This window comes from Dendrobates tinctorius, unplaced genomic scaffold (assembly GCF_039654945.1).
Source record: "Dendrobates tinctorius isolate UK_male_01 unplaced genomic scaffold, ASM3965494v1 ptg000020l, whole genome shotgun sequence".
NCBI classification, from domain to species: Eukaryota; Metazoa; Chordata; class Amphibia; order Anura; family Dendrobatidae; genus Dendrobates; species Dendrobates tinctorius.
Window position 1 is genome coordinate 19,738,643 of NW_027361688.1, and position 144,179 is coordinate 19,882,821.

General features: G+C 46.2%; 2 protein-coding genes across 7 annotated transcripts in view; one reads left to right on the plus strand and one right to left on the minus strand.

Moving 5' to 3' along the window:
• Positions 1-47,536: 47,536 nt before the first annotated feature.
• Positions 47,537-104,076, plus strand: LOC141083516 (NAD-dependent protein deacetylase sirtuin-3-like). Of its 6 annotated transcripts, none has more exons than XM_073567829.1 (8): positions 47,537-47,675; positions 68,919-69,160; positions 85,058-85,228; positions 85,393-85,625; positions 85,858-85,958; positions 88,274-88,435; positions 101,816-102,025; positions 103,013-104,076. In XM_073567829.1, exons 2-7 carry the CDS (start codon positions 68,928-68,930, stop codon positions 102,023-102,025), a joined length of 1,110 nt encoding a protein of 369 aa, XP_073423930.1. In that variant the 5' UTR covers positions 47,537-47,675; positions 68,919-68,927; the 3' UTR covers positions 103,013-104,076. The 6 variants fall into 6 exon arrangements, with proteins under 6 accessions (XP_073423930.1, XP_073423932.1, XP_073423929.1 ...); XM_073567831.1 differs by having other exon boundaries at positions 68,923-69,160; XM_073567828.1 differs by having other exon boundaries at positions 47,543-47,679.
• Positions 104,077-126,570: 22,494 nt separating this feature from the next.
• The window catches only part of RIC8B (RIC8 guanine nucleotide exchange factor B), a 28,702-nt gene continuing 11,093 nt past the window's right edge, over positions 126,571-144,179 (minus strand). The window contains exons 2-10 of the mRNA XM_073567834.1: positions 140,075-140,122; positions 138,988-139,596; positions 137,661-137,755; positions 134,745-134,895; positions 133,475-133,570; positions 132,939-133,083; positions 132,711-132,855; positions 131,622-131,741; positions 126,571-128,295 (exon numbers count right to left, since the gene is read on the minus strand). Coding sequence (XP_073423935.1) covers positions 128,184-128,295; positions 131,622-131,741; positions 132,711-132,855; positions 132,939-133,083; positions 133,475-133,570; positions 134,745-134,895; positions 137,661-137,755; positions 138,988-139,596; positions 140,075-140,122 — 1,521 coding nt within the window. The 3' untranslated portion in view covers positions 126,571-128,183. The remainder of the gene's footprint in view (positions 128,296-131,621; positions 131,742-132,710; positions 132,856-132,938; positions 133,084-133,474; positions 133,571-134,744; positions 134,896-137,660; positions 137,756-138,987; positions 139,597-140,074; positions 140,123-144,179) is intronic.

Consider the following 144,179-nt stretch of genomic DNA (forward strand, 5'->3'; position numbering starts at 1 on the left):
AGCATGGTATATAGCCCCCCCAGCATGGTATGATACAGCCCAGCATGGTATATAGGCCCCCCCAGCATGGTATGATGCAGCCCAGCATGGAATATAGCCCCCCCCAGCATTGTATATAGCCCCCCCAGCATGGTATATAGCTCCCCCAGCATGGTATATAGCCACCCCCCAGCATGGCCCCACAGTCCAGCATGGTATATAGCCCCCCCAGCATGGTATGATACAGCCCAGCATGGTATATAGCCCCCCCCAGCATGGTATATAGCCCCCCCAGCATGGTATTATACAGCCCAGCATGGTATATAGCCCCTCCAGCATGGTATAATACAGCCCAGCATGGTATATAGCATCCTCCAGTATGGTATAATACAGCCCAGCATGGTATACAGCCCCCCAGCATGTCCCCACAGCCAAGCATGGTATATAGCCCCCCAGCATGGTATAATACAGCCCAGCATGGTATATAGCCCCCCAGCATGGTATATAGCCCCCGCAACATGGTATGATACAGCTCAGCATGGTATATAGCCCCCGCAGCATGGTATATAGCCCCCCAGCATGGCCCCACAGTCCAGCATGGTATATAGCCCCCCCAGCATGGTATGATAGCCTCCCAGCATGGTATGATACAGCCCAGCATGGTATAGAGCCCCCCCAGCATGGTATAATACAGCCCAGCATGGTATATAGCCCCCCCAGCATGGTATAATACAGCCCAGCATGGTATATAGCCCCCCAGCATTGTATATGTGACGGGGTATACGACAGAGCAAGAAGGGACAACAGGCCGAGGGACAATTCAACGAGATTTATTAAGGCAGGGAGCATACAACATCAAATATCCATAATGTCCTTGGAGTCCATGAGAAGTCCACAATAAGTCCACACAATGGAAACAAATCCGGGCACCTCACGATAGTCCTTGTGCCAGATACGATAACAATAATCCTTGCAATAGTCCACAGGATTCCATACAATCCCACGGACGTCACGAGCTGGCCTCAACTCAGTTCGTGACTCCTTCCACATCCGCACTCAAATCACAACTAATCTTAAAAGAAGAATGTATTGTCAGGGCTCCTGGGATCAGCCCATCTGAAGGGGGGTAGGGGTCACATCTACTATTCAATGGTTTGGTCCATCAGAAGATTCTAGAAATGTAAGGGCTCCACTGAGTCTACAGGATGTGTATTGTAGGTTATCTTCTGCTTAGGAAAACAATAGCCACAGTTCCACTAGCTGTTGACACAAGCCTAAATTAGATTATGGTCCAGGTACATCACAAGACATTGCAAAGTATTGGGGGAAGGAGACATGGTTAATTTACAGCAAATACAACCAGAGAAAAGTTAAATGACATATTATACAAAATACAGGACAGGGCAAGACTACAAATCATGACAATCCCTTCCCCTCCCAATTTGTGTACGTACTAGGGACCTCTACAGGTCGCTTGTTAAGTACACACAGGCATGGCTGACCAGACTCAGGGCTCCTCCTGCCTGGACAGTCCATCTGCATTTTGGTGTTGGCTGCCTCTTCTATACTGTATGGTAAAGTTATAGGGCTGCAGAGCCAGGCTCCATCGTAGTAAGCGTCCATTGTCCCCAGAGACTCGGTTCAGCCAGGTGACGGGATTGTGATCAGTAATGACAGTGAATTCTCGTCCATACAGATACGGCCTTAGTTTCTTAAGGGCCCACACTACAGCCAGACATTCTTTTTCAACAGTTGCATAGGCCTCTTCTCGGTCCAGCAGTTTCCTGCTAAGGTAGGCGATGGGGTGTTTGTCCCCAGCTGCATTCACCTGGCTGAGGACAGCTCCCAGTCCATAAGCAGAGGCGTCTGTCTGCACAATGAATCTCCTCTTGTAATCTGGAGCAGCCAGAACAGGGTCGCAGACCAGGGCGTCCTTCAGCCGGTTAAAAGCCTCATCAGAGGCTGGAGTCCAGATCACCAGCCGGGGCATCGTTTTCTTGGTCAGGTCGGTAAGAGGCTTGGCCACAGTGCTGAAATGAGAAACAAATTTTTGGTAATAACTGGCAGTGCCCAAAAAAGCCATAACTTGTTTCTCAGTTTAGGGTACAGGCCAGTCTCTAATAGCCTGGATTTTGGCAGGTTCAGGACGGAGCTTCCCTCCTCCTACTCTATGCCCTAGGTACTGGACTTCACCCATCCCCAATTGGCATTTATCGGGTCGAATGGTTAGGCCGGCTGCAAGAATCAGGTCAAGAATAATGGCTACTTGATTCAGATGTTCCTCCCACGTCTGGCTGAAGATGGCGATATCATCCAAGTAGGTACAAGCAAAGTCACCACATCCCCGGAGGATCTGGTCCACCATTCTCTGGAAGGTTGCCGGGGCACTCTTCATTCCAAAAGGCATGCTTAGAAATTCATACAGACCAAAGGGTGTTATAAAAGCGGACCATTCTCTCCCTTCCTCCGTGAGAGGGATTTGCCAGTATCCCTTACTGAGATCCAAGGTAGTGACATATCGGGACCCAGCTAGTCGGTCTAGAAGTTCGTCAATACGGGGCATTGGGTAAGGATCGCTGACGGTATGGTCATTTAGTCGTCGATAGCCCACACAAAATCGAGTACTCCCATTCTTCTTGGGTACTAACACCACAGGAGAGGCCCAAGGGCTATGGGAGGCCTGGATTACCCCAAGCTGTAACATCTCCTCCAGTTCGTGCTGCATGTGTGTTTCGAACAGATTCAGGTACCTGGTAAGGAGCCTGTTGTATGGGACGGATACCCTGAGTGTCCACATGATGTTGGGTGACGGTGGTTCGAGCTGGTTGGGATGAGAAAGCAGCCCGTCTCTGTTGAAGCACTCCCAGCATCTGTTTTTTCTGCAAGGAATCCAGGTGATCTCCCAGAGGAACCTGTTCCACAGTGGATGGGGCTCTCGCTGCTTCCACGAGATCAGGTAGGGAGTCCTCATCCTCTTGACCGTCTTCTGAAGCTAGCCGACAGCTTGCTATCATTGGAAGGTTCCGGTCATGGTACTCCTTAATCATATTCACATGGACAGTCTTTTGTCTTAGCCCCTGATCATCTAAAGCAAGAAGATAATTGGTATCATTTAGTTTTCTGAGAACCCGGAAGGGACCCTCCCATGTTGTCTGCAGTTTATTCTGCCGATGGGGAACAATCATTAAGACCTGTTGTCCTTCTACAAACTCCTGATAGCGTGCTTTACGGTCATACATGTCTTCTGTCTGGTTTGAGCCATGCGCACATGACTCTGGGCTAAACTAGCGAGTTGAGCCAGGGTTTCTCGCAGCTTTAGGACATAAGGGACAACAGGAGCTCCTGTATCTTCAACATGTCCCTCCCAATATTCTTTTAGCAGGGTTAAGGGTCCTCGGACCTTTCTTCCATAGAGTAGTTCAAAGGGGGAAAACCCGGTGGACTCCTGGGGAACTTCCCGATAGGCAAACGAGATGGGGTAGGTACTTCTCCCAGTCTGAATCTCTGTCAGTGAAGGCCCTCAGCATATTCTTCAGAGTGCCATTGAATCGTTCACAAAGACCATTTGTTTGGGGATGATACAGCGTCGTTCGGATCGCTCGTACTCCACAGGTGCGCCACAGACACTGAACCAGCTCAGACATGAACTGGGAGCCTTGGTCTGACAAGATCTCACTGGGGAATCCTACTCTGGTGAAAATGGTAACCAGGGCCTCGGCCACCTTGGCTGCAGAAATACTTGACAAGGCCACAGCTTCTGGATATCGGGTGGCATAGTCCACAACAGTGAGAATGTACTGCTTTCCAGATTTACTTGGTTTAGCCAGAGGTCCAATGATATCGACAGCAACTCTTTGAAAGGGTTCTTCTATTATAGGGAGCGGTTGCAGGGGTGCCTTTGGGTGATCTCCGGGTCGCCCTCTACGCTGACATATGTCGCAAGTTCGGCAGAAATGCGCTACGGCTTGGGAAATCCCAGGCCAATAGAAAGATTGAGTCAATCGTCTCTCAGTGCGGGTTTTGCCTTGATGGCCAGCAGTAGGATGTCATGAGCAAGGTGTAATAGGGGAATTCTGTATTTCTGAGGAACAATCAGCTGTTTGCTATAAGTCCAGGGCTTATCTAGCGAGTCAGCATTGGTAACCCGATACAGAAGTCCATTTTCTCTGATAATTCTTTCCCCGTTCTCCCCCAACTGCCCTATCTCAGCTCGAGCTCTAAAACTAGCTAGGGTGGGGTCAGTATCTACCTCTTGTCTAAACTGAACTTTATCCCAAGTAACACTCACATTGTCCCCACAAGAAGAATCTCTCACCGGCTGGTGGCCTCATCTCCATGGATGGGTTGTACACGTCCACATTTGCTGCTCTCTTGGCTTGACTTCTGGTTTCCGCACCGACAAAGTGGCAATGAAGATTTCCCACATCATTTCCTAGAAGAAGGTCTGCAGGGAGGCCGCTCATCACCCCGACCACGCATTGTTTTGCCCCAAAGCCATAATCCAGGGTCACACTCGCTCTTGGAATATATCTCTGGGTACCTCCAGCCAATTCAATGGCAATTCCTGGTCCCTTTTGAATTGCTTCTGGTTGAATTACTCGGGGATCGGCTATGGTGAGAAAAGCCCCAATGTCACGGAAGCCAACAACTTTTTGGCCATCCAGCACGACCTCCTGTAGATGTTTGTGCTGAACATCAGAAGAACAGGTGGCTGGGGCTCACACCCCATAGACTCCAGGTAGGGGAGCCAGGATATCAGAGTCACTTGGCAAGTCATCAGGGACTGAATCCAGCTCTTCTCCTGGTGAGGGTGTCTGTAGATAATGAACAGGCAAAGGCGGTCTGTAGCTGTCCTGCCTCCGAACACCTGGACATTGGAATTGCAGATGCCCAGGCTGCCCACATCTATAACATCTGCGCTCTGGGATTCTTCCTCCACGTCGTAGTCCCGAAAGTGGAGCAGGAGTAATGCGAGGCACAGTCACACGAAGGTCACCATGAGTTGATGGTCTAGTGGGATGGTGAATATTGGAGGCCGAAGGACCAGTGGCCGCCAGCGTTGGGGGGCTGGTAGTTTTTTTTTATCACTGAGTAGTAGTTTTTTCCACTGAGGCTTGATGGTGAGAGCCTCATCAGCTAGAGCTGCAGCTTCCTCCACAGTGGCTGGTCTCCTTTCACGCACCCATTCCCGGATCTCAGCGGGGCACTTGAAGTAAAACTGCTCTTTTAGGATGACTTGGACGAAGGTCTCCCAAGTTAAGGCCTCCTCTCCCTCCAGCCAGCGATGACATATTTGTTTGTGTCTGTGGGCATACATCTTGAAAGTCACTTCCTCATCACAGGCTAAAGTACGGAACTGGGTCCTGTAAGTGTCTGGGGTCACAGCATAATGTTCTAGAATAGTCTGTTTAATCTCCGCATACTCACAGTTCCACCGAGGGTCCATAGCTCTATAGGCTGCAGCAGCTCCACCCTCTAAGAGCCCCACCAGATGTCGGACTCGCTTCCTTTCCGGGACTTCCATTAATCGACACTGATGCTCAAAGTCCTGGAAGAAGCCCTCAATGTCACCTGAAGCCTCATTAAACGGCTTGAAGTCTTTGCGGGACACTCTGGGGAGTTCCCTCATGGTGGGTGCTGGGGTTACAGTCTGTCTGGAGCTTCTAGCTGCTTCCACAGCGAGCTGCCTCTCCAGCAATGCCCTCTTTTGAGCTCTATGAATGGCCTCCCTCTTATCTTCTATGGTAGCCTCTTCTCCCAGCAATGCCAACTCCTCCTCGTACCACACAACCCACTGACTTTTTTGGGTATCTACCTCCGGCTGCAGTCTTTCCTCCGTTTGCTGTGGGGATCCTTCCTCAGCGTCATCGTGCAGGCAAACTCCTTCCAAAGCCTCAATCAGCTGCTCCTTGGAGAGTCCCTTGTAGCTGACTCCCAGTTCACTGGCCTGTTTGTAGGTTCACCGCAGTCCAGTTCTTGTGCTCTGCGGTGCTGGTTCCAGGTGTTGATGGGCCGTTGTACTCCATTCCTTCTGCTCTGATCCCAGCGCTGCCAACCAGTTTGTGACGGGGTATACGACAGAGCAAGAAGGGACAACAGGCCGAGGTACAATCCAACGAGATTTATTAAGGCAGGGAGCATACAACATCAAATATCCATAATGTCCTTGGAGTCCATGAGAAGTCCACGCAATGGAAACAAATCCGGGCACCTCACGATAGTCCTTGTGCCAGACACGATAACAATAATCCTTGCAATAGTCCACAGGATTCCACACAATCCCACGGACGTCACGAGCTGGCCTCAACGCAGTTCGTGACTCCTTCCACATCCGCACTCAAATCACAACTGATCTTAAAAGAAGAATGTATTGTCAGGGCTCCTGGGATCAGCCCATCTGAAGGGGGGTAGGGGTCACACCTACTATTCAATGGTTTGGTCCATCAGAAGATTCTAGAAATGTAAGGGCTCCACTGAGTCTACAGGATGTGTATTGTAGGTTATCTTCTGCTTAGGAAAACAATAGCCACAGTTCCACTAGCTGTTGACACAAGCCTAAATTAGATTATGGTCCAGGTACATCACAAGACATTGCAAAGTATTGGGGGAAGGAGACATGGTTAATTTACAGCAAATACAACCAGAGAAAAGTTAAATTACATATTATACAAAATACACGACAGGGCAAAACTACAAATCATGACAGTATATAGCCCCCCCAGCATGGTATGATACAGCTCAGCATGGTACATAGCCCCCCCAACATGGTATGATACAGCCCAGCATGGTATATAGCCCCCCCAGCATGGTATATAGCCCCCCCAACATGGTATGATACAGCCCAGCATGGTATATAGCCCCCCCAGCATGGTATGATACAGCTCAGCATGGTATATAGCCCCCCCAGCATGGTATGATACAGCCCAGCATGGTATATAGCCCCCCCAGCATGGTATATAGCCCCCCCCCCAGCATGGTATATAGCCCACCCCCCAGCATGGCCCCACAGTTCAGTACTCACACTGATTTAAAAAAAAAAAACAAAAACAACACCCTCCTCACCTTCTCCTCGTGCCTGCGTTGCTCCCGGCTCCTGTCTCCTCTCCTGCTCTGCCTGGTGCGCAGTGAGAGTGTGATGACGTCATCGCGCACCCGCTGTGTCAGAGGCAGAGCAGGGAATGATGGGAGAGGGAGCGTCAGCTTACTCTCTCTCCTCCAGACTCCATCATTGTCTCTTTCAATGGGGGGGGGTGGAGTCGGCTGGGGGCAGGCATAATTAGCCATGCGGTGTTGGAGGGGCCCCCTCTCCCCCGCTCCGCCCCTGCATATGAATACTGCTCTGTCCAGATGTCCTGATATAATGACCTCACAACCGAACCAAACCGTGAAAGATTTGCTCGTCTCTACTTGGCAGCTACTCAGAAGAATCCATGGCAGCTGTGTATTTGGCCCAAGGTTAGAGGAGGCCGGGTTTATAAAGCTGGGCCATTTCCATCACCAGGCCTTTCCTAACAATGACAGTGAAGATGTCATAAATCTAAAAGGCTAATTACGGTCTGAAGCTTTGGTCAAAGTTCTCTGAGCACACAAATCTCCCCAAGGGTGCCCAAACTTTTGCATTGGACAATTTTCCTTTTTTTGTAATTTTTAAAATGTAACAGATGAAAATATATATAATTTTGTTTGCATAGAATGCAAAGGAAATGTGCCGTGTGATCATTTAGTCTCCAACTTGCTTAACCCCTTCCTGACATCAGACGTACTATCCCGTCCATGGGACCCGGGCCCCTATGCCCATGGACGGGATAGTACGTCTAGCGCGATCAGCGGCACCCACGTGGTGAGCGCCGCTGATCGCGGCCGGGTGTCAGCTGATTATCACAGCTGACACCCGGCACTATGTGTCAGGGGCGGTCACGGACCGCCCCCGACACGTTAACCCCTTGCACACCGCGATCAAACATGATCGCGGTGTACCGGGAGTTAAAGGGAAGCATCGGCAGGGAGGGTGCTCCCTCCGTGCTTCCCTGAGCCCCCCCACGGCAATGTGCAGCGCTGCTGCGGGGGACTCCTTTCCTCCAGGCCCCCGGATCCAAGATGGCGACGGGGGCCTGGAGGAAGCTGGCTTCCTCAGTGCCTGCAAAGCGCAGGCATGAGGAAGCCTTGTGCACTGCCTGTGACAGATTGCTGATCTGTCACAGGACAGTGATGTCCCCCCTGGGACTATGTAATAAAGTAAAAAAAAAATTAAAAAAAAGTGTAAAAATAATTTAAAAAAAATCGCCAAATAAATTGGTAAAAAAAAAAAAAAATATTCCCCAATAAATTCATTTTTTGAAAATAAAAAAAACCCAAAACAATAAAAATACACATATTAGGTATCGCCGCGTCCGTAACGACCCGCCCTATAAAACTATCCCATTAGTTAACCCCTTTAGCAAACCCGTTAAAAAATAAAAATAAAAAACGAAGCAAAAAATAATGATTTATTATCATACCGCCAAACAAAAAGTGTAATAACGCGCGATCAAAAAGACGCATATAAATAACCATGGTACCACTGAAAACGTCATCTTGTCCCGCAAAAAACGAGCCACCACACAGCATCATCAGCGAAAAAATAAAAAAGTTATAGCTCGCAGAATAAAGCGATGCAAAAATAATTATTTTTTATATAAAATAGTTTTCATTGCATAAAACCGACAAAACATAAAAAAACGACCTAAATGAGGTATCGCTGTAACCGTACTGACCCGAAGAATAAAACCGCTTTATCAATTTTACCGCACGCGGAACGGTGTAAACGCACTCCCCCAAAAGAAATTCATGAAACGCTGGTTTTTGTTCATTCTGCGTCACAAAAATCGGAATAAAAAGCAATCAAAAAATGTCACATGCCCGAAAATGGTACCAATAAAAACGTCAACTCGTCCCGCAAAAAATAAGACCTCCCATGACTCAGTGGGTCAAAATACGGAAAAATTATAGCTCTCAATATGTGGTGATGCAAAAACTATTTTTACAATAAAAAGCGTCTTTTAGCGTGCGACAGCTGCCAAAAATAAAAACCGCCATAAATAGTAAATCAAACCCCCGTTATCACCCCCTTAGTTAGGGAAAAATAATAAAATTAAAAAAATGTATTTATTTCCATTTTTCCGCTAGGGTTAGGGTTAGGGCTTGGGTTAGGGCTGAGATTAGGGTTAGGGGTGTGTTGGGGTTCGGGTTGGAGTTAGAATTGGGGGTTTCCACTGTTTGGGCACAAAAGGGGCTCTCCAAATGCAACATTGCGTCTGATCTCAATTCCAGCCAATTCTGAGTTGAAAAAGTCATATGGTGCTCCTTCCCTTCCAAGCTCTGCCATGCGCCCAAACAGTGTTTTACCCCCACATGTAGGGTATCAGCCTACTCAGGACAAATTGCAAAACAATTTTTGGGGTCCAATTTCTCCTGTTACCCTTAGGAAAATAAAAAATTTGGGACAAAAATATCATTTTTGTGGAAAAAATGATTTTTTTATTTTCACGTCCGAGCGTTATAAACTTCTGTGAAGCACTTGGGGGTTCAAAGTGCTCACCACACATCTAGATAAGTTCCGTGGGGGGGTCTAGTGTCCAAAATGGGGTCACTTGTGGGGAGTTTCAATAGTTTAGGTACATCAGGGGCTCTCCAAACGCACATGACACCCGCAGACCATTCCATCAAAGTCTGCATTCCAAAATGGCACGGCTTCCCTTCCGAGCCCCGACGTGTGTCCATACAGTAGTTTTCTCCCACATATGGGGTGTCAGCATACTCAGGACAAATTGGACAACAACTTTTGTGGTCTAATTTCTCCTGTTACCCTTGGGAAAATGAAAAAATTGGGGACTAATTGATCATGTTTGTGGAAAAAATACGATTTTTTTATTTTCATGCCCGGGCATTATAAACTTCTGTGAAGCCCTTGGGGGTTCAAAGTGCTCACCTCACATCTAGATAAGTTCCTTAGGGGGTCTAGTTTTCAAAATGGGGTCATTTGTGGGGGGTTTCCACTGTTTAGGTACATTAGGGGCTCTCCAAAGGCAACATGACACCCGCAGACCATTCCATCAATGTCTGCATTCCAAAACGTCACTACTTCCCTTCCGAGCCCTGATGTGTGTCCATACAGTAGTTTTCTCCCACATATGGGGTGTCAGCTTACTCAGGACAAATTGGACAACAACTTTTGGGGTCCAATTTCTCCTATTACCCTTGGGAAAATAAAAAAAGTGGTGACTAAAAGATCATGTTTGTGGAAAAAATATGAATTTTTTATTTTCACGCCCGGGCGTTATAAACTTCTGTGAAGCACTGGGGGGTTCAAAGTGCTCACCACACATCTAGATAAGTTCCTTGGGGGGTCTAGTTTCCAAAATGGTGTCATTTGTGGGGGGTTTCCACTGTTTAGGTACATCAGGGGTTTTCCAATCGCGACATGGTGTCCGATCTCAATTCCAGCCAAAAACGTCAAATGGCGCTGCTTCCCTTCCGAGCTCTGCCATGCGCCCAAATAGTGGTTTACCCCCACATGTGGGGTATCAGCGTACTCAGGACAAATTGCACAATAACTTTTAGGGTGCTGTTACCCTTGGAAAAATAAGAATTGAGGGTGAAAAGATCATTTTTGTGGAAAAAATATGATTTTTTTACTTGTACGGCTTTATGTTATAAACTTCTGTGAAGCCCTTGGGGGTTCAAAGTTCTCACCACACATCTAGATAAGTTCCTTAGGGGGTCTAGTTTCCAAAATGGTGTCATTTGTGGGGGGTTTCCACTGTTTAGGTACATCAGGGGCTTTCCAATCGCGACATGGTGTCCGATCTCAATTCCAGCCAAAAACGTCAAATGGCGTTGCTTCCCTTCCGAGCTCTGCCATGCGCCCAAATAGTGGTTTACCCCCACATGTGGGGTATCAGCGTACTCAGGACAAATTGCACAATAACTTTTAGGGTGCTGTTACCCCTGGAAAAATAAGAATTGAGGGTGAAAAGATCATTTTTGTGGAAAAAATATGATTTTTTAATTGTACCGCTGTACGTTATAAACTTCTGTAAAGCCCTTGTGGGTTCAAAGTTCTCACCACATATCTAGATAAGTTCCTTGGGGGGTCTAGTTTCCAAAATGGGGTCACTTGTAGGGGGTTTCCACTGTTTAGGTACATCAGGGACTCTCCAAACGTGACATGGTGTCCGATCTGAATTCCAGCCAATTTTGCATTGAAAAAGTCAAACGGCGCTCCTTCCATTCTGAGCTCTGCCATGCGCCAAAACAGTCGTTCCCCCCACAAATCAGGTATCAGCGTACTCAGGACAAATTGCACAATAACTTTTGCAGTCCAATTTCTCCTGTTACCCTTGGCAAAATAAAAAAAATTGAACCTGAAGTATTTTTTTTGCGAAAAAAAGTTAGATGTTCATTTTTTTTTAAATATTCAAAAAAATTCCTGTGACGCACCTAAAGGGTTAATAAACTTCTTGAATGTGGTTTTGAGCACCTTAAGGGGTGCAGTTTTTAGAATGGTGTCACTTTTGGGTATTTTCTATCATATAGACCCCTCAAAGTGGCTTCAAATGTGATGTGGTCCTAAAAATAAAATGGTGTAAAAATGACAAATCGCTGGTCAACTTTTAACCCTTATAACTTCCTAACAAAAAAAATTTTTGGTTCCAAAATTGTGCTGATGTAAAGTAAACATGTGGGAAATGTTAGTTATCAAGTTTTTTGTGTGCCGTATCTCTGTGATTTAAGGGCATAAATATTCAAAGTTGGAAAATTGCGAAATTTTCAAAATTTTTTCCAAATTTCTGTTTTTTTCACAAATAAACGCAAGTTATTTGAATGAAATTTTACCACTAACATGAAGTACAATATGTCACGAGAAAACATTGTCAGAATCACCGGAATCCATAGAAGCGTTCCAGAGTTATGACCTCATAAAGGTACAGTGGTCAGAATTGTAAAAATTGGCCCGGTCATGAACGTGCAAACCACCCTTGGGGGTGAAGGGGTTAATTGTTCACACAATGACAGTAATTTTGACCAGGGGTGCCCAAACTTTTACACGCCACTGTGTATCATTTGGAGTATACTCTATACTTTCCCTCATTAGATATGGGGAATTATAAGGTTCTCTTGACATAAAGCTCCCAACTAAAATAATATATCTCTGCCCTGTGACTATTATCATGCCGAATTAGCGGTATCCAAGAAGTATCATTTCTCCTTGCGGAGAACGACATGCTAAGCATGTCGAGGTGAGGAGACTTAAAGCCGCAATGCTCCTCTGGTAAATATGCTAATTATGCAAATTGTCTCTTCAGAGAGGAAGAGGACTAGAACTCTAGTGCCACCTATTGGAGGTAGCAACCCTAAAAGTCAATGTTGAACCATTAACGAGCCTTGTTACATAACTTAGGATAAAAGCCAAGCCAGAATCTCCATTTGCAGACACTGTGTTTCGGGGCACTGCCCCTCATCAGTGCTAAGTGGGAGATCTGGTTTGGCTGTGACAGAGGCGTCTGACCGATATCCAAGAAGTATCATTTCTCCTTGCGGAGAATGACATGCTAAGCATGTCGAGGTGAGGAGACTTAAAGCCGCAATGCTCCTCTGGTAAATATGCTGATTATGCAAATTGTCTCTTCAGAGAGGAAGAGGACTAGAACACTAGAGTTCTAGTCCTCTTCCTCTCTGAAGAGACAATTTGCAGAATTAGCGGTAGATACGCTGTGGAAGAATTAGCACCAAATATGCAACATGTGAACTTTACCTTTAAATGCTTTAGCTGTACGGCTCTGTATCAGCATCTTTATTTTTGTGATAATTTTCAAATCATAATAACATCTATTGCATTAACATTTTTTAATTACTTTTTTGCTCATCCACTGGGGTCTGCCATTTTTTCCAATGTGTGTCAGAGAATGACACTTACACACCACAAATACTAAAGCCCCGGGCTATAAGGCGTCCATCTCTACTCGGACGAGTCTTGCATGTCAATACCCGGCACTCAGACTCGGACCCAAGTGCCGGCGGCAGTGCCGGGTATTGACATGTGAGACTTGCGTGAGTTTCTTGCATGTCTGACCCCGGCCTTACTCTGAAGATGGGGAAAGTGAGGCCACTACTGATTTGCCGCATGGCTCGTATAATGTACCAAAATCACATGAGCCCCGGGACCGCGAGTAAAAACACCCCTGGAATAGCACTGGCACCAGAGAGGAGTGTAAGTGTTTTATTTTTAACAGGAGCAAACGTTCGGATTGAGAAGGGGTTGTCCTACTAGTGGACAATCCCATTAATGAGCAGTATGGTGGTATTATCAATACTATATATGCTAATGTAAGGTGGAGAAGCACAAGAAGAATCAGAAGGGGGTTACCTCCTCTGCTCTGTGGCCGGAACCATATAGCTGGGCAGCAGGGTTGCCAGGGGGAAGACTTTTGGACCTGGACTGACTGTATCATGGGCCTGTCAGTAGCAGTGGGGAAGGGGAAGTTGTGCTGGACAGGAAGCGGTGCAGGCTGAGGGCGCGAAGGGAGAACGCGCAGCTCAGAGCAGCGTGTGCAGGGGACAGAGCAGGTCGCAGCCACACGTAGGAGAGGATAGAGAACTCTCGACAGAGGGATAAGACAGGAGGACGTGACATACATACTGCTGTCTCTGAGTACGTGGATGCAGAATCCGCATTGACTAGAGGAAGACGTCCTCCTGACCGTGCAGAGACGGAAACACGTGCGTGCAGCCCCCCCGGTGCCCGCAGTGACAGGTCAGAGCCCCTGATTCCAGCAGAGAGACTTAACAAGAGACTGAGCATTGTTCCGGTGGAGAGACTGTCAGTTTAAAGCATAGACTCAGAGCAGGGGAGACCCAGTTTGGCCCAGTGTCCCCCCTGCCTTCCTCTTTAACCCTGGAGACCCTGGTTACCCTCTGAAAGAGACTACAAGTGCCGCTGCTGTCGGCGCCTACGTTGGAGAAGACAACCCTTCAAGCAAGATTTCTTCAGACTGATAAGTTGCACGAGTGCCCGTTAATTACCATTGTCCTGCTTGACTGTTTGATAACTTTGTCTAGTTTTCACAAACCGTTATATCACCATTACCTTCCCAGTTTAACCCCCACTGTTTTCTCCCTGCGAGGAGATTTTGACCCTTGTAAATAAACCCTTTAACTTTTGGTCTGCCTCTGTCCCGTGGTGACATACTCAGCACCTGCACTTTATTACACTGGTAATATTTGGTTATATTATTATTGTGATATTTCTATTATTATTGCACCTTATATAGCAGTATTATTGGAAATATTGGTTGTGCAGTAAATCTTGATTTCCTCTAGGCAGGGTAATATTATTAATAGATATCCCTATCAGGGCTTTGTTAGTGGGGACTGTGGGATTGTGCGCTTTTAGATGCCAGGGCTGAATTTCAGTCCCAGTCTGTCCCTACCGGGATAATTAAATTCTTCATAAAATGTTTCTGCTTTGGAAAAACGGTACAGAGACCATGATGAGTAATTCTAACCTATCATTCATGTCTTCTTACTGTAAGCATAACCTGAAGTATACATGCCATGCCTAGAACGAGCGCTCAAGGAGCAAACTTACAGGATCTGCAAAATTAGCCAAACATTGCGCACAAACTTTTATAACATTAGAAACTATGAATTTAGGGAGCTGAGGCGAGACAAATTAGACATTGTACAAAACATGCTCCACACATGTAATATGTGCACTTAGAAGGGATCTAAATTTAATCCACAGGTATAATTTACCTGAAATGTATTCTAGCACCTCAGAATATAAGGGGTGTTGTTAAGGTAGGTGTAAATCACAAATGTCACACCATTTTTTTTAGGGACCACATCACATTTGAAGTCACTTTGAGGGGTCTATATGATAGAAAATGCTTAAAAGTGACACCATTCTAAAAACTGTACCCCTCAAGGTGCTCAAAACCACATTCAAGAAGTTTATTTACCCTTCTGGTACTTCACAGGAATTTATTGAATGTTTAAAAAAATGAATATTTCACTTTTTTTTCACAAAAAAATAACTTCAGATCCACATTTTTTTTATTTTCCCAAGGGTAAAATTAGAAATTTGACCCCAAAAGTTATTGTGCAATTTGTCCTGAGTCCACTGATACCCCATGTATGGGGGGAACCACTGTTTGGGTGCAAGGCAGAGCTCAGAAGGGAAAGTGCGCCGTTTGACTTTTTCAACTCAAAAGTGGGTGGAATTGAGATCGGACACCATGTCGCATTTGGAGAGCCACTGATGTGCTTAAACAGTGGAAACCCCCCACAATTGACCCCATTTTGGAAACTAGAACCCCCAATGAACTTATCTAGATGTGTGGTGAGCACTAAACCCCCAAGTGCTTCACAGAAGTTTATAACGTAGAGCCGTAAAAATAAAAAATCATATCTTTTCCGCAAAAATGATCTTTTTGCCCCTTATTTTTTTATTTTCCCAAGGGTAAAGATGACATTTGACCCCAAAAGTTATTTTACAATTTGTCCTGAGTATGCTGATACCTCACATGTGGGGGTAAATCACTGTTTGGCTCCATGGCAGAGTTCGGAAGAGAAGGAGCGCCACATTTTACTGTTATGGTTTGCAGGTGTCATGACCCACAGGGAGAGCCCATGATGTGCCAAAACAGCAGAATCCCCAAAATGCGACCCCATTTTATGAACTACATGTCATGATCCAGGACGGGGTTTCGCTTTGGCCCGTCCTGGTCAGACAGGGGGTTAATTGTTTCTGCCTCTCTCTGGCAGAGGGCGGCTATTTAATGCTCACTGGACCTAGGTCCGGTGTCAGTTATACTTCTGCCCTTGGCTGAGTTAGTTGACCTCTGGTGTATGTGTGCCTTGTGCCTGATTACTTGTTGCTTGTTTGGTTTTGATCCGGTTCTGTCCCTGTTACGAATTCTGCCTGTCCCTTTTGTACCGCACCGCTCTCTCGTGTATGACTCTCTGCTTGTGACTTGACTATTCTCTGCTCGTCCCTTTCGTACCGCTCTGCCCTCTTGTGTATGACCTTTGGCTTTGTCTGACTTCCCATCTGTATATCCCTCCTGTACCTCGTTTGCCCGTACTGTGATTGACTTCCGTTTTGCCTGACTCTGAGTTGTTGTATGGTGTCCTGCCATCTCTGAAAGCAGGACACTAAGCCCCGCCCCCTTGCAGTCACATGACCGTAGGTCCTGCTCCAGCTTGCTAACTTCAGCGTCCATAGGTCCTGTGCATCTTTACGTTCCGGCACTGACAGGATCCTGACACTGATAGTCTGAAGCATGCATTGTCACCTCTGCTGCCCTGCTCCACAGGTATCTTTGAGCACTGTTTTTGTACTCAGGACATGCGCACTGACTCTGTGAGCGAGTGTAGTGCAGTGTTCCTGACACTACACCTTTCAATGAATTCATCTGGGGTGCAGTGATCATATTGACACCATGGGTGTGTCACAGAATTTTATACCATTGGGGAGTGAAGACAAAATAACTACATTTTCACCACCAAAATTTTGTTTTAGTCAAAAATTTTACATTTTCACACAAGAAATGGGTAAAAATGGCAACAAAATTTGTCCCACTATTTCTACTGAACGTGGCAATACCCCACACGTAAATGTACAGTGCTACTTAGCCATGCGGAGAGACACGAGAGGAATGGAGCGCTATTTGCCTATTCAAGTGAATGGGTCTGTGCATATGTCAGTGTGTTTCCATGGGCCATGTATCTGTGGGCAAAACACACTGACATGTCCTTTTTTTAATATCAGCACGGGCCACAAAACATCCAGCACACGTGCATACGCATAACACACATGGATGTCATCCATGTGAAACGCATTGGCGCCCGGGAAGAAGCGTTACAATAAGCGCTGTTACCTGGCACTGGGTGCTGAACACGGCTCTCATCATTCTCCCATGCTTGTGCCGATCGCCGGCAGAGCAGGGGAGAATAATGAGAGCCGTGTTTAGCACCTGGCACCAGGGAACAGCGCTTACTGTAACGCTTCTTCCCTAGAGCCCTTAATTGTGGTACTGATGCGGATTACGATTGACACACGTGTGCCGCAAATATTACACACACGGACACTGACATCTCCGGTACCAGAAATATCAGGACGTGTGAAAGGCCTTATAGCGGGTTTTTATATTTGGCAGCTGTCACACACTAAAAGACGCTTTTAATTGCAAAAAATAGTTTTTGCATCACCATATTTTCAGAGCTATAATTTTTCCATATTTTGGCCTACAGACTCATGTGAGGTCTTGTTGATGTTTTTATTGGTACCATTATCGGGCACATGACATTTTTTGATAGCTTTTTATTCCGAGTTTTGGGAGGCAGAATGAACAAAAACCAGCATTTCATGAATTTCTTTTGGGGGGAGCGTTTATACCATTCCCTGTGTGGTAAAATTGATGAGGCAGTATTATTCTTCGGGTCAGTACGATTACAGCAATACCTCATTTATATTTTTTTATGTTTTGGCGCTTTTATACAATAAAAACTATTTTGTATAAAAAATAATTAGTTTTGCATCGTTTTATTCTGAGAGCTATAATTTTTTTATTTTTCTGGGGATGGAGCTATATGGTGGCTTGTTTTTTGCAGGACAAGATGATGTTTTCAGCTGTACCATGTTTATTTATATCTGTCTTTTTGATCGCGTGTTATTCCACTTTTTGTTCGGTGGTATGATGATAAAGCATTGTTTTTTGCCTTGTTTTTATGTTATGGTGTTCACTAAAGGGGTTAACTAGTGGGGCAGTTTTATAGGTGCACATGACAGTAAGTTTCTCAGCTCTGGAGATCCGGGTGTCGTCATGACGACATCGGGTCTCCTTGGCAGCGATCGGGACTCTGCATCACACCGCGGAGTCTCCGATCCAAAGGCAGAGGGGCTGTTAGCCCTCTGCCTGCTCCGGGAATGCTGTGATCATGTTCAATTGCAGCATTTCCGGGGCAGCAATGTGAGCACCGAGCATTTCTGGGATTACTGTGCGGGAACTCGGGTCTCCACCCAGCTTTTTTGGCAGACTTTAGAGACCCAATCACGATGCAGGGATTGTCTGCCAGGCAATGAAACACCGCAGCCATCTTTGTTGTGGTTGTGCAGTGATTGGCTGACCGCACAGCATAATCGGGTATAAGAGACCGGACGTCGCCCTGCTCGGCGCATTCAGCTCTGGATTTAGATAGTGTAGGGAGAGCTGCGGCCGAGATAGGGTCAGATTTGGGGATTTATTAGTCAGTGCGGGTTCTACCTTCGTAAACTAGGTAGTGTATGTCGCTCTATACATATCAGTACAAGGCATGCCGGCACTGTATGTGTGTATATACATATCATTGCATACATCAAGAGGGTCCATTCCCTTCCTGTCTGCTGGTGCTGCTGCTGCTACATATAGCATATATTGACCGTATATACCTAGCCCCAGGTGTAATTGGCTTGGAAAAATTTTTTGGACAGGGTTAATAGAGCTTTTTTTATTGCAAAGTAATCCAGAGCCCTTTTTTTCTCCATTGGCTTTTTTACAGTGCACAATACAGCCAGATCCTTTTCCTAGCACAGAGTGAAAATCCTGCAATTTTAAGGGGGTCCCAAAAATCACTTTTGAGTGTGCAGAGAAATATTTAATTTTTATGTGGTACGTTGAGTAGATTTTTTTTTGAGTGTCTTACATAATTTCTTGACACTATTTTGCTGAAACCCCCCCCCCAAAAAAGGCCACATATTTTACAGTGCGGTATATCTATGACATGCCTCATCCATCCGTCTGCTAAAAAGTTTGTTCTTTTTAGCCCTAAATTCAATTTTTTTTGCTGTCTGTCACTGTAATTATATACAGCACTATTAAAAATAAACAAAATACAGGCCACAGATTTGTCAGTGTGGTATCTCCGTGCCAGCTCATATCTGTGCGTGCTCAAAGTTTGGTCAGTTTAGGCCGGTTTTCCTTTTTTGTCCTCTGTGTCACTGTATTTATATACAGCACTATTTAGACAAAAAATAAAAAAAATACAGGCCACACATTTGTCATCGTGGTACCTCCCTCACAGGCCTCATTTATCTGTGCCAATAATTTGGCCATTTTAGGCCTATATATTGTATTATTTTTGCTGTTAACGTACTTATTGACTCAAATCTGATAAGGCAAAAACCATTTTTACCTACAGTCCAGATAGGTAAGTGTGGTTTTCCAGCACACGAATCACATACAGGTTGCCTCCCAAATCAGCCATTTGTAGTGAACGTGTATAATATTCTAGTCCATTTACAAGGGGCAAGGCGCGTGGCAAGGGACGAGGAAGTGGACGTGATGGTGATGGTGCAGACCGAGACCGTGGGCAAGCTGAAATTGGTCCACCAAAAACACCCACATCTTCTTGCTGGACCTTAGTGTCCGAAGTCCTAGGGGATCGTGGCAAGACAGCACTATTGAAGCCCGAGCAGTGTGAAAAGGTTGTTGGTTGGATAGCGGATAATACTTCCAGTTACTTATCCACCACCTCCAGCACACTGTCTTCCACATGGTCAAGTCACAGTAGCCATGAATCTGGACTGCATATTCCTTGGCCTGATCCTCCTTCCTCCAACCATGCTGAGTGCCCAGAGACAACTGAACCCACACTCGGACGCTCTGAAGAGCTGTTCGTTGTTCCATTTGGAGATTCGTGCCTCTCGCCCGGTCCACTTGAAGTGGGCAAAATGATATTCCATGTAGCGATGCACAAATATTCGAGCAGCCACGGTCACAAGAGGTGCCGGAAAGTTGGGAGGAGGACCGGGGGAGCGGAAGTGGAAGATGAGGTGGTGGATGATATAGTAACAGACCCAACCTAGCATGAGGACATGCAGAGCGAGGACAGCAGCACACAAGGGGAGGTAGGCATCGCACCACCTCAGGCAGGAAAAAGCAGTGTGGTTGTATACAAAAGGCGTGCAAACGTTCCCCGTAACAACAAAATGACGGAAGTTGCCAGTCCAACTGTTAGGTCTTCCCGAGTCTGGTTATTTTTTAAAGACCAAAATTCCAATCATATCTCTCACACTCCCCTTCCCCAACACTATCTTATAATAATGGGACAAACACAAGTAATTGCTGGGTGAGGGTCACAGCTTTTAATTTCTTTTATATAAATATATATAACAATAACAATAAAAGGAAGCACTTTTAAAACTCACAACGGCCAGTAGCCAAATGCCTTGCATCATCTGCAGGCAAGTCAGCCTACTTAGCCTCACCATTCCATTGCTTCCTTTGTTGAAACAGCCGCTGTGACTTTCCATTTGTAACTAAACAAGTGTTAATTACCCTTACAAAAAACGGGGGGAGGGTGGGACGAGCACCTCCGGGACCCAAAAGGGGAAGAGGAGGATCCTCACTGCCGCTGCCCTTAAATACCCAGGTATTGCCAGGGGGAGGGGCTCAGACGTCTAAAACGCCATTGGCCGTTGTAATACGGGCAAAACCACCACCAAAGAATAAAAGAGGGGGGAGAAGGTTACTACCCGGCTGCATGATTCTGTGGTGGAGGAGGGGCACCGCAGTCAGTGGCACATTCCTTACACAGTGTTGTGCCACCCATTTTGCCATCTCTTGTTGCAACCATCTTCTGTCTATTTCACCCTGGATTGGAACATCCAGCTCAATCAGGCCTCTGTGAGCCATACCATTACAGTGCCTATTGCCAGTGGCATGCCTCCTCAGAGACAATAACTAGACCTTGGGTGACACAAGTCATAACATTCTTATGTCATCATGTACGTCAAGACGGTAACATATACAGTGAAGTTAAAGTCTTGGTCAAACTGGAAGCCCCATCTCCATTATAAAACAGGACAAAGATAATGGGCACGATTAAAGAGGAACATTACATTTGTATTAGATAAATTTGTCAGAAAACACAATTATAAGCTGCCATGTGTTTAACTACTACATAAAATATTCCCGTCTCACATTATTGTATATATTCTGATGTATTGTAAAGATCCATAGAAGTTCAAATACACTGCTACACATTTTTTACTGACTTCTTTATTAACGTCATTCAAGGTGGGCGCGCGCTGTGATTATGAACCACGCAATGGGGTGTAACCACGCACCAGACTGACCTCACAATGGGGTATAACCATGCACCAGATTGGCGCATGTGCAGACTAACAGCAAACATAAATACCTGGTGTACCTCTCCTGCCACTCCTACCTTGTGTATGAAAAAAGCTCTGTTGCTAACACTGTTCGGGTAGAGCTATCCAATAGCACTCTCCATGAAGAAAGTGAACAGGTAGAGCAATCCCATAGCTCTATTCCTAAAAGAACTGAACGGGTAGAGCTATTCGATAGCGCTATCCCTCAATGTTCCTAAGCGTAAGCTATTTCACATGGTTGAGCGCACTTGGGATCTGCCCCCAAGGCCCTGCCCATGCCCAATGTTTGGTCCGTAGACCGCGGCTAGGAGTTAGTCCCGCTTTTGTGTAATAACGATGATGATGAGGGGCACTTGACTCACGAAGAGTGGACCTTCAGCACTCAGGAGAGGAAAAACCTCCAGTGGAGGAAACCTCTAGGGAACCATGGCTGAAAGGCTGCACTTCCCTTAAGCTGTAGATGTTCATTGATGAGAACAGAGACCGAGCCCGGAATCTGCCTCGTGGTGCAGTAGGACACCCACTTGTTCAGTGAGTGTGTCTAGCTGCGGAAAGTCCAGTAATGTCATATCCAGTAGTGGAGAACAGAGACCAAGCCCGGAATCTGCCTCGTTGTGCAGTAGGACACCCACTTGTTCAGTGAGTGTGTTTAGCTGTGGAAAATCCAGTAATGTCATATCCAATGGTGGAGACCAGAGACCGAGCCCGGAATCTGCCTCGTTGTGCAGTAGGAAACCCACTTGTTCAGTGAGTGTGTCTAGCTGCGTAAAGTCCAGTAATGTCATATCCAGTGGTGGAGAGCAGAGACCGAGCCCGGAATCTGCCTCGTTGTGCAGTAGGACACCCACTTGTTCAGTGAGTGTGTCTAGCTGCAGAAAGTCCAGTAATGTCGTATCCAGTGGTGGAGAACAGAGACCGAGCCCGGAATCTGCCTCTTTTTGCTGATGTAAAGTTGTCGTCTCCAGCTGGATCCCATGTTCATTGTGGGTTCACAGCGAGACCCTGCTCTGCCTCACCTGCAATATAAATGTCACAAAATTAGCAAAACAGTAAAGATTAAAAGATTAATACATGTACAAGCAGACAGATTATAATGACAGGGGCAACAGAAGACGTTTACCTGTCATCCGTTATCTATAGATTATAATACTGTACTATGTAATACATAATGTGTATTATTTACTGTCTATGTTCAGGTATGTTCTACATCCTATCAGTGCTGTGATATGAATAGCACCCTGCCTATTATTTTTGGATCTTCTATGTTTAGATTACAGCTTACTAGCAATCCCTCCCTCATGATATATATACAGAACTGCACCTTGTTCCCATATCCCTATGAAAAAGTTGTGATTGACAGTGAAACAAGTGTGAGGGTTAAGTGGTGGAGTGGCAGTTTTGGTACTATAGCATGCTTAAATGTACTTAGTACTGACTTGAGTTTTTATTGGCTTTCTGTATTACTAAGGCTTAGCATTTGTGCAAGTATTTGCTTATGGCATCTGGTAGTACATTGGATATAGGGCACTTTTTATTCTGCCATCAGCTCTTTTGATTTTTTACATTTGCACATTAAGTCAGTATTGCTATGTATAAAATGTGATCATGATTACATATTCATCTGTTTGTTTTTGCCATGACCACCCACTGTAGTTTGTGTTTTTTATTTGTAGTTATATACTCATCCAATATTGTTAAGTATTGTGATTTATTAAAGATGATTTATATTATTCTTTATCGTATTTGTGATTTGAGAATGATAACACCCATTCTCCTGTAGTCCAGCAAATCTTGGCTCACAGACTGATGATTTAGCTTGCATAAAGGAAAGTAACGCATCGATATTTAGGCCATTAGTGCCCAAATACTAACTATTTAGCCTATTGCCTGTTAATACTAATACATAAAATAGATCATAAAACATATTTATAAAGCTCTAAAACCTTACATTTGTTTTTTGTTGGCATAGGCCAGAAGTTCCTGAAAAACAAACTTCATGATGACTTTATATTTCTCTATGTCTTTGTCCTGGCCAAGATGTTTCTCAAAATTTTGAGGAGGCGGAGGAGTAGACAAAGGAGGAGTCAGAGGAGGAGGCGGAATAAGTTCTCTGCCCTCTTGTTTTGTAAATGATAGTGTATAAAAAATTAGTTGTTCATTAATGGATATTTATTCTATTCTGTCGGTCTGAGATTGAGGGCCAGGAAATTTTAAGAAATTGCTTGAATTGCAGTTCAATTATATATTGCTTAAAATGACAGATTTTTAATTTATGCAAGTTATGGAGATTAGAACAGATTATATTTATGGTAGTAAGCATTCTTCTAATCAACATGAAGAAAAAAGGAACTTACTGTCCGAGGCGGCAACCACAGTCTAATCTGGCATGTTGATGATTACATGATCGGGTCCAGACGTAGAGATGTCGGTGTTTTCGGCAGTGGGTCCATGAGCAGCTTCGTCATTTACAATATTGTCCAAATGTTCTCCTGTAAGGTGTAACATTCAAATTAACATTACTAAAATAAAAGCTTCTACATTTGTTAAAGAATATCAACATTTTACAGGTTTTATAACGGCTAAATTGTAAAGTATGAAAACAGAAGGCTCAAACAACCAGTTATCTCCTTTTAGGCTATGTGCAAACGCTGCGGATTCACCTGCGGGTTTTTCCACACGGATCCGCAGTTAAAACCGCAGGTAAAGTGACGTGCGGCTTTCCTGCGGATTAGCCTGCAGTTTTGCCCTGCGGTTTCACACCTCTACAATGTTAAAGGTGTGAAAACGCTGCGGAATTCGCCCAAACAATTGACATGTTGCGGTTTGTAAACCGCAGCAAAACCGCACGGAAAAAAACGCAGTGTGAGCCCAGCGGTTTTGAAATTGCATAGGCTAACATGGTACCGTACCATGTCTGTGGAACTGCTGCGTTTCCACAGGGCCAAAACTGCTGCGGAAACGCAGCAGAATCCGCAACGTGTGCACATAGCCTTAGAGATTTTTTATTAGGCTGCTGTTTTTCTATTAAGCATATCTTAGAAAAGCCTGAGAACTTACTGTCAGAGACGACGATCACGTCCTCATCTGGGTCCATCTTGATGATTACCGATCTGGGACCAGAAATAGAAATTTTGTTGTTTTCGAGGACATCTTTATTTTCGACATTGGGTCCAAAAATTGTTTCATCCCATTTTTCTCCTGTAAGGTGTAACATTGAAATTAACATTTTTACAATCAAAGCTTCTGAGTTTGTTAATCAATATTAAAGGGAATCTGTCAGCAGGCTTTTGCTATGTACAGCTAGTTTCACATTAGCGTTTACGGCCGCAGCGTCGGGCTGCGCATGGCCACTACTAAGCCCTGCCCCCTGCCGTGCCTCCTCCGGTAGCTCTGCCTCCAGGCGCATGACGCTGCATGCGTCATGCGTCCCCTATCTTTATCACTGAGGAAGCAGGCCGAGCTCAGGTATGCGTTTGGCGGCGCATGCGTCCTTTTGATGGTGCGGCGACCAGCGCCAACGCAACCTGTAGCAATTTGGTGCGCTCACCGCACTGTCAAAAGGACGCATGTGCCGCCAAACGCATACCTGCGCTCGGCCTGCGTCCTCAGTGATAAAGATAGGGGACGCATGACGCATGCAGCGTCATGCGCCCATAGGCGGAGCTACCGGCGGAGGCGCGGCAGGGGGCGGGGCTTAGCGGCGGCCGTGCGCAGCCCGACGCTGCGGCCGTAAACGCTAATGTGAAACTAGCCTAAGTAGGAGACAGCCTGCTTTAGCACCAGGAGCTTAGTATTGATGTGACTCAGGAGCACATGCCTTCTGGTCCGGCAACGCCCCCTCCTGTGATAAGCAGCTCACTGCCTATGGACGGAGCCTGGTGTGGGCGGGGAAAGATTTCTCAACTCTGCTTCATTGGTAAATCTAAAAGCTCTGATTGTGTGAGAATGGCTGCCCCCAGTAATCCAAGTTATAAATTGTTGGATTCAGCTTCTCTTTGCCTACATCAGGCTGCTCTCAGATGAGGTAGCAGAAACCTGTTGACAGATTTTAACCGCTAAATTGTAAAGTATGAAAATAGAAGGATCAAACAACCAGCTATCTACTTTTAGAGATTTTTTTTATTAGACTGTTTTTTTCTATCAAACATATGTTCGAAAAGCCTAGAACTTACTGTCAGAGGAGATGACCACATCCTCATCTAGGTCGATATTGATAATTTTATAACTGGGGTCAGACTTAGAGATGTTATTTTTTCTTTTAAAAAATAACTCTCTTTTCAGCCATGGGTCCAGAGTTGGAAAATATCCCCAGTTATAATAAATTTGTTATTGTTCCCCCCATAGTACTGATGAAATCACAGATATGGAAATCAGAGATGCACGTGACTTTTTTCTCTTACACAATATCAATCCCCAATGACATCACAATTGTGACCTCATGGCAGGGAGCATCGTATGTCCACACAAGTGATGTCACGATGGACCAGAGATACCTGTAACCACTAAAGATAATGCAGCTTCGTCCATTTTTTTGTGTTTCTTAATACTACTAGTTTTGTCTCTAGATCACTGATTACACAGGATTCAGGGTGGTACTGGCCCACCGGAGAACCGGAGGATTCTCCGGGGGGCCCAGGCACTGACACCTGCTGGCATACTGGCCAGCAGTTGCGTAGGGCTCCCACAGCTTTAGGGGCCCCCAACCAGTGGCTATGGGGCCCCTGAGTGAAGGGGGGCACCCTGTGCCTGCAAAGAAGCAGCTGGAGACAGGAACTTGTCCCTGCTGCTAAAGAAAAATGAATATTCACGTCTCCCCATGCCCCCATGGGCGTGAAGAGGAGTGAATACTATTTTACTTTAATAGCAGGCAGCGTTAGCCGCAAGTTGCAGCTAACAATGCCCGCATGTAAAGCCCCACCACCACCGCTCCACTCTCTCACACTCACATACAAAGCATCGTACCACACTGCACCATATACACACACACGCACGCAGACAGACACACTCACCTCTCTGCAAGTTCCCCGCACACATCCCGGCACCCTGCTTCCTGCCTGGCGCTTCCTGTCTGAGACAACGCAGCTGGATGATGTCATCATTCAGCATGTGGCTGTTTCAGACAGAAAGCTGCCAGCGAGGAAGTGGCTGCCGGCATGTGCTGCGGCGAACTTGCGGAGAGGTGAGTGTGCTTTGTGTGTCTGCATGCATGCGAGTGTGTTTGTGTGTGTGCGGTGCTTTGTGTGTGAGTGTGAGAGAGTGGTGTGATGCTGTGTGTGTGTGAGTGAGATGGAGTGGTGCTGTGTGTGTGTATTGGAGATTTTCAATGATATGGTAGTGAGGAAGGAGGCAATGTTGGAGGTGGTGAAATGGGCAATGATGGGGTCGTGGGGAGAAGGCAATGATGGTGGTGGGGGAGGCAATGAAGGAGGTGTTAAAATTAGCAATGTTGGGGGTTGTGGGGGAGGAATTAATGATGGTAGTGCTAGAAAGGACAATAGTGGTGGTGGGGGAGGAGGAAATGATTGAGGTGGTGGAATGGGCAATAATGGGGGTTGTGGGGAAGAAGGCAATGGTGGAGGTGGCGATGAGGACAATTAAGGGGGTGGAGGGGTAGAACAATGATAGAGGTGGAGAGGGGCTGCATTGTACTCTATGAGGGGGGCTACATTATATTTTGGGGGCTGCATTATTCTCTCAGGGGACTATATCATACTATATGAGGGGGCAGCATTATGCCCTATGACCTATGAGGGGGCTACAGTATACTCTGTGGAGGGGCTGCATTATACTATATGAGGAGGGCTGCAGTATACCCTATAAGGGCGCTACATTATATTCTATGGTAGGAACTGCATTATACCTTATGAGGGTGTTGCATTATATTTTGTGGGGTGCTGCATTATATTCTATGAGCTGGGCTGTATTATATTCTATAAGAGGGGTCTGTATTATATTCTATGAGGGGAGATACATTATTTTATGAGGTGGACTACATAATACTCTATGAGGGAGGGTACATTATATTCTATGAGGGGGCTGCATTATATTCTATGATGGATGATACATTATATTCTATGAGGGGGCTACATTATATTCTATGAGGGGGCTACCCCAACCCCTGCTACATAATTAAGACATGTATTACTTTACATTATACCCTGATATTAGCGTGTTTTACCACACAGTTGGTGGTCTTGTATTTATTTCTATGTAGCTACTGTGAGAATCATGTGGGAATAGTGGATGAGGGCAGGTATATCTCGCCCAGATTCCTTTCCTATGTGGCCTAGTCTGGTCAGTATCGCACCTGCTTGCTAAAGAATAATGGGAGGTGGATATAAAAGGATGCCAGGTGGTTGTGTGAGTGTCTCAGCCTGGGAACACAGAGAGCCTGTCTGTGTCAGAGACACACGTGAGTGGAAGCAGTGCCCACTGCAACTGTGGTTTGGCTGGACGGGAGAAGCCCGCCAGTTGGTAGTTAGGTTGTCCATTGTTTAGTTAGTGCCGGACAGGCAAGGATTTGTTTTATGTTTTATTTCCTTTTGCATTGCTTTCACCGTTAATAAACCTGACCCAGGGTCAGTTACACCCGAATCCCAGCTCTGTGCCTGAGTTTCATGCTGAATGCACATGACCTTTGACCCCAGCAAAGGCGATCCCGGAGTGTTTTATCACATTGTGGTGGAGAACGCGGGCATCACGTTGCAAGCTTGAGCATGGAGGACGTGGTGAAAGCGCTGGTACAGTCCACCGCCGTCCAGCAAGAAGCTAATCGGGTGATGATGGCCCAGCTGCAGGAGTTGGTGGACATGACAGTTACCGATCGTTCGCTTCTCCAGCAGGTGGCGCAGCGCTTGGCAAGCTTACCTGAGCTTAACCTGGAAGCCGAGTCGAGAGTGATTCACGTGAGTCGGTACTGGCAGAAAATGACGACCGAAGATGACGTCGAGGCATACCTGACCACGTTTGAACGGACGGCGGTGCGAGAAAAATGGCCGAAGGCACGATGGGCCGGCCTGATTGCCCCGTTTCTTTCCGGTGAGGCCCAAAAGGCATATTATGACTTAGAGCCTGAAGCCGCGCAGGACTTCGACAAACTGAAAGCCGAGATCTTGGCCCGGCTGGGAGTGACGACCGCTGTCCGTGCACAGAGAGTGCATCAATGGACTTATCAGCCGGATAAACCACCGCGGTCACAGATGTTCGACCTGATCCACGTGACGAAGAAGTGGCTACAACCCGAGGTGTTGACAGCGCCAGAGATAATCCAGAGAGTCGTTATGGACAAGTACCTGAGAGCTCTACCGCCAGCCCTGAGGAAGTGGGTAAGCCATGGAAATCCTACGACGGCAGATCAACTGGTGGATCTGGTTGAACGTTACTCCGTGGCGGAAGGACTCCGAGACGACGCTACCCCACCTCATTCTTCATCGTCTCCACGTGGAACCGGTAAGACTGTTCCAGGGAGTAGGGGAGATGGAAAAATCCCTAAGACAGTGGGGGAGGAAAACGGGACTGCCCGCACTGCGAGGCCGAGAGTAACGAACTATGGTCTAAGCAAGGGGCCCGTTAGGTGTTTCCACTGCCAAGAGATGGGACACATTGTTGCGAACTGTCCGCTCACTACTGAACCCATGCAGTGCGATGTCACAGACTCTAAAAACCGCATGTCTATGGTTGCACGGGTAGTGAGTGTGAATGCCGGTCAAAAGGATGTGGAAAAACACTTGTGTGATTTAACTGTTGATGGCAAAAATGTGGTGGCATTGTTAGACTCGGGAAGTGTGGTGACTCTGGTGAAGGCCAGTCTGGTGTCAGCCCCGACTGGACCATCAGACAAATTTTCTGTAACGTGTGTGCATGGAGACACCTGTTCGTACCTCACCACGGTCATATGCATTACTACTTCCTATGGGTCTGTGCAACATAAAGTGGGACTCGTCCCGGCGTTATTGCATGATTTTATCCTGGGCCGGGATTTTCCCCACTTCTGGCAATTGTGGGAGAATCAGTTGATGCCCTCGGGTAATAGTGTACACGATTCTTCTCCCAGGGCGCGTGTGGGTCCCGAACCCCTGGAAGAGGTCTCCCCGGAAGACTCTGGGGAAGAGTCTGCGGGAAATGACCTGCAGTTCCCGTTTTCAGTCATGGCGGGTGATACGGAGGAGACCGGGGAAGAGGAGGAGGCCGACAGCCGTCCACCTCCCCGTTTGCCGGGTTTAGAAGTTCAGAAAGATGACTTCCAAAGCGAGCAAATAAAGGATCCTACCCTTTCTCAGGCTAGGACAAATGTAAAAGTGATAAATGGGGTACCCGTAGAACCTGGCTCTAGGCTGGCATATCCCTTACATGGTTCTGGAGAATGATTTACTCTATCAGATAGAGAAAAAGGGGGAAGATACGGTGCAACTATTAGTCGTGCCAAAACCCTACCGGCGGCAGGTGCTGGACCTGGCCCACGGACATGTGATGGGAGGTCACCTGGGAGTCCAGAAAACCACCGAAAGGATATTACACTGTTTTGTTTGGCCAGGCATGCATCACGATATTCGAGTATATTGTGAGTCTTGTCCTGACTGCCAAGCCTCTGCACCTAAGCCCCGGTTCTGTAGCCCTTTGGTACCCCTACCTATTATTGAAGTCCCGTTTGAGAGGATTGGGATGGATTTAGTTGGGCCCCTTCTACGGTCTGCACGTGGACACCAACATATCCTGGTCATCTTGGATTATGCCACTCGTTACCCGGAGGCCATCCCTTTGCGTAACACGGCCACCAAGACGATTGCCAAGGAACTGGTGCATGTGTTTAGTCGGGTCGGTATACCAAAACAGATACTCACCGACCAGGGGACCCCCTTTATGTCCAGGGTAATGAAGGAGCTCTGCCGATTGTTACAAATCGAACCGTTACGCACATCCGTGTATCACCCTCAAACAGACGGGTTGGTCGAACGGTTCAATAAAACTCTGAAGCAGATGCTGAGAAAGGTGATAGACAAGGATGGGAAGAACTGGGACTATTTACTTCCGTATTTGCTTTTTGCCATCAGGGAAGTACCCCAGTCTTCCACGGGATTCTCGCCTTTTGAGTTATTGAACGCCCGACGTTCTCGCGGACTATTAGACGTTGCAAAAGAAACCTGGGAGGGTCAGGTCACTCCGTTTAAAACAGTGATAGATCACGTCACACAAATGCAGGACCGTATTGCGGCTGTTATGCCTATCGTCAAAGAACACATGATACAGGCTCAAGGAGCCCAAAAAAGAATCTATGATAGGGGCGCCAAGATCCGTACGTTTGCACCCGGAGATAGGGTGTTGATCCTGGTCCCCACGGTGGACAGTAAGTTCCTGGCAAAGTGGCAGGGCCCCTTTGAGATTAAGGAAAGAGTTGGTGAAGTAAACTACAAAGTATACCAGGCAGGTAAACGGAAACCTGAACAGATTTATCATGTAAATCTGATAAAACCCTGGAAAGATCGGTCTGCCTTGTCAGCGGAGCTGGCCCGTCCCGTCTGCTCGCATACCGTACCGGAGGTACTGGTTGCAGAGACTCTCTCGGAGCGGCAAAAGACTGAGGTCAGGCAGTTTCTACTTCACAACTAAAAGTTTTTCTCAGAAAAACCCGGGCAGACTATGCTAATGAAACATGACATCGTAACGGAACCTGGTGTCACAGTTCACGTAAAGCCCTACCGAATCCCGGAAGCGCGCCGTGAAGCCGTTTCCCGAGAAGTGAAGGCAATGTTAGAGTTAGGTGTCATTGAGGAATCGCACAGTGCGTGGTCCAGCCCGATTGTGCTAATTCCTAAACCGGACGGCACCATCCGGTTCTGCAATGACTTCAGGAAACTGAATGCGGTCTCAAAATTTGATGCCTATCCTATGCCCCGTGTCGACGAGTTAATAGATCGGTTAGGAAAAGCCCGGTATATTACGACCCTAGATCTAACAAAGGGGTATTGGCAGATCCCTCTGGCTGAGGCTGCCAGAGAAAAGACGGCATTTGCTACGCCGGAAGGTTTATTTCAGTATGTGTATATGCCGTTTGGACTGCACGGGGCACCGGCAACCTTCCAGAGACTGATGGATCGAGTCCTGAGGCCACATAGGCGGTACGCTTCGGCCTATTTGGATGACATTGTCATTTACAGCTTGGACTGGGAGACTCATCTCCAGAAAGTACAAGCTGTGATTGACGACCTGTGGGAGGCAGGTCTAACCGTGAACCCCAAGAAATGTCACATCGGGCTAGAAGAAGCCCGTTATTTGGGATATGTAAATGGGAGGGGTGTTGTTAAACCCCAGGTTGATAAGATTCAGGCGGTTCAGGACTGGCCACAACCTGTCAACAAGAAGCAGGTGCAAGCCTTCCTGGGGATCGCCGGCTATTATCGCCGGTTCATACCCAATTTTGCAGCCATCGCTACCCCCTGACGGATCTTAAAAAAAAAAAAAAGGGAAAGACTCCGTCATGATTAAATGGAGTTTAGCGGCTGAAGAAGCCTTCCATAGCCTAAAACGGGCACTTTGCTCTCAGCCCGTACTGGTGACTCCGGACTTCCGCAGCGAGTTTGTGGTACAAACGGATGCCTCTGATACCGGTATCGGGGCCGTACTCTCACAAGTGAGGGACGGAGTGGAACACCCAGTCCTCTATCTCAGCAGGAAGCTGAATAAACACGAACAAAGGTATGCAGTCGTAGAAAAAGAGTGCCTTGCCATTAAGTGGGCTCTAGAGGCCCTCAAATATTACCTGGTGGGCCGAAAGTTCAGGCTGATCACTGACCATGCCCCTCTCAAGTGGATGCACTTGAACAAGGAACGGAATAGCCGGGTGACCCGGTGGTTCCTTGCCCTGCAGGCCTACACTTTTACTGTGGAGCACCGCCCAGGGGTACAGATGGGAAATGCAGATGCCCTCTCCCGAGTGCACTGTTTGGCGGGTGTCATTGCTCGACCGGAGTGGTCTGAGCAGAGGGGGGGGATATGTGAGAATCATGTGGGAATAGTGGATGAGGGCAGGTATATCTCGCCCAGATTCCTTTCCTATGTGGCCTAGTCTGGTCAGTATCGCACCTGCTTGCTAATGAATAATGGGAGGTGGATATAAAAGGATGCAAGGTGGTTGTGTGAGTGTCTCAGCCTGGGAACACAGAGAGCCTGTCTGTGTGAGAGACACACGTGAGTGGAAGCAGTGCCCACTGCAACTGTGGTTTGGCTGGACGGGAGAAGCCCGCCAGTTGGTAGTTAGGTTGTCCATTGTTTAGTTAGTGCCGGACAGGCAAGGATTTGTTTTATGTTTTATTTCCTTTTGCATTGCTTTCACCGTTAATAAACCTGACCCAGGGTCAGTTATACACGAATCCCCGCTCTGCGCCTGAGTTTCATGCTGAATGCACGTGACCTTTGACCCCAGCAAAGGCGATCCCGGAGTGTTTTATCACACTACATAGTGGGCCCCAAGAATGATTTTCTCTGGTGGACCCAAAATGCTCCAGTCCGACCCTGACAGGATTCATGCTGGAAGATGACTATTATCAGGCGGCAAGAAGTAAACGCAATAAGCAGGGAACGACTGGAGAACTAAAGGATCAGAGGATTTTCTGATCAGTCCTGATTACACAGATAGCGTGGCCTTTATATCAGTAGGTCCCGTGGTGCTGACTTCCCCTTTTAGCCCATTACCATATATCAGTGGTCACTCTCTGTTTCACATATAAGCTCATTGGGGTAATCAATATAAATCCTGCACTGCCAAGAGATCCCGCTATAATGACCTCACACAGCCGTTAGTCTTTTTTCACCCATATTCTAAAAAAAATATCTAAAAGTATCATAGTCTCTTAAAAAATATTAGAAAATCAAATAGTTTTTTTGTCTGGCGGACATGTGTAGGGCATCATGAAGATGAGTGTGATCAAAGGAAAAAGGCTGACGATACAGTACAGTATAAAAATAGGGGGAGCAAACCTCAAGAGTTACCTCTGTGTATAGGGTGCAATCACCTACACGCTTCTTTCAGAGACTATTTATATTAGGCAGATTTATTCTGTTAAAAAAAATCATGAAAACATGAAAACTTACTGTTAGTGGAGATGATCATATTCTCATCTGGACGTATATCGATGACCGTATAATCAGGGCCAGAAGAAGAGTTATTGGTGTTTCTAAGAACATCTCTCTTTTCGGCCATTGGTCCATGAGGAGCATCGTCATTGACGTTAGAGTTGTCATCCTCTTGTTCTTCTGTAACATAGAACATTGACATCAGCATCATTAAAATAAAAGCTTCTATATGTTTGTTACAAATATTAAAACGACAAAAGTATTATCATCTCTAAATGGTGCAGTTAATTACGAAAAATAGAATGGCCAAATCCTCCGGGTATCATTCATGTATGACACTGGCGGACACAAACCAAAAAGGGCCCCTGTGCAAGAATAGTATAAAGGCCCTTTACAGTCCAATAGCTCATCATAATGCAAAATTTCACCTACTTTGTAGGTGGTAATGGGCCCCCTTACCTTTTGGGCCCCTGTGGTTGCATCAATGATATGTTGGATTCACCAACATGTTCCTTTTAGAGATTTTTTTATTAGGCAGATTTTGTTTCTGTTAAACATATGATGGAAATCTGAGAACTTACCGTCAGAGGAGACGATCACATCCTCATCTGTGTTTCTATTGCTGACGACATAACCAGGGTCAGATGAAGAGTTATCGTTGTTTTTTGCATCATCTGCCTTTGTGGCCGTCAGTCCATGAGGAGCATCATCATTTGCATCATCTGTAACACAGAACATTGACATTAGCATTGTGAAAATACAAGCTTCTATATGTTTGTTACAAATATTAAAATTTATCCATAATCTCTAAATGGTACAATTAATTATGACAATAGGCAGACTGATCCCTCGGAGTAATATTTTATGTATGAGGTTATTCTCCGACATGCTCCTTTTAGAGCTTTTGTTATTAGGCAGCTTTTTTTTGCCTGTAAAATACATCTAATAGTACATGTTATAAAATCCTGAGAACTTACTGTCAGGTGAGGTCCTCCTCATGGCTTCACTTTGGTACTTAGTAATGATGTACAAATTGTGGGCAAGCCAAGTGATGTCGGTGTTAGGGAGCTCATCTCTCTTGTCAGCCGTGGGTCCATCAGGAGAATCTTGATTTATAATCGTCTTTACCTCCTCATGTTTTCCTGTAACACAAAACATTGAAATCAGCATTTGTAAAGGAAAATATTCTGTTTCTTCTAGATTGTTTCCTTTATGTCTACAGTAAATTCACTGTCAAGATCTATTAAGAGATTATACAATAGACAGACTGATCCCTCGGAGTAATATTTTAGCTATGAGGTTATTCTCCGACATGCTCCTTTTAAGCCTTTCTTATTATCCAGTTTTTTCCTGTTAAACACATCTAATAGTACATGTTATAAAATCCCGAGAACTTACCATCAGATGAGGAGCTCGAATCTTCACTTCGGTAGTTAGGATTGATGTAAACAGTGCGGCTAGGCCGCCGACGGGCTAGGATTTTATAGAGATCATCTCTGTCTTCAGCCTTGGGTTCAGGAGGAGAATCCTGTTTTCCTGTAACACAAAACAATGAAATCAGCATTTCGAAAGGAAAATATTCTATGTTTCTTCTAGATTGTTTCCTTTATGTCTGCAGTAAATTCCCTGTCAAGATCTATGAAGAGATTATAAAATAGACAGACTGATCCCTCGGAGTAATATTTTAGGTATGAGGTTATTCTCCGACATGCTCCTTTTAGAGCTTTTCTTATTATCCAGTTTTTTCCTGTTGAGCACATCTAATAGTACATGTTATAAAATCCTGAGAACTTACTGACAGATAAGATGCTCGAATCTTCACTTCGGTGGGTACGATGGATGTAAACAACATTGTAGTCAGACCGAGTTAATACGGTTTTACAGCGAACATCTCCCTCTTCAGCCTTGGGTTCAGGAGGAGAATCCTGTTTTCCTGTAACACAAAACATTGAAATCAGCATTTGTAAAGGAAAATATTCTATGTTTCTTCTAGATTGTTTCCTTTATGTCTACAGTAAGTTCACTGTCAAGATCTATGAAGAGATTATTTTTAGTTTAAAAAGGTGCTTTTTAGTGAGGAGCGAGTATACTCGTTGCTCGGGTGTCCTCCGAGTATTTTGGCGTGCTCGGAGATTTAGTTTTCCTCGTCTCATCTGCATGATTTGCGACTGCTAGACAGCTTGAATACATGTGAGGAATGCCTGTTTGTTAGGGAATTCCCACACGTATTCAGCCTGTCTGCAAGTCGCAAATCATGCCGATGAGACGACGAAAACTAAATCACCGAGCACGCCAAAATACTTGGAGGACACCCGAGCAACGAGTATACTCGCTCATCACTAGTGCTTTTGTGTTTTTTTATGCTAATTTTCAGTTGCGGTTTACATTACCAGCAAAACCGACGAGATTTCAGAAATCTCCTGCACACACATTGCTTTTTTATCATCAGTATTTTGTGCTTCGCAGGTTTCTTTGGACGTAAAGCACGTCACGTCTTTCAGCGTTTTTTTCAGCATTTTTCATCCATTGACTTGAATGGGTGGTGAAAAATCACTGAAAATCTGCACCAAATATGCAAGTATCATGTTTTACTGTATTTTTCTGTGCTAAAACCTGATTCTATGGAATAGGATATTTTTTTAACACTAAACTTTATCAGCATGAACATGAGATGAATCGAGCACGCCAAAAACGCTGCAAAAAACACACAAAACAACATCAAAAATGCAAGAAACAAAACAAGGAAAACAGATTTTGTTTCTGCAGTTTCTCTTCTGCCAAGAGATCAGGTTTTGTTGCAGAAAAAAACACTGGAAAAAAAAAACGCCTAGTGTGACCGTACTCTGAGACAGATTTCATATACGGAAAGAAACTAATCAGAATATGTCTGGAGTAATTATTCAGCTTTACAATGTGGACTGCGAACATGTAATAGAAAAGCCGCCAAGAAGTCTTTGTCTGTACATAGATAATAGTGTGGGGTTAGTGAGGCTGTACGTACCGTCAGGATCAGCCCTATTCTCTGTATCTGCCTTCGTGGTGTCTTTTTCTGTATCTTTTCTCCAGCATTTCTTTATCAGAAGTCTATAAAATGATAAAACAGAAGTCATGTAGCAAATTGTAGAGTAATGTCTATCTGTGTTCTGCAGAATGTTATGAAGACATTCATTTTTCGTCGTCTATTTTGTCTCTCCCGATCTGCAGTCATTTTTGTGATCTATGACAATCAGCATTTTTTTCAATTATACCGAAGAGTCCATTGTGCTCGGACAGGTGAGAGCCGGCTTATGACCCACTAAACATCTTCTCTAGATGATTCCATTTCCTGAATCGTGTGATGACCTGAAGATGGGATGTTTCTTCTATAGACTCCCGTGTAGCCCATAAATCAGTATAAGACTTACCCACAGATGATGGTACAGGCGACACCGGAGAAGGATCCAAGGAAGAAGTAGACGGCAGGATGTAGAGTAACCATAATGAAGTATTCTATTGGAAGAAGAGAATAGACGTCAGATATTTGGAGCTACTAATACAGACATTATATTTTGCACCTTATGTACGTAACCAGACCTAGGACCATTCCTATGAGTAAGGGGACACATACACAACACATAGCTGTCGGCCCATGGTTCAGCTGATCTGTTCAGCCGGCAGATATTTCTCCTGACTCCTCCATAGACAGAAGCGCTAACTCTGCAGATCGCACCTGTGTTCTATGTAAGAAAGCCGCTGGTAGATTCCTCTGGTGGCGGCTTATTTAGATCAACACTTGGACTGTCGGCAGAGCTGCTGATATTGGGGAATTGGTCTGTCACTGGTCTCATGTGTATGGGAGCCTGAATTCTAGGACTGAACAGATCAGGAAAATAGTAAACCCCAACAAGTTGGAGAAATTCCCCAATTACCTGTAATGCAACTGCGAAGCAGCCACCACCAGGGGGCGCTGTTACAGGGAAAAGGGTTGCACTTACTGTATACAGATAGGGTATACAGATCAGCTGCTCAAGCCTAGGACCAGAACTATCACTGACAAAGGCTACCAAAAACAGCACCAATACATAGCCACCCAAGAACCAAAGAGAGGCTGGAAAAGATAACCCCTCCATGACCAGGCTGGGGAAAGAAAAGCAAGAAGCAAACCCCGACCTGGATCATGACATTACCATAAATTTGTAATTATTTTCCCCCAAAGTATTGATGAAGTCACACATATGAAGGTCAGAGATACACGTGACTTCTTTTCCGCTTACAGGGGATCTCCATTCATGTTTACAATTTGTTTGAGCCTGGAATAGGGAATACATGATGGGAGAAGGCTCCTGGAATTACAGGTAACACAAGAAGAATCCTCCAAGAAATGCACCATGTGACTTACTAACAATCACCCCATCTAATATATAAAGCTCAATGTGTGTATGTATGTGTGTGTGTGTGTGTGTATAAGCTATGTTGTGAGGCGAAATTTTAACCTCACGCGTTCCAATTCACCAAACAATTTTGCCCCTATCTACATAATGGGAAAAAGTGTGTGCGTATCAAGCCCCGCCCCTCATTATGATGTCATAATGCCCCTATCTACATAATGGGGAAACAGTGTGTGCGTATCAAGCCCCGCCCCTCATTATGATGTCATAATGGTTGACTATGGAATGGAGGATGTGTGATGGGTATATGGGCACGGGACTATGGGATGGAGGATGTGTGATGGGTATATGCGCACAGGACTATGGGATGGTGGATATGTCTGATGGGTATATGCGCACAGGACTATGGGATGGAGGATAATTATAATTTGTTATAACTAACCACAGTTAGTTACTATGCCCGGGCAGCACCGGGCTCTTCAGCTAGTATTGGATAAATATCTGGGAAAACACTTACCTCCAGGGGCCAAAGCCCCGGAATGCTGGCGGCGGATGTTGATAGGAGCGCCTTGTATAGATCTTATTAGTCAGTCACAATCAGAAGAAATCAAAACAGCAGATTATCCCGGAGGAATAACGCTTGTTGTGTAGCACACAGTGAGTCTTTCCAGACAAAGCCTCTTCCTGCAGTGTCACTCCGTATAACCCCTCAGTCCGTGAGGTCACAATGGTGATCTCATTGTGACATCACAGAGGAGCGGAACACGAGTGACATCACAGAGGAGCGGAACACGAGTGATGTCATGTTATGTCACATACCTGTAACCACTAAAGATCAAGCAGCTTCATCCATTTATATGTGTTTCTTAATATTACTACTTTTGTCTCTAGATCACTGATGAGAATAAAGCATTACACAGGAATACGCCCATCCTCAGGGGCAAGTAGTAAATGCAATAGTCAGGGAATAACTGGAGAAATGAAGGATCAGAGGATTTTCTGATTGGTCCTGATTACACCTATAAATGTGACCTTTATATCAGTCGGTCTCATGGTGCTGACTTCCCTTCAGTCCATTACGATATTTCAGAGGTCACACTCTGTTTCTCATATAATCTCACATTATTATTATTATACTATTGCTTGAATGCAGGTATTTTGTGCTAAAAAAATTTGCAATTGGGTTTTATTAAGAAATGAGCCATGTTTTCCTTCCATAGCCTCTGTGGATGCAGAATGAGTTAACTGAGAATCCTCCAGTGAGCTGGCTCTAACAATCTGAAAGGAAATTTTGTAACCCTTTGATATGTCTTTTTTTTCTGAGCTCCTCTCAGCTGATTTATGACCACAGACCACATCAAAGGCTAACGTCCAGGGAAGCAAAGCGCCTGTAAAATCGATATGTAATGAAACAGAATGGCAAAAATGATTTTTTTGGAATGAAATACATGCATTTAAATTAAAAAAAAATAGTATCCCCAAAGGAAGACAACACCTGTGAACATGTCCATCCCTTGCCAAGGAGATGTTTTGGGTAAAAGATTAGTTAGAAGTAGTAGCTCATAAAAGAGGGTGGTGTCCCTTTCTTGTACAGCGGCCCACCGGAGGATTCACCTGATCTCCTGTGGTTCAGTCCAAGCCTGGGTGCAGGGGTTGCAATGTTCAGAACCGACTGTGCTTGGACTAAGAAACATGCGATACACTGCCACCTTCTGTTTGCTTAAAGATATATTAATTTAGGTAAAACCTACGCAGTGCTCTGATCTGGTGTCCATGGATCCATGTAGTGATCATGCGGGACCACCACTTCTATAGAGGATATAGTAAATACTTGCAGATTATGGATCCCAGAGCAGGAAAGGCGACAGAACTCAGCACATCCAGGATATTAATGAGTCTATTGAGGCAGGACAAACTCTGGTCTTGGGAAATCACTGGGGGGAAGGAAAGAATCTGTATTGTAAAACTAGAGAATGACAAAAAGCGCAATAGGGTTTTATCCGGATAAAAAGTATAAATAAAAATGCACAATTGTGCTCAGCTGGTAGGGTTGTGCTCACACAACCATTGAAAAGACTTAGGGAGCTGCAGACCCACGAGGAGAAATCGAGGAAGAAAACGGAAACAAATGGGTCAACTTTCGTTGCCATCGAAGACTGATGAGAAGAAAGGAATCCAAGTATTTCAGCTTTTCAACGCATTTCAAAGTATTAAAACATCTTCATCGGGACAAACCACGATAGTTTTAATACTTCAAAATGCATTGATAAATAAACCACAATACTTGGATTCCTGACTTCTCATCAGTCTTCGACTGTCACGGGTGTGTCAGATGCTGCAGACATCTGGCTGCAAAAGGTTTCTGTGTTTGGCTCTGCAGACGCCTTCTTAATCCTTCTGACTCTAGGACCCAGTGGCAACCTCCCTCCGGCTCTAATTGACACACCTGGACCTGGGTGTTTATAGACTCCCAGTTTGCATCTGAGAATCGCCGGTGATATTCACATTTCTATCTTGTAAAGGCTTGGAGCTATAGCAGTCGGCTTACTTCCTCTCTGTTGCTGTTGGAGGATGTTTGGTGTTATCTGTCTGAGTCAACTCAAGATAAGTGTTCCCCTCGTTCGTCTACCCTCTCTATGTTTAGTTGTAGTGGGGATTCACTAGTGCTTACCCTGTCCTCTCCCTAACCAGGGCCTATCGCTAGGGTTAAGCAGGGATTAGGTTCCTGCTCGGCGATAGGTGCAGAACCTATATAGGGATGTTTAGGGCAGACAGGGTGATTCTAGATCTGCCTAGGGGTCTCCACTCCCCACTTCCCTAGTGTTGGGCTCCCCATCCCTCTTCCCCTCATGTTGCACTTAGTCTTCCCACACTGTGAGTGACATCGACAGCAGCGCGGGTTAACCCATTTGTTTTATTAGGCCATGCAAGCTGATCATATTGAATGGAAGCATAAATGAGGTTACAAGGACCCACGACCTCCGTAAAACCGCTTAGGTGCTACTGTGGCTATTCACTGCAGCATCTAAGGGATTAAGCAGAGTTATCTTCCAATCCGGCTGCTCCTGGTGTAGCTCCAAGCATCACTTCTTCCCCGCCAGATAACAGTATGGCGGCACAGTGCGAAAGGAGTTAATAGCATTTATACCTTGCAAGAAACTAATACGGAAGAGGGCAGATTCTGTAATGGGCGGTATAATGAGTTGCACCCCGGTAATAGCAGTAATTCGTGTAGTCATTAAGATCCAATGGTCACATCCAGTCTCGATTAGCATTCCCCAGGAAACGTGGACACATTACATCTGCATTGTAAATAAAACGCTCGCTGCAGGAATTGTTCATTACTGTTTACTGAGCAAATAAAACGTACATCAGACGAAAGTGGGAAAGTTTGTATGGTTTTATATGGCGGTTTTATCTGATTCTCGATATCGCCCTGCTGTGCTGCTGGCCATAGATATGCAATAACTGCCCTATAAACACGTACAGCTCATTCGAGCATGGATATGATGGATCCCATTAAAAATATAATCAAAGAGGAGATCCCAAAAGGGAAAAAAAACACCTGGTTCCCGCGCTGCTATACTTCAACCCTCAAATGGAGGAAATCCAGTAGATTCAAGGAGTAGGTTCCAATATCAATGCTTTATTTCATGGTACATACAAAGACAACGCGTTTCGAGGTCCATTCCATGACCTCTTCCTCAGGTCGGATGAGGGTTGAAGTATAGCAGCGCTGGAACCAGGTGTTTTGTTTTTTTTTCCCTTTTGGGATCTCCTCTTTGATTAATGGAAGCAGACGCTGTCTGTCTACACCCTCCTGCTGCAGCTTCATTATATGGGATTGAGCGTATTTAGTAGTTGTGGCATTACACAACCTCTGAGGGTGAGTACCCTGAACAATTCAATTTTTACTTATTATATCTGGTAAAGCCCTATGGGCGCGCTTTTGTGGTTTCTTTTATCATTAAAAATATAATGGATCCCAGTGTAATGTCACTAATCAGAACTTCTAATCAGCTCCCGAACTACAGACATGGCAGCTAGACCAGGGTCCTGCAAATCTCTGATAATTACCATTGACCCCTGAAGGAAAAGGTCCTGGCACTGAACTGCTTAACCCTTCTTGCAGTAACACCGATAAAGTAGCTATCTGCATCTACCACTAGGGGCAGCTCACTGCATACTGTCACGTCGGCGGCGGTAGCCGCCGCCGCCCCAACAGCGGCGGGGCCTGCCTCCGCCTATACTTACCGGCGCTCGCCTCCCCGCTCTGTGCCCGCCTCCTCCTTCTCCTCTGTCCGGCGCATGCCTGCTTCCTGCGGGCGCCTTAGGCCGCGGGCGCGCGCTCTCCATGTCTCTTAACCCTGGAGCGCCCGTCCAGAAGCCTAGGCACCCAATCAACCGGCAGCACAGGATATATCAGGCATCTCCAACATGGTGGAGACGCCTGATTATCGTGTGCCTTTTCTACGGTATCCTGGCCAAGTGTTTAGGGGTTTCCCCTTCACACTCCGTCTCAGTCCTGTCTCCGTCCTGCACTCCAGTGCCCTGCCCTGTACTCCGTGTCTCTGTCCTGTACTCCAGTGCCCTGTCCTATACTCCGTGTCTCCGTCCTGTACTCCAGTGCCCTGTCCTGTACTCTGTGTCTCCGTCCTGTACTCCAGTGCCCCGTCCTATACTCCGTGTCTCCGTCCTGTACTCCAGTACCCAGTCCTGTACTCCGTGTCTCCGTCCCGTATTCCCCTCTCGGTGCCTGGTCCTATACTCCGTGTTTCCGCCCTGCTCCCACTCCGTACTTCCTACTCCCTTCTGCATTCCGTGCCTCAGTCCTGCACCCCTCATTCAGTCTTGTGAGCCGCCCCTCTTGGGTCTAGCAGTCGCGGCATCTGTCTTCCGAGGGCCTGCCCCTAACGGCCCCTGTATAGGGGTCGGCACCACCTGGCGCGCTCGCCCCTGGGAGCTCCAGTGCCGTGACCCAGAGGGTCCACTCTCGGACGTAACCTACCCGTGGTCAGTATACGTCACACATACAAATGTATACAGCTCCTATAGATTTCAATGCTGGCTGTACATATTCTCACACAGCTCCCCCTAATGGTCAGAAATATACAGTATGCTCTAAACAATGTTGGTGTGGATAGAGCATAGATGACATTATTTCCCAAGAGGGACAGGGGATGTTTAAGCACCATTGTGACTACTTTTTTTTGGCTGGGTTCTCATAAACTTGTATTGTGTACACGGTTAATTTATTCATTAAATTTAATTCTACCACTTTATTATTCTTGTTTTTAGCTTGGATTTTGCCTTAAGATACCAACGAGTCCAATGTGCATAAGCCGTTCTGGGACAAAAAAAACTTGTTCTGAACTCAGGCTCTTCACTCACTGAAGAACTAAAATAATGTGATTGCATTAATAAGTACACCGTTAAACTAATACGTTGTTGAAGTCCCCTTTGAGTTTATGATTGGGTTCAGTCTTTTTGGGTAGAAGTCAATCAGCATGGCACATCTAGAATTGGCAATCTTTGCCCACTCTGTCTTTCAACAGCACTTCAAATCGGTCAGACTATGAGAGCATCTCTTGTGTACAGCATCCTCTTCAGATCACCTACAGATTTTCATCCAGATCCATGTCTGGGCTCTAGTTGGGCCATTTCAAAACTTCCATCTTCTACTGGCAAAGCCATTTTTTTTTCTAATCTGGAGGTATGCTTAGGGTCATTCTGGTGCTAAAAGGTGAAATTCCTCTTTCTTTCAGCTTTTTTGATGGTTTTGTTGCAAAATTGACTGATATTTGGAATTGTTTATAACTAAATCCCTAGTACCAGCTGCCGAAAAACCGCCCCAAAGTATAATGTTGCCTCCATCATGCTTCACTGTGGATATGGTGTTCATTTGTTCAGTGTTGGCTTTGCGCCAAACATATCATGTTGAATTATGGACAAATAGTACAGTCTATCACATTTTCCCACATGCTTTTGGCAGACTTCATATATGGTAGGATTTGGCAAAATATGGCCAGGCTTGGATGTTTTTTTCTGTAACAAAGGGCTTCTGTCTTTCCACCCTATCCCACAGGCAATCCTTATGAAGAATACGGGAGATTGTTGTCACAGCACTTGCCGGAAATTCCTGCAGCTCCTTTAATGTTGCTGTAAACCTCTTTGCAGCCTCCCAGACCAATTTTCTTCTTGTCTGTCCTTCATGTCATGATCTCAGTGTGGGTTTGACTCGCACATGTCTGGAACCAGTGCTGATGACTGGCACTTCTGAGGTTAAAGGTTATGATCCCAGTGCAGGCTTACCTGCACACCTGGGGCTCATTATTGTGGCCTCTCCCTGGTTCTGGGAAGGCTTGTTATGGCCTCAGGAAGCTCCTATCCCCGTCAGTTATACTTTCGCCCTTGGCAGAGTGTGTTGACCCCTGAGTGTGTTTGTGCTGTGTTCTTGTTTGCCTGATAACTTGGTGTACGACTCGGCCTGTTCTCTGGATACTGCTTGTTGGATTCTGCTTGGTACCTTCTATGTCTGTTTGGCTTTGACCACTGCCTGTCCCCGACTATCCGTTCTGCCTCATCCCTGGTACTTTACTGTTATCTCTGTGTGTGACCCGGTTTGTCTGACTTTGAGTATTCCTGTATAGTATTTTGCCTATCTCTGGCAGCAGGATGCTAAGCCCCGCCCCCTTGCAGTCACATGACCGTAGGTCCTTCACTGCTCAGTGACTTCAGCTTCTCCAGGTCCTGTTTGCCTGAACTATCTGGCCGTGTCTGACTCCGGGCCCCTCTGCAGTGTGGGTGAGTCCTTGCTCAGCGGTGACTGCACGCCGACCCTAACAGGACCGTGACACTTCAATTTTTGAGGGATGTCAAGTTCTAAGTAAATGTCACTGTTGTGCGATATACAAGTCATTTCTTGATGACATTTTCTCAGTGCTCCATGGTATAAATAATGCCATAGATTTTTTTTAATCCATATCTTACACAACCAGCACTTGCCATAAATTCCTGCAGCTCCTTTAATGTTGCTGTAGGCCTCTTCGCAGCTTCCCATATCAATTTTCTTCTTGTCTGTCCTTCAATTTTTGAGGGATGTCAAGTCTTAAGTAAATGTCACTGTTGTGTGATATACAAGTCATTTCTTGATGACATTTTCTCAGTGCTCTATGGTATAAAACTGGTACTAACAGGTACGCAGGACGCAGTGACGAGGTGCGAGACGGTTTAGTGCTTTTAGTAATAACGTTTATAGGCCTAGAGGTAACTGTCCTCGGTCATAGCCTGACCAACCAAAGGGGTACCAAGAGTTGCCCTCACAGGGGCTCAATACAAGCAAACACGAAGCAAACTACGTCCGGCGAAAGCCGGTCACTATAGGGCCGCGGTATGGCCGACTACGGGTCCTTAACTATATAGTAAACTTAGCCGTCCTGACGTCCCTCGGCGTTCTGGACGGTGGTTCTTCGGCGACGCAGCCGCTGGGCCCAGCTGCTGAAGAGTTGACGTAGTCTTCGAGCGTTCCGACTCTCCGGTGGCACCGGGGCACCACAGGCCCCGGAGGAGTCCTTGGATGGATGGGCCGCAGCCCCCGGACTGGGGCAAGCGGCAGCGATGCGGGGTGGCGATTGGCAGGCCACCTGTGCAGCTAACAGCTGAGAAGGGGAATCCACGGCGAGCAACAGCCCAGCCCTTGCCGCGGACTGGAGCGGGACAGTGGTGGCTGCCGACGGCACTGGACTTGCCGTGGCCACGGGTGAGAGCAGGGCGGCTGCGGGTGGCGTAAGACGGGCTGCAGCCGCAGGCTGGAGAGAGGCGGCAACGGCCATGAGCAACGCCGGTAGGCCGCAGCCGCGGGCTGGAGCGAGGCGGCAACAATCGCGAGCGACCGCGGGCAGGCTGCAGCTGCGGGCTGGGGGGAGGCGGCAGCGGCCACGGGTTGAAGTGGGGCAGCGGCTCTCGGACAGTCGTCTGGTCGCCATCCCTCTGATGTCCTAGGTGAACGTCTCTCCTGGCTCTGGTAAGTCGCTTTGGCTCTCAGTCGCTCCCACGGTCTCCTGCTGCTTCTGTCCCAGTCTGCTGACTCATCGTGACTAGCGCTCCCCGCCCCTTTTATACTGGCTACTCCCTCAGCCCATCTGTCCATCTTAACAGTCCGTCCCTGAACTCTGTCCCCCGGGAGCAGTTTCCCCCGGAACCTAGGTGACGGTCCCCTTCTTCCCACACAAATAATGCCATGGATTTTTTTTTAATCCATATCTTACACAACCAGCACTTGCCATAAATTCCTGCAGCTCCTCTAATGTTGCTGTAGGCCTCTTCGCAGCCTCCCAGAGCAATGTTCTTCTTTTTTTTCCTTTCCTTCAATTTTTGAGTGATGTCCAGTTCTAAGTAATGTCACTATTGTGCCAAAGATAAGCTACTTCTTGATGGCGTCTTCTCAATGCTCCATGGTATAAATAATGCCAATGAAATTTTTTTATATCCATTGTCTACACATTTCTGACTCGTTTAGTCAGAAACGCATAGGAAATTTATAATATGTTGTAGGATGAAATTAAAGATGTCACTCATTCTTTAATCGCGCTGCAATAAAAGTCTATTTTTTTACCTGTATTTTTGTCTGCAGGAGTTTTTTTTTTCTATTGGACTACCCTGGGCAAAGAGAGATGGGGAAGGGTCAGGGTACATTATGATAGATGGATGCATGCTTTAAGGTCCTAGCAAAAGACTCCAAATATAAAAAAGAAGCAAAGAGGAAGAACTACAAGTCAAAGATGAGGAAAGAAAAGTGATGTGTTTTCTTCACCTGCATAGGCGTGTTAGGGACTGGAATAAAAATTGACATCCTACGGATATGAAACTTGCGCCGCAGGTCAGTTTCCGCTGTGTAAAAAAAGCACTTTCCTGGAACTATAGGATGCTGCATTTTTGACTTAGCGAAAATACCCCTAAAGGCTTATTTACATGATCCTTTTTCTGTCTGTTTACAAACAGACCTTATAATTATTAATGGCACAATTTACATAAAAAATTAGCGCAAAAATCACAGACTACGGCCGTTTCGCGTTTCTGCGCTTCAACGGGTCCTGGTCAAGACCCGTTGAAGCGCAGAAGCACAAAACAGCCGTAGTCTGTATTCAGCACATTACTCCCATGCCAATGATTTTTATCCTGCAATAAAGTTTTCTATATTGGAACGGTGAGTGCCATCCTCTATTTTTCTTTTACATGTATTCCATCTTACCGCTGACACACACAATAAGTTCTTAGGCCTCGTTCAGACGTCTTGATTTTTTGCACGTGAAAATAAACTGTTTTTCATCGGTCTGCAGGATCTGATTTTCATCAATTTTTGGTCCATTTTTTATCATCCAAGCTTCTCTTTCCCATTAAAGGCTAGGTGCACGTGGCGTCATTTTTAGGGCGATGCCGCGCAGAGCCTGCCTGAAAAAAGTGCTGCAATAGCGCCCCCTAAAATGATCATAGTACGTAGCAATGTCAAACCCACATTGCTGTGCACATCTTCCATCTTATGTCACTGCTCTGAGGTTTGTACATCATGCAGAGGTTATGTAGATGAATGGACTAGCTCAAATGACAGGTGTTATTCAAGTGGACGCAGCGTGCACCATTCCCCTCTGTTTTTTGGATGAGACTCGCCTATTATTAAACTCAATGGCTGATTAAAAATAAATGAAGCCATGCAGTCACCATTTTTACTGGCTCCATTGTACAGATTTCATAGGAAACTGTATTAGGTGTTTTATTATTTTCTTAATTGTGCATGTAAAAAAACGGACATATGGATGACATACAGACGCCGTACTGATGAAAAACGGCAATTTTTTAAATTCGCTTGTCTGAACTTGGACAAAAGGAGAAGATGATTTTTCATGCAGGTTTGCTTCCGCCCTAGAAGCAGCTGATCGCTGTGATTGTTATTGGCAATTGCAGGGCTGATAATTAGTAAAAGACAGAGGAAGTATAGGTCCTTTAGCAACCATTGGGTGGTGTGCTTGCTACTGGCACTGTGGTGTGGGTGGTGGAGTCTGAACGATTGGGTAGGTAAGTGCTGGGAGCTCAGCGGTTATTCTGAGCGTTTCATGCTCTATAAATAGCGCACAGAAGTGCGGCCTTTTCTATAAATAGCGCACAGGAGTGCGGCCTTTTCTATAAATAGCGCACAGAAGTGCAACCTTTTCTATAAATAGCGCACAGGAGTGCGGCCTTTTCTATAAATAGCGCACAGGAGTGCGGCCTTTTCCATAAATAGCGCACAGGAGTGCGGCCTTTTCCATAAATAGCGCACAGGAGTGCGGCCTTTTCCATAAATAGCGCACAGGAGTGCGGCCTTTTCCATAAATAGCGCACAGGAGTGCGGCCTTTTCCATAAATAGCGCACAGGAGTGCGGCCTTTTCCATAAATGGCACTACCTGTTCTAGAAATAATGCTTTGGACATTCTCTGCAGATTCCTGAACTTTCTGTCCAAACACACTGCATCTTGTGATTTTTGGTTTGTTTGTTTTTTTTTTGCAAGAGTTGTATTTTTAATTGCATTTTATTAAGTCCTATATATCTATACGGAGTGTGTAACTTGTTTGTGGTGGGTTTGTTTTTTTGCACTTGAATTAGACCTGCATGGAGTTGTCTATAAAATCTATATATATTGCTCTACAGAAAGGGTTTTTTTAAGGTGAGGACTACTTTGCTCTATGTGGGCAGCGTTCTGCTGTAGACTTGCTTTTTCTGGTACATGGTAAGCAGTGATGTGACAAATGTATCTGTGCCTGTTCATATGAGGGTATTTTATGTGGAATATGCTCCAAAATCCTGTTCAAATATTCTTTGAATGTGCATCCTATTGACTTCAAGGGGAAACAGTCTGTGATGGTCGAGTGTGTGTGGTTTTTTTTTTTTTTTTTTTTTTTGTTCTTTTTTCTGTAGAAAGGAGATTTATTTAAAAATAAAAAATGTGCAAAATGTATTTCTGCAATACTGAAGTCTACCAGGGGATGGCAATGTGGTACTTTCTGACTATGTTACGAAAATAAACTAGTCTTCAAGCCAATTAATGGGTTATGGACACTGGAGAGAAAATATTTATGGGCTGCAATTCTAGACATGGCCATTAATCAGAAGGGGTGCTGTTGTATAGTAAAGAATATATTCTTTACTATGCAACAGCGCCCCTATTGTGTAATGGCCATGTCTAGTATTGCAGCCCATAAAGTAGAAGGTGCTAGGGTACAATACCAAAAAACAAGGAATACTTTTTTTTTTTTTTTTCTGGGTGGGATTGATTCAGAAACCCCTTTGTATAATTAGATTAGGTTAATTCCTGTAAGTAGCTTATATCCACCAGGCAGTGGGTATCGCCCGGCCTATTCAGGAATCGGGTTTTGTTATGTCTGGACCAGTTATACTAAAGGCAGATAACTACATAGTAAATCCCATCTAATCTTCTCCCTGCATCTCTTTAAGGATGTATTTTGCATTCAATTAATCAAAGGATTACAAAATACCGCCACGTAGTGAACCCAATGTTCCAGGGATTGCCTGGTTTATTTTGGCACAACACTGAGCAGAGCATGTTGTCAGGGCACCGCCATAGCTCCAGACAAATGTTTGCACTGACCACACTGGAGCAATTTGAGTCAAATTTTTTTTTTTTTTTTTTTTTGTGGATTGGATGCATCGCTGTCTGATTAAAGCACGTGGGACGCGCTGACTGCCCACTCCTGCATTGCCCCAATGTCCCAGGATTGTTCCTTCCCATAGTTTCCTCATATCCTAGTGACCATTTTGGCCTCTTCACTTGCTGGGTAAAGGATCTGTCTGTTTATAATCTGAAGGTCAAATGGGTGGATCCCATGTCCTGCCCCAGTAAGGTCACATTCACTGCGATTAATTCATATGGGACCAGTTATTTTCCTTTTTCCTCTGTCATTCATAAAATATCTGATTTATGTGTAGAGTGGCACAAAACTCTGTTAACTATTTTTACACCCCAAACCCCCTCCCCAAGTATCATGCGTTCTAGGTGATTGGAGGGTTTTTTTTTTTTTTTTTTTTCATGGTACCGTTACACCTAGCGATCCCGTCCAGCGATATGACGCGGTCAGGATCGCTGGTGCATCGCTAAGTGGTCGCTAGTGAGCTGCCACACAGGCAGATCTCACCAGCGACATCGCTGGGGATGGGGGTCGCTACTTACCTGTCAGACGCGGCGATCCTGCGTCCTCCCGCCCGGCTCCACGCGTCGCTCGTCGGCGCCACAGGAAGCGCAGCAGGAATCGGCCGACGAGGAATGATCCTGGAGCTTCTTGCGCAATCAGCGATAACCAGCGGAGGAGCGGTCGGAGGTAAGTATCACATGCAGCGATATCGCTAGCAATATCGCTGTAACGTCACAATCGGTGACTTTACAGCGATATTGCTAGCGATATCAGTGTGTAACGGGGGCTTTACACTCCCCCCAAGGTCTTGATTTTTATTTTATTTTTTTTACTGATCTTCTTTGCATTCCGGTGGCGTCCTCTTAGGCTAAGTGCACACGTACCAAGTGCTCACGGAAATTACCGCGAGAATTCCGGAATTCCAGTCCGCGGGAAAATCTCATTTTAAATTCCCGCGATTTTCCCGCGGTAAAACTAGCATTTTGCAAGCGTATTTAGCTTGCAAAATGCTAGCGTTTTCCAAGCGATCTGTAGCATCGATTGGAGAACTGATTGACAGGTTGGTCACACTCGTCAAACATAGTGTTTGACAAGTGTGACCAACTTTATTCGGTCGTCCATGACAGCACCACCTGAGAGAGGGGATCCGCCCTTCTTAGGAACAGGAAAACCTACAGATACAAAAGGGCGGCACCTCTCCCACGCATCAGTTGGTTTCCTGTTCCTAACAAGGACAGAACTCCCTACAGATCGTCCGTCATGGATAACCGAATCCCAGGCCAGCGGACCGACTCAGGTAGCGGGGGGTTCTCCTACCTCGGTCTCGCTGGGGGCCCTGGATGCGCCACGGTGGGTCCGGGTAGGATTTCCACGGCAGTGGTAAGAGCAGGCGGAGACAGGGTCCGGCGGTCGCCCTCTCCACGGGACCGGTGAGGTAAGCGGGTCCCCCTGTGTCTCCTTCCCCCGGGGGTGCGGTCCGTTCGGGCGGGCGGGCGCCGCCGGCGGTGTCCCACATAGGGAGTGGCGGTTCCGAGCCGGCGGCGCAGTTCTAGCCCCTTGCCGCGCGGGGAAGTGACGCGGCGAGGGGGGCGGGGCCTAGCGCCCCGGTTGTGGTGAACCGGCGACTTCCGGTTGTGGTGAACGCGCGCCGATGCGCGCCCGCTGCCTGAGGGGGCCGGGCACCTGAAGGGGAGGGGGAGGATCGCGGGGAGCGGTCCAATGGGGGGCCCGAACCCCGGACAGAGTCCTGCTAATCCGGAGGGGGAGCCTTCTTAAGATAGAAGGCATCGCTGCTGAGGTGCTTCTGGAGGCCCAGCGATGGACACAACAGAAGCCCCCATGGACCCACAAGAGGTGCAGCCCGTGGCAAAGCGCCCCAGTGACCAACCTAAGAGGAAGGAGGGACGTTCAAGTGGACGGAGCCACAGCAGTTCCTCTAGGTCAAAGGATCCTCCCGCAGCCCCCCATGATCCGGTACCTGTCCTCATCTGCAAGGGTAAGAGATCTGTGAGAATGTACCCTGATGCAGTGTCCCCTTATGTGTTTGATTCTCAGGGGAAGAAGGCCACAGGGAAGCAGAAGCACAAGGAATGTGCCCTCTGTAGTTGCCCCTTACCAGATGGCCACCCCAAGAGATTGTGTCAGTCTTGCGTGAGACAGACGGTAGGGACGGAGATGAGGGGTAGAACGTGAGTGGAGTATCAGACTCTTACACTCTTTCCTATTTATACAGGTAGCGGAAGAAGCTCCAAGCTTCGCTACAGACCTGAGGCAATTAATCAGGACTGAAATAAAAGCCCTATCAAAAGAAGGTTCTTCTAAAAGAAGACGAGCTAGTGTTTCAGGCTCAGAGTCTTCAGTCGGCCCTAGGAAGGAAGATATCTCCTCAGAGTCCTCGGCCTCCTCTTCTTCCGAAGAGGATTCCAGCCGGTTCTGCTTTCCCTTGGACCAAATGGATAAATTAATTAAAACCATAAGGTCAACCATGGGGGTAGAAGAAAAAAAGACAGAACTGTCTGCTCAGGACATTATGTTCGGGGGTCTAGACCCCAGAAAACAAAAGACTTTTCCACTAAACGAAAAAGTCCAGAGCCTGATTGACAGGGAGTGGAAAAAAACGGAAAAAAGGGGTTCTATGCCGCCCGCTTTCAAACGTAGATACCCCTTTGAGGACCCAATAGTAAGTCGATGGGATAAGGCCCCCAAGCTGGATGCAGCGGTAGCTAAAGCCTCAAAAAAGTCATCTATACCCTTTGACGATATGGCCTCCCTTAAAGACCCCCTAGATAAAAAAGGCAGATTCCTTTTTAAAGGGCACATGGGAGATGTCAGCAGGCGCCCTAAGGCCAGCAATAGCAGCCACGTGCGCAGCCAGATCCATGATGGTCTGGCTGGATCAATTGGACTCTCAGCTAAAGGATGGAACCTCGCGAGCCTCCATCCGTAAGTCTCTACCAATTATCCAGAATGCTGCTGCCTTTCTGGCAGATGCCTCGGCGGACTCAGTAAGAATGGCGGCTAGGTCTGCAAGTTTGTCTAATTCGGCCCGAAGAGCCCTCTGGTTAAAATGCTGGCCGGGAGATATCCAAGCCAGGTCCCGTCTCTGTTCTATCCCCTGTGAGGGTGAATACTTGTTCGGCCCCGTCCTAGACGAACTGTTAGAGAAGGCCGGGGATGAGAAAAAGAAATTTCCGAGTCTGCCGAATACATCCTGGAGACGTCCTTTTTCTAGGAAAGGGTATTCCCGCAGGAGACAGGCCAGAGATCAGAACAGATGGGACAACAAAAAAACCAGAGGTACGGGCTTCATGTATGGAGGAGGGGGGCGCCAAGAAGGTCCATCACGGGATAATAAGAAGCCGCCCCAATGACTAGTGGCTCCGGTAGGAGGAAGATTATCTGCCTTCTACCCGGCCTGGGCCAGAATCTCGAATAGCAGCTGGATACTGGGGGTGATAGCTACAGGACTGCACCTAGAGTTCGCCTGCGTTCCCCTAGATCGGTTCAAGGTAACTCCACTCAAATCTTCCCCGCTAGAACAAGCTGCCCTGGAGACCGAGGTCCTCGAGCTACTGGACAAAAAAGTCCTGACGAGAGTTCCAGAGGAAGAGAGGGGGAAAGGCTTCTATTCCCCCCTGTTCTTGGTCCGTAAACCGGACAACTCATTTAGGGCTATATTTAACCTCAAAGCCCTCAATAAATTCCTGGTTGTACGTCCATTTAAAATGGAAACAATCAACACCGCAATAAAGATGCTGTTTCAAAACTGCTTCATGGTGGTCCTAGATCTGAAAGACGCTTACTATCATATACCCATAGGTCTAGCACACCAATCTTTCCTTAGACTGGCGGTTCAGTTGGATGGGTCAATCCAGCACTTCCAGTACGCGGCCCTACCCTTCGGGGTGGCGGTTGCGCCTCGAGTATTCACCAAAGTGATGGCAGAAGTGATGGCCCATCTGCGCGAGCTAAACATTCTAGTCGTCCCCTATTTAGATGACCTCCTTATAATAGGCAGTTCAGCCGAGCAGTGTTTAGAACAGTTACAGAAAACAACGGCGGCTCTAGAGCGGTTGGGATGGCTACTTAATATCAAAAAATCCCGTTTGCAGCCATTAAAAATTCAACAATTTCTAGGCCTAACCCTAGATTCAAAAAAGCAGGAATGCCGTCTGCCCCCAGAGAAGCTGCTGCACCTGCATGGCCGGGTCCTGAACGCCTCCAACAACCCCTCCATGTCCCTCAGGAAAGCCATGTCCCTGTTGGGTTCCCTCTCATCCTGCATTCCCGCAGTCCAGTGGGCCCAAGTTCATACGAGAGCTCTACAGGGCGAAGTTTTATGGTATCAGAGGATTCTTGGGGGTAACTTAGAAGGTCGACTGACCTTATCTAGAAACACAATAGAGTCCCTGGAATGGTGGCTAGAAAGAAATAACTTGTCTAGAGGGGTCCCTTGGGAGTATAACATTACCCGTGTGGTCACCACGGATGCAAGTCCTTCCGGTTGGGGGGCGCATATGGAAGAAATTCTGGTCCAGGGCCTATGGGAACGAGATCAGATACAAATGTCTTCTAATTTGAAAGAATTAACAGCGGTAGTACTCGCAGCTAAAGAGCTCCTTATGTATCTACAGGGCCATCACGTACGAGTTCTATCGGACAATCGAGTGGCCGTGGCCTATATCAACCACCAAGGCGGAACTCGATCCAGAACTCTAATGAAGGTGGCAGGACAGTTGTTCCAGCTAGCAGAGCGTCATTTTTTATCTCACGGCTCTTCACATAAGAGGGAAAGAACATCGTGGCAGATTTCCTAAGCCGCAATCTGTTAAAACAAGGAGAGTGGGCCTTAAACACCTCCATTTTCGTTCAGATTGTGCAGAGATGGGGTCAGCCAGAGGTGGATCTATTTGCCACCAAGGAGAACTCGAAAACGACAGTTTTGCTCCCTAAACCCCAGGGAGACCCCTCTGGCAGTAGATGCGCTTCTGATAAAATGGGACTTCAGGCTAGCCTACGCCTTTCCTCCCCTATCTCTACTTCCTCTAGTGTTGAGGAAGATCAGGAAAGACAGGGCAAGGGTCATAGTCATCGCCCCGTTCTGGCCCAGAAGAGCATGGTTTTCGAACCTCAGGATCATGTCGGTAGACGATCCTTGGGTTCTCCCGGACATCCCGTACCTTCTGTCCCAGGGCCCGGTCTTCCACCCTCAAGTGGCTGGCCTACATCTCACGGCGTGGAATTTGAGCGGTCACTGCTAGAAAGTAAAGGCTTCTCTCCAGACCTAATTGACACTCTACTAAAAAGTAGGAAAGTAGTGACAACTAAGATTTACGTCAGAATTTGGAAAAAGTTCCTCGAAAGCTCAAATGTAAATACTGGTGATTCCGTCCCCATAGGCCAGATCTTGGAATTTTTACAAAAAGGGCTGGACTTGGGTCTCTCCACCAGTACCCTTAAAGTACAGGTATCCGCCTTAGGGGCCCTCTTTAGCTGCAACATCGCGGCTAATTATTGGGTCAAAAGATTTATCAAAGCAGCGAGTAGATCCAGACCAATAGTAAAGAATAGACTCACGCCATGGGATTTGAACCTAGTCCTCACAGCTATGACAGAAGCGCCATTTGAACCCATCTTGTCGGCCTCTATTAGGAGCCTGTCCCTCAAAATAGCTTTCCTAATAGCCATAACGTCAGCCCGTAGGGTAAGCGACATTCAGGCATTGTCTAGGCGCCCACCTTTTCTTCAGGTAAAGGAGGATAGGGTAATACTTAGACCCGACCCAGCGTATTTACAAAAAGTAGCCTCCAGCTTTCATAGGTCGCAGGAAATAGTCCTTCCATCCTTCCTCCCTAAACCAACTAATGAGAAAGAGGAGAAGCTACACACTTTAGATGTTAGGAGATGCCTCTTGGAGTATCTAGCAGCTACCGATCCCTGGAAGAAAGACAATGCTCTCTGTCTCCTACCAAGGCCCTAGGAAAGGTCTTAGGGTGTCCAAAAGTACACTAGCCAGGTGGATTAGAGAAGCAATCTCGTTAGCTTATGCCTCAAAAGGTAGAGTAGCTCCGGAGAAATTGAAGGCGCATTCCACCAGAGCCGTGGCAACCTCGTGGGCCGAGAGGTCGGAAGTCTCCATCGACCAGATTTGTAAGGCGGCCACTTGGTCCTCTCCGAGCACTTTTTATAGTCATTATAGACTAGACTTGGGTGCCTCTGCAGACCTCTCCTTCGGTATCAGGGTTCTGCAGGATGTAGTCCCCCCCCCCCCCCCCCTAAAGTAGTGATTACTCTCTGTAATTCTCTCAGGTGGTGCTGTCATGGACGACCGAATAAAGTCTTAGTTACTCACCGGTTAACGGTATTTTTCGGAGTCCATGACAGCACCCATAGATTCCCTTCCCTTAATTTGGGTGTGCACGTCTTCCCTTTGTACATATCCACGGGTGATAAAGATTTAAGTGTTGATATTGTTGTACATATAATTATGCATTAACCTTGGAGGTCCTCCTTTTTATACTCTGTAATCCAACTGATGCGTGGGAGAGGTGCCGCCCTTTTGTATCTGTAGGTTTTCCTGTTCCTAAGAAGGGCGGATCCCCTCTCTCAGGTGGTGCTGTCATGGACTCCGAAAAATACCGTTAACCGGTGAGTAACTAAGACTTTTTACTACTGAGGCCGCCTATGCGGCATCAATAGTAAAAGATAGAATGTGTGTAAAAAAAAAAAAAAAAAAAAAAAAAAAAAAAAAAGTTATTCTTACCTTCCGACGTCCCGCGCATCCGTTCCCAGTAATGCTTTGCGAAAATGCCCGCGATGACGTCCGTTCTCGCGGGATCGCGACGTCTCGCGGTCATTCGCGATGACGTCGCGCGAATGACCGTGAGACTTCACGATCCCGCGAGATCGGACGCCATCGCGAGCATTTTCGCAAAGCATTACTGGGACCGGAGTGTGGAGAGAAGCGAGAATGCTGCGCGGGACGTCGGAGGGTGAGAATAACAATATTTTTTATTTTATAATTCTATTTTTTACAGGGATATGGTACCCAAAGCCCGGAGGACAGTCTCCTCTCCTCCGGACCGTGGGTACCATCCGCAAATGTTCTGCTTACTTTCCGCATGTTGTGCACAGCCACATGCGGGAAGGAAGCGGAACAATGCATTCCTATGGGTGCGGGATCGCCGCGATTCCGCAAATTAATGAGCATGCTGCGTTTACCGCGAAGCGATTCCGCCGCGGTAAAAACCACAGCATTGCGGAATCCCATAGGAATGCATGGGATGCTTATTTTTTGCGGTAAAATCGCACGGTTAAAACCGCCGCGGAAACGTGAAAAAAACGCCACGTGTGAACTCAGCCTTACAGTTTTCCAAAACAGGACTCTAAGACTATGTTCACAAGTTGCTTTTTTTAATGTAAGCTGAGATTTCAGAAATCTTGTATACATAGTACCGTAAAGAAGCCCTTTTTTTTTTTTTTTTTTTTTTTTTTTTTTTTTTCCTGATTTGAAAACTTCTGCGATTTTTTTTTGCAACTGCATCAAGTCACTTTTCAGCTTCTCCTCCCCCCCCCCCCCCCCCCCCCCATAGAAAATAAAATGAGTAAGTGCAAAAGCACAGAAGGGAACTTGGATATCAGGATTTGCTGTATTTTTGGTGCAAAAACCCTAAGGAAGTTGCATCATGGTTTTGTTTGTTTTTTTGGGGGGGGTGGGGGGGTCACTGAACTTTATCAGCATACACAAGAAGCAATAAAACCACCCCCAATCCTGCTTTTTCTAAGTAGCTTCTTTACTGCCAAGAGCAGGCTTTTGTCTGCAGGAAAGAAAAACACAGCAAAAACGTAACGTGTGATCATAGATTAATATTCAGAGCGGTACATGAACAGCAGATGTAGCTAACAGCGGTCATAAGTCAGTACTGACCCATTTAAAGGTCGTGCCACATAACTTGGGATAACAAGCCAAACCAGAAGCTCCATTTGCTTATAAGCCTAGTACTGGGCATGTCTGTGACTGGCGATGTCCTGCTCCACCACCAGCGGTGGTGGTATGTATTACTGATGTGGCACCAGGTGACTGCTTTACTGAATGCTAGGAGATGCTAGAGTGGAGAGGATGACCTCCTAGATGGTCCCCACTATTCGGGACCCCCTAGGAACCAGAACATAGGGCTACAAACAGCAGCTCTGGTGGACCCAGTCTGTCCCTCTATTACATGGCTGGCCATTCACAGCTGATTGCCAGATAGATACGCAGTGATGTGTGATGATTACCCCTTTTAAAGTAAAATCTGTCTTGAGAACCAAGATGTATAGTCCACCTTGACCTCTGACAAGACCATTGCTGATAAAACCTGGCTGGGTCGCCCCGGGGAGGGCTGTAAACTTGTCCCACTCTTTATTACTTGTTTTAGTTGCTGCATTGTGATCCCTTTTAATGAGTAGAAGGTTATGTAATGTGTGAGACTCGCCTCTCCTTCCCGTAAGGGGTCATCATGGCAAGTGTATGTTGCTCTTGTTTAGATGGAGCAGGGCGCAAAAAAAAAAAGGACAGAATTTATACTCATTTTTGTATTTCTGTATGTGATTGAAGCAGGGGCATAAACAGGTTTGGACTGGCCCGTAGAATATCAGAGCAATCCCCCGGTGGGCCCCTGTGCAGATCTTGGCCCCCAACCCCACTCTATGGGCAGTACTAGGCATAATTCACTTGATTCACTCTGTACAGAAAAAAGCAGCATCTCCTCATTCATTAAGCAAACTAACCAGTTCCTTACTATATAAAGATATAGGTACATTTGCAAATGGGGGTAGTGTAATATTTGTATGCAGGTGTCCACACAGGGGCCCGAGGGGTGATGAGGCCATGACCACCTCCAAACCAGGTGGAATTGTGCATTCTGACAAGCGCAAGAGCTGTAAAGGGCCCATATATTCTTACGCAGGTGTCCCCACCTCTGACTCTCTGCCTGTGGACAGAAAGATGTGTGATGTGTCCAGAATGTGTATTTGGGTGCCAGGGCTCAGTCTTCAGGCGGAGCATCCCTCACCTAAAATCTTCCTTAGGCTGTGTGCACACGCTGCGGATTCCACTGAGTTTCCGCAGCGGTTTTGGCCGCTGCGGACACGCAGCAGTTTTAGCTGCGGTGTACAGTACCATTCATTTGAATGGAAAAACAAAAAACGCTGTGCCGACGCTGCGGAAAAAACCGCGCGGATTTGCTGCGGTTTTGAATCCGCAGAAAGAATTGACATGCAATTCTTTCTGCGGAAACCGCTGCGGGTTCCTATCTCCACCATTGTGGAGATAGTGAATCCGCAGGACCAAACCGCAGATAATCCGCAGGTCTTTGGACCTGCGGATTATCTGCGGTTTTTGCAAAATCCGTGCGGATTAATCCGCAGCGGAATCCGCAGCGTGTGCACACAGCCTAAATGCTTAAAGGGTTGCACATGATCCCAAGAGTGGGGCTCTGCCAGAATTTACAGAGCGCGGTGCTTGGCCTTCTACAGGAGCTTCATGTACAACAAATGAAGTACAGGTCAAATATGAGCCCCTGTTCTGTGTGATCATCAGTAAATTCTTCCGTATCCGGGGGTTGGGGGCAGAGTTGCCACTAGGAATTTCGGGGCCCCATATTGGCAAAATTTTTCCTCTTCGCCACGACAGCACCCACTGAGAGAGGGGATCCGCCCCCGGAACAGGAAACCTACAGAGAAAGAAATGGGGCGGTCCCCCTCGCTCCCTCAGTTTGGTTTCCTGTTCCTGGAAAGGAACCCGCAGAAGAGGATACCTGGTCTTGTAGCCGCCTGTGTGCATAATGTTAGCAGCAGGGGCCCCAGGACTGGAAGCAGCGTCGGGCGGAGAGGCAGAGTGGTAATGCAGGTGAGGCCAGAGGTAAGAAAGGTGCCAACGCTCACTGAGGGGACGGGGCGTATACCCCCCCCCCCCCCCAGGAAGGGGCGGGCGCATTACAGAGGCCATGAGAGCATATCCGGGATGGTGGCCGTGCGCCCCCCCGGGAGAAAGCAGAAGAGCCTGAGCTCCCCCCCCCCCCCCCCCCCCCCAGGAAGGGGTGAGCGCATTACAGATGCCATGAGGGCATATCCAGGATGGTGGCCGTGCGCCCCCCCCCGGGAGAAAGCAGAAGAGCCTGAGCGTTGTGCCAGGCAGCGCTACTGGGGATCATACCTGCGGCAAGGGGTGCGGCCGGGTGCGTGGGTGTCACTGTCCGGCGGCCGCTGCATCAGACTTCCAGCGGCGCTCCCAGGCAGAGGCGACCCGGAAGTGGTATGACAACTTCCGGGGTCAACACAGGAGGCGGTGATCGCGGGGAAATGCCCGCGCATGCGCAGATGGGGCAGAAAGAAAAAAAAAAAATGGTGGAGCATCAATAAGAGCCTATAAAAAGAAGCCACGAGCACAGCGCCAATGCGCAGTCATGTCATCCATAGATGACCCAGCTTCGCTTCCGTTAAATCAGCCAGTGGAATCCCCACAAGGCAGCAGACAAAGCGGTACTACAAGGAGAAGTAGTAGCACCAGAAGAAGTGGCAGCTCCAGGAAGGAATCTAGCGGACCTTCCAGACAAGACGAGCCCTTAGAGAAAAAACCGTCCCATGCCTCGCCTAGGCCTGAGTCGCGAACCCCGCAGCCGGTAGTTTACTGACGAAACTCATGGGTGAGTGTTTTTAGTCAGAATAAATAACTGATGTTCGTTTTTTCTGGTCCACACCCCCCTTTTTTTAGGCCAAAAGAACGGAGAAGGTGAAAAATAGAGAGTGTGCCTTATGTTCTCAGCCCCTCCCAGACGGCCACCCTAAGAAATTATGTCAGTCGTGTATTGAGGAGGCCTTACAGGACGAATCCTCGCGGAAGAAAGAGGATATCCGAGCGATAATTAGAGAAGAGCTATGGGCCTTAGGCAGCTCCAGTAGTCTGGGAGGTCACTCCTCCCAGACAGAGAAATAGGTTCACCGAGAGGGGGAGCTTCGCCGGCGTCAAACTCACCGTCAGAAACCAGGGATCTAGACTCTGATAGATCCCAGGAATACCCTTCCTCAGAGGATGAGGAGCAGACGTGCTTCCCTACAGATAGCGTCAGTAACTTGGTTAAGTCTGTCCGGAATACCATGGGGCTACCAGAGAGTAGGGACCCCAAGACTCCGCAAGACATAATGTTTGCAGGCATTTCCCGTAGAAAGGTCCGAGCATTCCCAGTGGTCCCAGCTATAAAAGAGCTAGTAAAAAGGGAGTGGGAGAAACGGGGGCAGAGAACCTTCCTCCCCTTAACGTCAAAGCGTAAATACCCTTTTGACGACGAGGAATTGATGGCTTGGTCGAGAGCCCCCAAGGTGGATGCGGCAGTGGCCTCTACCTCTCGTAGATCCTCCCTGCCGGTAGAGGATTCAGGAACTTTGGCTGACTCATTGGATCGTAAGACCGATACACTCCTTAAACGATCCTGGGAAGCATGTACGGCAGCTTTTAAGCCCGCAATAGCAGCCACGTGTACGGCAAGGTCAATGTTGGTGTGGCTGAATGACCTAGAGGACAATATTAAAAATGGAGTGGCCAGGAATAAACTCCTGTCCTCTATGCCCCTCATTAAAGGAGCAGCTGCCTTCCTCAGCGGACTGTCTCCGTTTATCCGCTAGAGCAGCAGGACTAACCAATGCAGGCCGGCGGGCCTTATGGTTGAAGGGGTGGAAAGGAGACACGCAAACAAAAACTAAACTGTGTGCTATACCCTGCCAGGGTAAGTACCTATTTGGCACGGAACTGGACGAGATCTTAACAAAAGTGGGGGAGAGAAAGAAAGGTTTTCCTAACCCGTATATTCCCTTTAATAGGAGGGCCTACAGAAAACCGCCGTTTGGCAAAAAGACTTTAAACCCCAGGATCGCTGGGGAAATAAGGACCCCAAACAAAGGGGCAATCTATTCGGGAAACGTCCCTTCAGAGGAGACAGGTTCCGCTAATACCAGTACACCGGTAGGTGGCAGACTACTGAAATTCAGCCACCAATGGGGGAAGGTAACATCCAACCCATGGGCTATTGATATCGTCTCATCGGGCCTAAAACTAGAATTCGTTCGGCATCCACCGAACCTCTTCCTATTGACTTCCATGAAATCCCAGATACAGCAGGAAGCACTAGAGATGGAGATTGCAGTACTACTAACTAAACAGGTCCTGATAGAGGTCCCAAGGGACGAAAGAGGAATGGGCTTTTATTCTCTATTTTTAATCCCAAAACCAGATGGCTCTTTCAGGACTATAATAAATTTAAAGAAGCTTAATACCTTCTTGAGGCTGAGGCCATTTAAGATGGAGTCAATAAATTCTGCAATAAAACTTTTGTTTCCCAGGTGTTATATGGCAGTCTTGGACCTAAAGGATGCCTATTACCATCTCCCCATATTCCGAGAGCACCAGAAGTTCCTGCGGGTAGCGGTCTGGTTCAAGGGTCGGATTCAGCATTTCTAGTTTGCGGCAATGCCATTCGGGCTATCCATGGCTCCTCGGGTATTTACCAAATTGATGCTGGAGGTGATGTCGTATGTAAGACTGAATGACACCCTAGTGATCCCTTACTTGGACGACCTGCTCGTAGTGGGGAATTCTGTTTCTCAGTGCGAAACAAGAATGGCTAAGATTATCTCATCCTTACAAACACTAGGCTGGCTAATCAACTGGGAGAAGTCCAGGCTAGAACCAGTGACCTGTCAGAGGTTCCTAGGCCTGCAAGTAGATTCCGTAAGTCAGAAATGCTTTCTACCAGACGCTAAAGCGGTGGCCATAATCAATAAGATACAAAATACTATAGGAAGACCCGTAATATCATTGAGACAGGGTATGTCCTGCTGGGGTCCCTGATATTGTGCATCCCAGCAGTGCAATGGGCTCAGTTCCACTCCAGAAAGCTACAGTGGGATATTCTGCAGGAAACAGACTGCAGGGACGGTTGGAAGGGAGGATGTCCCTATCGCCGGAAGTGGTTAATTCCCTGAAGTGGTGGTTGAATCCTACCAATTTGTCAAAGGGAGTGCAATGGTGGGTAACTCCCTCCAAGGTGCTCACCACGGATGCTAGCCCCTTAGGTTGGGGGGCCCACCTGGAGGAGCACATGATGCAAGGCCGGTGGCGTAAACATGAAATAGAAATCACCTCTAATGTAAAGGAGCTAAAAGCAATTTACTATGCGATGTCTCAATTTCTCCCGCAGTTAAGAGGAACCCACGTGAGGGTCCAGACAGACAATACCACCGCAGTGGCCTATATAAACCGACAAGGAGGTACGCGATCGGGACCGTTGATGTCCATCGCGGAAAAGATCCTAGATGTAGCCGAGGTACATCTTCACTCCTTGTCGGTGCTCCACATAAGAGGAGTGGACAACTCTCAAGCAGACTATCTCAGTCGCCAGGTCCTATATCAGGGCGAGTGGGTCCTCAGCAGGCACGTCTTCGAGACGATAGCGACAGAATGGGGCAGACCAGAGATAGACCTGTTCGCGACCAGAGCCAACAGACGCGTAAGAAGGTTTGCTTCGCTCTACAGGTCAGACAACCCAGACATTCTAGATGCCCTCCAAGCACCCTGGACATTCCAGCTAGCCTATGCCTTCCCTCCAATGGTTCTGCTACCAACAGTAGTCAGGAAAATAAGACGAGAGGGCGAGGGTCATCTTGATAGCCCCGTTTTGGCCCAAAAGGCCGTGGTTTTCATGGCTGAGAGCCATGTCAATAACCGACCCGTGGATCCTGCCGCTGCACCAGGATCTTCTCTCGCAAGGACCCTGCTACCATCCACAGGTCAAAGCCCTACACCTAGCAGCCTGGAATTTGAAAGGGAACTATTAAAGCAGAAAGGCTTTTCGAAAAACCTGATTAATACCCTGCTACAAAGTAGAAAAGAATCTACAACAAGAATATACGCTAAGGTGTGGAGGAAATTCCTGACCTTTCACCCAGCAGAGCTAGCCGGTGAACCACCCATTACGGCCATCTTAGAGTTTCTTCAAAGAGGCCGAGAATTGGGCCTCTCAGTAAATACTCTTAAAGTCCATATATCGGCCTTAGGAGCCCTATTTAACTATAACGTGGCAGCAAATAGATGGGTGACCCGTTTTGTTTCAGCCTGTCAACAATCAGAACCGGTGCATATTCCTCGGCTTCCTGCATGGGACCTTACTCTGGTCTTGGATGCCTTTACTCAGGCCCCGTTTGAACCCATAGATTCAGCATCAGTGAAATGCCTTTCATTGAAAACTGCTACACTAGTGGCTTTAGTATCAGCTAGAAGAGTAGGTGATCTTCATGCTCTATCAATAGACCCTCCGTTCTTGTCAATAACACGAGACAGACTGATTTTGAAGACAGATCCGTCCTACCTTCCCAAACTGGTAACTAAATTTCATAGGTCTCAGGAGATATGCCTACCTTCCTTCTACGAAAACCCGTCAAACCAGGACGAGGTGAAATATCACACCTTAGATGTGAGAAGAGCTGTGCTAGCCTACCTTGATAGGACCAGTCCCTGGAGGCAGAGTAGGTCTCTTTTTTGTCTCCTTCCAGGGCAACAGAAAGGGGTCTGGAGTTGCAACAGAAAGGGGTCTGGAGTTACAACAGGCACACTATCCAGGTGGATTAGAGATGCGATCACAATGGCATATTTGGCTAAAGGAGAAGAACCTCTGCTGGGGATTAAGGCGCACTCTACCAGGGCCGAGAGGGCAAACGTCCCAATTGAACAAATATGTAAGGCTGCAACCTGGTCTTCTCCATCTACCTTTTATAGTCACTATAGACTAGATTTATCCTCTACCGAGGATTTGTCTTTCGGTAGATCAGTCCTTAACACGGTGTGCCCTCCCAGGTGATTATCTCTGGAAATCTCTCAGTGGGTGCTGTCGTGGCGAAGAGGAAAAACCGGATTACTTACCGGTAATACTCTTTTGTAGAGTCCACGACAGCACCCGCTCACTTCCCTCCCGTAAAATTTTTGTTTCACATGGGTCTCCTTGGTGGCGGAGATTGTTATTAGAATTTAATACGTGGTTAAGCTTAGCGAACATAAACGATGTAGGGGTAAGATAGATGAATCGCCCAAACAAATTGACTAAAACATGTATGGCGGTTCCTCCGTTGTTCTCGGTAACACAAACTGAGGGAGCGAGGGGGACCGCCCCATTTATCTCTCTGTAGGTTTCCTGTTCCGGGGGCGGATCCCCTCTCTCAGTGGGTGCTGTCGTGGACTCTACAAAAGAGTATTACCGGTAAGTAATCTGGTTTTCAGGGCCCCCTTGAGACTCCACCCCAGCCCCGCCCTTCACCCCTCGAACTGTCCACAGTCCCACCGCTCTCTCTTGGAAAAACTCGACTTCTCACCAATCACACATTAACACTTCCCATCTCCAGATCACACACATAGCCAGCAGCTCTTGTTTTGGCCAAAAGATTTTTTTTAAATCTGCCACCACAACAAGGTAGACTTTTTTTTTTTGGCCATGCCCTACTCTACTCTAACCTATTAAACATTTTTTAAAATATCCAATACAATTTTAGGTATTTTTTTTTTTTTTTTTTTTTTTCCAATTTTTAAAATGATCAATAATATCACATCCAAAGGTTAAAATACCACAAAATACCACCACATAGTGACCTATAATACCACATACAAGGAACAAATCCAGCCACACCATGCCTAGACCACATATTACCACCAAATGATGACTGAATACTACAATACTAATCATTAATAAAAAAACAACACAATACTATCACCATAAGTGCCATTATACACAGGAGATCTGTACTTAGTATGCAGTGTTTGTGTACAGGTGATCACCGGTGACATTATGCACAGGACCTCTGTATATAGTGCTAGTGTACAGGTAATAGTGATCACTGGTGACATTGTACAAAGGCACTCTGCATATAGTGTCAGTGTACAGGTAACACACTGACTCACCAGTGACATCTCTAGGTGAAGTCCTTCAGCTTCACTCTTCATCTCTCATCCAGCACAGACCGCCATCATGTCTTCCAGCCAGGGCTCGTCTCTGCAGGAAATAAGTTATCTAGAGCTCCACTTGCAGAACACATTACTTAATTTTTTCCCAGCTTCTGCAATACACCAGATGAAGAAAAAAAGGTGACATAGCGTCGCTCTGCATAGGACCCCCCCCCCTTTAAAACTGTATCCTCAAAAAAATAAAATGCATCACTGCAGTAATATCCCTTAATTAGCTCCTATGGTAATATTATCCCCCATCCTGGCCCCTGTGTGTCTCATTCCTGGCTCCAGCTATATTTTCTCTCATCCTGCCCTCATGAGTATCCATTCTGCCCCATCTGTCTACATCGTATCCATCCTGCCCCATGTCTCGCATTCTGCCCCCTCCTGTCTTGCTGTCACATTCTGCCTCCTCCCGTGTCTCACGGTCATTCTGCCCTGGGCCCCCCGGACTGCTGCTTTCAATAAAAAAAAAAAGTTCTTACCTGGCCGCGCTCCTGCGCCGAAGCTCCCTCCCCTCAGCTGAAGCGCGCACTCGCCGGCAACTGACAATGACATCAGTCACCGGCGACGTGCGCACTGCGGCTGACGTCAGCAGCCAGCCTCCGACTGGCTGGTGGCTGTTAACTATTGACGTGCGGGCCCGCATGTCAATAGCGTTCAACTGCCGCAGTGCCATTAAGGGCCTGGTTTAGCCTGCCGGTAGGGCCTGGTGAGCAGATGAAACGGGGTCCGGTGTGGGCCCCTGTGCCCACCGGGCCCCATATGCCAGTCAGGGCAGTCATGGTGCCAGGTGAGTGGCATATAGGTGAGGAAGGGGATCTGTTAAAAAAAAAGTCCTGTAATTCATTGTTGTGGGGGGGCGGAGCTTAACGTTTGAGTCCATTTCTCCTTGTGCAGGATATGTAATGGAGTCAACATTGGGTGAGGTGCGCAATACGCAATGTGAAGACTTCACTGTGCTGTTTAGAATGTCTGTGTAGCGTGCCTGTTGCATCATAGGTGTTGCAGCATACCTAGGGTGTGTGCCTCCCTGTTGCAGCATGCGTGCCACGCAGTGGCCCCCTGTTCTCAGGTTCTGTTCCCGACCTCTGCACAATGAGCATACTCAGAATCTCTAGCATTAGTAATCTGTCCTTATACAGCCGGTATCACTCCAGCACTCACAGGACAGGACTTGCATGTGGGCTGCCATGTGGATGGGTTGAGCAAAAACCCAAATACTGTAATTGGCAGCATCCGCTCCGTTCTGGTGCTGTGTAGTCGGTGGCGCTTGGCCAGGCAGTGAAACTCGTGGCAGTCGTTGTGCAGCCGCAGCTTGAAATGTCTGTGGAACCCGGTCCGGGTATAGACTGACCGTGGACCTCCAGTACTGGTGATCTTAGGATAAGTCATCAATATCTGATCAGTGGGGGGCAGAACCTGGCACCTCCATGGATTAGCTGAATGTACTTGGTGCACTGGTCCAGACCACCACAGCTCTGTACTTGTCTGTTCTCACATTCTGCAGATCAGATCCTGTTGCAGTACCTGAGAGTGGCCACTACACGGCACTGTGCTGTTTGGCGCCATTCACTGTGTACAACCGGCTGTAGTGAGAGCTGACGACAGCTGATCTGTGGATCTGCCAGGTGTTGGACCGATCATTTGATATTCATTACCTTATCTGAATTGTATTCCTGTATTTTTGCCAGTTTAAAGATTCTTTTTTTTTTTTTTTTGAGTGCTGGACTTCCTTGCCTTTTTAAATAAATTGGATGTTTAACCCCTGTCGCACCCAATTTCTAAGTATCCATGTAGCTTTACACTTTTTTTTTTTTCTTTTTCTAGATTTTGGTCCCCTTATTGGACTGAGATCATCTGATCACTTGTACTACAATATGGCTTTTAATAGTAAAAATCTCATCCTCCTTTGAAGCCCGGCCTCAGGCTGGATGTCAATGAAGCAGCTATGGCAGGTATGGGGGGTCTTCAATAAACCCCCTACTGCCATAGCATCCCAGTGGTGTCTCACGATTGCGTCAGAGGGGTGCTGATGATTCATTGAATGACGCACTGTTAATGCCGCTGTCAGTTTAAGGCCGGGGTCACACTACCGTTGAATATGGACGAGTGCTATGCAATGCGAGAAACTCTCACCTCAATACTCGGGACTGGAGTGTGCGGCTGCATGTATTTCTATGCAGCTGAATGTCTGAGCTGCCAGTGGCAGTGCTGGGTATTGAGGCGCGAGACTCTCGCGAGTTTCTCGCGCTGCAGTTGCAAGTGTGACCCCCCCCCCCCCCCCCCCGGCCTTACACTACTTTACATGTACATTTACAGATTTAGGAAATAATATATGGTTTGGGAGAACTTTGAGTAGTGAAGGAAGTGTCAGAATAAATCCTCATACAGACATCGCTTTTCATGCACCTCCTCCTATTTTGTTTTCAATGATTATATTGGGTCTCCTTTAGTCTATGGAGCTGTTCACACAGCTGAAAATCATGGCCATCCGTGTGCGATGTGTTTGTTTTTTTGTTTTTGTCTTGTGTTCCCCTAGGCATGAGAAAAATGGCTACCTGGATGAGGCCTAAAGCAATATCTTCTGAACTTTTTCACTGCACACTGCCATCTTTCATGGTTGAGATGAGAGGGATTATGGTGTATGTGGGCTGCTCACGTTTCTGCGCCAGGGCTGCTTATTTTTTTTGTTAGTCCCAGTATGTCCCTGATCTCCACATTTAATTAGTAACGTTTCGCCATTTCCAGCTGTATTTGCAGACACCCAGCAAGGCCCCCTTTCCTCCTTTTATATCCTTCAGTCTCTCCTCCCTCGCCTTCGTCCCCCCTTCCTCCGAGGTTATAAAGCATCTACAGCTGTGTCCTTTATTAACATAGCCATTCTCTCCTCTACAAGGGGGAAAAGACGAGATATATTACAGTCATTACCTCAGTCAAAAGGTGGCCATTTTAAAACCTCCCAGCTTTTCACTGGGGGGGAAAAAAGTCTCTTCTTACAATAGAAGTTTTTTTAACTTTTTTTTTTTTTCTGGCTCGCATCCTCGAAATGGGTCACTTGGCTCTAATCATTGGTGCAGATATGAGTTCAAAGCTTAGAACAATTTCTCCAGATACCGCAGCTTAAACGTTCAGCTGTGAGACAAATCCCTACTAAGAAGAATACAAAACATAAACTCTTCATTCCTTGTAAATAATAGATTTGGTTTTTTAATGTATTCATTTATTTATTTATTTATTTTTAAATTTACAACTTCAAGTATTCCAATTTTATTAAAGGCAGTCTGTCAGCACAAGATGACTGTTCAAACCAAGCAAAGGTGCCTGATGCACCCTTGGTGTGGCCAAACTGTTCGGGGCAACTTCCGACCCACCTGTCTTCCATCTCCCTGCCCTTCTCTTTCCTTGATTGACCTCTCTGACTTTACAAGATAAAAGAGAAAGGCAGAGATAAATGGAAATCAAGCAGGATATATATTATATATTTTACATTTTAAAGGGTATTGTATAGATGCTTAATATATATATATTTTTTTTTCAATCTCTTTTAAATGTGTTCTCCCCCCCCCCCCCCACCCTTCCTCTTCCTTCCCTTGTCCAAAGCCAGAAACTATGGCACATGTAACCTCCAGTCTCACCCCTCCAAAAAGAACCACAGGATATCACAAAAAATGGAACAAGAAGTTTGAGAAGCACACAAAATCCACTGGTTCTCCAGCTAGTTCATCTTGCCTCAAAACCAAAGAACAAAAGTTTGGCTCGTCAAAACCTGGTAAATCCTCCAAGAATCTCCCAGCAAAGAACACTGATGGATTACGGATGACCGAGGACCAGGATCATACAAGGTGGGGTAAAAGTGTCCTAAGTGGACCGGCGGCAAAATGTGATATCTTTTAACCCCTTCACCCCCAAGGGTGGTTTGCACGTTCATGACCGGGCCAATCTTTACAATTCTGACCACTGTACCTTTATGAGGTCATAACTCTGGAATGCTTCCATGGATCCCGGTGATTCTGACATTGTTTTCTCGTGACATATTGTACTTCATGTTAGTGGTAAAATTTCATTCAAATAACTTGTGTTTATTTGTGAAAAAAATGGAAATTTGGCAAAAATTTTGAAAATTTCGCAATTTTCCAACTTTGAATTTTTATGCCCTTAAATCACAGATACGGCACACAAAAAAACTTGATAACTAACATTTCCCACATGTTTACTTTACATCAGCACAATTTTGCAACCAAAATTTTTTTTTTTGTTAGGAAGTTATAAGGGTTAAAAGCTGACCAGCGATTTCTCATTTTTACAACACCATTTTATTTTTAGGACCACATCACATTTGAAGCCACTTTGAGGGGTCTATATGATAGAAAATACCCAAAAGTGACACCATTCTAAGAACTGCACCCCTTAAGGTGCTCAAAACCACATTCAAGAAGTTTATTAACCCTTTAGGTGCGTCACAGGAATCTTTTTGAATATTTAAAAAAAAATGAACATCTAACTTTTTTTCATAAAAAAAATAATTCAGGTTCAATTTTTTTTTTATTTTACCAAGGGTAACAGGAGAAATTGGACTGCAAAAGTTATTGTGCAATTTGTCCTGAGTACGCAGATACCTGATTTGTGGGGGGGAACGACTGTTTCGGCGCATGGCAGAGCTCAGAATGGAAGGAGCGCCGTTTGACTTTTTCAATGCAAAATTGGCTGGAATTCAGATTGGACGCCATGTCACGTTTGGAGAGTCCCTGATGTACCTAAACAGTGGAAACCCCCTACAAGTGACCCCATTTTGGAAACTAGACCCCCCCAAGGAACTTATCTAGATATGTGGTGAGAACTTTGAACCCCCATGGGCTTCACAGAAGTTTATAACATAAAGCCATACAATTAAAAAATCATATTTTTTCCACAAAAATGATCTTTTCACCCTCAATTCTTATTTTTCCAAGGGTAACAGGACCCTAAACGTTATTGTGCAATTTGTCCTGAGTACGCTGATACCCCACATGTGGGGGTAAACCACTATTTGGGCGCATGGCAGAGCTCGGAAGGGAAGCAGCGCCATTTGACGTTTTTGGCTGGAATTGAGATCGGACACCATGTCGCGTTTGGAAAACCCCTGATGTACCTAAACAGTGGAAACCCCCCACAAATGACACCATTTTGTAAACTAGACCCCCCCAAGGAACTTATCTATATGTGTGGTGAGCACTTTGAAACCCCCAGTGCTTCACAGAAGTTTATAACGCCCGGGCATGAAAATAAAAAATTCGTATTTTTTTCCACAAACATGATCTTTTAGTCACCATTTTTTTATTTTCCCAAGGGTACCAGGAGAAATTGGACCTTAAAAGTTGTTGTCCAATTTGTCCTGAGTATGCTGATACCCCATATGTGGGAGAAAACTACTGTATGGACACACATCAGGGCTCGGAAGGGAAGTAGTGACGTTTTGGAATGCAGACTTTGATGGAATGGTCTGCGGGTGTCATGTTGCCTTTGGAGAGCCCCTAATGTACCTAAACAGTGGAAACCCCCCACAAATGACACCATTTTGTAAACTAGACCCCCCCAAGGAACTTATCTAGATGTGAGGTGAGCACTTTGAACCCCCAAGGGCTTCACTGAAGTTTATAATGCCAGGGCATGAAAATAAAAAAATCGTATTTTTTCCAGAAACATGATCAATTAGTCCCCAATTTTTTCATTTTCCCAAGGGTAACAGGAGAAATTGGACCCCCAAAAGTTGTTGTCCAATTTGGCCTGAGTACGCTGACACCCCATATGTGGGAGAAAACTACTGTATGGACACACGTCGGGGCTCGGAAGGGAAGCAGTGACGTTTTGGAATGCAGACTTTGATGGAATGGTCTGCGGGTGTCATGTGCGTTTGGAGAGCCCCTGATGTACCTAAACTATTGAAACTCCCCACAAGTGACCCCATTTTGGACACTAGACCCCCCACGGAACTTATCTAGATGTGTGGTGAGCACTTTGAACCCCCAAGTGCTTCACAGAAGTTTATAACGCTCGGACGTGAAAATAAAAAAATCATTTTTTTCCACAAAAATGATATTTTTGCCCCCAATTTTTTATTTTCCTAAGGGTAACAGGAGAAATTGGACCCCAAAAATTGTTTTGCAATTTGTCCTGAGTAGGCTGCTACCCTACATGTGGGGGTAAAACACTGTTTGGGCGCATGGCAGAGCTTGGAGGGGAAGGAGCACCATATGACTTTTTAACTCAGAATTGGCTGGAATTGAGATCAGACGCCATGTTGCATTTGGAGAGCCCCTGATGTGCCCAAACAGTGGAAACCCCCAATTATAACTCCAACCCTAACCCCAACACACTCCTAGCCCTAGCCCTAAACCTAGCCCTAACCCTAAGGCTGTGTGCACATGCTGCGGATTTTGCTGCGGTTCCGCAGCAGTTTTGGCCGCTGCGGACCAGCAGCAGTTTTTGCTGCGGTGTACAGTACCATGATTCCCTATGGGAATCAAAAACCGCAATGCAGACGGTGCGGAATTTTCCGCGCGGATTATCTGCGGTTTTCAATCCGCAGAAAGAATTGACATGTCAATTCTTTCTGCGGATTCTCCTGCGGTTTGCCATCTCCTCTATTGAGGAGATGAAAAACCGCAGGACAAAACCGCAGAGCAATCCGCAGGTAAAACCGCAGGTCTTTTGACCTGCAGTTTCACCTGCGGATTTTACAAAATCCGCGCGGATGAATCCGCACCTAATCCGCAGCGTGTGCACACAGCCTTACCCTAACGGGAAAATGGAGATAAATACTTTTTTTTTAGTTTTATTATTTTTCCCTAACTAAGGGGGTGATAACGGGGGGTTTGACTTACTATTTATGGCGGTTTTTATGTTTGGCGGCTGTCACACGCTAAAAGACGCTTTTTATTGTAAAATAGTTTTTGCATCACCACATATTGAGAGCTATAATTTTTCCGTATTTTGACCCACTGAGTCATGTGAGGTCTTATTTTTTGCGGGACGAGTTGACGTTTTTATTGGTACCATTTTCGGGCACGTGACATTTTTTGATCGCTTTTTATTCCTATTTTTGGGACGCAGAATGAACAAAAACCAGCGTTTCATGAATTTCTTTTGGGGGAGTGCGTTTACACCGTTCCGCGTGCGGTAAAATTGATAAAGCGGTTTTATTCTTCGGGTCAGTACGGTTACAGCGATACCTCATTTAGGTCGTTTTTTTATGTTTTTGTCGGTTTTATGCAATGAAAACTATTTTATATAAAAAATAATTATTTCTGCATCGCTTTATTCTGTGAGCTATAACTTTTTTATTTTTTCGCTGATGATGCTGTGTGGCGGCTCGTTTTTTGTGGGACAAGATGGATATTTATATGCGTCTTTTTAATCGCGCGTTATTACACTTTTTGTTTGGCGGTATGATAATAAATCATTATTTTTTGCTTCGTTTTTTATTTTTTAAGGGGTTTGCTAAAAGGGTTAACTAATGGGACAGTTTTATAGGGCGGGTCATTACGGACGCGGCGATACCGAATGTGTACTTTTATTGTTTGTTTTTTTTTATTATTTCCAAAAAATGGATTTGAGGGAATATTTTTTTTTTCTAATTTATTTTGGGATTTTTTTATTTTTTTTTTTTCTCCTTTATTACATAGTCCCAGGTGGGACATCACTGTCCTGTGACAGATCGCTGATCTGTCACATCACAGATCACTATGACAGATCAGCAATCTGTCACAGGCATTGAAGAAGACTTCCTCTTGCCTGCGCTTTGCAGGCACTGAGGAAGCCAGCTTCCTCAGGTCCCCAAAGGCCCCCGTCGCCATCTTGGATTCGGGGGCCTGGAGGATAGGAGCCCCCCGCAGCAGCGCTGCACATTGCGCTGCCGTGGGGGGCTCAGGGAAGCACGGAGGGAGCCCCCTCCCTCCCGATGCTTCCCTTTAACTCCCGGTACACCGCGATCATGTTTGATCGCGGTGTGCAAGGGGTTAACGTGTCGGGGGCGGTCCGTGACCGCCCCTGACAGTGCCGGGTGTCAGCTGTGATAATCAGCTGACACCCGGCCGCGATCAGCGGCGCTCACCACGTGGGCGCCGCTGATCGCGGTAGACGTACTATCCCGTCCACGGTCATACGGGCCCGGGTACCGTGGACGGGATAGTTTGTCGGATGTCAGGAAGGGGTTAAAGATGATTTTACTGTTGGGGGTTCCTTGGGATATGGTCAAACCAAAATAAAATCTGTCCCTTTTTAATAGAATACAACAAATTCTCGTTAAACTATAGAATGCTTTACAAATGCCCAATCAGATGTGGGGGGGGAGGAATCCAAGTACCCTTATCCCATTCACTACATCTGTCATACAGGTACAGAGCCATATCTGGGGTTTTGACTGAATCGCGTCATATTTAGATGGAAACCCCAATGTAAGTACTCAGTGTAGAGTGCAGGATAAATGTGATCTCAAATGTTATGTAAAAGCTTCATCTCAATCCACAAAAAAACAAGTCTGCACTCGGGTCCATCGTCTGTTAACGGAAATATAGGGTATTTCCACATTACTGGTAGCACATTATCTGGAAAAGCAACATGGCACCTCTTCTAAACCATATTTGGCGTCCACATGTTTGTCAGTACTTACGGGTGTGTGTCTCCAGAAGCATGAATTGGGCTCTACCAACAGTAGATTTGCAATTTTGACTCTGCAACATCTATTGCTGTTTGTTTCTGGAAAACGCCCATGGAGTAAAAATTCACTGCACCTGTAAATAAATTCCCAGAGGGGTATTGCCGCATTCAGCAGAAACTGATTAATGTTTGTTTTTTTTTGTTTTTGTATTTTTTGGTGTGTGCCATTGATCAAAAAAAAGAGAAAAATATTTGTGAAAATGTAAAATCTGAATCTAAGACAAATATTTAATTTTTTTTTTGTGGGTAGTAATTTCTTCACCGCCCAAAGGTATAGGGTTCTGTGACCCACCTATGGTGTCAACATGATCACTGCCGCACTAGATGAATTCATTGAGGTGTAGTTTGCAAAATGGGTGTCACACTTGAGAGGGTTCTATTCTGGCACCTCAGGGGCTCTACCAATGTGACATGGTACCTGCAAACAATAACTGCAAAATCTGCACAACAATATGGTGCTCCTTCCCTTGTGAGCTTTGCACTGTGCCTCAAGTAGTTTTTGACCACATGTTGGATAAAGGTTGCTTTTTTTTTTTTTTTTTTTTTTTTTTTTTTTTTCTTCACCACTCAATTATAAAACTCTGAAGCACCTGCAGGTTCAAGTTGCTCACCACACATTTAGATTAATTCCTGGACAGGTGTAGTTTCCAAAATGGGGTCCCTTGTTGGGGGGTATGCACTACTTTAACCACATTAGGGGCTTTCCAAAGGCAGCATAGTGCCCACAGACCAATCAGTCTGCGCTAGAAAATGTCTCTCCTTCCTTTTGGAGCTCCTCTGTTTTCCCAAATGCTAGTTTCCCACCACACACTGGATACCATCATATTCCATTTTCTCCTGTTACCCATGTGAAAACGAAAAATTTGGGATTAAAGGAACATTTTTTTTTTTTTTTTATTTCTCCAATCCCCTCCATGACAGCACCACAGTAGGTTGCCTTCCCATCCTAATTTGGGGCAGGAAACCGTTTAAATTGCCCTTCCCCACTATCTATACTCAGTGTCTTTCCTGTCTCTAAGGACATGAGGTTGCCTGTGGCGTGCTGCGGTCAGCAAATCAGTTACCTAGTATGTTATATGAGAATTAAGCCGGGCTGCAGAGGTTGATCACTCTTCCTTCCTCATGTGTCTCCCGCACAATCGGGAGCAGGACGTCACCACTCCCCTGCACCTCAGGGCAATGTAGAGTAGTGTCAGGGCTGGGATCTTCTTGTACCTCCTCAGCTGCAGTCTGCCTATTTTCCTCCATGTCTGCGTGTAATGTGCATTCAGAAAGCACCAGAAGTTCCCGGGTACTCTGCTTGTGACATCACTTCCACGCTGGAACGTGGCCGGAATGCATGGCGTCTTGGGCAGGAAATTTGGACATGGACTGCTGGAGCTACATGCTAGAGGATCCCTGGGACGGTTTCTTTCAAATGAAAGAGGAATCTTTCATCCCTTTTAGATGCTGATGTGCTGAACCACGGTCTCTACCCTTATAAGAGACTCTGATAAAGAAGAACCCTTAGGGTAGGATAAAAGGTCTTTGACTATGAAGGTGTGGTGTCCCTACAATCTGTATCTACAAAGCTCAGTAAAAACCATATGCCCAGTAAGTACTGCTGGTATCAATAAGTTTTAAGGCATCAGATATGAAAAAAACTGTTCCCGAGTCAAAAATCCTTAAAAGATTATCTTCATCACAGGCCCAAACCTTACAGTACAGAAAGAATGGTAAACTGGGATGCTAAAGTTATCCTAAAGGAGGAAGAAAAGCATTAATTTTTCAGAACCAGTGACTATAGCCAACGACTCCAGGCGTGCAGAAGGCAGAATTGCATGGTGTTTCTCGCAGTGGCAAGAAATCTTGTCAGACCAGTAGGGGCAAAAAGGGTTTTCAGTTTTGCCTTCTCGAAGGCCATAAACAACATCTGTCTTCCAGTGGCATAACTGCAAAGTTATGCGCCCCGGTGTGAACTTGCAAATGGGGGGGCCCCCATGCCAAAATATTTTCCACCCAAATTCACATTTTCCCTATTTTGCGCACTATAGTTTTGTTGCAATGTTTTATAGTGCAATATTTAATAAATACATGCATAATTAACAGGGCTGCCACTAGGATTTTCAGGGCCCCATACTGGTAAAACTTTCAGAGCCCCTTTGAATCTCCACCCAGGCTCTACCCTAGCCCCGCCTCCACCCCTCAAACATTCCACAGTCCCAACAACCTTTTGGGAAAAACTCCACTTCTACACCACATCCTAACCAATCGCACATCTACAGTTCCCATCACCACATAAAGTGGGTTTGGAAAGTATTCAGACCTCTTTAAATTTTTCACTCTTTATTTCATTGCAGCCATTCAGTAAATCCCAAAAAAGTTTGAGGGGAAAAAAACAATCTACACTCTGCACCATATCTTGACTGGAAAAAAAAATGTAGAAATATTTGCAAATTTATTAAAAAATTAACTGAAATATCACATGGTAATAAGTATTCAGACCCTTTGCTCAGACACTCATATTTAAGTCACATGCTGTCCATTTCCCTGTGATCCTCCTTGAGATGGTTCTACTTCTTCATTGGAGTCCAGCTGTGTTTAATTAAACTGATAGGACTTGATTTGTAAAGGCGCACACCTGTCTATATAAGACCTCACAGTGCATGTCAGACCAAATGAGAATCATGAGGTCAAAGGAACTGGCCAAGGAGCTCAGACAGAATTCGGGCAAGGCACATATCTATCCAAGGTTACAAAAGAATTTCTCCAGTGCTCCTAGGTTCCTAAGAGCACAGTAGCCTCCATATTCCTTAAATGGAAGACGTATGGGACCACCAGAAGTCTTCCTAGATCTGGCCGTCCAGCCAGACTGGGCAATCGTGGGAGAAGAGCCTTGGTGAGAGAGAGGTAAAGAACCCCAAGATCACTGTGGCTGAGCTCCACAGATGCAGTAGGGAGATGGTTGACTCTGTAGAACTTTCTCCTATCACTGCAGCCCTCCACCAGTTGGCCCTTTATGGCAGAGTGGCCCGGAGGAAGCCTCTCCACAGTGCCAGACATATGAAAGCCCACATGGTTTGCTAAAAAACACATGAAATCCCAGACTATGAGAAATAAGATTCTCTGGTCTGAGACAAAGAAAACATTTTGGTGATAATTCTAAGTGGTATGCACTGCCCAATACAATCCCAACAGTGAAACATGGTGGTGGCAGCATGATGCTATGGGGGTGTTTTTCAGCTGCAGGGACAGGAAGACTGGTTGCAATTGAAGGAAACATGAATACGGTCAAGTACAGGGATATCCTGGATGAAAACCTCTTCCAGAGTGCTCTGGACCTCAGACTTAGCTGAAGATTCACCCTCCAACAAGACAATGACCCTAAGCACACAGCTAAAATAACAAAGGAGTGGCTTCAGAACAACTCTGTGACCATTCTTGATTTGCCCAGCCAGAGCCCTGACCTAAACCCAATTGAGCATCTCTGGAGAGACCTGAAAATGTCTGTCCACCAACGCTCACCATCCAACCTGACAGAACTGGGGAGGATCCTCAAATCCAGGTGTGAAAAACTTGTTGCATCATTCCCAAGAAGACTCATGGCTGTACTAGCTCAAAAGGTGCTTCTACTCAATACTGAGCAAAGGGTCTGAATACTCATGACCATGTGATATTTCAGGTTTTTCTTTTTTAATTTGCAAAAATCTACCCCCCCCCCCCCAGACAAGATGCGGTGCAGAGTGTACATTAGTGAGAAATGAACTTTTTTGGATTCACCAAATGGCTGCAATGAAACAGTGAAAAATTTAAAGGGGTCTGAATACTTTCCAAACCCACTGTACGTAGCTAGCAGCTTATGTTTCGGCCAAGTATGTGTTTTTGTTTTGTTTAGCCGCTGCCACGACAAGGTAGACTTTCTCTTTTTTTTTTTTTTTTTTTTTTTTTTTTCTGGGCCCTACTCTACTGTAACTTACTAAACATTTGGTAAAATATTCAATACAATTTAGGTATATTGGTGGTTTTTCAACTTTTAAAATGACCAATAATGTCACAAGGGACAAATACCATCGCACCATGATCAGACCACATATTGCCACCATATAGTTGTGAGCAGGTAGCTGGAGGCAGAGCAAGAGTTAATGTTAGTTTATTGAACAGGGATATACTCCACGCAGGGAGGAGGGTTAACAGGTAAGGCAAATGGTAGGCTACAAAAGGCAGATAAGGGGATGGGCGGTAATAGAATGGTTATAGCAACAGTTCTGAAGGGTTAACTTATCAGTCCGACGGCTTCCTGTTTGTAGATTCCTCAATGCAAACGGTGGCGCCTACACTGTCAGCGTGTGAGGAATCCGGTGTAGAGCTGAGTTCTGGCTGCAGCGGTGAGGCCTCGGTGTCTTGTCCGGGGTCCTGTATTCATTATGCGGGGTGAAGTGCAGTCTCTCACTATCAGAGCTGAACGTAGCTCAACTAACGTAAGCCGGGAAGGAATGGCACAGTTCACGGTCAGTCACCTTGTCCTTTTTATATGGCACACACGCAACAATTGCTGTCCCGGAGTGTCTGGCACCTAGTGCTGTGGAAGCCATTGGGTAGACAGCAGTCTGGTACTCAGTCTCTGTATGTCAGAGTAGGGGATCTGTAGCGCAGTCCTGCACCACCACGGTGCTCAGAAGCAGGAGCACCCGACTAACCGTGCTGCAGATTCCCGCCAAGTCGAGTCTTTTCATGCGCTCCCCTGCTGCATCCTTTGCCATGCCCCCTGCCTTCGAATGCAAAGGTTGGTCCGGGTCTCTAAACTTCCCCCTAGCAACAGAGGAGACAGTTCCGGACCTGGCGCAAGAGAGGTACCCCCGGTCCTTCTGCTAACATAGTGATCAAATAATACCACATACAAGGAACAAATGCCTTCACTCCATGACCAGATCATATATTGCCACCACAGTGACCAAATAATAGCGCATATAAGGAACAAATACCACCACACCATGACCAGATCACATATTACCAACACATAGTGACCAAAAAACACAATACTAATGCCATTATACACAGGAGATCTGTACTTGGTATACAGTGTCTGTGGACAGGTAATAGTGATCACCAGTGACATTATACACAGGAGCTCTGTATATAGTATAAGTGTACCGGTAACACACCAGTGATGTCTCTAGTTGAAGTGCTTTATCTACTCTTTACTTTTTCATCTAGCTCAGACCGCCATCACTTCTTCCAGACAGGACTTGTGTCTGCAGAAAAGAACAGTTATCTAGAGCACATTCCCCAAACTTTCCCCAACCTCTATACTACGCCAGGTGAAGAAAAAAGTGACAGTGTCGCCCTGCTCAGTAGCAGGACCTCTCCTCCCCACACTGAAACAGTATCCTCAAAAATATCCTTTAGTTAGCCCCCTACAGTAATATCCCATATTCTGGACCCAACATATCCACCCATTCTGCCTCATGTCTCTCCATAATAGTCTAATACAGCCCCATAGTATAACGTGACTGATGGTGTGATATGTTATGTGGGTGTCATTTTGTGTATATTTCATAATGTTTTCTTGTGGCCATGTATCATTTCGTGTATTCCCCATATTGTCTGGAGTCTCAATTACCTTCCAAAAGGCTGATAATTGAATTAACTCACTTACTGTCTGCAGCCTGACTGTACATAGTTTCTTTGTCTATTGATGTGTACTGATAGGCTAATTGTGCATTGTATTATGAAACTAGTTGGTTGACTTCTAAGGAGGGAACAGAATGTGAGGGTGTACTGAAGGACACTGGGTAATTCTAAAAATAGCCTCATAGCCCAGAAAGAGAGGCTGTGTACCCACGTTGGCGTATTTAAACGCTCAGGAAAGTGATCCCCCTTCCCAGAAAACGTGCGTTTCTGCGCGCTTTCTGGGAACATTGGAAAAGGCTAAAAACGCTCAGCAATGCGGAAATTAATGAGCATGCTGCGTTTTTAGCCGCTAAGCGATTCCTGAGCATTTAAAAACGCATGCATTGGCACAAAAAGCCAAAAACGCATGCAATTTAATGTGAAGCTTCTTTTAAGCGTTTCTGCAGCGTCTGAGCCGGCACAAACGCTGCGGAAACGTTTAGACGCAATGTGGGCACACAGCCTTAAAGATCCTGAGACTGAGAGACCACATCTCATCACACAGCACGTCAGAGAAAGGGAAGCGTGTGGACCCATTTTATCCTCCGGCTGCTGGATATTGGACTCATCTCCCTGGAGATTTTATCCTGTTACTGAACTTCATTTGTGTTCTGGACTATTGTATCCTCAGTGTGGTGGATTGTTTATGGACCTTCTAATTTTGCCTATAATAAAGGTCTTGGGATTGTTCACACTTCCCTCGCTCTGTTGATTGTGTGGTATCGGAGAAGGACCCCATAACAGCGCCCCATGCCAGTATAATGCACCTCATACTGTTAAAAAAAAAAAAAAAAATTCTCCTCACCTGGCTGAGCTCTAGTGGTGTCTTCCAGTCGATGCATCTGAGGTGCACAGCGTCGTTCTGACAGCCTATGATTGGCCAGGCTCGGACACACGGGCAGTTACTGAGCTGGGAGAATCCTGGCGCTGGGGCCCATTGTGCAGAACAGAAGAGGCCTGTTGTGGGCCCCCTCTGCTCATCGGGCCCTATACGCCAGTTGGGACTGTAATGCCCTGATGGCGACCCTGCTGGGCGGGCCCCGTCGCAGCTGCGACCTCGGTAGTTATGCCTCTGCTGTCTTCCCCAAAACTACAAGAGATCCTGATATTGGGGCTTCAAGACCTTCAGGAGTGATATCTACAGTTCCATTGATGGAACAAGGCAGGGGCCACTATTTTTAATTAAAATAAAAACAAAACGGGGACTTACAGAATCTTAAAAACGTTAACCACCATGTTATGTACAGAATATTCAAAATGGAATCTATAGAGTCCCCTGTTCCACTGATGGGCAAGAATTTAATAACTGCGACAACCTATCTTCAAGAGGCTTACTACCACGTACCCATGTAAGGGGGTGGGATAGAATTGCCTCCTCCTTGCTCTTTCCTCTAATTGTTCTCAGTGTGATTTTTACATGTGCTAATCTTTGTCTGTTAATATTTGTGGTACTGCTACATAGCAATATGTATTGCCTCTCACATTTATGGTACTGCCACATTCATACATGTTACCATTCTCTGTGGGACTATGTATATTATGTTGTGTTCCTTTAATGTAGTAATGTTTACTATGGCTCATGTACAGTTTAGGGAAAGTGAAGTGCACCCTTCAGACATTAGAGGGGGCACCTTTAGTATTATAGTTCTCATAGATAAGGGTAAGTGTAGTTTCCTTGGGGGCCACTAGATGGAGTCATACTAGTGTGCACAGTTAGAAAAGGTTATAGTTAGTGTATAGAGGGTTAAGTGTAGGAGGGGCTGCCGGGTGGTAAGACAGGAGTTTTTAGGAAGTTGGTTCAGATGGGGCCAGGGTGCCCAAAGTGTCCACATGGGTTATAGGGACGGCTCGGCAGCCACGCAACGTTAAATAGCTGCAGCCCACGTTATCCACGGCCACTGGGTATCATTGCAGTAGGCCAGTACAGGAGAAAGATGTCATAGCCTGGGCGGACGCCTTTTAGAGCAGGAGTTGGTTGGAGTGAGGAGTTGAAGGAAGCAGGAGCTTCGATGGGGACTGTACAGACAGGCCGGATGCTTTACTAGAAGCAGCAAAACCAGGTGGCTGATTTCGAGTCTTGGGTGAAACAGGCCGAAGCTTTTGTCGTTATGGTGCGGTTAGGCCAGGAAGGATCTTGGGAGCAGTCTAGGACTGTCCAGTCCGGACGTGTACCGCATAGACGCATCAGCAAAGTGGGAAAAGGTGAGGAAACAAGTGAATTCCATGATGTGCCAACTGTGGATGTAACGTGTGAAGTACTAAGTAAAGAGAATTGTTCAAGTTGTCCTGGACTGTCTCCGTTACTAGGGGTCGCCTGGAAGAAGGGCCGTCGCCACCTGGGAAGTGCCCAGGGGGACCTGAAACTGGAGACGCAAGTATGCTGAGAAGTGAAATACAGTTTTCTGTGAAGGAAAGTCGGGACACAGATGCTTGTGACTCTGGCCATGACTACAGTCCTGGCCTCCCCTTACACCCATATATCCATCTTATTGGAAATTTGAGATTTGCCCTCATGCGAGGACACAAGATCTGTCCTTAACTGAACGTCCTTCCTTTCAGGATCTATTCGGCTCCTTGACTATTTACAAAAATCATGCCACAAGTGATCTAACTCATAAGAAGGCAAAACATCTGTATCATCCCCTACTTGGACAAATTCTTATTGATGGCTCCCTCTGTACCACAACTCAAGGAGCATCTGCAGACCGCTCTCCAGATTCTGGCATCTGTAGGTTGGCTTCTGAAACAGAAAATCAGACCTGGATCCTTCTACCAAGATTTTCCTGGGAATCTAAAATTCCCAAAAGCAGACCTCTTTTCTACCGATGAAAAGGCAAAAGCAGTTAAGATCAAGGGTCTGTTCTCTGAAGAACCGAAAGACTGTCTCTATATAATTTGCTATGATGGTCCTGGGGTCCATGACATCCTGCATCCAAGCCATTCCTTGGCCTTTGCATATACAAAAATCCTGCAATGTTCTTTCCCACTGGGAAAGATCTCCTGGGTTCTCTCAACAGAATCTGCCTTCCATACCATATAAAAGCCTCCCTGAATTTGTGGCTTCATCCAGAAAATTTGGCAAAAGGAACACTAAGGATTCAGAATCTTCTGACACCAGTGAGGACAGATGCCAGCAAGAGTTTGGGAAGCTGTAATCTGCCAAGTGGCCTTCCAAGGAACCTGGCCACAAGAAATCGCCAGTCAAACCTCATACTTCAGGAAGTTAAAGGCAGTAGAAAAGACCATCAAGGCAGCAACAACTCTGATTCATCAGTTTATTCGGACGACATGACTACAATGGCCCACCCGAGACATCAAAGGAGCACAAAATAAGAATCTCTGAGAATATGCACCTGGGCACATCACCACCACTTCCTGTCAGCTCTCCACTTTAGAATCTGACAACATATAAGCAATTTTATTTTTTAAGCAGAAGGGATACATACATCTTGGAGAAAGGAGTATGAAAACATATCTTCCAGATGATTGAGAGATGGGGGTTATCCATAGGTAAATCTGTTTGCAAATCGCCAAAAGTAAAACCCTATTTTTACCTGGATCCCAAGGAAACTTCAGCAAGGTTGGATGCATTTGCCCACCCGTGGAAGGTCAAGCTCACTGTTTCCTCCAATCCCCTTGCTGCCAAGAACGCCGCAAAAAATCGGGGCAGAAAGTGTCAAGACTATCCTCATAGCACCGATATGGCCAAAAAGTGGATGGTTTGGGACCCTAAACAGCCTGAAGATGGAGGGCCCACTGGTTGTTCCTCAGGTTCAGCTCATCCTCAGCTGCTGCATCACCCAGCTATGTGGATGACTCAGAAGGCGTCATCCACGTCAATAAAAGCAAGAAGACTGCAGAAACGACGTACATTGGACAGCACCGACAGGATTAACCTACAGCGCGGGAGAACTTCAAAAGGTACTTTGGGTGGGTATACAGGAGATGGACAGTGGGGAGGGGGGTTGTTTAACCATTGCTGGGCTACAGCACAGGTGCTGAATAAGGTGTTCGTTTTAGTTGTCACTAGTTTTTTGTCTTGTTAGGTTCCCTTTTAAGCTCCTATTTCAATAGAAATCTGGCGGCTCATAGCTGGATAAAGATTTCACAGCCGTCTCTCGACTGCATCCAAGAAGATCCAATGGCATCCCATTGCAGGATTTGAATATCGTGCTCAAGGGTCTAACCGTGCTTCCCTTCGAACCAATGTCCTTGATACATGGATAAATTGTCATGGAAAGCAGCGTTTCTAGTCGCCATAATGGCTAGAAAGGTGATTGAAATCCAGGCTCTCTATCTATCAGGGAGCCCTACCAAAAGATCCATGGGGTTAGGGTGGTTCTCCAGCTAGACCATCAGTCGTACTAAAGTTACAACAGACTTTCATATGTCTCAGCAGATGGCCCTCCCTTTTTTTTTCCGAATCTGACAAATGGTAGAGAAGAGAAATTCCATGCGTTGGATGTCTGCAGGACTATTCTTCTTTACTTGCAACACAGAGGTCTGAAGGAGAGATCAGAATCTTGTATAATACTATAGACCCAACAAAGGGGAAGATCTCCAAAATGCATTAGCAAACTGGATTAAGAAGGCGATTTGCAAATCATAAGAGCCAGAATTTTATCACCAAGAATTGCTGAAGGCTCATTCCTCTGTCTTCTGGGCTGAGCACTTGAAGTCTTTCAGGTCCTCCCTAGCATTTTATTCTTTTGGTATTGCTCCTGTGATGCTGTCATGGAGGGTCTTTAGAAACCAAATTACTCGTAAGTGTAATTCAATTTTTTTTTTTTTTTTTTTTTTTTTTTAAATCCAAATTGCTTTAATTCCTGTGAAGCACCTGAAGGATGAATAAATTATTGCATGTGGGAGCGGTTCTTAGTGGTGTAACTTTTGCTGTATTTTCTGTCGCACAAACCCCTCAAAGTCACTTAAATCGTGCTGTGGTCCCAAAAAAAACTTTGTTGGAAAAATGTTAAAAGGGTCAGCAATTTCTCTCTTCCAACTTCTTAGCAAAAAATAATTTGGCAAATGTTTAACTGTTTTGTATGGTATAACTCTGGTTTAAGGGCATCAAAATTTAGAAGCTTGAAAATTGAAAAAAATTTCTAAACTTTTGCCAAATTTAAGACCCTTGCAAATCATATCTACCTAAATTTACATGTACCATGTGTCACGAAAAAAACATCTCAATCACTGGGATCCACTAAAGCATTTCTGTTATTGCCTCAAAGTGACACTAGTTAGAACTGGAAAATTTTTGCCTGGTCGGGAAGGTGAAAATGGGCTTTGGAGTGAAAGGATTAAAATATATATTTATTTATTAATTTTCCTTCTGTTACAAGTTAGTAATTTGTAAGTTCCAATTTTTGTAATTACCAATTGAGGTTTTTATTTAGAGTAAAGGCACCACTGGGCATGAAAAGTCTCCTACCACGAAGTCCTCCATTACGCCTGAAGCCTTCTGGCCTACCTGATATTGCTGATTTGATCGTAAAGCGTTATTGCAGAAAGATAATAGTTATGGTGGGAGCTGGAATTAGTACAGCAAGTGGGATACCTGACTTCAGGTGAGTGGCTGCTGCTTATGAACGGGGGGAATAAGCCAATGTTATGGCGGAATCAGAAATTTTGGGGTGGTGGAAGGAAGGGTAGATGGTCGGTCACAAATTTTCTGGTGTTTTAGCTGCATTTGTGTAATTGAGTAATTATGACTTATTTCCCATTATTACAGGACACCAGGCTCTGGCATGTACGACAACCTGAAAAAGTACAATATTCCGTACCCAGAAGCCATCTTTGACATTGATTACTTTACCTACAACCCTCTGCCTTTCTTTACACTTGCCAAGGAATTATATCCGGGAAAATACAAGCCCAATGTGGTTCATTATTTTCTGAGGCTGCTGCATGAAAAGGGCCTACTATTAAGATGTTACACGCAGAACATCGATGGACTTGAGAGAAGTAAGATCATATACTGACCATGAAGGTTTTTATAAATCTGCTGTAATCAATCTTTCTTGATCCAGATCTCCAAATCCTATTTCCCTTTTTTTTTATATTGCCATAGTTAAATAAAATTGTCTGCCAGCAGTCAACAGTAGGGGGAGCTTTAGGGGCATCACTGAAGACATTTATAACTAACTTTAATGGCTGTAGTCGGCTCATCTACACATCTATTTCTTTCAATTTTCAGTGGCTGGGATCCCTCCAGAAAAGCTTGTTGAAGCTCATGGAACTTTCGCCTCTGCCTCGTGTCATCTGTGTTATTCACCTTTCTCTGCTAAAGTGGCACGGGTACCTATTAATTATTTTACTATTTGTCCAGCATGAAACCTTTTTAAAATGTATGCTGTTGAGAAAGAAATGAGACCAATCCCGTAATAAAAAAAGCTGCAGTTAGGCTAGTTTCACACTTGTTTTTTGCGCTGGGTGCGCAGTGCAAACGCATGCAAAAAGCGCATCATGCATTTTGCATTTTTTTTTTTTTTGCGCATAGTTTTTAACCACTTTGTTGCAAAAGAAAAAACGCGTGCGATTTTAAACTGACGTGCGCATGTCCATGTGCACGGCTGCTTTCCCATAGACTGTAGTGTGTTTTTTTTGTTTTATGTGTTTTTTTTTTTTTTTTTTTTTTTTTTTCTTGCGCATGCGTTTTTTGAAACAGGTTGGACGGACCAAAAATGCGCCTGGGCACACAATACAGAAAACGCATGTGCACGCAAAACGCGTGCAAACAATAGACCATGCACACCCATGTTAAAGATGGGGGATTTGAATGTATGCACACAACGCCGCGCTAAAAAAATGCCAGTGTGAAACCAGCCTTAGCTTTTCATGAACAAAGGTATTTTAATTCTATGGCTTACTGCACATTGCCTCGCCATCGGACGCCTCTGCAGTAATCGGTGGTGGATGTTTTCCTAGGTAAAAAAAAAGCAGCACTGACCAGCTCTTTGCTATAGAGCCTAAGCAATGCGGTGCGCTAGTCCGATTGCTGGTTCTGACCAGCTTCAATGCCCCTGCGCTCCTCCAAAGCTGACAGTTCGGGCCAGCAGCACCCATAGAAACGAGACCCAAAAAACATCTGCAAACGTTTTTATTCAGAAAACGCAGTTAAAACTATTACACGTACTGTAGGTAAATTGCAGGTAATCCACAGCCAAAGCTGAGTTTTTACTGCCAAGAGAGCAGGTTTTGGCTGCAGGCTCGGACTGGCTCATAGGGGAACAGGGGAATCCCCCAGTGGGCCCCTGTGCAGACATCGGCCCCCAACCTCGCTATATGGTTAGTACTAGGTATAATTCGCATGATTTTACTCTGTACCTAAAAAAGCAGCATCTCATCATTCATTAACCAAACTACCCAGTTTATTATTATATAGGTAAATTTGTGAACGAGGGTAGTGTAATATTAGTGTGCAAGTGAAAAGTGGGCCTCCAAAGTCATTATTACTGGTGGGCCTTTGGCTCCCCAGTCCGACACTGGCTACAGGGAAAAAACATGTGTGAACATGGTCTTATCTATATAGCACAAAGCTTGTAAGTGTAGCGGTGCTTGAACGACACAGCAGGGCAGGACTCAAACACAGTACAGTAGACAAGGAGGCAGAAACAAAACACCGGCTTTATTGAAAGAGTATTATATGCTGGAAAATGAGACTAACAATTGTAATAACAGCAATGGGTTCAAAGAGAAATCTGGAATGTGTCAGACACTGCGCTCCGGCTATTGCAATACAAAGTTCAATACAAATAGTATAAAAAATTTCTACATTCTACTAACTTCTTACTTGGCTTTCGATAATCGGGTCTCACTGCTACAGTGCCCTGCCCCTGCTAAAGATCCTTGCTCTACATCCTAACACAGTTGAACACTGGTGTCTCACTCAGCTCTGTAGCGCTGAGACAGTCTGGTAGCTGCTGATTGGTCCTGATGTAGTGGAGCAAAGTTTGTTCTGTTGAGCTACTCCTTCTGGTTAACGTATGTGGGTAAATCTTATTTCCAGTGTCAATATTAAAAAAAAAAAAAAAAAAAAAACTGGTACCACAGCGTTGTTTTCTCTCAGGTTTCAGGTGCTCCAGGAGACCTATCCTGGCTGTGAGATGCGACTCTTTCCATCCAAAACGGTCCTGGTGATCGATCCTGTGGTCATCGGGCACTAGCTTCTCCCGTGAAGTCGTTAATTAACTTACCAGTCTCTTGTTAGGACAGACTTGTAGCCCTGCCTGTCCCTCACAGGCACAAGGCTCTCTTCACTTCTTGAACCATCACACTTCCTGCTTCTTTTTGAAAACCAACACACAGCAAACTGCAGGGGACAATTAACTAGTCCAATTGCGCACAAATCGGAGGGGAGCCTTCTCTTAAAGTCAGTGTCATTCAGTTCTTAGCAGGGGCTGACCCCCCTACATAAGCGCGGCACTGCTTGTCTAGAAAACCAGCCACCGCAGAGGGAGACAATATGCAGTAAGTTACAGGAGTGGAAAGCCCTCCATTCCTGAGAAGCAAGTCAAATTGTAAATGTACATTTTTATGTTGGGGGGGGGACTTTAAAATATGCTCTTGGTTTGTGTAGTGTGGCTCTCATAACATATTTTATTTCTTACAAGGATTGCATCATGGCTGGTCACTTTCCTCGTTGCAATGTCTGCTATGGATTTGTGAAGCCGGATATTGTTTTCTTTGGTGAAGACCTTCCAAAAAGTTTTTACAGATTTTCTGAGGATTTTCCAAAGGCAGATTTGCTGATTGTAATGGGGACATCACTAAAGGTGATAAATTAATGGTGGAAGTGGGATTTGGTGGGACCCCACCTCCCCATTGTAGTGTGGAAGAACAATGAAGGGGGAAGCCTTTTTAGAAGTGGGGGCAGGAAACTCCACCCTCTTATGGGGGACACCCTCCACCACCTCTTTTGTAGCAGTCAGTATGGCTGTTTAATTTTGGTGCTAGTTGTCAATCTGCGTGTGACATTCCATCTATATTGGCTTTATGCAGCAAACCCATGGTTCTGTCCTATGTATTGTACATCCCCTTCCAGAAACATCATGTAGTCAAATCTTTCCAGATTAGGAACTAGAAAGTGCTGTGGTAGCCCAGAACGCAAGCATTTCCTTGTCAGGAGATTATGTACAGTGGGGAAAATAAATACTGGATACGCTGCAGATTTTGCAGGTTTTCCCACCTACAAAGAATGGAGAGGCCTATAATTTTAATCAAAGGTACACTTCAACGGTACGAGACGGAATCTAAATAAAAACCAGAAAATCATATTGTATGATTTTTACATAATTTGCATTTTATTGCATGAAACAAGTATTTTATACAATAGAAGAAAAACTTAATATTTGGTACAGAAACCTTTTGTTTGCAATTGGGTCAGACATTTCCTGTAGTTCTTGACAAAGTTTGCACACACTGCATCAGGGATTGTGCCCCCCCCCCCCCCCCCACCTCATCCATACAAATTTTCTCCAGAACCTTCAGGTTTCGGGGCTGTAGCTGGGATACATTGAGTTTCAGCTCCCTCCAAAGATTTTCTATTGGGTTCAGGTCTGTATAGTCTACTTCAAGACCTTGAAATACTTCTTGCGTAACCATTCCTTTAGTTGCCCTGGCTGTAGCTTCCAGCACAACAATGACCTGAAACAGTCATGACCCATCTTCAATGCTCTTACTGAGGGTAGGAGGTTACTGGACAAAATCCCATGATACATGACATCATCTGTCATCCCTTCAATATGGTGCAGTCGTCCTGTTTCCTTTGCAGAAAAGCACCCCCCAATTGTTTCCCTCCACCATGCTTCACGGTTGGGACAATGTTCTTAAGGTTGTACTCATCCTTCTAAACCCCCCCCCCTCCTTTCCGTTCCCCAAACATGGAGAGTGGAGTTGAAACCAAAATTCTATTTTGGTCTCATCTGACCTAAAGACCTTCTCCTATGCCACCTCTGGATCATCCAGATAGTCATTGGTGAACTTCGAATGGGCCTGGACATGTGCTGGCCCTGCAGGATTTTAAGCCAAATCAGCGTACTGTTACTAATGGTAATATTTGAGACACTGGTCCCAGTTCTCTTCAGGTCATTGACCATGTCATCCCATGTATTTCTGAGCCGATTCCAGACCTCTCTCAGAATCCTGTTTACCCACGAGGTAGGATTTTGCATGGAGCCCCAAATCAAGGAAGACTGACAGTCATATTGTTTGTACCGTTTTCTAACAATTGTGCCAATAGTTGTTGCCTTCTCACCAAGCTGCTTGCAGGTCTAAAATTTTGTCCCTGGTGTGCTTTGACAGCTCTTTGGTCCTGGCCATGATGGAGCAGTTGGAGAAGGGAGTGTGTGGACTGGTGTCTTTTATACAGGTGCAATTAATACAGATAATGAGTGCAGAGTATAGGGGGCTTCTTAAATAAAAATGAACAGGTCTGCGAGAGCCATAATTTTTTGCTTTGTTGGTAGGTTATCAAATACTTATTTCAGCAATAAATAGCAAATTATATGAAAATCAATGTGATTTTATGTGTGTGTGTGTGTGTGTGTGTGTGTATATATATATGTGTGTGTAATATATATATAGTCTCACAGTTGAAGTGTACCTACAATAAAAATTTAAAGACCTCTCCATTCTTTGTGGTTGGGAAAACTTGCAAAATTGGCAGCGTATCAAATACTTAGTGGGGAAAATATGTAAACTGTATTCATTTCCATTTGTTGCCTAAGCATAGCTCATGGAACCATCTTAGGCTGAGTTCACACGTGGCGTTTTTTTCGCATTTCCGCGGCGGTTTTAACCGCGCGATTTTGACGCGAAAACGCGAAAAATAAGCATCCCATGCATTCCTATGGGATTCCGCAATGCTGTACTAATGCTGCGGTTTTTACCGCGGCGGAATCGCTTCACGGTGAAAACCGCAGCATGCTCATTAATTTGCGGAATCGCGGCGATCCCGCACCCATAGGAATGCATTGTTCCGCTTATTTCCCGCATGTGGCTGTGCACACCATGCGGAAAGTAAGCAGAACAATTGCGGATGGTACCCACGGTCCGGAGGAGAGGAGACTGTCCTCCGGGCTCTGGGTACCATATCCCTGTAAAAAATAGAATTTAAAATAAAAAATATTGTTATTCTCACCCTCCGACGTCCCGCGCAGCCTTCCCACTTCTCTTCACGCTCTCGTTCCCAGTAGTCCTTTGCAAAAATGCCCGCGATGGCGTCCGTTCTCGCGGGATCGCGAAGTCTCGCGGTCATTCGCGCGACGTCATCGCGGGCATTTTCGCAAAGGACTACTGGGAACGGATGCGCGGGACGTCGGAGGGTAAGAACACCATTTTTTTTTTTTTTTTTTTTTCCATTTTATCTTTTACTACTGATGCTGCATAGGCGGCCTCAGTAGTAAAAAGTTGGTCACACTCGTCAAACACTATGTTTGACGAGTGTGTCCAACCTGTCAATCAGTTCTCCAAGCGATGCTACAGATCGCTTGGAAAACGCTAGCTTTCTGCAAGCTAATTACGCTTGCAAAATGCTAGTTTTTCCCACGGACTGGAATTCTCGCGGTAATTTCCGCGAGAGTTCCGGTACGTGTGCACTTAGCCTTAAAGAGGTTCTTTGACACTGTCTTTTCTTAAGGATAGGATATTAACAAAACCAGTCAAGTGAATTCTAAACCAATCTGCTGAGTAAGATCATTTAAAGAGAAGAAAAAAAAAAAAAAAAAAAAAAAAATTTGGACTTTTCAGATAGATGTGAAATGGATACCTAAGGTCCTGCAATAGTAGAACATGAGGAAAGAGACAGGGTTTTTCTGATTTGCTAATATTATTATACCTACTACATACTGGGATAGGATCTTTGAGGTAGGAATCTCTTTAACCCCTTCATGACAAAGCCTCTTTTGACCTTAATGACCAGGCCATTTTTTTTTTTTGCAATTCTGACCAGTGTCCCTTTATGAGGTAATAACTCAGGAACGCTTCAACGGATCCTAGCGATTCTGAGATTGTTTTTTTTTGTGTTTTGTTTTTTCGTGACGTATTGGGCTTCATGTTAGTGGTAAATTTAGGTCAATATTTTTTGCGTTTATTTGTGAAAATATCAGAAATTTGGCAAAAATATTGAAAATTTTGCCATTTTTGAATTTTTATTCTGTTAAACCAGAGTTATGTGACACAAAATAGTTACTAAATAACATTTCCCACATGTCTACTTTTACATCAGCACAATTTTTGGAAGCAAAATTATTTTTTTTTTTTTGTTAGGGACCACATTACATTGGAAGTCACTTTGAGGGGTCTATATGGCAGAAAATACCCAAAAGTGACACCATTCTAAAAACTGCACCCCCTCAAGGTGCTCAAAACTACAGTCAAGAAGATTAACCCTTCAGGTGCTTCACAGGGACTAAAGCAACGTGGAACGAAGAAATGGACATTTTAAGTTTTTCCAATAAAAATTTTCTCTTTTCTTTTCTTTTTCTCACATGGGCAACGGATAAAATGGATCCTAAAATTTGGGCAACTTCTCCTGAGTACACCGATACCTCATATGTGGTCATAAACCACTGTTTGGGTGCTCGGAAGGGAAGGAGCGCCATTTGACTTTTTGAATGGAAAATATGCTGGAATATTCAGCGGTTGCCATGTCGCGTTTGGAGAGTCCCTGTGTGCCTAAACATTGGAGCTCCCCCACAAGTGACCCCATTTTGGAAACTAGACCCCTTAAGGAACTTATCTAGATGTGTAGTGATCACTTTGAACCTCCAAGTGCTTCACAAAAGTTTATAACGCAGAGCAGTGAAAATAAAAAAACACTTTTTTCCCCTCAAATGATTTTTTTTAGCACGCTATTTTTTTATTTTTACGTGGCTAACATGAGAAACTGGACCACAAAAGTTGTTGTCCACTTTGTCCTGAGTGCACAGATACCCCATATGTGGGGAGGAACCACTGTTTGGGTGCACGGCAGGGCTCAGAAGGTAAGGAGTGCCATTTGACTTTTTGAAAGGAAAATTAGCTCCAATCGTTAGCGGACACCATGTCGTGTTTGGAGAGCCCCTGTGTGCCTAAACTTTGGAGCACCCCTACAAATGACCCCATTTTGGAAACTAGACCCCCCCTAAGGAACTTATCTAGATGCATAGTGAGCACTTGTAACCCCCAGGTGCTTCACAGAAGTTTCTAAAGCAGAGCAGTGAAAATAAAAAAAAATTTTTCCCTCAAACTATTTTTTTAGTCTGCAATTTTTTTATTTTCACAAGGGTGACAGGATAAATTGGACCCCTAAAGTTGTTGTCCAGTTTGTCCTGAGTACGCTGGTACCCAATATGTGGGGGGGGGGACCACTGTTTGGGCACACGTCGGGGCTCTGAATGGAAGTAGTGCCATTTTTCCCTTCACCCATGACGGCACCACCTGAGAGAGGGATCCGCCCCGCCAGGACAGGAACCTACTGAGACATAAGGGGCGGCACCTCTCCCCCGCTTCAGTTGGGTTCCTGTCCTGGAAGGAACCCCACTGTCGGCGGTGCCTGTCATGGGCAAAGAAAAGAAAATGAACCCAGCCCCGTCCTGGCGCGGGAAGAACAGGTGTCTCGCCTGTAGCGTCAGGTGCTGGATGCGCAGTCCCCAGGCCCTCCGGGGTTCCGGGTTTGTGCGGGCGCCGGTGGGATCCCCGGGGTCTGTGGGAAGCCCCCACCGCGCCGCCCTCCCCTCGCGCACGCCGCATCTCGATCCCCATAGCAGGGGAGACACTGGCGTCTTCCGGCCACTGACGTCAGCGACGTGTTGCATGCTGGGTGCGCCGGCTGACGTCAGAAGGGCGACGGTATAATGGCGCCGGGTGCGACACCGGCTTTCTGAAGCGGTCGGCCGGCGGTCGCAGGGGGGAGGGGAGAGACACGGAGGCGCGTCATTTAAAAAGGAGGCAGCAGCAAACAGGCGGTGCAACATGGAGTCGGAGCAGGAATGTTCAGCGTCCCTGCCTCCCTCTCAGCCCTCTGGCAGAAAGCATGGAAGCCATTCCAGCAGCAGTCGCCCCAGCCGCAGGTCGGGGGACTCCTCAAGATCCAAAGAGTGCAGGTCACGTGCTCCGACGCAGCCTCCGAGTCCGGTACCCTTGATTTCGGGAGGTGGTGAGTGATCTTCGTGAATGTTAGCATTATATTAATAGCTTCTGTTATATGCTTCACCCTGTAGGAAAGGCCCAGAAAAGCGGGAAGCAAGAAGAACAATAGGGATTGTGCTATATGTAAATCTCCCCTAGCAAGAGATTGGCAAAAAGATCTGTGCTGCGTGCATTCAGCGGACTATGGCGGAGGAAGCGCCTAGTTTCACAGCCAATCTGATATCTGCCCTAAGGTCGGAAATGGAAGGCTCAATTAAGTCCCTATTGAAAAAAGGGAAAAAAAACAGGAAGGATCCCCCTAGTTCCCCATCGGATTCAGTGTCCATGTCATCTCAGGCGGAAATATCATCCTCCTCAGACAGCGACATGGGGGGTAAACCATGTTTCCCCATAGAAGACAGATGCCCTCCTAAAGACCATTAGAACTACAATGGGCCTACAGGAAGAAAAGGCAGCTAAAACCCTAGAGGACGTCATGTTTGGAGGGCTTCAGAAGAGGAAAAAACTAACCTTTCCAGTAAACGAGAAAATCCAGGCACTTATTGAGAGAGTGGAAAGCCCGAAAAATCGGGGGCCCTTCCATCCACCTCCAAGAGACGATATCCCTTTGATCATAAGGATGCGGAGATATGGGACAAAATCCCCAAAATAGATGCAGCAGTGTCCAGGTCCTCCAAAAGGTCGGCCCTGCCACTGGAAGACGCAGGGGTTCTTAGAGAACCGCTAGACAAGAAAGCGGACTCATATTTAAGGCATGCATGGGAAGCGACAGCAGGAGGACTAAAATCGGCGATAGCGGGCACTTGCACGGCACGCTCCCTCATGATCTGGCTGCAGCAATTAGAAGAAAAGCTGGCTTCAAGGGTCCCAAGAGAAAATCTTATCGGAGATGTATCTCTTGCACGGGGCAGCAGCTTTTTTGGCCGATACCTCGGCAGACTCTATGCGGATGACAGCCAGGGCAGCGTCACTATCAAATGCTGATAGACACGCGTTATGGTTTAAGGGCTGTCCGGGTGACCTTCAGTCCAAGGCCAAATTATGCTCTCTCTCTCCCCTGCGATGGTCGATTCTTGTTCGGCAAGAACTTGGACGATATTCTGGAGAAAGCAGGCGATAAGAAAAAAGGCTTCCCCAGATTCCCTATGGATCAGAGGGGGAGATTCAATAGGGGGCGTCCTCCCGCTGACAGGAGACGATGGGAGGATAAGAGAAAAAAAGAATCGGGGTTTGTTTGGTGGAGGCACCTCCACCTCAAAGAAGTCGCCACAGTGACGCCAGTATTCCAGTGGGGGGGAGATTGGCACTCTTTTTCCAAGCTTGGGAAAAGATCTCCTCCAATGCCTGGATCCTGACCATCCTAACAGAAGGCCTGAAAATTCCCTTTATTCGTCAGCCAAAACCCGTGGTCGTCATCACACCCATCAGGAAGGTGACCGAAGAGCAGGTGGCCTTAGAAACAGAGATCCTGAGCCTGATAGACAAGCGGGTACTCTCCGAGGTACCACGCATACAGGAAGGAAAGGGGCTCTATTCACCCCTTTTTCTGATTAAAAAAAAAACAAAAAAAAAAAAACAGATCAAACATTCAGGACAATCATAAATCTCAAACGGCTCAATCTATGGATAACGAACTCGACCTTCAAGATGGAATCAGTAACTACGGCGGTGAAGCTGCTACACCAAGATTGCTTCATGGCCGTAGTCGATTTAAAGGATGCGTATTATCACATCCCTATCCACCCAGATTACCAGAAATGCTTGAATCTAAAGTGCTACCCTCAAGGCACACTAAGGCACTTTCAGTTCAGGGCTCTTCCGTTTGGCATATCTATAGCCCCGAGAGTTTTCACCAAGGTCATAGCGGAAGTGACAGCCTTTCTCCGGATTCACGACACTGTCGTACCATACCTGGACGATTTTCTTATAGTGGGCAGCTCAGAGGACCACTGTACAGCGCAGTTGACCCGGGTGATCAACACCTTGCAGGAATTTAGGGTGGATAGTCAATTTCAAAACAAAATTGCAACCCCTAAAAAAAAAAAAAACAGACCTTCCTAGGATTTATACTAGACTCAGAAAGGCAAGAGTGTCTGCTCCCAGAGTCCAAAATAGAAAAGGTGCAAAATCTGGCCTTGAAGGGCCAAAACAGACCACGTATGACATTAAGAAGAGCAATGTCCCTGCTAGGTACCCTAACATCCTGTATTCTGGCGGTCAGGTGGGCTCAGTTTCACACCCGGCAACTCCAGGGGGAGATACTAACAGCACAAAGATCGCTAAGAGGGCGTTTAGAAGGAAAGCTGGAGCTTTCCTTAAAAACCAGAGACTCTCTCAACTGGTGGCTGGATGAGACAAATCTGACCTTGGGAATACCGTGGGACAGACAGACAGACGTCAGATATAATCTTAACAGATGCAAACGGGTGGGGGGCACACCTAAGGGGCATCATAGGTCAAGGTTCCTGGACGCGTCAAGAAAAGGAAGCATCCTCCAACCTGAGAGAACTGTGGGCAGTGAGCAAGGCCCTAAGTCACTTTATTCCGCTACTCCAGGGTCGAAATGTACGCATCATGTCAGACAACAAGGTAGCGGTGGCATACGTCAACCACCAAGGAGGGACAAGATCACACTCCTTAATGGAAGCAGCGAGAGACATTCTGAGCAGAGGAGAGGAACACCTACACTCCCTGACAGCCTTGCATATAAAAGGGGCAGAAAACATAGAGGCAGACTTCCTGAGTCGCAATACCCTGAAGCAGGGGGAATGGGCACTAAACCGGTCCATTTTTAAAAAAATAACTCCGCTTTGGGGGAAACCGGTGATGGACCTCTTTGCCAACAAGCACAACAGGCAAACAGAAAGGTTCTGCTCTCTAAACCCGAGAGAAAAACCATGGGCAGTGGACTAATCGCACATCCAGTGGAACGTCAGGCTGGCTTATGCATTCCCCCCAGTGGCTCTAATTCCAACAGTTGTCAGAAAAATCAAACGATCAAGCCAGGTTGATTCTAATAGCTCCATTTTGGCCAAAAAGGCCCTGGTTTGCTCTGCTACGAAGGATGTCCCTCTCCGATCCATGGGTTCTGCCAGAAATCCCGGACCTACTAGCTCAAGGTCCAATATTCCACGCTCAGGTCAAAGGATTCCATCTGACGGCGCGGAATTTGAAAGGTCGCTTTTAACGGATAGAGGGTTCTCCCCCGGGTTGGTGGCCACCCTGCTAAAGAGTAGGAAACCAGTGACTACTAACATCTACGGCAGAACATGGAATAAGTTCCTGCAGTTTTTAGGTAGGCCGTTAGGAAAAGAACCCCGATTAATGCCATCCTGGAGTTCTTACAATCGGGGTTGCAGATGGGGTTAGCAGTAAACACACTTAAAGTTCAGGTGTCTGCACTAGGGGTGCTCTACAACTGCAAATTGGCATCAAATAGGTGGGTAGCCAGATTTATTAAATCCTGCCATAGAGCTAGGCCTATCCCAATACCCCGGATAGCCCCCTGGGATTTAAACCTGGTGCTAGAAGCCCTTACAAAAGATCTGTATGAGCCATTACATCAGCTACCCCTAAAGTTTCTGACCCTAAAAACAGTCCTGTTAGTGGCCCTTACGTCAGCCCGCAGGATAAGCTACTTAAAGGCTCTCAGTAAATCCACCTTATACGCAAGCCTTTCAGGATAGGGTAGTGTTAAGAACAGAACCCGCTTATCTGCCCAAAGTAGCATCAGATTTCCATCGGCGCCAGGAAATTGTCCTTCCATCTTTCTGCAAGAACCCAAAAAATCTGGGGGAGGAAAAATTCCATAGTCTGGATGTTGAGAGCTCTCGTAGAATACGTATCTATGACTAGCCAGTGGAGGAGGTTCCAGTCCCTATTCGTAGCTTTTCAGGGTGCCAGGAAAGGCTATGGGGTTTCAAAAGGGACTATTGCTAGATGGATTAGGGAGGCCATTAGTGTAGCCTACACAGCTAGTGGTATCCCGATTCCTGACGGCATCAAGGCTCATTCCACCAGAGCCGTGGTGACCACCTGGGCTGAAAAAGCAGAGGTATCGATTGAACAGATTTGTAAGGCCGCTACCTGGGCCTCACCTTCAACCTTCTTTAAGCACTATAGGTTGAATCTATCCTCCTCTGCTGACTTAACCTTCGGTAGAAGGGTGCTGCAAGCGGTGGTCCCTCCCTAAGGTGTTTCGAAGTCTCCAAAAATCTCTCAGGTGGTGCTGTCATGGGTGAAGGGGAAAACCACCATAGTTACTTACCGGTAGCCGGTTTTTCCGGAACCCATGACAGCACCCGTATATTCCCCCCCCCCCCCCCCCCTTTCACCATATGGGTGTGCACAATTCGTAGGGTGTTGAGTGTTGTGGTGTTGGATTAAACATGTAACTAACCGGGAAGTCCTCTCAGTGCTCTAACCCAACTGAAGCGGGGGAGAGGTGCCGCCCCTTATGTCTCAGTAGGGTCCTGGTGGGGTGGATCCCTCTCTCTCAGGTGGTGCTGTCATGGGTTCCGGAAAAACCGGCTACCGGTAAGTAACCATGGTGGTTTTGAAATGCACACTTTGATGGAATGGTCTGCGGTCGTCGTTACGTTTGCAGAGCCCCTGATGTGCCTAAACAGTAGTGACCCCATTTTGGAAACTAGACCGTCCAAGGAACTTACCTAGATGTCTAAGCACTTTGAACCCCCCATGTGCTTCACAGAAGTTTATAACGCAGAAACGTGAAAATAAAAACTTTGTTTTTCCGCAAAAATAATTTTTTAGCCCTCAACTTATTTGCCCAAGGGTAACAGGAGAAATTGGACCCCCAAAGTTGTTGTGCAATTTGTCCTGAGTATGCTGATACCCCATAAGTTGGGGTAAACCACTGTTTGGGCACACATCGGGGCTTGGAAGGGAGGGAGCACCGTTTGACTTTTTGAATGCAAAATTGGCTGGAATCAATGGTGGCACTATGTTGCGTTTGGAGACCCCCCTGATGTGTCCAAACAGTGGAAACCCCTCAATTCTAACTCCAACACGCCCCTAATCCCAACCCGAACTATAACCTTAACCACAAGCCTAACCCTAATTCTAACCCTAATGTAAAAGTAAAAATATCTTCTTTATTTTATGTTCCTACCTATGGGGGTGATAGAGGGGGGGGGGGTTTATTTACTTTTTCATTTCATTTTGATCACTGAGTGATCAAAATGAATCTAATCTGCAGCCGTCAGATTTGGGCAGGCGCACTGCGCATGCGCCCGCCATTTTCCAAGATGGCGGCACCCATGGTTCAGGACACCGGGAGCGACAGCGGCACTCAGTAGGCACCAGGGGGTGGGGGGGAGTGGAGGGAGGCGGGGGTAGCTGATGACAGCGGCGGCACATCGCCGCTGTCATTCAGTGGCGGGGGCCGATCGCCCCCGCCAGCCGGTGTGTGTGGAGGGAGGGCACTATCGCTCTGATTGGCTGTTTCACTTTTAACAGCCAATCGGAGTGGTCGTAGCCACGTGGGGGCGAAGCCACGCCCCCTGTGGTGAAGAACAAAGCCCACTGTATCTGCGGGTCGGGTGACCTTTTAGTGACCCCGGTCACCCGACCCGCAGGGGGGCTTTAAAGTCATGATGCCACATAGGTGTCACTGGTCAGATTAGCACAGGTTTTCATGACGCCTATGTGGCGTCGTTGGTCGTGAAGGGGTTAAACAAACTGTCTTTCCTCGTGCTGGTGTAGCGCCCCCAGGAGTATGGTCGCCACAATCGCATTGCCTTCCTCCAGGAAGGGTAATGTCATGCTTGGAAGCAAGGAAGGGTCTCTCTAGCAGTTGTGAGGAGGGCAACGAGTGTAGTCGTGTGGAGAGAAGCTGGAGGTTGAGCTGAGGACAGAGCTCCCTCTGTTATGAGCTCATTTTCTGCTCCACCAGTTGAGAGTTCCCCTTCCATTCTCCCTCTGGTGACAGGAGGTAGTGAGGTTGGCTTGAGTGGTAGTGATCAGCCACCTGGTGAGGAAGATAATGATTGGATCTCTGGAGTATCAGACTGGATATAAGACAGCCAACGCCCTATCCAGGTGCTGGTGATTCAGTTTGTTTCTCAGGTCTAAGACTCAGCTAGGACTCGGCTCTGTTCCAGTCTTCTCAAAGAGAAGTTTGTTTTTTTGCTAATGTTCATACTTGCTCTTGTTGGTCTTTTCTGTTTTTTGTGTGGTCGGCCAGCCCGGCTGGGCTGTGCTGAATTTCCACTCTTATTTGGCAAATTACTTTTTTTTTTTTTTTTTTTTTTTTTTTTCTTCTTTATTAGATTGGCCTCTCTTTGCTCTGTCTCAGAATATTTCAGAGTGCTGATATAGTGGAAGAAGTCTAGTGACTTCAGGGTTAATTTTGCTATCAGTTGTGTTGGACATTTTGTAGGGTTTTTTGGCAGACTGCAGACAGTGTCTTTCCTTTCCTGTCCTTTCTATTTAGTCGGGCCCCATCGTTTGCTCAGCCTATTTTCCTGCCTTTGTTTGTGTTCATCATTTTTTTTCACCGTCAATACATGTGGGGGGCTGTCTCTCCTTTGGGGTCTGCTCTGGGGCAGTTAGTCTTCCTCTTTTCCTGCTTTAGGCTTATCTAGTTTGTCCGGTTGTGACGAAGCGTCTAGGACCAACGTAGGAACGCTCCATGACTGCTGCTAGTTGCGTGTTAGGATCAGGGTTCTGCAGTCTGCATAGTTACCAACCTCTTTGGTTTTCTGAGACTTGGCTTGTATTGTTTATTTCCTCCTCGGCTACCCGATCATAACATCCCTCCCAGTGAGAGCGCATGATCTGGAGCCTGGTCTCCACGGTTGTATGGATACTGAAGGCCCTGCAACAGAAACTGGAGGAGTAGGAAGCTGTAAATGCTCTAATCCCAACTAAGACTGAGGCACAACAGCGACGGGTGAGCCAAGAGATTAGAGGGCTACAGCTGTCTGCCATACGAGGTAGTTTTGAGAGAAGATAAGAAGGTGGAACTTCAGTGTAACACTGTACTGCATGTACCTCAAGCCAGCGCTAGGAAGGAGACTACACAACCCATCTGATAGAGATTCCTGAGTTGCTTCCAGGCTAGCCTGCTCCTGCGCCATCTGTAATCAGGACCCTGGACTGTTTGCAAGTAAAGGTAAAGAAACTGCTCCCTGTTGTGTCCTTGCCTCCTTCCTGCAATATCCTCAGTGCACCTTCTTCCTAACCCTTTATCCACACTGCCCTGGGACTACAGCCCTGCCTGTGGAGGGCTACAACATCATAGCTGCACCACACCATCAGTCCCAGAGGATCTGCATGCAGCGTCGGCTTAACATCTTCATTGCCGAACACCACAGGTGGCGTCACGAATCATTCATTTTTAAACTTTATTCCCAACTCAATCCCTCTTACATGGGCGCCCAGGGCCACGGTCCGGGTCACCGCTGCTGTGACATTCCCATCTGAGAGACCAGCCCGGTACAGAGTACCCCACAGCCCTGGGAGGGCGACTCACTGGCATTGCAGGACCTTGTGTATCCATAGTTATGACCACTGATATATTGACAGGTAGTCCTGCACATGAGGAAAAAGATATATGGCAAATCAAACTGTACTAAATTTCTAATTGGGGGTATTTGCTAATATTTCTACTTCATATTGGGATCAGATTTTCGAGATTGGGGAGGGGGGAACCCCTTTAATCTCAATCTAGCTATCCTGATGGCTTCTCACTAAACCTCCTCCCTTCTGCTGCTCAGTACAAGCTGGTGCAGTCAGGCTGATGACCAACTAGCGCTATTCTGTCAAAATTGTTTGATCCACAGTGAGTATACCAGGCTCATCAGGTCGAATATCAATAAAAAAATCTAACTTTTTTTTTTTTGTCACGGTACCATACAGTACTCATGATTTAAGTGTGGTGCTGTTTCTTTAAAGAAAAAAAATATTCTAACTTTGGACACCCCTCCCTCTCCCACACAACATTTTCCTGTAGGAGAAACTCAATGGTTTTCCTTCATCCTCTAATCTTTGATTTTTCTCAGATTGAACCCTTCGCCAATATCATAACCTCCTTGAGGCCAAATGTTCCACGGCTTTTGATCAACCGCGATCTTGTAGGTCCTTTTAAGAAGCCGATCGAGGGCACAGATGTAGTAGAGCTGGGAGAGCTCTGTGAGGTCGTCAGGAAGTTTGTGAGGGCCCTGAACTGGCAGAAGGATATGGATGAAGTCATTAAATCTCAAAGGCAATAGGCAAGTATGGTCGTCTCAATTATTTAAAATATTCAGGTTTTTTTTTTTTTTCCAGTGGCTGTTAGCATTCCAGAGCTTCTTATGCCATAATTCTGTGTACTCCTAGTGGAAATGTAAGAAAAAATACAACTAGGTGTTACCATATGGAGTCAAATGGATGTGTTCTTGCATAATCCTGAATAGGACTGATGATTCTCCCTGTAACTGAGGCTAAAGTGCCATCCATAGTTACAGGGAGAATCCGCAGTAAGGGTATGTGCACACGCTGCGGATTCTGCTGCGTTTCCGCAGCGTTTTTGGCTCTGCAGAAACGCTGCGGATTCTGCTGCGTTGTACAGTACCTTTATTTCCTATGGAAATCAAAAAAAGCTGTGCACATGCTGCGTTTTTTTCCGCGCGGTTTTGCTGCGGTTTACAATCCGCAGCATGTCAATTGTTTGGTGCAGAAACGCTGCGGTTTTACACCTCATCCATTATGAGGTGTAAAACCGTAGGGCAAAACCGCAGATAATCCGCAGATAAACCGCAGCACTTTGTCCTGCGGTTTTCCTGCGGTTTTCTCTACAAAATCCGCAGAGACTAAAAACTACGTGTGCACATACCCTAAGTGTTGTGCTAAACCAATTGGATAGTTTGTGTACAACTGATATCAGCCCAGTTGTCAACTTATTCAGAAATTTCTAGGAGGAATAACTGACAACAAAGTTGCCCTCCTCCAAAATAAATACAAAAAAATTTGCGCTTCCTATAATCTGTTGTAATGGCTGAAATATTCAGACAATAAATACAAGTTGAACGTATTGTACCAGGATTAGAAAAACATGGCTTCTTCCAGAAATTGTGCCACACCTGCCTACTAAAAATGAATGGTTATGGAGCTACAATACCACACACAACCAGAGGAGAGGGATGGCGCTCTTTCTGAAATAAAGCGGCCATGTTTTTCCACTCTAAACAAAATGTAACCTCTCCTTCTTTCTTCTTCAGTTTGGATTAGCCTATATTAGAGCTGTTACACCGGGTGTCTTTGGAACCAGAAGATGTAGAAGAACACCTGTTTTTAACTATCTTTTTATAGAAGAGGGGAAAACCTCAGTTGTGTGTTTTTCTATAAATCTAAAAAAAAATTTCAAATTTTACAATGGCAAGTTTAATAGTCAAGGATAAGAAAACCTTCTTTTCTCCAGAATTGGCACCACTCATGTTCCCATCTGCGTCCAGTCTTGCAATACATAACCTGTATTACCAGATACAGCCTATAGACCAATGAGGCGCCCTTCTGGGGAAATCTCATAAAGTTTGAAGTTCAATTTCTGCTTTTAGCTCCCGTATAATCCCTACTGTATTCAAAGGAGTTGTCAGAAACCGTTGGTTGAATTTTATACTAAAATGTGTATCTAACCACTTGTAGTTATTAAAAATTTCCCACTGCTCCCTCCCCTCTAACTTTGTTTTTAACTTGTTTAAACTTCTGGTGACATTTTAAATATCCCAGAATGCACTGGGTATTCAAGTCATCAGAAGGCTAGCGCTGCGGCCACTGCCCCAGCTGCTGTCACCACCCTGAAATGAAACGTCTGCTTCACTGAGCATGTGCAACTTCTCCATTATGACACATGCTCATTATGCATTCACTGCACTGTATTCCTTTTAATGTGCACTGACACTGCGCTCCTTCGTCTGCTCTGAAAAGAAAAAAGTGATCAAGGCAAGAGAGCGTGTGGTCACTGCACATTGAAAAGGAGAGAATGCACTAAGCAGGGAGACGAGCCCCGTTTCAAGAAGGTGATGTCCATTTGGGCTAGTCTACTCTCCCTTCTTGGTGCATTCTCTCTTTCCAAAGCACACTGACAGTGCGCTCTCAACTGCTCATCATTACTGTTAGATTAGACACTTAATATGGAATTCACTGTTGGTTTCAGATAACCCCTTTTAATTGTTTGACTTTTTGAAAAAAAGTGTTTTACCTGTTCTAATTTATATACTGTCTTTGCATTTCCTTTACAGAAATGTAAACTTTAACAGTGTCTAAATAAAATTTTAAAAACAAATTGTAGTGGTAGTTTCAATTAAGAAAATACTTAGCTTAATAAAGTGTGTGAAACCTTTTTTTTTTTTTTTTTTAAACTATGAGCATCTGTCACTTAAATTTTGTTTGGTCTTCCAGACCTTATCTTGACCTCCACTGTTCCTGTTAACTGCCACTTCGTAATTACATTTTGAACTGAGGAAAGGGCAACTTGAAAACTTTTACAATCCTCTTAGCCGCCTTCTGCTTTGTGGGCCTGTTTCTCTTGAATGATGGTGAACAAATCATAACACTAGCAATCAAATTAAGGTCTGAAGCCTTGGTCAAAGTTGTTGAGCACACATCTCCAAGGGTTTACAAACCTTTTTCTTCAGCTCATTTTCCTTTTTTATGCAATTTTTTTTTTTAAATGTAAAAAATTGACTATGTCCAACTGCCCAACTTGGAGGCCCTTGAAGTATGGAATCTTGTTGTTTAACACTTCTGCTGAATTTTCCACCAAACGTATGGACCATCTCAAAACAAATAAGTTTTTTGCTGGACAATAGATGCAATTAAATATCTGGGTATTAACTTAATCTCTTTATTTAATACCTTGTGTTCAGGTAATTTTCTATAGTTTCTTAGAGACTTTAAGAATTTGCTAGCTAAATGGAAACCCTACTCAATTTCACTTTTGGGTTGTATAGCTGCTGTGAAATTGACATGCCTCCCTAAACTAACTTTGAGATTCTCCTAGTAAAAGTCCCCTTAGGAGAACTTAAATGACTCCAAGCTAGCATAATGAGATTCGTATTGAATGATATACACCATAGAATCTCTAAGCAAATACCCTCCATAAATCTCGGGGAGGTCTCTCGAACATTCCTTAATACTATTGGGCCTCCATCTAAGAAGGATTCCTTAATTTGCCTCACCGTGTGCCTTTAACAAGTGTGGCTGCCACCCCCCCCCCCCCATCCATCCATCCATCCATCCATCCACATTAGGTCCCCACTTCCTTTTTATTGGGCCCCTTGCAGTTGTACCATAGATATTTAGCGCTCTTGCGCAAATAAGTTTTGGGTTGAGATTGTCAAATTCACAAATGACGTCATTCATCTATCAACCCATGATTCCAAGTAGTTTGAAATCCACAGATGGACCATAGAGGATTCTTGAGTGGTTGTTTAGATAAGCAGGATGGAGATTCTCTGGAAATCCACACCTTTTCGAGTATATTAAATCTAAGTTTCCCATTCCTAACAACTTTTTTTTTTTTCCCCCAAAATACTCAGATTAAACATTTTGGCATCTTCTTCGCTTGACTCTGATGTAGTGTCTCAACTAACAGACTTTGAGAAATTGTTGGCGATGGGCAGGGTTTCGGTTCCTTTCCTCCACCCCCTCCTTGGCCCCTGTCTGCAATATTTCTGTGAATTCCCATACTTGGCCTCCATATTACGCTTGTGCGCATTGCAATCTGGACTTGTGCACGTGCAGTATCCTTTGCCCAACTGCGGGCAAAGCTGAAAAGAATTAGTTCACCGATGCATGTGCACTATGTCCCAGAAGTATTTTGCTGTGTTCTGGGACATAATTCACATGCACACTAATGCTTTATTCGGACTCCCATGACAGCACCACGAGAGAGGGGATCTGCCCTTCAGGAACAGGAAACCTACAGATACAAAAGGGTGGCACCTCTCCCACGCATCAGTTGGTTTCCTGTTCCTGAGGAGACGGGATCCTACAGATGGAATTCGGATGGATCCCAGGCTGACCGGCCGGTACAGGTAGTGGGGGGGGGGGGGGGGTGTCTATCTCAGCCAGGTGCAGAGCTCCTGGAGACGCCATGGTGGTCCTAGTTGGTCTGCACGGCAGTGACATTTACAGCAGGGAGCGGGGTCTGGAGGATATCTGCCTCCGTGGAAGGCTGCCGCCAGTGAGTATGCCCCCGGAGGTCTCCCTGCTCCGGCGGAGCAGTGGCTAGGGTCGGTATGGCCGGCACAGCTGCATGGTGTCCGGGACCGGGGAGCGCTGTAGGAGGACGTACCGGGCGTCCCGTGTGACTTCCGGTTACACAGGAAGTGTGTGGGGCTGTGGTGACGTCGGGGGCGGAGCCTCGGGGTGCTTCCAGGTCAGCGGTGCCACTGTACAGGCGTGAAGATTCCAAGATTGCAGCGCCCATCGGAACAGGTGCCGGTAAGCGCTGGCTCACCGGGCCAACAGCGGCGCCAGCTGGGAATGGGAGTCCAATTGGGGGGGGGGGGGGGCGGCGTGGCATATCTGCTGACTGGAGGAGGGGTATTTAAGCAGGGCCCAAGGGGGGGGTTCCATGCTTTTGGCCACATTATTGCATGCAATGATGGAGCGCGAACAAGAGCAGCGACAATCACTGCCGCCCCTAGAGGAACTTCAGCAGGTCAAGCAAAAAGAATCCCGGGACAGTAAGGAGTGTGCCAAACGGAGTGACCAATCCAGTCATAAAAGCTCCTCCAGACAGATGGGAGCATCGACTGAAAAAGATTCCCCCTCATTCTCCGGTACTTAATTGCTGCACTGGTAAGTGATCTACGTGAATGTTTACTCAGTGACGGGGCCTCCCTCTGTTTTTATTCTCAGGTGAAGTCCACGAGTAAGACAAAACACAGAGAATGTGCTCTCTGTGCATGCCCATTACCGGACTCATGCCCCAAAAAAAGTTGTCCCCCTCCCCCCCATGTATCCAGCAGATGGTTGCGGAAGAATCGCCTAAAATAGCTGCAAGCCTAAAAGACATAGTCAGGGAAGAGATGAAAGAAACCCTGAAATCCCTGTCCCAACCGGGGAGCTCTAGGGTTAGGGGCCCTTTGGAGTCAGATTCCTCGGTGGAATGGAGAAGTAAGGACTCCCCTGGCTCATCCCCCTCGGAGGAAGAGGATTCCGGACGATTTTGTCTGCCGCTCGACCGGGTGGACAAGTTGGTAATGGCGGTGAGAGGGACTATGGAAGTGGAGGAGCCTAAACCACAATTATCCATGCAGGATGTCATGTTCGGGGGGCTGGATCAGAAAAAGCGAAGGGTCTTCCCTTTGAACAAAAAGATTCAGGATCTAACTCGTAGAGAATGGAAAAGACCGGATAAGGCTAGTTTCACACTAGCGTTTTTGAGCGCGACGGCCTGTGCACGGCCGCCGCTAAGCCCCGCCCCGCCCCTGCCGTGCCTCCGGTAGCTCCGCCTACCGGCGCATGACGCTGCATGCGCCCTGCGTCCCCTATCTTTATCACTGGGGACGCAGGCCGCGTGCAGTATGCGTTTGGCGGCGCATGCGTCCTTTTGACGGTGCGCCGACCTGCGCCAAACGCAACCTGCTGCAGTTTAGTTGCGCCGGCGCACCGTCAAAAAGGCGCATGCGCCGCCAAACGCATACTGCGCACGGCCTGCTCCCCCAGTGATAAAGATAGGGGACGCAGGGCGCATGAAGCGTCATGCGCCGGTAGGTGGAGCTTCCGGAGGCGCGGCAGGGGGCGGGGCTTAGCGGCGGCCGTGCACAGGCCGTCGCTGCGCTCAAAAACGCTAGTGTGAAACTAGCCTAAGAGGGGTTCGCTGCCACCAGCCCTCAAACGTAGATACCCCTTTGATGATCCTGCAGTCAACACTTGGGACAAAGCCCCTAAATTAAATGCGGCAATCGCCAAAGCATCAAAAAGATCCTCACTACCCTTCGAGGACATGGGGACCCCTAGACAGGAAGGCAGATACCTTCCTTAAAGGAACCTGGGAGATGGCAGTCGGTTCCTTAAGGCCAGCAGTAGCCTCAACATGTACAGCCAGGTCCATGATGATCTGGTTAGACCAATTGGAGTCTCAATTAAAACAAGGGACACCTGACAGACAATTTTAGGGGCCCTACCAGTAATCCAGGGGGCCGCAGACTTCCTAGCGGACGCCTCAGCGGATGCGGTTGGAATGGCGGCTAGAACAGCAGGACTTTCCAATGCAGCTCGTAGAGCCCTGTGGCTAAAGTGCTGGCCGGGAGACATTCAATCCAGGTCAAAACTCTGCACTATCCCGTGCGAAGCAGAATATTTGTTCGGAACAGTCCTGGATGAGTTGCTGGAGAAAGCCGGGGATGACAAGAAGTAGTTCCCTAATCTGTGGTCCGCATCCTACTGACGTTCATTCAATAGAAGGAAATTCGGTCAGGGAAGAAAGCGCAACCCATCACCTAATAGAGACTGTCCCAGATGGGAGGATAGAAGGAGGAGAGGTACGGGCTTTATGTTCAGGCGTTCAAGAGAGCGAAAGAAGCCTGGCCAATGACTAGTGATTCCTGTGGGGGTAGACTGTCAGCCTTCCTCCCAGCATGGCTGCAGATCACCAATAGTGACTGGGTGCGGAACGTAATATCCACCGGACTCAAGCTGGAGTTTAGTTAGTTTAAAGGTATCCCGAGGAACATAACTCCCTTACGATCTTCGCCACTCGAACAAACTGCTTTAGAAGCAGAAATCTTGAGTCTATGCTTAAAGAAGGTCCTGGTGGAGGTTCCGGAATCTGAGAGAGGTAGAGGCTTCTACTCTCCCCTGTTTCTGATCCAAAAGCCGGATAAATCATTTAGGACCATTATTAATTTACATTCCTTTAATGAATTCTTGGTTAACCGAACCTTTAAGATGGAGTCTATCAGTTCAGCACTAAAGATGTTGCTTAAAGGGTGTTTTATGGCAGTCGTGGATTTGAAAGATGCGTACTACCATGTGCCTATCCACGCAGACTTCCAGCAGTTCCTGACAGTGGCGGTTTCAATGGACGGTCTAATCCGTCATTTTCAGTTTAGGGCTCTCCCTTTTGGTCTCTCAGCAGCACCCCGGGTATTTACGAAGATAGTGGCTGAAGTCATGGCTCATCTACGGGAGGTTGATATCCTGATTGTCCCGTACCTAGACGATTTTTTGATTGTAGGGAATTCCGTGGACCATTGTCTATCCCAGATAGAAAGGGTTAAGCTCAGACTAGAGCACCTCGGATGGATAATAAATTACGAGAAATCCTGATTTCAGCCCCTAAGAGTCCAAAAGTTCCTAGGCTTACTGTTAAATTCAGAAACCCAGCAGTGTCTCCTGCCATCAGATAAGTTAGAATACATACTACAGCAGGTAAATCGGGCGATTGAGAAACCTTCCATGACCCTCAGGCAAGCCATGTCTTTGTTAGGCTCTCTGACCTCATGTATGCCAGCAGTCAGGTGGGCGCAGTTTCACACTAGATCCCTTCAGAGGGACGTCCTTGTTAGCGACAGGGCCTTAGAGGGGTCTCTACAAGGCCAGATATCTTTGAGCCCCTTGACTCTTACATCTCTTAGATGGTGGCTTGATAAGAACAACTTATCCTCAGGGGTGCCCTGGGTGATGCAGATAACCTGCATATTAACCACAGATGCTAGCCCCTCGGGTTGGGGGGACATAGTGGTCCAGGGACATTGGGACTCCAAAGCTGAGACCTAGTCTAACCAGAGGGAGCTGTTGGCGATTGAGTTGGCAGTTAAAAAGCTCATTATGTACCTACAGTGTCATCATGTGGGGATCCTCTCGGACAACCAGGTAGCAGTAGCCTATATCAACCACCAAGGGGGAACACGCTCCGAGGCACTGATGCAGATAACAGAACGTCAATTTCAAATAGCCGAGAGAAATTTTCAATCTTTAACTGCGCTCCGTATCGGAGGGAAAGACAACATGAAGGCAGACTTTCTAAGCTGCAGGGTCCTAAGGCAAGGAGAATGGGCTTTAAACGCGGACGTTTACAACCAGATTGTCCGCAGATGGGGTCAACCGGAGGTAGACCCCTTTGCCAGCAAAGAAAACAGAAAAGTAAAAAAAAGTTCTGCTCTCTGAACCCCAGGGAAAATCCACTGGCAGTGGACGCCTTCCTGATAAAATGGGACTTCTCTCTGGCATCTGCCTTTCCACCGTTAGCCCTCTTACCTCTGGTGGTGAGAAAGATCAGGGAAGATCGAGCAAGGGTCATATTAATTGCCCCATTCCGGCCCAGGAGGACCTGGTTCGCATGGTTGAGGACCATGTCAGTATGCAAGCCCTGACCTTCCGAATCTTCTCTACCAGGGGCCAGTCAACCATCCACAAGTAGCAGGACTCCATTTGACTGCATGGAGTTTGAGAGGGCACTGTTGAAGAATAGAGGTTTCTCCCAAAATTTAATTAATACCCTCCTGAAGAGCAGGAATCAGATTACTACAAACATCTACGCTAGAACCTGGAGGCGATTTCTGTCCACCTTAGTTTAATCTCAGGGATGGAATACCCACAAAACAGATTCTAGAATTCCTTCAGAGGGGTCTTGAGTTGGGTCTTTCCACAAGTACCTTAAAAAAAGTGCAGGTTTCAGCCTTGGGGGCCCTATTTACCTGTGATATTGCCAGCAACTATTGGGTGACTAGATTCATCAAGGCTGCTAGTAGATCTAGACCCATACACAGGGATAAAGGTATACCATGGGACTTGAATTTAGTCCTTACAGCTATGACAGAGAAGCCATTCAAACCTCTGAATTCGGCCTCGCTAAAGATTATATCCCTTAAGACAGCTTTTTTGGTAGCAATAACATCCGCACGTAGGATAAGTGATATACAGGCACTTTCTAGGTTGCCCCCTTATACAGAGTTTTAATCCTAAAACCAGACCCAGCATACTTGCCCAAGGTAGCGTCACACTTTCACAGGACGCAAGAGATAGTGCTCCCTTCCTTCCTCCGTAATCCTACCAACCCTAAAGCGCAGAAGCTTCATGCGTTAGATGTTAAAAGATGCCTACTAAAATATATATCGGCTACTGATCCTTGGAGGAAAGAGAACGCATTATTTTTATCCTTCCAAGGTCCTAAGAAAGGGTTTAGGGTATCAAAACGCACATTAGTAAAGTGGAGGCTCTCTCTCTTGCTTACACAACAGGGGCGTTCCGGCTCCACAGAATCTGAGGGCGCATTCCACTCGTGACATGGTGTCATCTTGGGCGGAGAGATCAGGCGTGTCAATTGACCAGATATGTAAGGCGGCCACCTGGTCATCTCCTTCCACCTTTTTTAACCACTATCGGTTAGATATGGGTGCTTCCTCGGATCTCACCTTTTGGGCTAAGGGTGCTGTAGGCTGTAGTCCCTCCCTAAGCTAGTTTACATCTCTGTAATTCTCTCGTGGTGCTGTCATGGGAGTCCAAATAAAGTATTAAGTTACTGTACGTACCGGTAACGGTATGTTTCGGAAGCTCACGACAGCACCCTTAGTTCCCTCCCTTGTTCACGTATAGGGGTGCACTCCTTCCTCTTAGAAAGCCATTTCATGGATTTTCCTTATTTTGGAGTAAAGATTACATATAAATTGTAAATAGGATGTATAGATTGTATATATGCTGTGCCACTAACCATGGTAGCTTCTCAAGCTCTGTAACCCAACTGATGCGTGGGAGAGGTGCCGCCCTTTTGTATCTGTAGGTTTCCTGTTCCTGAAGGGCGGATTCCCTCTCTCTCGTGGTGCTGTCATGGGCTTCCGAAAAATACTGTTACCGGTACGTAACTTAATACTTTTTGGCTTTGCCTACAGTTGGGCAAAGCATACTGCATGTGCGCGAGTCCAGATTGCAATGCGCATGCATGTAATATGGAGGCCAAATACATAAATATTGCAGACAGCAGCCAAGGGGGAGGAAAGGACCCGAAACACCTCCCATTGGACTGGACCCGGTCATTTAAATATCACGCCAAAATGAGGTGACAGATTCCCTTTAACGGCAGCTAGATACCTGATTCTCTCTCCATTGGAAAAGGATACCCCCCCCCCCATTTCAAGACTTGCTCTATAGAATTTCTGATGTTAGGTTTGCTGTCCTGAGTGAAGGGATAGAATTGTTTGAATCTATTCGGGTGCCCTAGGACTTTTTGGTCTCAACACAGTTGATGCTACTTGTATAATACCTCTCCCTATTTCCTCATTCTCCCTTGTGTTTGTGTCTTGTCAGTCCTTGATTATGTTGTAGATTGAACATGGCTGGGTACTATAATCTCTAGTATTAAGTTGATTGCTTAGATCATTTAGAGATTTTGATGGTAGTGGTCCACTGGATTTCAGATTTTTATTCACTACCATGGATAAGTTTCATTGTTTTTCTGTCATACAAATTTTTTTTTTTCTACATAAATGTAATTTAAAAAAAAAAAACTACGGTAGTTTTAAAAAAATTCAGGCCTAAAATACAAAAATGTGTCTGATAACTTTAGCCCCTTTCTAGAGATCATTTCAAACTGCCTGTTTACAATAACAGTAATTTTGACCAGGGATGCCCAAACCTTCACATGACACTGTATATCTCTTCTCCTGAAAACAGGAACTTTTTTATTTATAAACAAAAGTTAACAAAAAAACCACTACAAAGGAACTGACAATCGCCAAATGTGAAAGTGTTTGGCAAATGAAATACGCCATATCACAGATTATACATAAGAGAAAAAGGTCCTAAACAAAGCAACCAAGTCATAGAGCAAAAGGCTTCCGTATATGCTAGCGTGTTGTAACTCCATCCAATAGTACCAAGTTTTGTAAAAGGCCTCATCGATTCTGTACATTTCAAATCCGTCAAAATCCGTTGTTTTCCGTAAAAAAACGGATCCGCCATTTTTTGCAGGATCCGTTTTTTTTGTCCCATAGACTTCCATTACGGTTACCGCGGATCCGTCAAAAAAACGGATCCGTTTTTAAAAACACGGATCCGTTTGCATCAGTTTCCGTCAAAAAAACGGAAACGGATCCGTTTGGCGGACACAAAAACGGAAGTGTGAAACAGGCCGAAGCAGTCAAGTTCTCCATATACGGTAAAGCATTGACTTTTTAGAGGGACAATCAGGATGGAGTGGCTTTCTTCCAAAGCTGAAGAATACAAGCTCTAGCAGCCATTACCAAAAATTTTAAGAATGAACATTTAAAAGAGGAAACTGATGTCTCAGTGCTGTAGGAGAAACAGTTCAGGACCCAGTTCTGATGGCATGTCTGTATCAGACTTGATAATGCTCTACACCTTGTTCCAGAACAGTTGTAATACTGGGCAGGACCAATTAATGTGAAGGCAATCACCCTCATGTGATCTGCATCTCCAAAACTTAGAGTCAATGGAGGGGAAACATTTTACTTCATTTAAGTGGAACCCTATAGCATCTTGACAAGAGTTTGTAATTCGGTTCCTGCAGGTGTGAACGTAGAGGACTTATGTGCCAAGGACAACACCCTATCTCTCTGTTCCATGGACAGGGTGATGCCCAAGTCTTCCTCTCATTGTGTTAAGAATCTAGAGGGAGGCTGATCTGAAAGATTCACTAGCAAAGGATGAAAGTGTGTGCCAAATCACTCTCACCACTTCGGATAGGCTACAAGTGTAAAAAGAGTAATATGGGAGAGAATGAATAAAATGGTGGAGTTGTTGAACGCCAAGTGCCCAGTGGTAAGGGGGTCAACAACATCTAATATGGCCTCTAATGAAGGCCAGTTGGTGCCTGTTCCAATTTGCTTTGCCCTGAAGTTACTCAGAGAACTAAAGCTGAGAAACTGGATTGGACAAACCAGGAGGGAAGTCTGGAGAACCAATAACAATGACCTATTAACTGCCAAAGCCAAGCAACGCTACTGTGTTACTTCTGCTAGACCTGTCCTCTGCCTTTGACACAATGGACTACATTACATTACTACAGACCCTCTCATCTCTTGGCATCACTGACTTGGCCCTATCTTGGATCCCGCCATACCTAACAGACCGGACATTCAGCATCACCCACTCGCACACCACCTCCTCACCTCGCCCCCTATCTATCGGAGTCCTGCAAGGTTCAGTCTTAGGGCCCCTGCTCTTCTCCATCAGCCTCAGACAGCTCATAGAATCTCATGGCTTTCAGGATCACCTCTATGCTGATGACACACAGATCTACATCTCTGGACCAGATATCACCTCCCTACTAACCAGAATCCCTCAATGTGTGTCTGCTATTTCATCCTTCTCCGCAAGATTTCTAAAACTCAATATGGACAAAACAGAATTCATCATCTTTCCTATCCATTAAAATAAATGACTGCTCACTTTCCCCAGTTCCACAAGCTCACTGCCTCGGGGTAATCCTTGACACTGATCAAGGATCAAGCCCTTTCCACTTCACCTCAAAAACAATTCCCGAATCCATACCTTCCTCAACCAAGAATCTGCAAAAACCCCAAATTACTTTACTTATTTCGTGTCTTGCCAGTCCCTGTCCCTTCACACTACCTCAAAATAGCCCAACGATTAGTAGATGCTTTTGTTTGGAGAGGTGGCCTCCCCAGGGTTAATAGAGCTACCCTCTACCGTCACCGTTTGAAAGGAGGCATGGGAGTTCCCAATCTTTCTAAATATTACCATGCAGCCCAATTGGGTCAACTGACCCTATATCATGCCTACTCCGAATCCCCAATGTGGCTATCTCTAGAGGCCCCTGAATTTCACTCAGGTACCCTCGACACACTACTATGGATTCTCCTAGCCCAGCGAAAACACATCTCGAATCCTATTATAACGCACTCTCTTAGCATTTGGGACTCGTTGAAATATTCCTCGCAGCTAATCTCACCATTTTTACCCCTCGCCCCCCTTTGGGGGCAATCTCCAGTTTCCCCCAGGCATGGAATCCCTTAGGAACTTTCGTTTATGGGTCGCTGCAGGGATAACCAGAGTCCACCATTTTTTTAACGATGACGGGATTATTCCATTCTCAGTCCTGAGTGAAAAATATAATTTCCCCCCTGGAGAGATATTTCGCTATTTACAACTTAAAAGCTTTGTCAACTCATTACTAAAAAATTCTACTCCTCCCTACTCCTTTATTCCCTTCGAACAAAAATGCCGTCAAAATCCACATGCTCCAGGTACTATATCTCTCCTCACATATCAACTCCTTCTCTCATAGGCGCTGCTTAAAATACACTTCTCGCTGGGAGTCCGACATTGGTTCCACCTTGACAGATTCTGAGTGGTCCCAAATTTGGTCCTCCTCTACTGGAGGAATATTAAATACCCCTATGCTGGAAACTAACTATAAGGTGTTAACCCAATGGTACCTGACCCCAGCCAGAGTGGCTAAGGCAGTCGCCAACTATTCTCCAAATTGCTTTAGAGGGTGCAACTCTACAGGAGATATGTTCCATACATGGTGGCTATGCCCGACCGTACGTAGATTTTGGATCAGAATCTACCATTTGGTTTCCTCTATAACAAATATAAACCTTAAAAAAAAAAACCTTGGGAGGCCTTACTCAACAAACGCATCCCCAACATCCCTAAACACACTCAAACCCTCATTGCATTAGTATTCCTGGCAGCCAAACAAACCATAGCTATGGCATGGAAAAAAACAAATTTAGATTTATCTGCGGTTAAAACACGCCTTTCTTGGTATATGATCAACGAAAAATTATCTGCCATACTTACAGATAAAGTCGGTAAGTTTGAGAAAATATGGCTTCCCTGGGCGGAGTACGCCAACCACACCCCCTTTGCCACACCTGTATTTCATCTAACCAACCCAGATCCCCCTGATTCTGATTGAATCATTAACGATAATTGGACATAACATACCCCCCTCCTCGGGCTTCCCCCCTCCCCTCCTTTACCTTCTATCCTGTTAGTTTGTCTGTTTGTTTGTCAACCGTTTACATGCTCCCTTATGCATATTGCAAATACAGCTCTGTATTGAGATTTGCTATCACCTTATTTGTAAAATGTAAACTTTCAATAAAAAAATTTATTGTTCAAAAAAAAAAAAAAAAAAGAATCTGCAAAAACCCTAGTTAATGCCTTCATCATCTCCCGCCTTGACTACTGCAACCTCCTGTTCTGTGACCTCCCCTCTAACACCCCTCCAATCTATCCTAAACTCTGCTGCCCGACTAATCCACCTATCCCCCGTTATTCCCCAGCCTCTCCCCTCTGTCAATCCCTGCACTGGCTCCCAATTACACAAAGACTCCAGTTCAAAACCCTAACCATGACATACAAAGCCATCCACAACCTGTGTCCTCCATACATCTGTGACCTAGTCTCCCGCTACTTACCTGCACGCTACCGCCGATCCTCACAAGATCTCCTTCTCTACTCCCCTCTTCCCACAATCACATACATGATTTCTCCCGCGCATCACCCCTGCTTTGGAACTCTCTACCCCAACCAGTGGCGGATTATAATGAGGTCAATTTGGGCAGTTGCCCCGGGCCCAGTGGGGTTAAGGGGCCCACAGCCCAGGCCAGTAAATTGCCCCATTATAATCCGCCACTGCGCAGGGCCGGATTATAGGCAGGGCAGGCGGGGCTTCAGCCCCGGGGCCCCCACCACAAGAGCTTCTAAGGGGGCCCCCACCACATTCCTGCTGGCTGCTGCAATGGCACTCCATCTTCTCCCCACCTAAAAGTGAGTGACCGTGGGGGCGGCATTATGTGCTCTGCTACCAGCAGCATCTACAAGTAGCGTGAACGCTGATGCTGCTGGTAGCGTGCAAAGGCTTGTGATGAGATCACAGGAGGGAAGGTGTCAGGGCCCCGATCATGTGACCCCTGTCTCCTCCCCTCCTGTGACCTCATCACAGGTCCTGTGCGCACAGCACAGAGAGCAGCCATGTATGTGGAGTGCGGCTCTGCGGGTGGAGGTCGGTGCTGGAGGCCCCATTATTCTCTATGTGGAGTGCGGCTCTGCGGGTGGAGGTCGGTGCTGGAGGCTCCATTATTCTCTATGTGGAGTGCGGCTCTGCGGGTGGAGGTCGGTGCTGGAGGCCCCATTATTCTCTATGGAGTGTGGCTCTGCGGGTGGAGGTCAGTGCTGGAGGCTCCATTATTCTCTATGTGGAGTGCGGGTGGAGGTCGGTGCCGGAGGCTCCATTATTCTCTATGTGGAGTGCGGGTGGAGGTCGGTGCTGGAGGCCCCATTATTCTCTATGTGGAGTGCGGGTGGAGGTCGGTGCTGGAGGCCCCATTATCCTCTATGTGGAGTGCGGCTCTGCGGGTGGAGGTCGGTGCTGGAGGCTCCATTATTCTCTATGTGGAGTGCGGCTCTGCGGGTGGAGGTCGGTGCTGGAGGCTCCATTATTCTCTATGTGGAGTGCGGCTCTGCGGGTGGAGGTCGGTGCTGGAGGCCCCATTATTCTCTATGTGGAGTGCGGCTCTGCGGGTGGAGGTCGGTGCTGGAGGCTCCATTATTCTCTATGTGGAGTGCGGCTCTGCGGGTGGAGGTCGGTGCTGGAGGCTCCATTATTCTCTATGTGTAGTGTGGCTCTGCGGGTGGAGGTCGGTGCTGGAGGCCCCATTATTCTCTATGTGGAGTGCGGCTCTGCGGGTGGAGGTCGGTGCTGGAGGCTCCATTATTCTCTATGTGGAGTGCGGCTCTGCGGGTGGAGGTCGGTGCTGGAGGCTCCATTATTCTCTATGTGGAGTGCGGCTCTGCGGGTGGAGGTCGGTGCTGGAGGCCCCATTATCCTCTATGTGGAGTGCGGCTCTGCGGGTGTAGGTAGGTGCTGGAGGCCCCATTATTCTCTATGTGGAGTGCGGGTGGAGGTCGGTGCCGGAGGCTCCATTATTCTCTATGTGGAGTGCGGGTGGAGGTCGGTGCTGGAGGCCCCATTATTCTCTATGTGGAGTGCGGGTGGAGGTCGGTGCTGGAGGCCCCATTATCCTCTATGTGGAGTGCGGCTCTGCGGGTGGAGGTCGGTGCTGGAGGCTCCATTATTCTCTATGTAGAGTGCGGCTCTGCGGGTGGAGGTCGGTGCTGGAGGCTCCATTATTCTCTATGTGGAGTGCGGCTCTGCGGGTGGAGGTCGGTGCTGGAGGCCCCATTATCCTCTATGTGGAGTGCGGCTCTGCGGGTGGAGGTCGGTGCTGGAGGCTCCATTATTCTCTATGTGGAGTGCGGCTCTGCGGGTGGAGGTCGGTGCTGGAGGCTCCATTATTCTCTATGTGGAGTGCGGCTCTGCGGGTGGAGGTCGGTGCTGGAGGCCCCATTATTCTCTATGTGGAGTGCGGCTCTGCGGGTGGAGGTCGGTGCTGGAGGCTCCATTATTCTCTATGTGGAGTGCGGCTCTGCGGGTGGAGGTCGGTGCTGGAGGCTCCATTATTCTCTATGTGTAGTGTGGCTCTGCGGGTGGAGGTCGGTGCTGGAGGCCCCATTATTCTCTATGTGGAGTGCGGGTGTAGGTAGGTGCTGGAGGCCCCATTATTCTCTATGTGGAGTGCGGGTGGAGGTCGGTGCCGGAGGCTCCATTATTCTCTATGTGGAGTGCGGGTGGAGGTCGGTGCTGGAGGCCCCATTATTCTCTATGTGGAGTGCGGGTGGAGGTCGGTGCTGGAGGCCCCATTATCCTCTATGTGGAGTGCGGCTCTGCGGGTGGAGGTCGGTGCTGGAGGCTCCATTATTCTCTATGTGGAGTGCGGCTCTGCGGGTGGAGGTCGGTGCTGGAGGCTCCATTATTCTCTATGTGGAGTGCGGCTCTGCGGGTGGAGGTCGGTGCTGGAGGCCCCATTATTCTCTATGTAGAGTGTGGCTCTACGATTCGTGACCCCCGTCACGTGACGAGGGGGGCCCACAGAGTCTGAACTGCCCCGGGCCCTGGCTACCCTTAATCCACCCCTGACTCCAACATAGACTCTCGCCTACCATGGAAACCTTCAAAAAGAACCTGAAGACCTAACTCTTCTAACAAGCCTACAACCTGTAGTATCCACCAATTGACCAAACCACTGCATGACCAGCTCTACCATTGCCTACTGTATCCTCACCCACCCTGTAGATTGTGAGCCCTCACGGGTAGGGTCCTCTCTCCTCCTCTACCAGTTGTGACTTGTATCGGTTAAGATTACTGTACTTGTATTTATTATGTATATCCCTCCTCACATGTAAAGCGCCATGGAATAAATGGCCGCTATAATAATAAATAACAGGGGATAGTGGAGATCGAAGTGGAAGGAGAAGTTTGCGCATCTCTGATCTAGAGCAGCAAGAGGGTGTAGTGCTAATTATGGGATGAGTTTTCAACGAGAGATGAGAAATAGTGGGTAACCAAGGAAGAGCAGATTATGAAGGTTCTGAAAAGCTTTGTTCTATTTGCACCCATGGCTTCACTGATATGTGACTGCACCAAACTCTAGACATAAGGAGTCCAGAGAGAGAGAAAGAGAAATTTCCCCCAGCTCAAAAGTTCAGGTTCTAGTTGTGTACCAGAATCAGAACTTCCATGGGTCCGCTCATCACTAATAGTGGGTCTTTCAATCTGGAATGTCCAAGCTCTCTCTTTGGTCTACACAGGAGGGACCAGGGTTATGCATTTTAAATTATTTTAGCAGTCCTTTGTAGGTGTGGTGGTGGGTTCTCACATTTCCATTTTTCCCGTAGATCGTCAAAAAAAAAATAAAAGATTGCCATTTTATATAAACACCCATTTATTGCAAAAAAAAAAAAAAAGGCAAAAATCATTAAAAAAAAAAAAAAAAAAGGCATGTATGATAATTCACTGAAAATGAGGGTAAGTGGGAAGAAATTTGGTCCAGTCAAACTGTTTAATGAAGATCTTTAATTTAACATAGCTTTGTAAGCTTTCCCTCAACCCCCCCTTTATACAGGGCTCCAAAAGGTCCTGCATTGAAAAGCTATTCTATTAGCTAGCTGCAGCCACCACTAGAGGGAACACATTGCAAAGGGATATATTGCACTTTTGAGCTTAAAAAAAAAATTCCTTGTCACCACTAGAGGGAGCATATCGCATAGGGTCAATGCAATACACAACAGGTTATAGTGTGCTCCCTCTAGTGATGGTAAAAAGCAGGGTTTTTTACTTCGATGTACAGAAAGTCTTAGTTACTCACCGGTTAACGGTATTTTTCGGAGTCCATGACAGCACCACCTGAGAGAGGGGATCCGTCCTTCAGGAACACGAAACCTACAGATACAAAAGGGCGGCACCTCTCCCACGCATCAGTTGGATTACAGAGCACAAGAGGACCTCCCAGGTTAATGGCATGATTTATGTACAGTACTATTACTATTTAATTATTTATCACCAGTGGACATATACAAGAGGAAGACGTGCACACCCAAATTAACTAAGGGAAGGGAACATATGGGTGCTGTCATGGACTCCGAAAAATACCGTTAACCGGTGAGTAACTAAGACTTTATTCGGTCGTCCATGACAGCACCACCTGAGAGAATTACAGAGAGTAATAACTACTTTAGGGAGGAACTACAGCCTGCAGCACCCTTATACCAAAGGAGAGGTCTGCGGAAGCACCCAGGTCTAGCCTATAATGACTATAAAAGGTGCTCGGAGAGGACCACGTAGCCGCCTTACATATCTGGTCAAAGGAGACTTCCGATCTTTCGGCCCACGAGGTCGCCATGGCTCTGGTGGAATGCGCCCTCAGCTTCCTAGGTGCCGACCTGCCTTTTGAGGTGTATACTATTGAAATCGCCTCTCTAATCCACCTGGCTAGTGTTTTTTTTTACGCTCTAAGACCTTTCCTAGAGCCTTGATGGGAGACAAACAGGGCATTATCTTTCTTCCAGGGATCGGTAACTGCCAGATATTCTATGAGGCATCTCCTAACATCTAGAGTGTGTAGCTTCTTTTCCTTCTCGTTAGCTGGATTAGGGAGGAAGGATGGAAGGACCATTTCCTGTGTCCTATGAAAGCTAGAAACTACCTTAGGTAGGTACGCTGGATGAGGCCTAAGTATTACCCTATCGTCTTTGAACTGTATATAAGGAGGACGCCTAGATAATGCCTGGATGTCGCTTACTCTACGAGCTGACGTCAGAGCTACCAGGAAGGCTACTTTGAGGGACAGGTTTTTTATGGAAGCTGATGATAGGTTCAAATGGAGCTTCCGTCATAGCCGTGAGGACTAGGTTCAAAGTCCCATGGCATGAATCTATCATTCATTACTGGTCTGGATCTACCTGCCGCCTTAATGAATCTACTAACCCAGTAGTTTCCTGCCATATTGCAGCTAAAGAGGGCCCCCAAGGCTGATACTTGTACTTTAAGAGTACTGGTGGAAAGCTCCCTATTCAGACCTTTCTGTAGAAACTCTTAAGATTTGAATTATAGGCGCTGAATCCCCAGCGATTACTCCTGAGCTCTGAAGGAATTTCTTCCAGATTCTAATGTAAATTTTGGTTGTAATGATCTTTCTACTTTTAAGTAGGGTGTTAATCAGGTCTGGGGAAAAACCTTTATCTTTTAACAGTGACTGTTCAAACTCCACGCCATCAGATGCAGGCCAGTCATCTGAGGATGGAAGGCTGGGCCCTGGGATAGGAGATCCGGGATGTCCGGAAGAACCCAAGGATCGGACACCGACATGGTCCTGAGGCATGAGAACCATGCCCTCCTGGGCCAAAATGGAGCGATAACTATATCCCTTGCCCTGTCTTTTCTGATTTTCCTCATCACCAGGGGTAGTAGAGATAGGGGAGGGAAGGCGTAGGCTAGCCTGAAGTCCCACTTTATCAGAAAGGCATCTACCACCAGAGGATTCTCTCTGGGGTTTAGGGAGCAGAATTGCCTTATTTTCCTGTACTCTTTGGTGGCGAGGAGATCTACCTCTGGTTGTCCCCACTTTTGTACAATCAGGTTGAAGATGGAGGTTTTTAGGGACCATTCTCCTTGCTTTAGCAGATTGCGGCTTAAGAAATCTGCAGTGATGTTTTCTTTCCCTTTTATATGTAGCGCTGTTAAAGATAGAAAATGCTGCTCTGCTAGCTGGAACAAACGCTCTGCTACATTCATCAGGGGTTTTGAACGAGTCCCGCCTTGGTGGTTGATATAAGCCACGGTGACCTGATTGTCGGAGAACACTCGCATGTGCTGGCCCTGTAGATACACAAGGAGCTTTTAGCTGCCTGCTCCACTGCTGTCAATTCTTTCAGGTTAGATGACATTTCTATCTGATGATGCTCCCATAGGCCCTGGACCAGAATGTCACCCATGTAAGCCCCCCAACCGGAAGGGCTTGCATCCGTGGTGACTATGCGGGTTACGTTATACTCCCAGGGCACCCCTCTGGATAAATTATACTTCTCTAGCCACCACTCTAATGTAGGGACTCCCTTGTGTTTCGGGACAAGGTTAGCTGGCCCTCCAAGTAACCCCCCCAAGGATTCTTTGATGTAATAGATCCTCGTCATGTAGTTTTCTTGCATGAAACTGGGCCCACTGGACCGCGGGGATACAGGATGAGAGAGAACCCAAAAGGGACATGGCTTTCCTGAGGGACATGGTGGGGTTATTGGAAGCGTTCAGGACCCGATAGTGTAGGCGAACAAGCTTCTACGGAGGCAGACGGCATTCCTGTTTCTCAGAATCTAGGATTATGCGTAAGAATTTCTGGACTCTCATCGGCTGTAACCAAGATTTTTTGATGTTAAGCAACCATCCTAACCGCTCTAGGGCAGATATTTCCCTTTGTAGCTGTTCCAAACAATATTCCGCCGTTTTGCCTACAATAAGGAAGTCATCCAGGTAGGGGACTACTAGAATGTCTGATTCACGTAGATGGGCCATAACCTCTGCTATAACTTTAGTAAACACCTGGGGAGCAACTGCCACCCCAAAGGGGAGGGCCACATATTGGAAATGTTGAACTGACCCATCTAACAAGCACAACTCTGAGGAAACACTGATGAACTGCATGAATGGGTATATGGTAGTAGGCATCTTTTAAATCTAACACCACCATTAAGCAATTTTGAAACAGCAATTTTATTGTGGAATTGATTGTTTCCATTTTGAACGGACCTATGACCAGAAACTCGTTGAGAACTTTAAGATTTATTATAGTCCTGAAGGAGCTGTCCGGCTTACGGACCAGGAACAGAGGGGAGTAGAAACCTTTTCCCCTTTCTCCCTCTGGAACCTCTGTCAGGACCTTCTTGCGGAATAGATCACGAACCTCGGCCTCCAGGGCAGCTTGTTCTGATGGGGAAGACCTGAGTGGGGTGACCTTAAATCGATCTTGGGGAACACAGGAGAACTCTAGTCGTAGTCCCGTGGCCATCAACCCCAGTATCAAGTTGCTGCTAGAGATCAGCGACCAGGGTGGGTAGAAGGCAGCTAGTTTCCCTCCTACCGCAGCAACTAGTCATTGGGATGGCTTTTTAGTGTCACATGCTGGACATTCCTGGCGCCCCCCTCCTCCAAACATAAATCCTGTACCTTTCCCTTTTTCATCCCATCTGCCTTGATCTCTGGACGGCCTTCTACGGAAATATCCCTTCCTGATAAAGGGACGTCTATAGGAAGGGTTCGGCAGACTGGGGAATTTCTTTTTATCATCCCGGCTTTTTCTCACAGTTCATCCAGGACGGGGCCAAAAAGATATCCCCCCTCACACGGAATGGAACAGAGTCGGGACCTGGCCTGGATATCTCCCGGCCAGCACTTTAACTAGAACGCCCTTCGAGCTGCATTAGATAATCCCGCAGTCCTAGCCGCCATCCTTGCAGAGTCCGCTGAAGCATCAGCTAAAAAAGCAGCAGCATTTTGGATGATCGGCAGAGTTTTCCAGATGGATGCTCTCGAGGCTCCATCTTTCAGCTGAGAATCCAGCTGATCTAGCCAGACCATCATGGATCTGGCTGTACATGTGGCAGCTATTGCTGGTCTTAGAGCACCCGCTGACATCTCCCATGTTCCCTTTAGAAAAGAATCCGCTTTTTTATCCAGCGGATCCTTTAAGGAGGCCATGTCGTCAAAAGGTATGGAGGAGTTTTTGGAGGCTTTGGCTACTGCCGCGTCCAGCTTAGGGGCCTTATCCCATCTGTTTACCACTGGGTCATCAAAAGGGTACCTCCGCTTGAAGGCTGGTGGCAAGGTGCCCCTTTTTTCGGGCCTCTTCCATTCTCTATCAGACTCTGGACTTTATCATTCAATGGAAAGGTCCTGCGCTTCCTGGGGTCTAGACCCCCAAACATTATGTCCTGTGCTGAGAGTTCCGGCTTTGTGTCGGCTACCCCCATGGTGAACCTTACTGTTTTGACCAGCCTATCCATTTGGTCTAAGGGGAAGCAGAACTGGCTAGAGTCTTCATCTCAAGAACACGAAGAGGAGGCTGGGGACTCTGAGGAGTCGTCTTTCCTAGGGGCGACCGAGGACTCCTAGCCTGAAAAACTAGCCTCTCTTCTCCTAGAAAATTCCCCTTGTGATAGGGCTTTCATCTCTGTCCTGATTATCTCCCTCAGGCTTGAAGTGAAGTCAGGCATCTCTTCCACTACCTGTATGGGGAGAGTGTAAGGGCCTGCCAATCTACCCATGGGCTATCGTTCCCTTTTAAACCCTACCGTCTGTCGTACGCATGGCTGACAACTTTTTAGGGATGTCCATCTGGCAAGGGGCAACTACAGAGGGCACATTCCCTGTGCTTGTTTTCCCGTACATTTCTTCCCCTGCAAAAATATATAAGGGAACACTGCATCAGGGTACATTCACGGAGATCTCTTACCCATGCAGAAGAGGCAGGTACCGGATCACGGAGGGAGGCAGGGGGATCCTTCAGCCTGGAGGAACTTCTGCGGCTCTGTCCTCTTTTGCTGGCCACTTGTATGAGGCTTCACTGTGGCCTGTTTCTGCGGGCGCTCCTACACCACGTCCTGCTGATCTATTGGGGCTTCCGTTGTCTCCATTGCTGCAATGGCCCTTCAGAAGCACCCCAGCAGCGTCCCCACCTGCCTTATGATGCCTCCTGAATATCCGGGTCAGCAGGGTTCTGGCAGAGGGCACCTCCCACCCGGGACCCCCCCACGAGCTTCCCGCCCCGTGCTCTGACCCCCCCCCGGCCACCTTCCCGCCCCGTGCTCCGGCCGCCGCACGCGACCCCGGACAGCCGCGTGTTGTGAGTTCATTCTCTGGTTCACCAGTTGCGAGTTCTCCTTCCAGACTCCCTCTGGTGGTACCTCTGGTGGTAACAGGAGGTAGTGAGGCTGGTTTGATCGGTGGAGATCTGCCAGCTGAGAATGAGGATGACGATTGGACCTCAGGAGTCTCAGATTGGATTTAAGACAGCCGACGCCCTATTCAGTTGCTGGTGATTCCTTCTGGCTTGTCAGCTCTTGGTTTTCAGCTCTGTTCCATCTAAAGCTAAGTTTTTCTGTTAATAGTCACACTTGATTTTGTTGGTCTATTCAGTTTTTTGGTGTGGTCAGCCAGCCCCGGCTGGGGGCTGTGCTGAATTTCCACTCTTATTTATCAGTATTTTGCCAATTTGCTTTTTGTCCCTTACTAGTTTGGTCTCTTTTTGCTCTGTCTCAGAATATTTCAGAGTGCTGATATAGTGGGAGAAGGCTAGTGACTTCAGGGTTAATTTTGCTATCAGAAGTGTTTGACATTATTTTTGTAGGGTTTTTTTGCAGGTTGCAGTGTCTTTCCTTTCCTCTCTAGTTTGGGCCCCATCGTTTGCTCAGCCTATTTTCCTGCCTGTGTTTGTGCCTTCATCTTGTTTCACCATCAATACATGTGTGGGGGCTATTTCCTTTGGGGGTCTGCTCTGGGGCAGTTAGTTTTCCCCTTTTCATGCTTCAGGCTTATTTAGTCCTCCGGCTGTGACGAAGCGTCTAGGAACATCGTAGGTATGCTCCACGGCTGCTGCTAGTTGTGTGATATGATCAGGGATCTGCAATCTGCATAGTTACCAACCTCTCTGGTTTTCTGTGACTTAGCTTGTTTTGCTTTTTTTCTCCTCGGTGACCCATTCATAACAGCCGCGCTCCCGCGGCGCACACCGGAAGCCAGCCGGCACCCGACTTCCGGTTTCGGCGTTCCCGGCCCCGCCCCTTCCGGAGCGTCAGCTCCGCCACCCCCTGAAGCCGCGGGAGCGCGCGGAAAGGAGCCGGCACTGCGCCCCCGGCTCGGTAATGCCTCCAGCCCCCCGTGCGCCGCCCTGCGCCTGCCGAACGGGCGCCGTCGGCCCGGACGAGGAGGAGACCGGACCCAGGAGGAACGCACCAGGAGGGGCCCGGGGCATACATACCTGGTGCTGGCAATCTGGAGACTGCTGTCCTCTGGACCCCTTGCTCCACCCACTGCCGTGGAGACCTACCCGACCCCACCGTGGCGCTTCCAGGAACCCTGCGCTGACAGAGGTAGGAGACCCCCCAGCTACCTGGGTCGGTCAGCCGGCCTGGGAATATCTTCGATGATCCATGACGGACGATCTGTAGGAAGTCCTGTCCTCTAGGAAGAGGAAACCTACTGATGCGTGGGAGAGGTGCCACCCTTTTGTATCTGTAGGTTTCCTGTTCCTGAAGGGCAGATGCCCTCTCTCTGGTGGTGCTGTCATGGATGACTGAATAAATTTTCAGTGAGCTCCCTCTAGTGGTGGTCACAGGTAGTCAGATTTTTTTCATTAGTAGTTGGGTATTTTGCACACATACGGCGAAGACTTGCATATAAAGGCTTTCAGGTGCCAATAGAAATAAGATGTCAAGAATTAAAAACTTACAGAAACTGGAAATTTTATTGCCAATTCTCTAAATCAGCCATACAGTTCCTTTTTATCCAATACATAAATGTGTTTATATGTATACATAAAACCCCAGTGTAAGATATGCATAGAGCTTTTGAGGCTTAGTGGTCATGTACCAGCATCCCAGTGTGAGAATAGTGACCCCAATCCAACATGGCAGAAGAAAATTCATTAATACTGATTGGAAGATCACAATGACACAGTATTTTACATCTCAATATATGGAATCATCTGACTTTTACAAGCGTAACATGTATTCCCATGTCCCAAGGGGCAGTCTATTTTGCCGTAAACCTTTTGAATCTTGAACATTTCCCCAATAAAAAAAAAAAACAAAAAAAAAAAAAAAAAAAAAAAATCTTTCAGTGCCCCTTTTCAGGTAAAGAGGTATTCTGACTATCCACTAGAACAGCACTCAATTTTTGTCACTCCAAAAGAGCATGCTTGACCCTCACTCCATCAAGGGCATTAGTTTTTTGGTTAAGGACCGTGGCCCCATCCATTCTAGAGGCAAGTAGTGGTCTCAGCAGTTGGACTCCTGTTGATCGAACACTTAGTTGGTATGAGGTTTCTTTGGATAGAATCCAGGTTTAATGGGGGTGGTGCTAATGTATGGAGGTCCAGTCTCCAACACCCTACTGCTCCTATGTAGGTGAGGCGATGGCAGAATACTGTACTCCTGTACCATGGACAATTTTAAGGAGAAGTAGTGCGCATATGTGACCAATTCTCTAATCAAACGGGACATTTCTCATGGACGGTTGGGATCAAGCCATCAATCATTACTAAATATGAGCGTATTGCGTCAAATGAGCCTGGTTAGTCAGCCCAGTATGTATTCTTTGGCATTCTGGCTAAGAAGAGGAACCAAGGATTCTAGGAGGTGGGAAAAGGTTCAGCCAAGCCTTTTAGACCGAGTTAAGCCACACCCCAGAGGAGTCTGATAATGGCTTTTCCACACTCTCCCAATTCTCAGCTCGTGTAGGCCAAGTACAGAGAGAGCTGTCAACCAAACAAGGCTATGAGTTGATAAATGAGGTCTACTCTGCTATGCTTGATCGATCAATGGCGACCAGGTGGTCTTCGAACGCTTAGGTCATGCCTCACTCTTGTACTAGGGATGACAGTATCATTTTTACATGGAGTTCTCCTTTAATACCTATTAGAGTAAACAAGACAGGGCAACAACCCTTTTGCGATTCTAGAGAATCCATTTTTCTAAATAAATACTAGGTGAACTTGGCAATCAGGACTTTAGAGAAAGGATCAATACCCAGAGTTTAAGGGAGGAGTGTGAGTTGGTGCCTACCACATTGGAGTTGTAATGGTGGCCATAGGTTTCTGGAAAGGAAAGTACTAATATCACTGAAAGGGATGAACAAAATTAAGAGGAAGAAACTCATTCCTCTTTTTTTTTTTGGAGGGGGGTAAAATTATTTTCCAATAACTCAATATAGTACTATAAAGTCATCCCGCCCCCATTTCTTCAAATTTAGACAGAAAGAGTACAAATAGCAATTTATCACTAGAGGGGGGAAAAAAAAAACAAAAAAAAACAAAAAACAAAAAACACACAGGCGACGGTCTAGTCTGAATCTGAACTGTCTTGCTCGGCGACCTCTGTGTAGTGTACGGCTTCTTCCAGCGGAGCCATTGTCCCGTCAGATCTCACGGCCATCGGTTTAATAATATTTTCCCTGAAAGACAAAGTTAAGATCAGTTCAGTACAAGAAAAACTCCGCTCCCTCCATAGACAAAAATCAGACCTCAATGTTTAGCAAATAAAAGGGACACAATGACAGGAGGAAGAATGGGCGCCGCTCAGGCACAGTGGCTGCCATCCAATTAAAAGTAATAGGTATTGAGTCAAGGACAAGGTGCAAGTCTATGGCTTTTCTTGGGAGAAGTAGGAGTGGAGAAAAAAAAAAAAAAAAGTGCCTGGACACGCCATCATTTTTGCACCCATTAAATAGGCGACTGTATATTTTCAATGTAACGGCACAGGATGAGGGATAGGACGGGTACGGAGAGCATTCCGCACGCACATCCTCTAGTGGTGCTTGAGACGCAGTCGATTCACAAGGAATTAGCCAACCTTTTGTCTGTGCAGGTTTAATTACAGAGCTGACAATCAGTTTAATCCTTTTAAAGTTCCCGACAGCTCTCCTACATTAATCCAATTATTTCTGCCCCGCTCAGCCTAGTTGAGGAATCATTAAATATTGATTTAAAGCCAAAGAAGCATAGGAAATTAATTCTACAAGTTTATAGCAGCAACCATAAACTGCAGCAAGGTCTGTATTAGATAAATGGCTTTACCAAGTACATGGTAAGACTTGTTCCCATGGTGGTTCCTTCTTTTATCAAGATGGGAGTGTAAATTTATTATACCACACCCAATTTAGAATTTGCATACCTATCAGAGCTGAAAAATTTCTATAGAACTAGGCAACATGTTACAGATAAGATCTATGCCGCAACACCTACTTTACAAATGGGGGTATAGTTTGTAGTATGAGGGGGTCCTCGATTAGGATCCTTATTGTCACAGTGAAGAGAGGTTATAAAAACCATCTCACACTCTGGAGGACCTTTGTTATGCAGGCAACCCATTACTTTGACAATGGGAACTGTAACGCCCAACTTCCCCTGCGAGAGTGCTGCAGGCAAATCAAACAGTACCAGATTTTTCCAGTCAGTAGTGTACAAAGCAGAAAACTCCTTTACAAGCAAGGAAATTGACTTTTCTAAATTTGCTTGTGAAATAAATCAGCTGCGTATTTTACCAATAGTATTAAAAAAAACAAAAAAAAAAAAACACAAAAAACAAACAACAACTGTCAACTAAATCTCATTCCCCACACTACACACAAGTGATCAGCATTGGGCTATGCTCACTTCAAGGATTCGTCAGCACAGAATAGTTTGAACAAGGTACAGACCCTCAGTGCATCATGGTGGGGCCAAATATTTAGCACACATGCTTATTTCCCTCCCACTGTATCTCGGCCCTTCCCTAGCACTGTGAAGCCAAAGCTGATAAAAGTAAGGGAAGGGTAGCGATAAGAGGGACAACAAGCAGTTGGGAAAGTGCACTTAAGTGTTTGGCCCAGTCATAGTGCAACCTCCTCAAGTAAAACCCAGTAGTAAATTATTCCATTAGACTGATTATTGGCTTTAGATTCTCTTTAAACAAAAACCCAAATCGGCACGCTTTTGTGATGCAAAAGAGAAAATATGGCTGTAATACTGACTGAAGAAAACGACTTTGCACTTTTTAATCTAAATGTGAAGTTTTTGGTGCATAGGGACCGGACTTTGCACTGGGTCTTCGCCTCCCTGTCTAATTCCTCGTTCCCTCCGTCCATCTCCAGTCCGTGTGTCCTGTCTCCCCAGTTTGAGATCTCAGCAGTAACGTCATTCACAGACCGGAGGCAGGCGGAGGGGCCAGGAATCAGACAGGGAAGAGAAGACCCAGTGCACAGTCCATCCCCGATGCACCGAAATCTAAAACTTCAAATGGTGATTACAGAAGAACCAGAAAGTGGATTTATACACCAAAAATATCAATCAGTATTACAGCCATAAAATTGTGCCCAGAGATTCTCGCTCACCATATTTTAACAATTTTACTGCTGCAGAAGTTTTAGACAGAATGATGAACTGTGCGAGAAACATTTGGAAAATGTCACATTTCACTCCAGTTTCTTAACGCCAGTCAAATTTCTGATGGAGGGTGAGGGGTTGGCAGAGTTGAAAACCAACACGTTTTAATCAGTTGTGAGACTTTAAAGTGCAAAGAATAAAACTTTTAAGAGGTCGGTGGATCTCTGACCGTCATGCACGGACTTGCTGCAGGTGTCCTGACTAGAGAGCGACAGTCTCAGTACTATATGATGCCAACATGCACCAGTTGGGAGACCTGCGGCCGGTCCATGATCAAACATAATATTCGAGCACATCGAAGAAATTTGGTAAGCACCCGAGCATGCTCATATAACACCTTATCCGAGTACGTTCGCTCATCACTAATTACAAACCCTGGCGGCCAGGTTTCTCTACAGATTATCAGCAGGGGAACAATGATCTGCTCACTGAGCAATACCCACTTATTACAATTGTACAAAGCTGAGAACCCCTTTAATGAGCCAACAAGACTGGAAATGGCCTTTTTATAGCATGTAGGTGTGCAAAATTGTAATACCCAACCCATGTCTGTCCACGCCACATTCCTACATCGACTTCCAGGTCTCCTGAGAGCAGCCGTCCATTCACCTCCAGCTTTAATTAGTTACATACCTGCAATACGACTGCGGCTGGCAGGAAGAAAGGTCAGAGAGGGAACGCAAAGACACCGAAGCGCCTCTTCCCGGCCACAATTAACGACCGTCTGCGGCGAACCGAGAGCCATTCACAAGCCGGCGCTCTTATTCCACAAGCCGGAGCCCCGTCCGCCATTAATATTTTGTGTTAATTGAAGTCTAAACACCATCAATACTTTCTACTCCCTTTTCTATTACACGATTTTGTTTTGTCACAAAGAGCCACAAGAGCGCTGCCTTAACAATTAGCCTGTAATTATGTGTTTTTAATGAGCGGGCCCGCACAGGCCGCCTGTCCTCCTACTGAATGTATCACAGAACTCGACGATAATTGGACCCGATTCTTCCACTGTAGGATTCCAAGGGCCGACAAAGGGTTGGCTGGCAGCGCGAAACCTTCGCTAGAAGCCATTGTGGTAGATATAAAGCGTCGCATTCATGGCGGCTCGCTTATTAAAGCTATAGGTGGAAGTACAAAGGGCGGAGGGAGGAAGAAAACAACCTGAAGATACATTTCTGTGCAGCTGTGACGCTGGCCAGTCCGTACACTGCATTCTAATTTATACACCCGTCTGTGTCCTAACTGAGGGTTTGCCATTAAACCCACCTAAATATTGCTGTTAGGCAATCACATTTTGGAAGCCATTGATCCCTTCCTAGTAGACACCTTGTATAACACCGGCTGCACGTGGCTTCAGTACCTGGCGAGCTTGTCGAACATATTGACGAGTTTCATTGCCTCTTGGTCCTTCTGCTCCTCCGTCATCTCATCTAGAGGGTTTGGCGATGGTTCTTCAACATGACCCGTTATTAGATTAATGCTGGGGAAAAAAAAAAAAAAAAAAAAATTAAACCACACTAAAATTATAATAAAAAATAAAATAAAGTAATATTAAAAATAAAAATTAACAACTATAATTTACATTCCTATAGATGACATTTAATAATCTTTATTTTTATATAGCGATAACATATTCCGCAGCGCTTTTGCCTTTTGGTTTTACGGTATTCAAGTAGTCATTGTAATTTGGGAAGAAGAAAAAAAAAAAAAAAAAAAAAAAAAAAACACACAACTTCTAGCAATGCAGTTCTTCCAAGTCTGCATGAATAGGAGATACAGGCCCTACCATGCACCCAAACAGTAGATTTCCCCCACAAAAAAAAAAAAAAGAAAAAAAACAAAAAAAAACAAACACTTTGGGTCTAAAGTAAATTTGTAAAAAAAGAAAAAAAAAAATTAAATGTTCATTTTTTCATTCCACATTGCTTCAGTTCCTGTGAAGCACCTGAAGGGTTAATATAATTCTTGAATGTGGTTTTGAGCACCTTGAGGGGTGCGGTTTTTAGAATGGTGTCACTTTTGGGTATTTTCTGTCATATAGGCCCCTCAAAGTCACTTCAAGTGTGAGGTGGTCCCTAAAAAAAAAAAAAAATTAAGAATAGAAAAAAAATGGTTTTGGAAATTTTACTGTAAGAATGAGAAATCGATGGTCAACTTTTAACCCTAACAAAAAAACTAAGGTATGTTTCCAAAATTGTGCTGGTGCTGATGTAAAGTAGACCTGTGAGAAATGTTATTTATTAACTATTTTGTCTGACGTTCTCTCTAATTTAAGGGCAGAAATAAAATAAGTTTGAAAACTTGAAAAATTTTCAAAATTTTTGCCAAAATTTCCATTTTTCTTTTCACAAGTAAACTCAAGTCATATCAAAGAAGTTTTACCACTATCATGAAGTACAATAATCTCAGAATTATTTTATTATAGCTCACGCTTTCCAGGTGTCCTTACTTTGGTTTTGCCTGAAGATATTCTTCAGTGTCTGTATCTTCATCGTCGGAATACCAGCGTTCACCTCTACCACCGGCTAGGAGACCTCTGGCAGCGAGAAGTCCGGCAGCATTTCCATAACCAGTATATTTGAGAAGGTTGTCCACTATCAGGAAAGACAAAAACAAAACATTCAAAACTATTTTATAAGCCAGAGGGGATTAAAAAACAACCATACTAGTCTATTACCTCGCTCTTTGCACAGAACAAACAGAAATTCAGCAGCCGTTTGCTTCACCCCTAAATCCACATTGGTCATCAGTCGAACCAACTTGTTCCTAAGGGTGGAGCCCACTTCTGGCCGGTTGGAGACATCCTTCAGTGGTGGGAGAACCTAAGGGAACGTGAAAGTAACAGGTCCATTAATAAAAACGGAGGGAGACTGGTAGTTGACAAACTAGAAGTACTGTAAGGACCCCCACACATATACAAAATATTGTTGGGTTGAAGTTCAGGTCTTACTCAATTTACACTAACATTTTTTCCATTTGAGAACCAGAAATTAAAGGGGCTGGGGATGGAGACAATGCAATAATATGGAGCAAAATTAAACCATTTTAATAAAATGTGCACCAGTTAAAAGGTTAGTAGTGAAGAGCGTGCTCGGGTGCTAACCGAGTGTCTTCGGCGTGCTCGAATACTATGTTAGAGTCGCCGTGGCTGCTCGACAATGTCAGTCCTAGAACAGATTTCTTGTACAACAAAGTTATGTTACATAAAGTTACCACAGCTTTGAGGTACTTCCGTATATTTCTGTGCCCTCTGGAACATTCAGTGAGTAAGCTAAGGACAGGAGTGAGGCCTTCTCTGAAGCCGGATCCCTGAAATGAGATGGAGAAACAAAACAGTGATGATAAACAATTCAGGATCTCAAATCTGGATGAATGTATTATTAGTGGGATCTCTCCTCTAGGACCCTGATGACCTTCAAAATGAAACGTGTGGCACTCCGCTGCCAGGGGTACTGCTAAAGAGTCACATGCACACAGGAGGTCCTGGGCACTTGTGTGGAGATAGCATTGTTCCTTTATTCCCAGAATCAGTGATGTTCCAAGATGTCGGCTTCCACCACAGATCCATCTCTTAGAGATCAGCACCACTTTAGGAGATGGAAATACATCTTTCAAGGTCATCAACTAGGTCTAGCTGCAGCTGCCCCCAGGGAAAGACCTGCTTTTTTATAGCAACTTTTTGCTTCAACTGCAAGTGCACAGATCCTCTTGGCCAAATTCACGTACCCGACCCGTGAAACACATTCTTCCAATGCAAGACCCGGCCTGAATGTCAAGTCTCCTGACTCAGCGGTTGTGGCTGGTCTTCAGCTGAAAGGTCTGTGCATGGTCCAGCCACAGGTCACAAACTTGGTTGCCTCATATATTCCTATAAATGGCCATCAAGTTCATGTCAGAAGAACCTGCAGCCAGTCCTGAGACATCCACGTACAACCCCTGACGCATGGTGTGCTAGTTCTTGAGATATGGCTTCTTCCCTTTACATAAATCTGGTCTCCTTAGCCAAATCGATGTGGTTCTTCAAGTGGCCGCCCATAGAAAAGAGTTGAGGTCTGCACCACTTAAAAATAAATCCAAGTCTTTAGACAAAGAAGAGTGGGCCATCTCAGGAACAAAGGTGCAGGGGCAGTTTAGGCTATGAGAGGTATCCTTTCTTTTGTCTTAAGTGCATTTCGAAAAGTGCAATACCCAATGCTGCCTGTGTGGCGCTGTAGGGAAAATGAACCCTTGCCACCAGTTCAGGCATGATCATGGACTCAAGTGATCTGGGGTTCATTTAAAGCACCACTCTGGTACATACTACCATCCTGGAGTGGTGCTTCTAATGTAAGGTCCCTGAGGGACCTGGAAGTCACTTCTCAATGCAAGTATATGAGGGCCTCACTCTTGTTCTCAGACTTCCATTGAGAGCTTGTGACATTACTTCTGATTCCTTGGCAGTCAGAAGTTGCGGTCATCGTGAAATTCGTATTAAGAGCCTTACCTTGTCGATTCTCTTCTCCATGAAGGTCAGAATGCGTTGGATGGCCTGCATATCGGGTTCATGCTTACTCGCAGCCATTTCTGTCATTGTGGAGCATGTGATGGCATCTATACAGCAAATGGGAACGTTGCTCAACAGATTGATAGTATTGCTAAAAAAAGAAAAAAAAAAAATTTATAATACATATTTTTATTTCCATAACTAAATTATGCATGGACATATAAAATGGGGATTAAAAAGGAAAGCCTGATATAGGTTCAACCACTGTACTAAATGCAATGTGTGACATCTGCTGACAACCTCTGGAGTCATTTCAACAGTAAGTTGTAAAAGAAAAAAAAAAAAAAAAAAAAAACCACACCCCCCACAACGTAAAAGCTATCCCACCACAACAAGGTGTACCCCAAACAGGATGGTACCCAACTTTTGTAGATCACTTCCTATGTCAGCTGATTCGGATCTGAGTACAAACTGCGGCATGGCTCCCTATTTTTTGGATTGTTCATTTTGTTTATAGCAAGGTGTCTGAAGAGTCGGGGTACTGTGCCCTCGTCTATTTTTACGTCTGCTAACAGTGAGGTGAACTACAAGAGTTAGGTACACCTTGTCGTGGTAGGATGACTTTTTTTTTTTTTTTTTTAACACCAAAACAAAGAAAATGTTAACCAAGTACCCCAAGTTTTTTCTTATTTAGTACAGGGCATTTGTACGTTGTATTTTTAGCTTAGGTTCTCTATGTTCCCATAGGACTTGCTATATGGTCGACCATTTATTTAAAAGACGAGGCCAAGAGTGACCAATTTTTGCCTTTATTCCCGCTGCGTCCCCAGGTTCTTTGCTCAAGGGGGGCACGGCTCGCAGGATTCCTCTGAGAGCCAAAACATCAAAAATACACAGAAAAAAAAAAACAAAAAAAAACAAAACACCACGGGAGCAGAAGGAATCAAAGTAGAGCAAACGAATGGTCCCTTGATCTGGTGGCAGCCATTTAGAGGCAATACAAAGACAACTAAATCTTTTCTGTCATCACCAGATTGCTTTGGGTCTCAGACCCTCAGGTTAAGAGGTAGTGATGTGACACGATTTGGCACTGTCAGCATTAAGAAGAGGGGTGGGACCATATTCTGTCACATAATTGCAGCATTTTCACCTAGCTCCAAGGTGTCAGGTTTCATCTCGAGTCCCCATTCCTTTATTATGGTTTTCCTAATAAGCTGGAACCGAAACCCCTTCCCCGTCACTGACAGAAATTACATTTTCCGCATGGCTGTGCCCGAACAAGTGTTTTTTTTCGGTGAGGGCACAGTGTGATCTTTGTCAGGTTCCTGACAGTTTTATTTGTGGCATACAAGTGTGTATAATGTTCTGTGTACCGGTGACTCGGCCGGGGGAAGACAATAGTAACTGGCATTCCGGAGTCAGTGTGTATATAATAACATTACTTCTCCATTCTCTCCTCGGCGGTCATTAATCACTCCGACGTGTCCTCCCTCCTACTCCCTCTCCTGCCATGCAGGGGTCTCTGTCGGGGACGCCTCCGTGTGGGAATGTAGAGGAGTTTACCACAGGATACTCCGCATTTCTGAATATAAAATAGCATGCCGGCGCTGAATGGGAAAGTGACATTTACAGCAATGTTTTTGGACAAAGTTCTTTTTAAAAAAAAAACAAAAAAAACAAAACAAAACAAAAAAAAAAAAAACACCAAAAACAAAAAACACAGATGCTTCAAGAACAGACGATAAAAATAAAAATATTCGGCAGCAGAAATGGTGATTACGGCGAATCTGCCATTGTGGATTTGTGATTCTCAGTCTTTGATATATGGAAGTTTGAGAGGTACGATAATGAGGAGATAAGCAGTTCCCTCACATGCATTTCAGGGAGCCGAGGCGGCCGAAAGGTGCGTCCTTCACCCTCCATATTGTATTATGACAATCACAGCCATTAAGAGGTCTATTAGGATCTCTTTTGACCATGAAGATGGAGGACTGAAAAGGACAATGGGTGTGTGGGGATTACATGGACTGATCAATGCGCAATTCTTTACTTTAAGGTGGCCTTGTGGATGACAAGGTCAATAATGGACGTCAGGTCTGACGCAATTGATAATGAAAAGGAAAAAAGCCTGTGATATTCTGAAAACTGAGCAAGATAAACGCTGAAGGTTTCAACAGAGTTCTGACGCTTTGTCGTATAGTACCAGTGGTAAAAAACAAGTCTTTAGGGGACTAAGCAAGAGCAAAAATACAACAAAATAAAAAATTAGCAAAGAAAAATAAATAAAACTGGTAAAATTCAAAACCCTCGAATGGTTAGATCAATGAGAATTAAAATTTTACGGCTCAAAAAAAAAAAAAAAAAAATTTTAAAGGAGAACCAGTCATCACGAGATCGCAATTAAAATGGTGAGCCTTCTTTTAAAGTTCACGCTCTTGCGCACATCCACCTCGCAGTAGTCTTCAGCAAAGAGGCGCATGCGCAGATTGAGATTTCGGCTCGTCAGAAGACTACTGAGAGGTGGATGTATGCAAGCAGCGGGAAGTTTAAAGAAGGAGGCTCATAAAAACGTGCAAGGGCGGAGGCAGGGGACAAACCCCTACCCACAGAACTGCCCCCCAATGCACCAAAACTTTTAATGTGAATTAAACAAGAACCAGGCTGCAGATTTGTTCCATACAGGCATCTATCAGTATAACAGCGCCATTATGGCCATACCCTTACTTTAACATGCTAAATCCATGATGACAGGTTCCCTTTAAGGGGTTAGTTGGAGGAGAGGTGCACAAGATATGGCAAGTATTTAAAGGTCCATTAATAGCAACCCTCACTTCCTAATCCAGAAGTGCATTGGTGAAGAGCGAGCGCTCTGGCTTTCTTGTTAATCCAGCTTTGTCGAACACAATTCACACCAACCTGTGCAGCTCCTCAGTCTTCAGTTCAGATGGCCCCCGGGAAAGTAAAATATGGCGCAAAATGGAAACCAGGTGACGGAATTGATGAGCTTCAATCTGGTACATAAAGTGGGGAAAGGAGAAGAGAAAAAAAAAAAAAAAAAAAAGAAACACACGATATATGAATTCTTTTCATCATGACACAAACACTGAAAAGCATTAATTATGCATCACTATAAACAGGAATCTGAACATGAAAAGAGCCGCAGACTGCCATTGTTATGTAATGCTAGGCTGAAGTACAGAAAGGTCATAGCAATGACTTCCCTGACTCCATAACAGGAAGAACGAGAAAAAATATTGCAGGCGAAGAGGGAAGGGCGATATTGGAAGAATGGTCTTGGGATTGTTTGGAATCAGTAATGTTAATTGTCCACCTAATAATAATAATACTTGATTGCCATTTTCTCCTGTTTCCAGCACCACTCCGCTGCTCTTCCGGTTCATGCGACTTCAAAAACAGACTAGCCATATGACAGTCGTTTGTGTGGTACAAAAAAAAAAAATAGCTTTTTCAATGCAAGTCTATAAAGAATTGTTCTGAGGCTCCATAAACTCACATGGATGGAAGTAGCACCGACCTGTGCAACCTTTCCGGCAAAGTAGAGGAGCGGAGCAACGCTGGAAACTGGTAATAAGCAATATTCTACTACAACTATATTAGAACTTTATAGAAAGGTTCAGGGGAATAAAAATTTGGCAGGAGCGCCACTTCACAGAGCCAAAAACCAAACCCCACTCATTTTAATTCGTCTCAGCTGCTAGAGATAGGTTACCCTTCACAGACAGTTGGAAAACAAGACGACATATTGGCCAGCACTTGGGAATTTTTTTGTGCCGAGCCGGTTGCAGTTTTGTAAGCCATCAGACATATTTATGACAGTGCCCATTCTGTACTCCGGCACTCTTCTTCTTCACCGTGTGCATCATAAAGGGATCCCGTTATTTGGACAGACGGACCTTAGTGCTGATGGGGCACACCTATGTATAAATTTGAGTGCTGTTGTACTAGACACCATCCTCTGTAAAGAACACGTAAAGACCTTTTCATTCTTCAAGAATAGGATGGCTGCAGCTAGACGCTAAAGGGCTTTTCCCCAGGACATTGATATTATATAGGAGGTTGGCACCCAATGATTAATCGACCAAATTTTGGCGCAGCAAGACATTGCATAGTGGCCATTAACGGTACTGCAAAGGCCAATACAGGTCAATAGGAGAGCATCTGCAGCATCGTGCCGCCTCAGCTAATCATTAGATGTGCAAGAAAGAGAAAAGCCATGGAATACCTCGCTGCGGACAGTATAGCTGTCCAGCGTCACATTAAACAGCGCTTTCAAAGCCTCTATGGTGCAGTCCGTCTCCTGCAAAGGGATCGCAGGGGCATTTTCTCTAGTTATTGTCTGATACTTCTTGGCCCATTGAATATTCAGAACACTTTCCATGGTCTTTGTCAGTAGAAGCAGCCCTCGAAGTTCATGTTTTAACTTGGGCCTAATGTCCGTATGCAACAGCGTAAGGAGAAAGAGCAACCGTAGATCGAAGCAGCGGATGTCGTTGACCGCACTATGGTCCATGCATATCTCTAGCACGTTGCAAAGCCCGCTAACAAAGTTCAATTCCAGACTCAGCTTCTGCGCAATGGGACTATTGAAGACGACATTGCACAGACACTTCAATGCCTCCACAATGACCGGGAAGTCAGCGGCATCTCCCAAAGCTTTGGTTTCGGGATCCAGCTTTGCCTTTTTCATTAGGATTTCCATATTTTGTTTTGTGGTCACTGGAGCCAAAATATTTTTGTCTCTAGAGAGGATGCGGAGAGCTTCCAAGCATTTAACCTGGCAGGATATACTGGTTCCTTTATCCAGGACTACAAAGACAGCTTCACAAAGTTTCTGCAAGAGGGGAAAATAAATAAATTTAAGTTAAGAGATATTCCCATACTATAATTTTTTACTGTAGGTCTCAACAAAAATTAAAAAAACAAAAAACAAAAACAAAAAAAAACACACAAACACAACCCCTATTCAAATCAATAGAGGCGGACTTGCAGTACCCAGCCACTGCCACTATACATTAGATGGAGCTGTTCAGCTTCGTAACTTCTCAGTTCTGGCCAACAACACCAAGAACAACTGATGGGAGGGTTGCGCCGCACCCCACCGATCAGACATTGGTGACCTATCCTAAGGATAGGCAATGTTAAAGTAGTGGACACCCTCTTTAAATTCTGATAATACTAATACCAACAATACAGATGCACAGCATCCTGTAATTCTGAAAGACGCAGAGAAAAACCCATCAAAGTAAAAGGGGAACAGTTTTTACCAACATGCCAAGGAACGACAAACTGTTCTAGCAATAAATACTCGCCTTTCTATGTTCTTCATAGGTAGGATCAAACTGAAACGTGGTTAGATTCTATGGAGAGAGAAAATACAGAGTAGATTAACAAGAGAAAGGTAATAAAGAGATAAAATTATATATAAACACCTATCAACAGTGATTTACAGACTGGCAATCAGAATAACTAATGACGGCCTGCTCACTCTTCTGATATGCCCGACGTAGAAAAAAAAAAGCATTTGCATTCCTTATAATATGACTGTTCCTCTATTATTCCTCCTGTAAATGCATTACTACATTGATGGCAGCTTGGAATTACTGCTCGATCCTGTTAAAAGGGATTGCTCATTAGATTTGATGAATGTGCCACACTTGGGGGGGGGGGGAGAATTGATATGTGTCACAATTATGGGGGATGCGTTTAGGGTCTTTTTACTTGGTTCTTAACTGACTAGATGCAGTCATCCCACAAGCTAGACAGAATATTTTAGGACAAATATGCAGGCACACTAGGGCACCCACTCCCCCCAACCATGTAGGTCTTTAAGGTGTAATCCGAGAGCGCAGCGGGCCAGCAAGCAAACGCGAGAGCGCGGCGGGCCAGCAAGCAAACGCGAGAGCGCGGCGGGCCAGCAAGCAAACGAGAGAGCGCGGCGGGCCAGCAAGCAAACGAGAGAGCGCGGCGGGCCAGCAAGCAAACGAGAGAGCGCGGCGGGCCAGCAAGCAAACGAGAGAGCGCGGCGGGCCAGCAAGCAAACGCGAGAGCGCGGCGGGCCAGCAAGCAAACGCGAGAGCGCGGCGGGCCAGCAAGCAAACGCGAGAGCGCGGCGGGCCAGCAAGCAAACGCGAGAGCGCGGCGGGCCAGCAAGCAAACGCGAGAGCGCGGCGGGCCAGCAAGCAAACGCGAGAGCGCGGCGGGCCAGCAAGCAAACGCGAGAGCGCGGCGGGCCAGCAAGCAAACGCGAGAGCGCGGCGGGCCAGCAAGCAAACGCGAGAGCGCGGCGGGCCAGCAAGCAAACGCGAGAGCGCGGCGGGCCAGCAAGCAAACGCGAGAGCGCGGCGGGCCAGCAAGCAAACGCGAGAGCGCGGCGGGCCAGCAAGCAAACGCGAGAGCGCGGCGGGCCAGCAAGCAAACGCGAGAGCGCGGCGGGCCAGCAAGCAAACGCGAGAGCGCGGCGGGCCAGCAAGCAAACGCGAGAGCGCGGCAGGCCAGCAAGCAAACGCGAGAGCGCGGCGGGCCAGCAAGCAAACGCGAGAGCGCGGCGGGCCAGCAAGCAAACGCGAGAGCGCGGCGGGCCAGCAAGCAAACGCGAGAGCGCGGCGGGCCAGCAAGCAAACGCGAGAGCGCGGCGGGCCAGCAAGCAAACGCGAGAGCGCGGCGGGCCAGCAAGCAAACGCGAGAGCGCGGCGGGCCAGCAAGCAAACGAGAGAGCGCGGCGGGCCAGCAAGCAAACGAGAGAGCGCGGCGGGCCAGCAAGCAAACGAGAGAGCGCGGCGGGCCAGCAAGCAAACGAGAGAGCGCGGCGGGCCAGCAAGCAAACGAGAGAGCGCGGCGGGCCAGCAAGCAAACGAGAGAGCGCGGCGGGCCAGCAAGCAAACGAGAGAGCGCACCTATCCAATTGTAATAACTAGTACAGGTGCACAAGATACCCGCTACTCACACCCATAATCCCACTGAAGCAAGTAGACATGACCATCACCCAAACAACCCAGCCCTTAGGACCAAGGTTTAAGAACCATGTCAGCCACAGAGAACCACAAGTTCATGCTGTGGGCCCAGTCTCATGCTCTATTGGTTACCATTTTAAAGAGGTAAAGTTCCAATAAAGCCATGTAAAATATATATATATATATACACACACACACATATACACAAGTGCTAATCTGAAGTATATTCCGCTGTCAAGTTCTCTCACCGGGTATGAAAGTGGATTCCAAAATCCTGTTTACTTATTTATACAGAGGAGTCCTCCCCGCAGAGCGCACTGTATATTCCAGCCACGCGTTTCACATCCTCCTGAAATATTCATTACCTGTTCATGTAGATTTAACAGTATTTTTTTCCTCTTTTTAAAGCCTGGTAAAAGGTAGCTAAATGTAGACTAAAAAGCATAAAAAAAAAAAAAAAAAAAAAAAGTATATTTTATGGAAATAGGTATTCAGGATATCACATGGCAGCTCCTCACAGTGTAGGCTGGGCTTGCAAAGATCACAAAGTACGTCATCTGGCACAGATCAAACACTTTGTCTATGCCAAAAGCAGCACTGACGTCTGTAGAATTCACCCACGAAGACAGAGTTATCGTCGATCAATAATAAAAGTGCACGAACAAAACCTGCTGTTGTATTGGGGGGGTCAAACAGCATTATAAAGAGGTACTGACATCTTTAAGAGAATGTGTGGCCAGTTTTTTTGCCATGTAATGTGAGCAGGATAATGTACAAAAAGAGACCCAGATTACAGCAATGTGTCAGTTAGTAGGCTGCTTGCTGTAGTTTTGATGAAAAAGCAGGCACTGTATAACCGCACCCCCAGATTTTGCCTATGCACAGTGTTAATCAGTGGTGTAGACGGGATTATACAGAGCCCCACAGTCAGAGGACTGCTAGACCTGCAGCCCAATAAGTGAAATGGTAATCACTGGAATCAGGGTTTATTCCCTACATCATGTTGGGTGACCAAAAACCCATTGACAAGTTCCCCTTAAATGCAGAAAAAAATTGCATCACTAAAAATAGAATTAGGCTGAGTTCACACGTGGCGTTTTTTTCGCGTTTCCGCGGCGGTTTTAACCGTGCGATTTTGCCGCGAAAAATAAGCATCCCATGCATTCCTATGGGATTCCGCAATGCTGTGCTAATGCTGCGGTTTATACCGCAGCGGAATCGCTTCGCGGTAAAAAACGCAGCATGCTCATTAATTTGCGGAATCGCGGCGATCCCGCACCCATAGGAATGCATTGTTCCGCTTACTTACCGCATGTGGCTGTGCACACCATGCGGAAAGTAAGCAGAACAATTGCGGATGGTACCCATGGTCCGGAGGAGAGGAGACTGTCCTCCGGGCTTTGGGTACCATATCCCTGTAAAAAAAATAGAATTTAAAATAAAAAAATATTGTTATTCTCACCTTCCGGCATCCCGCGCAGCCTTCCCGCCTCTCTCCACGCATCCGTTCCCAGTAATCCTTTGCGAAAATGCCCGCGATGACATCCAGTCTCGCGGGATCGCGAAGTCTCGCGGTCATCGCGAATTACCGCGAGACATCGCGATCCCGCGAGAACGGACGTCATCGCGGGCATTTTCGCAAAGGATTACTGGGAACGGATGCGTGGGACGCCGGAAGGTGAGAATAACACTATTTTTTATTTTTGCATTCTATCTTTTACTACTGATGCTGCATAGGCGGCCTCAGTAGTAAAAAGTTGGTCACACTCGTCAAACACTATGTTTGACGAGTGTGACCAACCTGTCAATCAGTTCTCCAAGCGATGCTACAGATCGCTTGGAAAACGCTAGCATTTTGCAAGCTAAATACGCTTGCAAAATGCTAGTTTTTCCCGCGGGAATTTAAAATGCGATTTTCCCGCGGAATGGAACTCCGGAGTTCTCGCGGTAATTTCCGCACTTAGCCTTACCGGTAATTCGGTTTCTAGGAACCTTCCACAACAGCCATATCGGAGGATGTCTCCCCGCCCTAAAGGGGGACAGGAAATGCACAAGAGGTTAAATAGCAGAAAGGGGAGGGTTATCTCCAGTGTTTTTCTGGACACACTAGCATGTACGTATAGTTACCACCAAGGTGTAGGAATCATCCATTAAGAGTATCAGATAGGGAGGGAAATTAGTGCTGTCGTGGAAGGTTCCTAGAAACCGAATTACCGGTAAGACTAATTCTATTTTCTCTAGTCACCTTCCATGACAGCCATATCGGAGGAATACCAACAACTAATTTCTTAGGGAGGGACAACAGTCTGCAGAACACGTCTGCCAAACGTTAAATCCCTGTTGAACGTTAGTGTATAGTGTCTGGTGAATGTATGTACAGACGACCAGGTGGCGGCTTTGCATATCTGCTCAGAAGATGCGTCCCCTCATCCTGCCCATGATGTTGATACTGACGAGTAGAGTG

What these genes read in the sequence shown, in the direction of transcription:
- LOC141083516 (XM_073567829.1), top strand. Translation starts at nt 68,928, where the DNA reads ATGGCACATGTAACCTCCAGTCTCACCCCTCCAAAAAGAACCACAGGA. An exon ending in GAGGACCAGGATCATACAAG is followed by an intron (nt 69,161 to 85,057) that starts GTGGGGTAAAAG and finishes GTTTTTATTTAG; the next exon opens with AGTAAAGGCACCACTGGGCA. An exon ending in TCTCTGCTAAAGTGGCACGG is followed by an intron (nt 85,959 to 88,273) that starts GTACCTATTAAT and finishes ATTTCTTACAAG; the next exon opens with GATTGCATCATGGCTGGTCA.